Raw genomic sequence first — 144,179 nt, 5'->3', positions numbered from 1 at the left:
ATGTTCAGACTTTAGTTTGCAGGAAATAACAAGAAATGAACTTGTTATATTTAAGAATGACTAACAGGCCTCTTTAATATTTATAAGGTCTTTCCACACTGACTGCTCATTCACAGTATCTCCAATTTTAATTGCAAATCTAAATTAGTCATTGAAACCTTCCCGTTAACTCAACACGTACACGCGGCTCCAAATGAGCCGTGACTTGAGTCATAGACTGGCATGTTTGCTGCCAAGACGAGGAGGATGGTGGTCCAGATCTGACTGTGGGGACCATCTGCCTCTCTCTAATCCAGTAACCAAACAAGAACCTCACTCTGGTTCTTTTCCTTACCCACAGTGCATTGCTGCTGAGGACATGAAGGCACTGGCAACTTACTAAAGAGCAGATTAATGCGACTTCTCCCAGTGGATGAGGTGTTGGTTAGGTTGAGAGTTTGACTTTTTGAATTAGCCTCATAGCATTAGTTGGCTTATTAACCTTGTGCTGTTGTTTTAAGATGGAGATTAATGAGTTTGAAATTGCTAAATGTAAGGAGGACAAGTTTTGGGAGCACATCGGAGACATAGAGCCAGGCATCATGCACCTATAAAAAAAACAAAAAAAAAAACAAAACAACTACATTTAGTGTAACATTTATAAAAGCCTGTTTTTTTTCACTGAGTGCAAAACAAATAAAGAACCAAAATGTCACTGCAAGCTAGAAAATCACAATTGTGAGCTATAAAGTCACACTGGGTGATATAAAATTGCAATTTTGAGAAACAAAGTAACAGATATGGGATATAAAGTCACACTGTTAGGTATAAATTCACATTTGGAAGATATAAAATCACTTTTTTTTACTCCGGGGCAGAAACAGGCTTCCATAAAGATGTGATAGTCTAGTGGTGCAGTTTTGTCATGGGACCCATGTTTAAATCTCTAGTAAACCAAACATAATCGCAGATGAACTTGACATTCAGGGATCATAATTTACATTTTTTATTGCATGGAAATAGCAGCTTTGATATTTCATTTCCCCATGAAAAAACATTCATTGGGATTCGAGTAACCTAATGGTGGGTACAGCATTTTCAGTTTAATGCTAGCTTTTTATTTTTTTATTTTAGTGAAACAGTATTTTGAAACTAACAAACTAAACAAAAAATAACTAAAAAGAAAAATATTTTTTATTCAGAGGCTCAAACGGGGCAAACATATGTAATTTGTTATTTATATGGCCAAAAAGTGAAATGAAATTCTGAACGCTAATGTAAAACAATGAGATCTTTAAAACAGAAAGACACATGAAACACAATCATTTTTACGATTATATTAATAGGACGTTTACATCACTAAAAAGTATAAACTATCAGTCAGGGACAGAAGGCATGTTGCCTATTGAACCATCTGTGGAGTCTGCTTCAGATTTGATCATTTTCCACAGGCGGTTGATAGATTGTGTTTAATCTCAGGTAATGACTCTGCTCTGTTTTAGACTGACAGTAGTACTGTACGGTATGAACAAGCCTGTCAGTTGTTCATCTGAGAAACAGCTCACTGGAGCACACTATGCCTTGAAGCTGTTAAACAAGCTAACCACAGCAGCCAGCCAGCACAAGCACAGACCCCCCATCATTTCACAAGAGTTTAAAGAAGAAACGCTGAGAGACACAGGAAAACAGCACTAACGTGTCAGCCTTTATGGACTCAAACATGGATCGAAGAGGTGTTAAGGCATAGACAAAGCTGCATTCATGAAATGACATTTAGCTTTGACTTGACAACAGAGACTTTGTGTTGGTTACGATTGATCATAAAACACTCAGTAAGTGAGTGCGAAATGCCCCAGTGGGGTTGTTACTAAAAGCCTGGGAGCTATCAACACTTCAAAAGAAGGAAATATGAATTTTAAGGAACAAGAGGAGAAACCAGTGTTTCTTTTTTCTGAGCACGGAAATGTACAAAATTAAACATCAGCCATAACATATCCAGCAAACTGCATTGTTTTGAACAGTACATCATTTTTATGTTGTGCATGGTCCAAGGTAGCTTGCGACGCAGCCAATTATCCTCTGTGTTGGAGGTTCTGAACAGAAAGGTCACTAACAGAATTGTGTTGTGTGAATAGATTGGGTGGATGAAGGATGAGAAGCTTTCACTTACGATCCTTTCACAAGTCAAGTGTAAAAAAGAAGTCTTGTTCAATACTCCCATTTCTCCTGAATACTTAAATTCTCTTGCTGCTTGGTGAAAGCATTAAAAGCGGTAAGAAAAGCCTTAGAGAGGTGGTTTGGACTCGGGATGGTTTCAGAGTGGTGTGGGTCAAACAGCCAGAGCTTTGTATACAATTGCCAGAGAAAGGAACCCCAGCTCTTTTTAGAGTACCTTACCTTTTCCATTTTTCAGGATATCATAAAGTAAAATGGCAGAAAGGCTTTTGATGAGACAAATAATGGATACAGTGCAAAGCTTTTCAAATATGTATGTAAATATAACAGCAATCCTTGTGAAACAAGAACTATGCTTAAAGGTCCCCTGAAATGCTTTGAAACAGCAGCGTTATTCTATGTGTTGATGTAATTTTAACTGAAACAGGAAGACAGGGCGGGACATATCAAGCTGCCCCTTTTTTAAATAGCCAATAGCATTTGTTTATACCACAGCTTGGCCCAACCGTTCAGAGCCGTTGAGCTCTGTAAAGACGCATTTGACGGTACGATAGCCACAATCACATCCATATTGCTATAAAATATAGCATTCTGTGTTAGGGGTGTCCCCGACTACGGATTTTCATAGTCGAATCGGAATTTTCTAATCTTGCTGATATTCGACTGATAGTCGAATCATATGTTTGGCAGCTAAACTCTAAAACTTCACAGCGTTTTATTATAATGGTGTTCTCATTATGATGGTATAGATGTGACAGTCCAGTCATAGTTATTAATATTTTGCATTGTAGTTTGACCTGTTCACGCTGTGCCCTGAAGAGATTTCACCGTACTAACCTACTACAATGAAGCACTTGACTGAACCAAACACATCTTATATCAGGTAAATAATATATTCACGATATACATACACCGGCTGAAATGTTTTGAAATCATTTGTACCCTACCTCTTCGAAAAAAATCCAGTCTCTGCCTGTGTCGTTTGAGTCTTGGTAAAGTTTTAAATCCCTGCCGCCAAGATCCTCCTCTGTCGGTCACAGATTATGGAAAGTGATCTATAGGGGTGGTTGGATTTATTCAGGCACTTTAAAATATTAATTTGAAGCTTCTTATTTTCAGATTCTTATTCACGGCTTTATCATAATAGGCTGCATATTAACTTATTGGGAGAAAACCGCAAGTTCGATGTGAAATCAGACATTTGAGCTCCCCCATAAAGTCAGAATGGCATAATCATAACAGCCCGTGAATATTCGACTTTGAGATTGGTAGTCGAATCAGGCTCCTCGAATCGAAGCATCGAATCGACGACTATTCGGGGTCACCCCTATTCTGTGTAGAATTCAAATAGCTCCGATATATCTGTGGTCTGCGCTGATGCAGGCATGTAATCCGCTCCATGTTACCTTGCCTCTGGACCGGAGCAGAGTGTGTGCGGTGTGATGGTTAGTGTGACACAGTGTGAAACCAGACTTCTTTTTCCTCAATGGAAAGCATATTTTCATTGTCTGAATTCATCTTTGTCCCCGTGCCATTCAAGGTACAGAAAATACTAATTCTGTAAACCAGTGACCGATTACAGCTGTGGCTTCAGCGTCTATTTATAGTGTAGGGGGCGGGCGCTTTGGATTCTAGAGAGCATTTGATTAGACAGAAGATTTCATGAGAAGATGAGGTGCAATGAAATGTAATGAAAATCTGTGATCCATTTTAGAGGAAGTGAGAGACTGTAAGTTTTGAATGCTTATATCTCCTAAATGCAAATTTTGTCATTGTTTTGGAACACACTAGCTTATTCATAACATTAAGGCTAACATATTAATAATAATAATAATTAACTTACATTTTTATTTAATTGGGACTTTAATTGTATATTGCATGCGCACTTGGAGTGTAGGCTAGGCCTACTTTAGATATTAAAAATCCTTGCTTGCAGATAATACACTATTAATTACATATTAGGACACTAAAATTTATGTTTACACAACACTGTTTTCAGAGAATAACTCTTTGAAACAAAAATATTTTTGAAAACCACCTGCCTGGAAGTTTCTAGTATAAGCTTGTTCAGGTCTAAACTCTGCGGAACAGTGGCCCTCTGGGGACAGGACTGTTTTTGTGGATCCGTGTGACAATGTTGTCGTCTGTATACAAAACCTTTCAAAAAAGCAAAGGAAACCTTTTCTGTTTTTAGTTCAATTTCATAAATAGGTTTTATAATACACTTTTAAATGTGCTTTTTAAACATGCACTTTGTAGTAATGCCAAATTATGTTTTACTTTAAAAAACATTTTAAAATCATTATGTTGTAATAATCTTTTGTCATGCTTTATTTTGATGTTGTTGTACACTTACCATGGAATTTTAGTTTGTCTGTTCTTGATTTTCTTGTGTATGTTCCTACTAGCTTGTTTGTTGAAATTGTTACCTATTATGTTAACCTGCCCCATGTTTATTCGTTGTTAGCTCTTTTGTATTTAAAGGGATAGTTCAACTAAAAATACTCACCCTCAAGTGATTCCAAATCTATATGAATATATTTCTACTTACACACACAAAAATATTTTTAAGAATGTGGGTAACCAAACAGTTGCTGGTCCCAATATTCACTTAAATGAACTATGTTTTTTTTTTTTTTAATGTTAAGCAGAAGAAAGAAACTCATATAGATTTGGAACAAGAGGTTGAGTAAATGCTGACAGAATTCTCTCTCTTTTTAAAATAATTTACTTATTTTGGGTGAACCATTCTCTACAGTCAAAACCAAAGCAGAAAGTGAATGAAGCATTTCAAAAACCTCTCATTTTTATTTGTCTCTATACCATTCATCCATTTTTTTAACCAAGAAACAGCCATGCACTTCTGCTTTGCTCTCCGAGGCCTGGTAAGGTCCGAGTTATAGCCTGATCATTAATGTACATTTCTAGTTCAACACACTCTATTATGGATTGAGCTGCCATTGTTCCTGGTGTTAATGTGTTCTGCTCATGTATAATGGAATACATCCAAGTCTTGAGCCAGAACCAGCTGCCAGCTGCATTACATCAGAAGCAGATTGAAGCAGAGAGACTGCACCTCTGTGAATATAATGTGTTACCTGCACAGCCAAGGCTAAATGCATCACTCGCGAGGGTCCGCCTGGCAGCCACAATCATGACATCATAGCGCGCTGACTTTCATAAGAGGTCACAATAGGGACTGATGAGAATTATGCAACGACTAGAATTTTGGATTACTGAGTGTATTGGTGTTATTTATTTTAAAAAATGTTCTCCTCTTAATTTCGGCATTTAATTTTCTTATATTTACCATCAGCACAATATCAGCACAATTTCCGTTATCCTGTAGCTTCCTGTTAAAACCAAGTCCTTGAGCCAAACTAAATAAATCATAAATTCAGTGTGAGTTGTTCAACCACTTTATCAAAGGTCTAATAATATGGCTTCAGGGTAACTTTTACAGACGAGCAAGACCAATCCCAGACACGTCTGAAGAGAATCTATTAAGATTGTTATTTTTCTTCTGTATGAAAACTGCTTTAAGGCTTATTCAGTCACAGGTATAAGAGTAGGATTTGGCATGGTTATGATGTTTCCATATCTGTGCAAGAAAATCGCCTTTACCTGGGCTGTATGTGTTACATTTAGTCCAGTTCCTCTCCACGCTAGCAGATGGCTCCTGTATGGGTGGCAGTAGAGTGGGTGTACTTTCCTGTACTCATGATGAGCCTGCAGTATTGTTTGGCTAGCGATTGGCTTCTGAAGTCACATTTGTAAGATGTTACATGTTTGGCTAATTGCAGATGAACTTGACAGTCAGATCTATTCCGTTCCCTCACAACACTCTTTAAATGCATGTTCAACCCTTTGTTTGCAGCACTGGATGGATATTTCTGCAAGAACATGAACAACCAATGAAACCTATCATCTCTCGGGATGCTTGTGTTAAACTGAAGCATAAATATGCATGAATTGTTATAGACGATGCCTGGCAGATACTGATCATTGTGTAGGAATGAATACTATTTTCATGTTATGGCAAATATTCTGTAGTGTTTCCTGTAGTGTTTCCTGTTTAAAAATAAAACACTAAAAACTAAAAAAACTAAATTGAAATGAAATTTAATTATATACAGTACAGACCAAAAAGTTTGGACACACCTTCTCATTCAAAGAGTTTTCTTTATTTTCATGACTATGAAAATTGTAGATTCACACTGAAGACATCAAAACTATAAATTAACACATGTGGAATTATATATGGAATTATATACATAACAAAAAAGTGTGAAACAACTGAAAATATGTCATATTCTAGGTTTTCAAAAAAGCCACCTTTTGCTTTGATTACTGCTTTGCACACTCTTGGCATTCTCTTGATGAGCTTCACTTGAAATGGTCTTCCAACAGTCTTGAAGGAGTTCCCCGAGAGATGCTTAGCACTTGTTGGCCCTTTTGCCTTCCGTCTGCGGTCCAGCTCACCCCTAAACCATCTCGATTGGGTTCAGGTCCGGTGACTGTGGAGGCCAGGTCATCTGGCGCAGCACCCCATCACTCTCTTTCTTGGTCAAATAGCCCTTGATGCCTTCAGTGTGACTCTACAATTTTCATAGTCATGAAAATAAAGAAAACTCTTTGAATGAGAAAGTGTGTCCAAACTTTTGGTCTGTACTATATACAGGGGCGTCGGACTGGGGGTAAAACCAGTACGGGATGCATTAGGCCCGGGATCTTGTGCAGCGCCCCTGTATTTATATATATATATATATATATATATATATATATATATAATGGCTGTTAAATGATACAGTAAATAGCAGACATTAAAATGCTACTATTTTCTCTAAATTTTTAAGTCAGTCTTTTTTTAGCTGAATCTACTGAATTTAGGTATTACAGCATTAATGTACAGAAGGAAAAATGGAAATAAATTGAGGTTTGAAAAAAAATTACATTTATTTTATTAATGTAGGTCACACAAAAATACGTACTTATTAATATTAGGAACATGTCATGTAAAGAACATGGGTTTGGTTTAGCTGATTTACATTTCAAATAACTATTCATTACAGTGAAAAGACATTCAAATTAAGTGTTACCTTTTTTTCCAATATTAACTTTGTGTTTTAAATAATGGCAAGGGTAATGTAAATGTATAAAATGGGGTAAATAAACGTACAATTAAATATCTATATACAAATCGTAAAAAAAAAAATCTATAATACTGACTAATTGTTGCAATTAGGGTGTGTGCTAAACGAAAGACTAACGAGCTTGAGGAGGATGGCGATCAAAATGAGGAGTTTACTGGATGACAAAGAGAAAACAGACAATATACTACACTTCACAAATAAGTTACGTGGCATATACAAATAACAGCATTAACATTCAATCACGGACCAGGGAGAACTGAACAGACCGGGTATTTAAACACACAGAAGGTAATGAGGGAACTGGAGACAGGTGGGGAATAATCAATTAACAAAACTAGAACAGGAAGACCAAATAAGGAAACAGACAGTCCATGAACGTGACAGTTCGCCCCCTCCCGGAACGGTGCGTCCTCGCACCGCGAGAGGAATACCAGCGGAGGGAGGGTGGGGGTACTGTAGGCGGGCGAGGAGCAGGCAAGGAGCAGGTGAAGAGGGAGCATGCAGGTAGGGACCATGGCGGAGTGGATGGAGGGAGGAGCCCGGAGCAGGAGGAGCCAGATGGTCCTCCAGAGACCAGCCAGGACGGAGATCCATGGTGGAGTCGACGGCGGGAGGAGCCATGGTGGAGAATGGGCCGACGACACCAGGGGGCCGACAGGCGGAGACTGCACCGGTGGGTGAGGAGCCCAAGATGGAGCAGCACAGCCGCAGAGCCAGGGTGACGTCGAGGATCCGGAGGGCCTAGGTGGAGCAGAAGGCTCAGGCGACAAAGGCGGAGGCGGGGTCCTGGAAGACCGCTGTGGAGCCGGAGTGACTGAGGATGGAGGTGGAACCAGAGGGAAGGAGGAGCCTGACAGAGCCGGAGGGATGGAGTGACGAGGTGAAACCAGAGGAATGGAGTCCCGAGGCGGCGGATGGTCGACGACTGACCAAGGTGGAGCCGGAGGGATGAGGGAGCTCGGTGGAGCAGGTGGGATGTCAGGCCACGGTGGAGACAAGGGAGCTAAGAGCCAAGGCGGTGCCGCTTGGTCGGCGGACTAAGGGTGAGCTGCGGGACAGACTGGCACCAGCAGAGATGATGTCGAGGAACTGGCTGGTCTAGGAGGAGGTGGGAGAGGGAGGCTGGGAGGGAACACAGGAGGATCAGGGCTGGACGGAACCAGCGGAAGTGGAGCAGGGGAACTGGCAGGTCTAGGAGGAGGTGGGAGAGGGAGGCTGGGAGGGAACGCAGGAGACACAAGCCTGGGCGGAACCAGCGGAGACACAGGAAATTCAGAGCTGGGCGGAACCAGCAGAGAAACGGAAAATTCAGGGCTGGGCGGAACCAGCGGAGAAACAGAAAATTCAGAGCTGGGCGGAACCAGCGGAAATGGAGCAGAGGAACTGACTGGAGGAGGTAGGAGTGGGAGACTGAGAGGGTATACAGGGGGATCAGGGCTGGACGGAACCAGCGGAGAAACAGAAAATTCAGGGCATACCTCCATAGACCAGTCCATAAGATCCAATAGTTGCTCCATATAATTTCCAGAGACCGCATACAGCTCACCCTCAGTCGCAGAAGTGTGGGCAGGGTGTTCCTCCACGCCCTTGATCTCCACTAAGACTCCCACGATGCACGGTGTTGCCGGCTCACACACCTGGTCAGTCGCGCTCTCGAGGTCCTGCACCCTGTCGGTGATTGGCGCGGGCTCTGCAGCTGCGGTGGGCTCTGGCTCCGTGCGGCTTGATGGGGGCTGGCTTGTCTCTGGGTCGGGAGTGGGGCTGGAGATATCCTCTTCGGCGGTGCAAATGGTCCATGACGATCCATGTTTCTCCAGCACCCACTCCATGAAAGCGGCGAAATCCTCTCGGGGACCGTTCACTGGTAGGCGTGCCTTACACCGCTCGCTCAGGCAGGTGTAGAAGAAGTTAGAGAGCAAGCGGTCGGGGAATAGGGTAAGGCACGCCAGATCTAGAAAGTCCCTGGTATGGTCCTCCAGCGAACGGTCAAGTTGCTCCGGGCATACGAGACGGACTGCTGGAATTGCCATTCTGGGAGAGGGAAGAAAACAAACCAAAAAGAAAGAAAAACGCCGCTAACTAAACTGTTTACGGTCCGTGATTCTGTTACAATTAGGGTATGTGCTAAACGAAAGACTAACAAGCTTGAGGAGGATGGTGATCAAAATGAGGAGTTTACTGGATGACAAAGAGAAAACAGACAATATACTACACTTCACAAATAAGTTATGTGGTATATACAAATAACAGCATTAGCATTCAATCACGGACCAGGGAGAACTGAACAGACCAGGTATTTAAACACACAGAAGGTAATGAGGGAACTGGAGACAGGTGGGGAATAATCAATTAACAAAACTAGAACAGGAAGACCAAATAAGGAAACAAACAGTCCATGAACGTGACACTAATATGGTGCATCAATACTGTGATATTATAACATAACACTTATTAATAGCACTTAAACAGATGTCTTGTATTTATATACTGATTTCCTCCCCCATGCACTGTGTCTGCCTAATGTTTTCTGTCAACTCGCTGATAAAAAGGGGCAAAATGATCCCCTTCCCCCACATAAACCATAAATAAAACACTAATCTGTTCTATAAACTATAATCTATCCACCAATGGACAATTTATAGCATTATGCATGAAAAAAATTGCAGAAATAAATAGCAAACACATCCAATTTCAAGATGAATAGATTCCCGGTCACATTTGTGTTTTCGTTCCCCCACAGCTCCCAGTGCATCTCTAAATGTGGCCCTGCACATCTCCTTAATCACTCTCACACCTGACACTCCCCCCGTCGTCATAGCAACACGATCCAAGTGATCTTTCTGCATCCTCTTGAGCGTTGCTCTCTTTTCTCTGAGCCAAAGTGAGATCTAATCAAAACTGTGTGTGAACAACTATTTATGCTGTTTAGCAATTCACCATAGGCAAAGCATGAATGTTTTGTTTAAGAGAACTGAAGAAATAGAGATGTATCCTTCATTACCAGCATTTTTAAGAAATGTGCTATTTTTGGTCCAGTTTATGAACTGAAGATTTACTTTGTGCTTTGTTTTGTATCCGAAATCCCCTTTGCAGCCAACCTTAAGCACCAAATTGCAGCCAATAAAAATGCATATTCAAAAATAGGCATCGTTATTGGTCATTATTTGTTCGAGCTCTCACTTCCTTTCACACCAAACAGATTTGTTGGAGCAGACTGCAACAATTAGCATTTGAAAATGCTCTATGGCAATGGCTGTTGACTGAGCATGCATAATGAATAGCGTTTGACAGAAAAACATCTCTGAGAGCATAGCTGAGACGTCTGTAGTGCCACGGCCTGATGATATACATTGATTCTGCTGTACTAATTCACATCTGAATCACAGAATAACATTTCACTGCAAGCTGTCGGCCCTGTTAGCCCGGTTCTGTGAAAGTATATCGCATCGAGAAAAATAAAGCAATATATTGTGGTTGCAATGCTGCAGCCAGCTAATAAAGCTTTCATCTCTTTAGATTTATAGTTTCATTTGGGTGGTACAGAAATCATAAACCATCTGATGTTTGGGATGACAGAATTTTGAGGCAGCTAATAGGACTACAGAGACTGTAACTGTCACCTTCACTGATCTAGGCTCCAGTAATGACTTGAGTCACTACATTTGCCTTGTGAATCGGTTTTGAGATGTGATCCGGATGTCACTATTGTCACAGTGGTGTGGTTGGATATTGTAATGATGGGACATCTGTGTTTATTCTTTAGGACAGCTCATGTGATGATTGCATTATTTGACTTGAGTCTTGCAGTCATCAGTAACAAGCTCACAAGACAGAAAGAGGCACGAAACCTTCAGATCTCAATTCAGTGGCTGCTCTCTGGGGGTGATCAAACTCTCCTTTTCAAATGCCTTTCCACTGCCCTCATCCTCATGTTTTGCAGTTCAGAGGCTGTCTGACACAGTACTCAAAGATATTGATTTTCTCTTTTCTCTGGTAGTCATTCAGGGTCATTTCCTAAATGAGGATTACAACAGAAGCGTTTGAAGTCACGGGCGGTGAGCTCTCAGTCTTGTTCACTGAGCTTTTGAACTGCTCTGAATTTCTGAAGGTCCTGTTCCACATAAAAAAAATAATAATTCCCTTTAGAAGTATTTTGTCTTGTTTTACATCAAAGACATGTCTGGGCACACTTTAAACAACATGCATTTAACTGAACAAGCAAAATACCTTAGTAATAATATAAATAATGCAAGAAAATCTAACTGCATAAAATATTAGAGCTTTATATATATATATATTGTTCGTTTGCCATTGGCAAATTGTGTTTTCTTGTTCAATAACATAAACCTAATAAATACTAATGAGGTCTCCACTTAAAGCATTTTGAAATTGATATGTTCTCACAAGTTGTACCAGCTAAACGTTAAATTTACTCAGTTTCTCAAGTTAATTCATTTTGTTTCATTAAACACAAGTCTAATCAAATTTAATGAGGTTGCACTGTTGTGGGTTAAAAATAATAATAATAACAAATACATTGCCAGTGGGCTTTTAAAAAACCAAATTCAACAAAGTTTAAAGTGTTCTCTAAAAAATTACAATGTTGTACTTGTTTCCAAGTACTGTAGATTTAACCTGTTTTATATGTTTGGACTGGAAAGCATGGAAGCCCCAGAATCTCCTCCATTTATACAGTTTTGAGAACAAAAAGGCAGTGCGACATAAACTCAGAATTGTAATATAATTGCAAGAAAAAAAGGTCAGAATTTTTAGAAGGTCGCAATTACATAATGGGACTTACTAACTTAATGGGATTTGTATTATCTATCTATCTATCTATCTATCTATCTATCTATCTATCTATCTATCTATCTATCTATCTATCTATCTATCTATCTATCTATCTATCTATCTATCTATCTATCTATCTATCTATCTATCATCTGTCTATCTGTGTCTGTCTGTCTGTCTGTCTATCTATCTAATCTCTCTCTCTCTCTCTCTCTCTCTCTCTCTCGCTCTCACACACACACTCTCTCTGTTTTTTATTCTCTCTCCCTGGTGACTGATATTGATTTTCAGTGTTGCTACAAAGCCATAAGCGCCTGCAGCAATTAGCACCCTGAACTCTGAAGATAGTTTATATTCATTGTGCTGCAAAAAGAGCAATCGCTAAACTCTCCTAGCCACAACAAATCAAAATCAGTTAAGGTTCACACAGAGCGCTTCACAAAGAAATGGTTGTGCTAAAAGACAAAATTTGAAAATGGCTTTTCATTAGTGCCAAATTACAGTTTTTCTCGATTGGTTTGGCTCATTTCTTGAAACCGAGATGACATTCTCAAAACCATAAGGTCATTTGGCCAAACAGTCTTACAGTTCTGCTCAACATTATAGCTCACTAGCAACATCAAATATCTTTCCCCAAACTCTTCTTCCATGCTTCAAAAGCAGATTCCTTTCCCATATAAAAGGTCAGTACAGTCAAAATAGCACAGATCCTTCTCAATTGCCTTGGCACATGTGCATTCATTTAGTGCTTTTGTCAAAATAACCTGGATGGTTTAGCACAACACCATGGATCCCCTGCAAAAGCTCATATCTCTCCCAAAACAGTTTATCCATGTGTCAAAACTAAATATCCTTCTCATATAAATAGTCAATGCCCCCAAAATGCATTATACCTTTGGCATTGTTTAAGCACTGCAAGTCAAAATGCTTAGACGTTTTGTCACTGAGACACAGGTCTAGCAACAGAATACCACTATGAATAAAGCTAAAAGATTTTACAGTAAAATCAGCCTCCAATAAACCACTCATACTCAAGGAAACTGTAAACATTTTTATTCGTGCAAAGAAATGTTAACATTAGAGAACATACTGTGAAAAGAAAACATATACAGGATTCTGTAAATGTGAACAGTTATAAACACAAACAAAAAACAAAAAAAACTCTAGCCTACCATACTGTAAATAAAGTTTCAGAACTATAGTACAGTAATATTTTCAGTGGTCGCCATTGTCACCCTCTCTTTCCTGGCCACCATCCTCATCCTCCTGGCCATCGACGCGCTGCTCTCTGTTAGGCCATAAAATGTTTGATTGGTCATCTGAGATGTGGGAAACTGCTCCTTCGTTAGTTCTAATTTCACCTGATTGATTGTCAAGTACTGTCATAAATTTATCAAATGTTCCAAGAAATTCTTTCATGGTAATATATCTTTGACTAATTTTGACAGTTGAACAGACAATTGTGCATATGATGACTTACACAATGAAACCATGCTGATATGTTTTGGAGTGAGTAACCATTTCACTGAAAAATCAACTAATCAGTTTAGATCAGCAAGATCTATTTATTTGGAAAATGTGCTAAATGTGGGCTCATTGTGCTAACTGTAGCTACTTGTACATAATCATTTGAAAAAAAGCACAGTCACTTGAGACATGTACTAAAGCATTTGCAATTTGATAAAACCAATGAAAAATGACATTCTGTTGTGAACAATTGCAAGGTGGTTTGGAGATTTGTCCATGTTATTTTGAGAATGTCATCTCGGTTTCAAGAAATGAGCCAAACCAATCGAGAAAAACTGTAATAAACCACACTTTCATCAGATCAGTCTTTGACTGGCTGAATGTGCAAACTTGCAAAAAATGTCATTTTAAATTCTAAGCTGTCAGAATGAGATTGTAATTTGTTTTCTGATCTGTCAGAATCTAGGTTTGTCTGCTCTGAAATAGAACATATTGGACTTTAAAGGTTCACACTCTGAGCAGCAGTTATTTTAGTCCACCACAAGAGATCAGCTGCCGTTCTCTATGCCGAGCTTGTGCTTGCTATTGATTCCTTTAAATCAATACACGCTGCACAATCATATAAATAATAGTGTTTGAGGTACGGGAGTGATAGCTCATTTTTGGCCTCCATATGCATTTGCTAAAATGGCACAAACCATTGACCACCAGAGCTGAGATTTAGTCTAGTGTGAATGAAACAGCAGAGCAGAAATTTATTCATTTCATTGCAGAGCTCAGCTGGGGGAAAAAAAAAACAGTTTATTTAAGATTTTCTTGAACATCTATTATGTAGGGGTGAGTGTTTTCTTTTGTTTTTTTTATGTTGTTGCTTTTGCAATATGCATCTCAAGCTTTGATATAATATTCTCATATTTCTCTAGTACATATTAAAGTTGATAGCAGAGCACAACAGCCTCATTAACATGACACTAGAAAAGAAAAGAAAAGAACAGGACATAGTAGAAAACCATTTAAAATTATGCTGTGTTTAGGGACCCTGCAAATTTCATGGTTTGAAAATGAATTGCATGGCTACTTTTATTTAGCAAAGACACTTTAAATTGATTAAATGTAGTAGTAAAAATAAAATATCATAGTTTCCACATAAATATTATGCAGCACAACAATTTGAAACATTCAAACTTATTTTTATTGAGCACCAAATCAGCTATTAGAATGATTTCTGAAGGATCATGTGACACTGAAGACTGGAGAAAGGGCTGCTGAAAATTAAGTAAACTCCCCTAAAATATGGCTTATAAACTGTATAAATGGTTTGTGCAAATTCAAAGTATTCATAAAACACTAGGTGAAAAAAATCCCAAATTACTGTACCTACTGCTTCCACTGAGGTTCTGAAGTGCACACTGGATGGACATGAGAGAAGAGTTGTGAATATGATGCATCTGGATCTGTATGTCACATGACACAACCTGCATGGTCGATGTAGTATGTTCAGACTTCATTCACACTACACAGTCATACTATATAGAATTTATTCGTAACAGTCACAAAATTAATTCCTAAAAGATTAATTCCTGAAACGATATAGCTTAACATATATATTATATGTTATATTATATATATATATATATATATATATATATATATATATATATATATATATATATATATATATATATATTTTTTTTTTTTTTTTTTTTTTAAGTGTAAGTAACTCAAAATGATCAAGCAGAAAACTGGGGCATTGGTAAATACCCATAAGCTCTTGCACTTGAATAATTTAATATGTACATAGTCAAAGGATGGGAATGTATGCTCTTATTAAACATATATTAAAATGTTTTAGCTCTTTTTAAGGTTCATAGTTTTTTTCCTTGATGTGGTTTCATGTTAAATTTATTTAATGACTGACCTTGAAACTGTTCTAATAGTTTTTTTTTCTTCTATATTGATATTACAGCATGAACATCTCTTCTAAATTTGAGCCAATGTAACTGAAATTAGCAAGCAGAAACAATGAGGTTTTCATCTGTTTCATTAACCTTCCCTCATCTCCCAGATGTATATGACATTTTTTTAACACAAGCGAAGAGAAATTTATAGATATTCCTTAACACATTAGATGAACTTGACACATCTGTAAAAAGACAGCTATAAATATATTCACCTTTTATAGGAAACACATACAGGAAGGAATAATATGGTAAGATTTTTTAAATAACGGAATAATTCTTTTTTTCATGTTTTCATCTGATTTCATTTGTGCATCATAATATCTTAATAGGGGACACTGTCCATCTGCTGGTCAACATCATGAACTGCACTTGGGGATATTGTCCAGAATCCAGACTAAATTATTAGTCTAATAATAATGTTTTATACAGAGTGCTGAGGAAGAGAATATTAACTGTGTCTGGAACCGAAAATGTACACTTTACATTTTGCAGTGGGCCCTTAATGTGCAAGGAGAAAATATATTTGCTGAACAGAAAATATAACTTACTGCTGCTGGAAAGATGCTTAAAAAGACTTCAGATTGCTGTAACAGAATAATTTACTCACTATCATGTTGTTGCAATTCATTCATATTTTACGAGGTGGCTAATTCGCATGAATTTGTACAACCTCATTCGACCTCACACTTGGATCTAGACAAATCGTACAAAATCGTACTATGAGTGAGGTCGTACGAATTAGCCACCTCGTTAAATACGTACGAGTTGGTCGTGAGATAGCGTTGGTTGTTCCTGTTGAACACAAAATAGATATTTTGAAGAATACTCGTCAGTTCGTTTATGCTATTCATGCTTTTGTGTTCAACAGAAGAAAGAAACATATGCAGTTTTGTAACTTGGAACTTAAGGGTGATAGCATTTTAATTTTTGTGAACTGTCTCTTTAAATAAAATGACAGCTAGTGCAAAATCACACTGTGCAAGTGCAAGCACTGACTGGAAAATATATTTGTTTGTCAAACCTTTAGCCATGGTATTGAAATCCACATAAAAACCACTGATCAATAGGTTTTTTTTTTTTTTTTTTAACTGTACAAATGTATCCTACAGTACAATTAGGGCTTGGAGTAGATGAATATAACTTACTCTGCTCTCTAGTGGACATGTAATGCTATTACACAGTGTGCCTCTCTCAGCATGCCCTCAGCTGACTGTATTTATACCCTTTAGCTGCTTATTGGCACTTACTTCTGTGCACTTTACGGATTACTGTAAGCTTTTGACTCTTCAAGAGCACCAATGAAATGCTTTCTCAAATCTGATTATATCCACACAGCCCAACTCCATTAGCTGGTTCATTTTCTGATAGGTCATACTTATAGAAAGCACCTGCTGTTATGGTCTGCCAGGCTGATTTTATTCTCTTATAAGCCTCACTGAACAATGTCTGTTACCCTAATCGTAACACACCATGCTTTAATAATGCTCAAGATTTTCAAATGTATGCTCTATTGCTAATCTGTGGTGAAACAATCGTGTTACACTGTTCACTAATAATGTTATTCATTATGGTTACACTTTATTATATAGAGTCCCTGTTACAGTGTAATTATACATTTAAGTACTGAGTAATATCAATTAACTGCATGTAATATATGCTTAGGGTTTGGCTTATAGTGTTACTTGCATGTAATTATGCATAATTTATTGTTATAATAATAAGTGCATTTAACGTGTAACAATGACACCTTATAAAGTGTTACCTTTATTTTTTATTTACTTTATCTTTAACTAAAAATAATACTTTGTTTTATTTTGTCATACACACACACACACACATCTGACACAGCATTCATTCGTCTGCTCATATACTGTATGAAGGGTCAAAAATAATCAAACACTTCTTTCCTGTCCCAAACCTATCTTGAGTAACAAAAGGGCCATTTGGAATTCCTGTAGACATGTGGGTGCTGATAGTAATCAAGGCCTGTAGGCCAAGAAGTGTATACACTGGGGGTCTACTAATTGTCACACCCTTTGCCCAGTGGGTGTAGCTGTAATCTGCTGATTGTTCAGTTTGAATGTCTCAAATTTGGTTTCTAATCACATAGTCAAGGAAGGGATAAAAAAAGAAGATAACTACATCTATAACTGTAAAGAAACTGTAGCTGGCTCTTTCTCTTTCCTGCCTGTTTTCTTTGCTGGCGCTCTCTTCTCGGGGCTCTGCCCTCTCTCCCTCTTTTTTCTCCCTCTCTCCATCTCCCCCTCTCTCTTTCTCTCTCAGGTAATATTTTACATACATGCTGGGACACACATCATCATAGCATGTTAAGGGGCGTAACATCCGTTACACACTTGAGATATTCGGCTAATCACAAAGCACTAGATAGCTGACCAATCAGCATAAACATCGCTTTTCAGAATGATGAGCTGTGTAAAAAATAAATATGTGTTTCAGAAAGGCGGGACATAGAAGATAATTAATAATGTACATTAATGTGGAAAATAATGTGTTTTTTGAACTTTAAACCGCATAAACATATTGCATTACACCAAATACATAATGTTCTTTTTAGCAATGTCATATGACCCCTTTAAAACTACATCCGATTTGGGTGTCCGCCATGACATACACACACACACACACACACACACACACACACACACACACACACATATATATATATATATATATATATATATATATATATATATATATATATATGTATGTATGTATATATATGTATATATATGTATACACACATACTGAATATACATGTATATTACATTTAAATTACAGATTTTTTGATGCTGTTGGTGATGTGCGAAGAGTGGACGGAGTTCTTGGGAGACACGGACATCTAACGCAGAAACACACAAGAAAGCAAACATCAGACGAAGTACATGAAACAACGCTCTCACAAACACAAGACGCTAGACAGGCCAACATATAGGGATGAGTAATGAGTGACAGCTGTTGCTGATGACAATTAGCGGAGACGCCCACAAAACCAATCAGTGCTGACGCGTAACACACAGACTTCACCCACATAGTGAAAAACCCTGAGATCACGGTTTACCAACCGTGACACTTTCTCTCCTCTTCAACATCTTTTTTTTTCTTTTAAGGTTTGAGTTTCAGTAAAGTCACTTTAAACTATTTATTGTGAAAAGCAGTATACAAACCTTAAACCTGACTTGAACTGACTTATAAGACTTGTACGTAATTATGTAACTTAATAATGTAGCTAACATAATGTTATGTTAACGTATTTGTGTAACTTATAATAACAATAACAACAACAACAATAATAATAATTAATATTAGAATTAATATGCATTATAATTATTTTAAGAATGTCTCAGGTTTGACAACAGCATTAATATCTTATTCTGGTAAAATATACTGGGACTTCGAAATCTGTGATGGCAGCTTCTGTGGATAGAATATTTTATAAAGTGCACAAAATCCCAACATGTCAAAATGAACTGCTAAACTAGTGAGCTGATGTTCTGAGTGAGAACTGTGAGTTGTCTGCAGTTTATTTTGATCTGTATGAAAGTGAACAGGCAGGGCTGGACAGCAGGCTGAGTCACTGGAATTCAGCCGTAGACTCACCCTGTGGCAATCACTGCTTTAAGAGCCACAATCTACTTTACAGAAATGGACAAAAAGAAGATGCTTGTCTTTTGCATTTCATTCTTCAGAGATTTTTCTATACATCTTAGACGTCATCATTGTGGCAGTAACCAGCTTTTTTCCTGAGAAGTGCGTCATATCTTGTACAATGCATTATAATTCATCTTCAGGCAGAAAATGAAAAAAATACTGAGACCTTCATGCCAACTGGACAGTTTTCCAACAATATTGCCTGATTTGAGAACAAATAATGCATAAGCTCAGCTGAATTCCTGCCACAGCCTAATATGCCACCATCAAGCTTAAATGAAATTACAGTAATCTGATACTCTCCAGAATCCATATATTCTTCTCACGCAGGCACATTTCTAACAGGGATTACTGATTAATGTCACTATGAGGCCATCACACACCTGATGAACTGTGAGTACTGCAGTAAACAGAGACTCTTTCATCAGCGTCTAAAAGACGTGAGATATAGCAGAAGGCTTGTCTTTTGGATCCTCGGAGAGATGGAAATTTTATGCTTTTGTGTTCTCATGGTTTCACCAATATTGCTGGGCTGGTGCCTAAGCTGTCTTTGTCTTCACGCCTGCACAGCATGGAGGATTCAGAATCCTGCATCGCACACTTGTCACTCACTTCTTTGAGTCCTAAATAACAACAGATTCATGGAGCGCTATTATGAGCAATTATGTGTAACCCAAAGCTAAGCCAGGAGCTACTTGGGAAGCTGCTCATCATCTGCAGGGTTAATCTACGCACTTCTGGATCATGCCAAACAGAGTAGACCTTTTCAGTCTCCACTCACGCTTTCTTTATGCTTCATCTCAGTGCTGCAGGCAGGAAAGATAATTTTTCCTCAATAAACTCCTAATTTGCTGCTTATTCATAATAATGTTACAGTAGTTGTGTTTAGGGGTTAAGGATCTATTCTAGAATATAATTATATAGAATTAATACATTCGTGAAAAGTACTAATAAACATGGTAGTATGCATGCTAATAAGCAACTAGTTAATAGTCAATAGTGTTGCCTAATCTAAAGTGCTACTGAAAATATTATTTCATGCCAGCAGCACGATGATGAAGCATGAGTGTTAAGTGCCATTACAGGGTGGTGTCAGAAAGCGTACAATATATGGATTGGATGTTTTCTATACTATTCTATGTATATAGCCCGAGTGGGAACTCAAAAAGTTACTTTTAAAATTTGAAGTAAACCCTTCCTCATCTAAGTCATGCAATTTGAGTTATCATTCATGGAGCACAAACGGTACGGGACAAGTTTCCATGATCATTGTCACTAATTTGATCATTTGATTAATGATCCCAAAATTGACTTAAAAAACTGGTTAAGTTTTGAATTCCAGATTTTGAATGCATGTTGCTTAGAATGGAAATATTCTTTTATATCTTTTTTGTTCATGTTAATTTTTATATTATTTAAAAACTAAAACTAAACCATATTTTTAAAGCAAAAGCTGAAACTGTCACATTAGTAAGAAACTCTGAATAGTTCCCTAATCTTAAGAATTACTGTACATTTTTTTTAATCGAAATATGGATTTATATAGTAATTATTATGGCTTTAAATAATATAATATAGCAATCAACATGAGAAAAATGAACTCAATAAAAGATTTCATTCTACGCAACAGCAGAATCTATCTTTCAAGACCTATTTTCAGTCTGGAAATTAACAGAAGGATTTAGGATAATAAGAAAAAATTGATTATGCAAAGTGAATTATTGGGGAAAACAGGCCAATAAATAAAACTTGGGCCTTACAGAGACCAGGATATAGAGATTTTTCAGATGCATGGTTCTTTGACTTGGGCCAGTAAGTTTTGTTAACCTTTATATACTGACAATCAGCTTAAGAACACACTTATACTGCAAAATTACATGAAATATCCTGTTAAATCTATTTGTTTTTCAGAGTAAGGGAACTTACTGTAAACCAATTTGAATTACAGTCAATTACAGTTTTTTAATAGAAAAACATGAATACTACATGAATGTGGGTTGGAAAAAGAGTAAATGGATCAAATGTGCACACATACATCTCCTTTAACTGCAATGTGTTAATTCATATGAATATTGATGACATCCTTACCACTTCCCCAGTTAGACCTGCTACACATCACACATGCCAGACACCTCTTGATCTTGACAGTCAGGGTAACGAAGAGAAACTCTATAAAAAGAAAGATAGAGAAGCATGGCAAAAGAAGAGAGAGAGAGAGACATCTAGCATTAATGACTGCATATGAAATGCGTTTTGGGTCACCATCTAATCACTTCTGAAACTGATTGGACCCTTCAAAGCACAGCAAGCGCTTTTGATTTGTGTCTGTGTTTGTTTCAAAAACCCACCCACTCCTTCATTAAACATCACTTTCCGAGCGAGGATTTGGTTCTTAAATTTTCATTAAAGGCAATATGGCCTGAGGACTCAAACACACTAATACCACACATATACGAGCATCAAGACTGACTCTTCTATCACAGTGAGAAGCTGGGCGTGAAAGTGTTTATTTGGGGCTTTGGGATTATCATTTAGCAAATTACCTCTGATCCAGCAGAGGGTCTCATGCAGACTGTGCGCGTCTGCCAGGGACTGAAGACTCCCTCTCTAGGGCTTAGGAAGGATGGGACAAATGAGGGACAAATGACTGCACTTTATTTTGATAGAGTCTATTCTTACGGCTCATTATTGATACTTCTTTTTGATATGAGGCCCCTCCTCTTTTCCTTTGGAGTATCAGTGTGAGTGTGTTTGGTTTGAGAGTGGTGGCTCATGCTGAAAGAGGCAGAGAGCTCTTCTCCCAGGAGGATTCGTCTCACTACCAGCCCTTCATTGCTCTGCCCGTGTGACTTTTCCTGCAGCTGCACCCATGACTCTCCAGAACTGCCTGCTGCACAGATATGGACTGTATTACGTCTTGGCATTGCTGACACTTCTCATGTCACATGGTAGGTGTGTGTACTGTACGTTTGTATTGATTTGTGTCAGTCACATTGAAGAAAGCAAAATACAGATATATACTGATAATATTGTAACATATACACACACACACACACACACACACACAGACAGACAGACAGACAGACAGACAGACAGATAGACAGACAGACAGACAGACAGATAGATAGATAGATAGATAGATAGATAGATAGATAGATAGATAGATAGATAGATAGACAGATAGACAGACAGATTTTCAAAATCAATGTATTCCGTCATCATGATATTTTTCCTAGAAAACTAAGCAGAATGATTGATTTGCTTTTTCTGTTTGGCAGTGTAGACTTTGAACAGTGTTTGTATTGTCTCTATGTAATAACTTATGCTCAAATTGTATGTTTACAAAGTTTTTGTTATATAGGATGTGGATGCACTTTTTTTGACAACAATCCACTAATGAACTTAATGCAACATTCATCACTGTGTTACAAAAATCTAACAAACACAATTTTTGTATTTGACAATTTGAGGTATAATTCTCTGTGCCAAATGTATCTGAGCTATATGACAGTAATGAATTCAAATATCTTTTTTTTTTTGCGTGCAGTGTTGCCTCCTAAAGCTCACTAGCCTCATTTAGATCTAATCTTACATGCAAATACAACATTTCTGTCTGAACGGATTCCAGTGAGGGGGTTATATAAAGCAAACCACTGCCACCAGATGAACTTTGCCTTTTAAAAAGAACACGGAGATCACATAACCAGAAATTATAAATTACCATATATGAGAAAAAGCCAATAGCCTGTCAGAAACTGTACAAACATAATGCAGATTTCTACTGGAGTCTCAAAGCACGATGCCAGATACAGATCGCATGTCACTGCAAATCATTCAGAAGATTAGTGGGACATCAATAATGCATGCAAGTGAATGCTTTTCCTTGTTGATGTAAATGATTCATGCTTTTTTTTTAGGTGTTTCATTAATAACATGTTATGTACTGGCCTTCACGCACAACATTACACAAGAGGAGCAGTACATTAGCCTAACAACCACCTGTCATGGTGTAGCTAGAGGCTCTGTGCAGCTAAACCCATGTGTATCAGCAGCAGGGTTCTGCACACATGGCTGAGTGACTTAAAACCTCAGGGCTAAATTCAATCTCAGTCGCTATAACCTCATCCCTGCTTGATCTGGATCTGATAGTGAAAGAAGATACTGCTGCAAATTATAGTCCAAATTTCCGAATACAGTTGCTGCTTTTGCTCTTGTTATCCAATTTTCTCTATAACTCCACATGCAAACAAAGATCTGCTTTCTGCTTTATAGCTGACGGACTGCAATGTTATGCCTGTAACATTGTGCATAACCAGAGGTACGTGGACGTAGGCTGTTCCAGCCCCGAAGTCATCACCTGCTCCCACTCCCACAAGGGCTTCAAGCATCGCTTCTGCATCAGAACCGAAAGTGGTAAGAATGCCCTCGCCTACAACCACCCACCAGCAACCGCTAATATATCAACAATCAGAAATGGCTGCTTGGCTTCCTGTGGCTGAGATAGTCATTACATGATCAATAATCACTGTGGAGAATAATTCATAATGGTAGTTTTCATTAAATTTATTTTGGAGTAAAATCCTTTGAACTCCTTTGAACTCCAGGGGTGACACCTTTAAGAGATAGTTTACCCAAAAATGAAAATTGTCATCTTTTACTCACCATCATGTCATTCCAAACCTGTATGAGTTGCTTTCTTATGTTGAACAAAAAAGAAGATATTTTGAAGATTACTGGTAATCAAACAGTTGGTGGTTGCCATTGACTTCCATAGTATTTTTTCCCTACTATGGAAGTCAATGGCAACCACCTACTGTTTGATTACCAGAAATTTTCAAAATATCTTCATGTTCAACATAAGAAGGCAACTCATACAGGTTTGGAACGACATGAGGGTGAGTAAATGATGACAGAATTTTCATTTTTGGGTGAACTATCCCTTTAATCCTCTTCATGAGACTCCTAGCGTGTAATTGTCATCACACTTTGGCAGCGTAAGGAGCATTAGAGCCAGATGATCGCTCCTGAGCAAAGACCGACTGAAGATCAATGTTCCCTGCCCCCCACCTAATTAACCCTCAGGTTGTGTTCAAATCCCTATAACACTTGTGGTGTTCCTGGTCAAAAATGACCAGGGCACAAAAAAGCTTATAAATCTCTTGTTATGCTATATTATCACCTAATATTGGTATCAATGTTTTTGTCAGCTTGTTTTCTTTCAATTAGGACTGGTTTTGTATTTATTTTTTTAACTGATCGTAGGCCTCATTGATCTGAGCCTAGGGTTATGGTTAGTGTTCTTCTCACTGTCTGTAGCATGGGGCTGTACCTGTAACCCAGTCAGGTTTCACAAGTAGTCCAGCTCCTCCAGGATGGAGGTGCCATCACAAGGAAGTTTGTTGTGTCTCTCAGCACAGCTTCAAAGAGCATGCAGGAGATACCAGGAGACAAGCCGTTACATGAGGAGAACTGGACAGGGACATAGAGGGGCAACAGCACTGGTTTCTGCTACTTTGTACAGGGAGGATTAGGAGGAGCACTGCAAAGCCTTACAGAATGACCTCCAGCAGGGTATAGGTGTCAGAATCAGACTGAATTATGGTGGCATAAGGGCTTCATGTCCTGTAGTGGGACCTGTGGTCACAACTCAGCACCATGCAGCTCAATTAGCATTTGCCAGGGAACACCAAAGTTGGAAGGTCCGCCACTGGTGTCTTGTTCTCTTCACAGCTTCACACTTAGCACATGTGATAGATGTGAAAGAGTCTGGAGATGCTGTGGGGAGGGTTATGTTGCATGCAGCATCATCCAGAATGACTGGCAGTGTGTTAGTAATGGTCTGGGGAGGAATATACGTGGAGGATTGCACAGACCTCCACCTGTTAGCCAGTGGTTGCCTTACTGATGTTAGCTACAGGGATGAAATCCTCAGAGCTGCTGTCAGACCTTATGCTGGCGCAGTGGGCCCTTGGTTCCTCCTGGTGCCTGATAATGCCTGGCCTCAGTGGCTACAGTGTGCAGTTTTTAGATGACAATGGCATTGATGCCACTGACTGGCCCTCACGTTCCCCAGACTTGGATCCAATTGAGAACCTCTTGGATATGTATCCGATGCTGCTGTTCATGCTAGTTGGATCTGTCTGTAACTTTAGTTTTTTACCTTTTTTTTTGTGTGTGTGATTTTGAATCCAGCCCTCAGTGTGTTGAAGATTTTGGTTTCCATTGTCTGTTGTCACATATCGACTGTATATAAATAAAGATTTTTAAACTGAATATTGCATTAATTGAGTTCCAATGTGTGATTTAAGTGTTCCCTTTATTTTTTTTGAGCAGTGTATTTGCAGGCAAAAATACATATGTGAAAATGGACATGATCGACATGCTTCTGAACACTAAATATTTCTCAGATTTCCAATTTCCCCTATTCATTTTCAGCGGACAGAAATTTTTGACCAATAAAGCTAAGATCAATAAGGCCTATAGTCAGTCAGTATCAAAAAGAAATACAAACCCAGTCCTGATTTAATGAAAACTATTTGACAAAAAGATTTAATCCCATTTTTTCTTTTGTTAATGTAGCACAACAACAGATTTATATGCTTTTTTTTCGTTGTTAAAAGTTAGAGCATTCTAGTGTGATAAACAGTGCGAATATTTTCCTATTTTTTTCATATTGACAAAATTTTCACAAACTATGCTTTTTCACTCAAAAAACTGAGGCACGTTAGCTCAGATTAATGAGGCCTAAATCAGTTCCAAAAAATAAACACAACCCCAGTCCTAACTGAAAGAAAACAAGCTGATAAAAAGATTTGTAGGCGGCTCTTTTTGACCTGGAACACCTCAAGGGGAACAAGGTTGAATAAAATTAAAAAATGTTTAACGAAAATGTCAAATTTTAGCAGTGGAAGTAGGTATGCCCTGTGTGAGCAAAGTCAGTAAATCTTAGTCCAATGGAATAACATTAAGTAAAATTTTCAGGAGAAAGAAAACTCTCTCTGGGTCAAAATGACCCAAACACAACTTGAGGGTTAACCTACTTTAACCCGTACTTCCAACACCTTCATCTCCTAATCAGCCATAAAAACCAAATCCTACTGCACAAGCTTGTCTGAAGGTATCACCAATTCCTAGAAATCCTTCTTGGTATTTTACTTTATGTAACGGTCACGGTTACTGAGGGAGAGGACCCAGATGCAGAATGAACAAGGGACGTTTATTGACAATTTAGACAAAGCACGATAGGGGGGAGTGGTTTGAACAGTCCAGACAATAGGATGGGGCATACAACAATGGAGCAGGCAGATGGGGGGGGATGACCGCTGAGGTGGGCCCTGGGTGACAACCGAGTGCAGGACTGTAGAGGAGGCTGTGCAAGGGACCAGACCACAGCACCAGGAACCAAGGGCACTTGGCTATGGAGGTGAAGCCACACACGTCAGACCTCCAGGCGGGGAGACCCAGTGGCCAGGGAGAAAGCAGCAGGCAAGACAGGAACAGACAGAACTCACAAAACACTAGACAAGACTTAAGATAACAAGAGAACAATAATAATAATAATAATAATAGGCAAAAAGTCAGACAAGAATGCTATGACCTAGAAACAAGATAAAAGGGGAACTAGAGAAATAACCAAAGCTAACTAACTAAAGTTAACTAAAAAGGTAAAGAAACAAATACCAAATAAAGTTCTAGAGATAACTGGAAAAACTAACCAAGAAAATAAAACAAAGGGGAAAATAAATACTTTAAGGAACAAGTCAAACTCACGAGAAAATAAAAATGAGATCCAAACAAAAAGAAACACTTAAACTAGACTAGAATAAACAATGACAAGATAAACTTAAACTAATAAATACCAGACTTTAACAGACAAGGAAAAACTCTATAGTATAGATCAGCTAGCAAGCTAAGCAAACACTAACTCACATACAAAACGAACCAGCAACCACAAGAGGGAAATGATCACAATAAATAGGAAGGAAAGCACACAAACACAAGGTGAGAATAATCAATTAATGAGCACCAAACAAGGACTAAACAAGGGGGCGTGGTAATGTGAAACAAGGTGGCAGGACGAAAGGAGCACATGGCCAACATAAACAGAGACAAAGCCATGTGGTCATACACAGGGAAAACAGAGAAACACTAAACAAAGACAAAATAGACAGCTGCCAGGGCAGAACCCTGACAGTAACGCATTCATGGCAAATTTTGCACTCCAAAGGTGGCACAGAAACACTTCTGAAGTGACATTTACTGTAGGTGTCTTTAGACAGACTGTTTAATGCTGCTCAGAGGTGGCATTTACACAGCAATTACACTGTATACTTTTGTAGGGGTGTAACGGTTCTTGGTAAAAATTTGAACCATTCCATTCTCCCCCATGGTTTGACACACACTTAAATCTGACATCTGTAATATAGTTTGTTAAAAATAACAACACATAAAACAGACAGAGTTCGGCTAAAGTTTGTTCCTCTTCAGGAACTGGAGCTGCGTCGAAACACTACGGGGAACGCGTTTAGTGTGAGCGTTCCTCGTGGTGTCGGTCCCGCTTTCGCCAAGGCGGAGCGGCGCCTGCATTCGCTGGGTTCGCTGATAGATCTGCTGGAGGGTATGGAGACGGGCGCATCCCTATCTCCTACTTCACCCGCAGTGTTGTGCATGAACGCGTTCAATGAACTCGTTCATATTTTCGCCGAACGCTGAACTGAACGAATCACTTTGCATACAATGAACGTGAACTAGAGCGGCGCTCACTCTGGCAGGAATGAACAGCACGCGCAGTTCACGTTCACGCTCATTTGAAAATTCAGGTTTTACCAGGTCTTAATTTGAGCCGGAACATGTTCCGTCACCTCCGACATTGGATCCGGCACCTCCTGTGTCACTAAAATTAATTGCCTAAATGAAAAAAAAAATTACTGTTTGTGTAGTGTTCAATGTTTGTGACACATGACTTGCGCGCTTGTTGTACTAGTTGAGATTGCTGTTAGCCTCGATCGTTTCACGCAGGGGAAAAATGTCAAAAAGACAGGAAAGTTTGCTTAACTTTTTCAAATACGCTGGACAGTCAGATCCCAAACAAGCAAAAATCGTTTCCGCTGATCAAAAAGGAGACCACGGTGGACACAGTAGCCTAGTATCGATATCTCGTTATTTCGACATAATAAGGGGACATTCTAATCTGCATTAAGCCACATTAAGCATTCTTACAATGGTTTTCTATGGGAGGAAAATGCTTAACCGTTCATATTATGGGCTCATCTGATTTTTTTGTACATAGCATAGCCCATTTGTTAGGATTTTAGTATCATAATGATTAGGCTAAGAAATGCACACACAATTATCCGTGAACTTGATTTGAACAAATGCCTTTCAACTTGTGTGTGCAAAATTCAGAATTAAATTAATGTGCAGAAATTTGTACAAATAGAGAATATGCTATGTAGGCATACTATACTGTTGTAGCCATTAAAAAAAACGCGTTTCATATTTGTTAAAATATTATGTTATTTTTATTTCCATTTATGTTGATTTATGAAAAGTGAACAGCACGACCGAGTGAGATAGGATGCGCAATATGAGACATGGAGCGGGTCAGACATGATTTTGACCGTTGAAGTTGAAGTTGTTATAGAAAGCCTTTCTTTAAAGTGAATTTCGTTTTGTATAAATTTAACAAATGAACGTGAACTAGTTCGTTTTTAGTTCATTTAAAAAAAAAATTAACTATGAACATGAACTAGTTCATTATCATCTGTGTGAACTGAACTTTGAGCTAGTTCTTTTTAAGTATGAACTGGCACAACACTGCTCACCCGCCAAATCTGCCCAATCTCCGGGTTCGGAAGCCCGGATATTGCCCCCCCCCCCCGCAAAGCTCGCAATTGAACAAATATAAGCTGCATAAACAATAGTTGCACAGACAATAGTTGCACAAGTATCAGTTTCACAAGCATATTATGCCTAAACTTTATAACGAGCAGCATTAATGAGGAGCGCAGCTGACTGTGCTTCTTGCATATCAGGGGAAGGGTTGAAAACGGCTCTGCCTATCTCCATCCGTGTTCCCTAGATCTAGAGTTCGTTTTCGAGGTTCGCAAGCACGTGCACCGGTTCCTTCCCCCTCTGTGCACTCGCAGCTGCAAGCTACTTATCTCAGAGGAGATTAATACTGTTTGCGGTCTCCGGCGAGCAATGTCCTCAGTATTTTCTGCCGCATGGGTAGCGGAGCTGAGATGCTCGCCGCCCCTTCGGGGGCCTCTTACACCAGAGGTCAGTTTCGAGAGACTGATTCCCATAGTAGATTATTTAGCAGCGTGGAAACTACTGCCAAATGTATCTCAATGGGTCCTGTGCACAGTAGAAAAAGGATGCCGTATTCAGTTTGGCTCTCCACTGCCGAGATTCAATGGGGTTACTCTGACGTAAGTTGGCCCCGAGCAGGCTCTGGTTATGGAACAAAAAGTGAAAACCCTATTAGGGGAGGAGGCCATCGAGGTGGTCCCTCCTCAAGACAGGGAGTCTGGGTTCTACAGCCGGTATTTCATAGTTCCAAAGAAGGATGGGGGGTTGCGTCCGATCATAGATCTGCGGGTCTTAAATCGATCAGTTACGAAACTGAAGTTTAAAATGCACGATCACGCATGTTGTAGCTAAAATCAGATCCGAGGACTGGTTTATCACAATAGATCTCAAAGATGCATACTTCCTCATATCCATCCTTCCACAACACAGGAAGTTTCTGAGGTTCCCTTTCGGGGACGAAGCTTACCAATATCGAGTACTTCCCTTCGGCCTTGCACTCTCACCCCGCAAGTTCACGATATGTGTTGATGCGGCTCTGGTTCCTCCGCGCATGCAGGGCATCCGCATTCTCAATTATATCGATGATTGGTTGATTTTAGCTCAATCAGAGCACTGTGGCAGTTCAACATCGAGATGTCGTTCTCGAACATATGGTTCGAAGCTGGGTTTGAGACCGAATGCCAAGAAGAGTGTACTTTCTCCAGTCCAAAGAACAATCTAGGGGGGCGTAGTGTGGGATTTGACCACGATGCAGGCACGTTTGTCCCATGCTCGTATAGAGTCGATTCTCATGTCAGTCGAGAGAGTCAAAGAAGGCCAGTCACTCACTGTCAAACAATTTCAGAGATTGTTGGGTCTGATGGCAGCTGCGTCCAATGTGGTGCCTCTTGGCCTGCTGTACATGAGACCCCTACAGTGGTGGCTCAAGACCAAGGGATTTTCCCCCGAGGGGCAACCCACTTCGAACTGTCAAGGTCACGCGGTGATGCCTCCATGCCTTGAACATGTGGAAGAAACCTTGGTTCTTGAATCAGGGCCCGCTGCTGGGAGCCCCTTGTTTCCGTGTAATACTAGCGACGTATGCATCCCTTACTGGCTGGGGTGCGGTTATTAGTGGCCACCCTGCCCGTGGTCTGTGGAGTGGTCACCATCTGACATGGCATATCAATTGTCTAGAGATGCTAGCAGTTTATAGTGCACTAAAGCACTTCCTCCCAGACCTGAGAGGTCACCATGTGTTGGTGCGCACCGACAACACATCAGTGGTGCCTTATATCAACCACCAGGGAGGTCTGCCTTCACACCCCTTGTACAAGCTTGCGCACCAGATCCTTTAGTGGTCCCAGGGCAAACTCCTCTCCCCCAGAGCAGTTTACATTCCTGGGAAATTAAATATGGGAGCAGACATACTGTCGAGGCAGGGGCCGAGGCCCGGGGAATGGAAACTTCACCCAGAGGTGGTGAAGCATATATGGAGAATCTTTGGCAAAGCTCAAGTAGACCTCTTTGCGACTCAAGAAACATCGCAATGTCTCCTCTAGTTCTCTCTAGCTCATCCAGCTCCTCTGGGACTGGACGCTATGGTACAGACCTGGCCGAGGCTTCGTCTGTACGCCTTTCCCCCTATTGCTCTGCTCCCAGGAGTTCTGGCGAGAGTACGCCGGGACGGGGTCCATCTGTTGCTAGTAGCCCCGTTCTGGCTGGGTCGAGTATGGTTCGCAGATCTGGTCTTGCTCCTCGACGGCTCTCCATGGGAGATACCGATCAGGACAGACCTACTCTCACAGGCGCAGAGTATGATAATTCACCCTCGCTCTGTGTTGTGGAAGCTGTGGGTGTGGCCCCTGAGGGGGCACAACTATTAGCAGCTGGTCTCTCAACCGAGGTTGTTGAGACCATCCTCCAATCCAGAGCTCCCTCAGCGAGGAGACTGTATGCCCTGAGGTGGAAACTCTTCACCTACTGGTGCAGAGACTGTCAGCTTGACCGAGCTAACTGCCCAGTTGGTACAGTTCTGGAGTTTCTACAAGCCAGGTTCTCTGCAGGGTTGACCCACTCCACACTGAAGGTTTACGTGGTGGCCATTGCGGCCTACCATGTCCCTCTCGATGGTCAGTCTTTGGGAAGACAACCCCTAGTTACACGTTTCCTCCGCGGTGCACTGAGGTTGACACCTCCAGCATGGTCCCGTATTCCCCCGTGGGACTTGGTTGTGGTGTTAGAGGCTCTTTGTAAAGCTCCATTTGAGCAAATACAAGATATATCAGACAGACATCTGACCCTTAAAACTACCTTTCTGTCGGCTATTAGATAGATCTTCTATAGATTTTCAGGCCCTCTCAGTGGCCCCTGCTTATCTTGACTTTGCACCCGGCATGGCCAAAGCATTCATATACCCTCGAGCGAGATATGTTCCTAAAGTTCTCTCTGTCACACCACAACCTGTAGTGCTGCAGGCCATCTGCCCTCCTCCCTTTCGGGAGCCAGACCAAGAGAAGCTTAATTGTATGTGTCCAGTTTGAGCGCTGGATGCATACGTCCACAGAGCTGCCCCGTGGAGAAAATCAGACAAATTGCTAGTATGCTACGTGTGACGAGTGGGGCGGGGCCGAGGGACATGGGAGCGAGGCCGGGGGAGTGATTGGAGATGAACTGCACCTGTTCGTCCCACCGGTCTCGAGGCCCATGGAGGAGATGGAAGGATATAAAACTGGAGCGACGACAGTGAAGGACGAGAGAGGACCAGGCCTGGGCTTTTAGTTGTGTTGTGGTTTTTATTTTATGCGCACCAGTCGTCCGTGAGGGGCTGGTGCGCTGTTTTGTGTTTATTTTGTTATTAAAATGTTGTTTGATTGTCCGCCGGTTCCCGCCTCCTTCTTCCGGATGAATATGAAGGTTGATATCATTACAGTGGTGCCGAAGCCCGGGAGAAGGAGGGACGCGCTGCTGAGGATCCCTCGCCGCTGTGGTGAATCCGCGGTGCCATCGAGCTGGCGAGGAGTGTGCCGCCATGGACGCTCGAGGCGGTGGACTGGAGCGAGTTGCCGGGGACGGGCGAGCTCGCTGCCGACCGCCCACGATAGGGAGGGACGGCTGCCGTCCGTGAGGGAGCGGAGGAGTCGGCGCCGTTCGCCAGGGGGCCGGAGCCTGCTGCCTCCGTGAAGGTATCCGGAGGAGCAGGGAACGGGGGACTCCTGCCGGCTGCCCAAAACCGGAGGAGCCGTCGCCGTCCACCGGGCGGCGGAGGAGTGTCGTGCCGTCCGCCGAGGGCCGTCCAGTGCCACCGCCAGGCACCGCGGAGGAGATCACCCAGCTGGTGGAGGGCCGAGCAGCGGTGCGTCTGGGAACCGGAATTTTTTTTTTTTTTTTTTTTCCTCTCTCCCCTCTCTCGTCTCTGTCGCTCCTCCTTCCATCTCCTTTTCTCTCGCCTCGCCTGTCCTACCCCCGGGTTCCCGCAGGTCCCCGGGAGCGGCCCCCCCGGAGGGAGGGGGGGGGGGGAGTAGAGCGCAGTCTCGGGAGTACCCCCCGGCCTGCGAGGGGCGATGGGGGTATGTGACGAGTGGGGCGGGGCCGAGGGACATGGGAGCGAGGCCGGGGGAGTGATTGGAGATGAACTGCACCTGTTCGTCCCACCGGTCTCGAGGCCCATGGAGGAGATGGAAGGATATAAAACTGGAGCGACGACAGTGAAGGACGAGAGAGGACCAGGCCTGGGCTTTTAGTTGTGTTTTGGTTTTATTTTATGCGCACCAGTCGTCCGTGAGGGGCTGGTGCGCTGTTTTGGGTTTATTTTCCTTTATTAAAATGTTGTTTGATTGTCCGCCGGTTCCCGCCTCCTTCTTCCGGATGAATATGAAGGTTGATATCATTACACTACGGTCCCCCCAAAAGGGGTTTTCCTGCATCTAAGCAGACTATTAGTCATTGGATAGTTGAGACTATCAACGCCACCTATGAGCCCTCTGGTCTTCCCCCGCTGTCGGGAGCCAAGGCTCACTCTACTCGGGGTATGTCGGCCTCAAAGGCCTTTCTAGCAGGTGTGTCCATGTTGGACATCCGCAATGCTGCGGGGTGGTCCATGCCTTCCACATTTGCAAAATTCTATGGCCTAGATATGCCAGTCACTCCAGGCACTTCAGTTCTCTCGTCCTAAGCTGTGCTCTTCAGATACACACTAGGCAGGGATTTGGTAGTCTGGCAGCGTGGGCACATCGTTCCCCGTAGCATTTTGATGCAGCTCGAGTTTCTGAAGAGGAACGTCTCTAGGTAACGCATGTAACCATAGTTCCTCGAGGGAACGAGACGCTGCGTCTCGAGGCCATATCCCCGGCACCCCTGCCGGCGCTTGCTGGTACTCGAAGCTGATGCCGGCTGCGTGGCTCATGCCTTTATAGCTTCCTGGTCACTTACGTCACCCCACCCGTGACGTCACGCTCTTCTATAAGACAGATTACACATGATATTCAGAGTCGCTCACGCTAAACTCGTTCCCCGTAGCATTCGACGCAGCATTTCGTTCCCTCGAGGAACTATGGTTACATGCGTAACCTAGAGATGTTTCTGTTGATGGATATGCATTCAACAGCGATGAACAAAAAAAAAATAACATGGAAAAACCTTGTAGATTTTGTAGACGCATGCTCAAGTATTACCAATCATTTCACAGTATAGGCTAGTCTTTTTCCCCTAAAATAGAACATGCCGAACCATACTGAAACTGTGACTCTGAAATGGTGATACAAAAAAACATGAATAATTTTAATCGTTATACCCCTAATACTTTTTTGTGGTGGGTCTGAGCAGGTATAATTCTGTCTGGTTTTTTGAGCATGCACAAAGCAGCCTTAATTCCGCTGTGCAAAGACAGTGGATCCAAACCCTTGGAATTTCAAAATCTTTCTAAACCATGGTTCAAAAACATTATGATGTGATTTGAAATAAAGCTCAAAACCACTGATATGAAACAAATGATGAATATTTTGAAGCTTCATGAAGCAGTGTTGTAAACGCTCTCATTACTAACATCGAGACTGTCGTTATGCTTGAGGCTTCCAGCACAACTTTTCCTGGTATCACTGTATGAGCTAAATATTTTGTAACCTGAAATCCTGACTACATTTATAACCCAAACGGTGTTGACAAAACCCAGCCAGACTCTCAAACAGACAGTCCTTCCGATAGGTGACAGACAGACACAGTACAATTGATAAGGCTGATAAGAGCATTTAGACAGAGATCATCAGGGATTTCTCTTTCTCTCTCTGTTGGATCATCGGCCAGCTGTAATCCTCCAGAGTTATCCACTTTCACAAGTCGAGCCAGCTCTGCCTGCCTCCAGAGCTCAGCATGCATCACAGAGCTGTCACATGACTCAACCCTGAGCAAGTGTTTGTGCCGCTTGTTTTACTGTACTGTATGGCCAAATCTTCTCCTTTTAGTTGAAGGTGTATTGTGCGTTCAAAATAAGACTTTTACGGTTTTCGTGACATGTTATTGATGATAATTCAGATTCTGAACAAAATTGTGTGTTTACAGTAGTGCACTTCAGTAGAAATCTATGGATAGAGCACTGTAGACTACTTTCACTGATTACTCTACACAAAAATGTGTTACTCAGGCTATGAAGTCTTAATTATCTTTTTACCAGTGGGACGATGGCTGCACTGTAGGTGGACAAACTTATGGTTATGTGTTACTGACATAATTGCTGTGGGTAGATTTGTTTCCATGTAAACAGTCCCTTAGTGGAATTAGTAACTGCATCATAGTGAAACTTGGCAGGAGTTACTAGAAGATTAAAAGCTTAAGTAAAAAAGAAAAAAATATATTCCTGTAAACCACTGATTCTAGTTAACTGTCACACCCAGTTTTATGTATTCATGCATGATGTAAATGTCATCATGTTGTATGAAGTGTGATGTGAAGAAGTGACGTGGAGGCATGGAGGAAGTCATTTCTTGTGTGAGATGATTCAAAATGTGCTGATGTTCCTCTCAAAAAGTGAATAAGATAGGCTTATACTATAGGAAAGCCAGTTAAATGTTTGTGGGTCCGAGTGCATGTAGGAGTGTGAGGAATGAGAGTGTGGAGGTGGCAAAGAATGTGTTGAAGATGCAAAATATAGAAATGCAATTCTAAATGCAAAAAAACAAAAACAAAAAAAATCTATGAAATGTGGCAAGAAAGGTGGAAAAGAAATCGCCTATGTGCGCACCTTGGGTTTAAGACATTACAGGTGTTTATCTTTTAATGTATTTGTTTGTTTTATACCAATAATTATTATATTTTACCACACCAGAAAGACTCGTTCATACTCTACTGTCTGTGATTACCATTATTTGTATGTTTTGTTCTATAACATAAATTACACACGTGTCATGTGTTAAACATTAAAAATATACTGTATAAGTTAATAATAAATCTCTATATAAGATTGGCTGAAAAAAAAGTTTATCAAGCATGTACACTCACTTTTGGTATATGAAGTTCGTATAGCCCCAATCAATTATGTTTAGTTTTTTCTTTTTTAACAGTTAATAATTCATGTTTGACTGTTGGTAATTTGTTGTAGAAGAAAACTTAAGTCTCTTCATGCAAAGTTAACCACAGACATTAAATTCTACTCATAAATCCAAAACTGCCATTCTAAAAACCCACAGGAAATTCTTAACCCATGTACCCATGGCTCAGAAATGCTGGTTCTCCTCCAGGTTTTAGACCAACTAACTAAATAGTTCTGTTGTGACATGCATTAAAATCATGACTTCACGTGAAATCAGTTTGAAGTTGATTCTATGTAACCCAGCATGTGGTTTCTCTAAAACACTGTTTTGTTTGTGTTACTGCAGTTGCATTGGGAGTCATGCTGACTAGTGGCTGCGCGACAGCACGACACTGCCACACGCAGGAGCTGCCTGGAGTCAACATCCACTGCTGCGGCTCTGATCTGTGCAACAGCGCCACCAGCTGGCGGACGGACACACTGCTGCCTATTTGCTCACTGACGTTTTCTCTCTGGTTTCAAAGGTTGATACTTTGGACGAAATAACTTTGAAATTTGTACATCACGACAAAATCACGGCAGCTACGCTTCCGATGAATGACATACATGGTGGAACTTGAAAATATACCTATAAAAGATGTAAACACAGACCCTGGAGTATTAGGCCTAGGCCTAAGTGTGGATAAACCAATCCTTTACGTAGCCTAGTATTGTTCTCTTTGGATACTTAGGCAAGGCAAGTTTATTTATGTAGCATTTATATATAGTTTATTTCAGTGTAAGTATCAAAAGCACTTTTATATGGACAACAATATATTTTAAACTATTTGTTTTATTTTGAATCGTTTTGCTCAGCCAAAAATGAGAAATTATGCTCTTTACAATATGTGTGAAAATATGTGATCAGGAATTACATCCTATTTAAGGCCCAAATGTTCTAAAAAAAACTGGTAACGGAAATTATACTTACCTTTTTATTGTGGGTATTATTATTTAGACATTTTCTTGTGTTTTTGTAATTTCTTTAAACCAACTGATCTCAAGCTGATTTTTAGTGAAGTCTGTCACTCAAGTTCGAACGTCCTAGCAGAGTAATCAAGTTTAGATTAGCGCATTATTTTTGAACATACAGTAATGCACGTTTGATAAGTAAGAAAGTGTTGAAATACTTCTTGTATTTAGTTTTAATATAGGCCTAGGCTAAGGCCTCTAATGCGCCACATTGACAGTTTTGTTTTTGTTTAAAAATGCATACAATATTTAATTACTGAACGAGTACATTAAAATGTTGTTGTCTTACCTCTTGCTTGCTAAATCATATCCGTAAAGGTCTGGTTAGTGAGTGTGTGGGTGCTTAGTTTGTAACTGAAATCTTCGACCAGCGTTTACATTGGCAGTTCAAAACAACAAATCCTTCTTAACCACTGACGAACAACCAATTGTCAAACAAACTACAGAAACTTCAAACTCCACGAAGTCTGCAATCAAGAAGGGGGATGTATTTAGGATTTGAAGTTCTACCATCAGTTGTGTTTCGGCACAGCACATCCGATGGTAGAACTTCAAATTGTAAATAAAGTTTCATATCTGCTTCGGTGTTTCCATGCATCTATGTAAAATGCTATTCCTCAAGAATTTGCAATTTTATGTTTCAACCAGATATGGCAAAAAAAGGTTCCAAGTGGTGCTTTAGAGATTTAGCCTTTTTTTTTTTTTTTTTTTGGTGTTTTTGTCTTTATTGGGACAAGACAGTTTTTTAGACAGGAAGCAAAGTGGTAGAGTGAGGGGAAAGGTCCGCAAGCCGACTCGATCTCAGGACACCCAAAGCGTATTTTAAGAAAACATGCCTAAGATATTTCACTTAATACCAATTTGGTTTCAGTTAGATCAGTCAAAATTGAATAATTTTGGTATTCTTCAATTTCAGCTTTTTTTCATAATCATAAATAGGCTACAAGGTTTCTATTTCAGCTATTTGTTTTGACTAGAGTCAGTAATATTTCCATTTCACAGTTTTGTAGCTAATCCACACGACAGTACTTTATAATTGCTGATCCATGGGGATTCTTGGCTGAGAAGTGAAAATCTATCTCTAAATGATTTCTAAATAGAGCTCAAGGCTACAGGAGATGGCAGTGTTTCACAATCTCTTGACACAGGCATAAACGTTCAACCTGACAGACTCTCTGACACAGCAGAGATCTTGCAATGCTCAGTCCACTGTGATCGTTGTAATTAGAGCCATGAAACATGCCTGACTAGTGCAGTATTTTATTAGGATTCATTCTTTGCCAGAAATCATGTTTATAACATGTACAGCAATACTTCATGTGGCTCCTTTGAAGAGGCGACAGATTCAGAGAACATTTTAAGAGCAATGGCCTGTCTTATGGTGAAAGCTCTTATGAAAATAAACGGGAAGAGATCCGCGGAGGCTCGTGGCTTGTTTTGATTGATTTAATCCAGCCTTGGAGAAAACACAGGCAGTGAGACCCATCCCTCACAGAGTGGAGGAAGAAGTGTTTCATCTTTTAACGCTTCTCATGATTCATCCAGAAATTAGCAGAGAGAGATTGCGGAGACAGGTTTGAGGGCTGGCGTATAAAATAAGGCAGTCATATACACTCCAGACTCTCAAAACTGTGCTGTCTCTGAGCTAATGAGCGCTGAAGCACAAGCTGTACCCACCGTGCAGCACCCGAACTCTCTCCTGTCTTTAACGTCTGCTGTCGCATGCCTCTGACACTGAAAGGACTGCTTTCACAGGCATTTTGAAAAATGGTCTGTTGATTGCAGTGAATTTGGTGAGAATCTAGGATCCATTTGGTGCTTTTGAGTGGATTTGTTTCAGTTTGTTCAGTATTTGTCAATGTCAGACCACAGTTGAAGCCATGGCATGAAATTCATTCACTTGTCATAAGTCAATGTTTGTCTGTTTAAAAAACAAAATGCTTTTTAAATTTCACTGTGTGTGACTGAGGTACAAAACAAATGCTATGATGTTATGGTTTTCTAGCTGGTTGTCAGGTCATTGTTGTGTGATTGCTAAGGTGTTTTAGGGTGTGTTTTTTTTTACTGGCCTCAAGCTGTAGTTGCACTAGACCTGGAGCATACAAAATTACTTTGGCCACTGTAACAGACATGGTATGATGACTCTCTCTCTCTCTCTTTCTCTATATATATATATTGTCACGGGGTGAAGAATCACTCGACAAGGTTTCGTTAATATAATGCCCCGGAGGGTGGATTTATTTAAGGTGCAAAGTGCCTGGTGAAGTGAGGTGAGCCACTTCCTGATGGCTGGGTTTCAGAGGAGAAACGAGAGAAGGATTAGACCAGCGTTTCATTCGGCTCGAGACTGTCTTGTGAGTGCAGCGTGTGCTGCTTAAAAGTGCACAGGCTGGTGGGGAGCATCTGTGAAAGTGAAAGTGACGTGACATTCAGCCAAGTATGGTGACCCATACTCAGAATTTTTGCTCTGCATTTTAACCCATCCGAAATGCACACACACAGAGCAGTGAACACACACACACACACTGTGAGCACACACCCGGAGCAGTGGGCAGCCATTTATGCTGCGGCGCCCGGAAAGCAGTTGGGGGTTCGATGCCTTGCTCAAGGGCACCTCAGTCATGGTATTGAAGGTGGAGAGAGAACTGTACATGCACTCCCCCCACCCACAATTCCTGCCGGCCCGGGACTCGAACTCACAACCTTTCGATTGGGAGTCCGACTCTCTAACCATTAGGCCACGACTTCCCCACCGATCAGCCGGCGGTGAGGACGTGCAGGTGTTCTGCGTTGATTGCCAGGGCGACGCTGATTCCTCCGAGGACGCTCGTCACACCCCCCCCCCCCCCCCTAAGCGTCGTTCATGCAGAGAGTAGGGATGAAGTTAGGGGAGGGTGGGAAATGACCCCTGACAGACCTGCGTAAGCTGTCCAGATTCGGGAGAGGCCATCGGCGTTCGCGTTGGTGGCCCCGGCTCGATGGCGAACTTCAAAGTGGAAGTCCTGGAGTGCTAGGAACCAGCTCGTCGACCCGAGGCATGGGGTACCTGTCGAATTCAGAGACTTTGATCAGGCGGCGGAAGTCATTGCAAAAGCGGAGGGTGCCATCCGGCTTTGGGACCATCACAATGGGGCTGGACCAGGGACTCTGGGATGGCTCAATTACCCCCAACTTCAGCATTTGGTGGCCTTCCGCAGGGGGACTGCTTCTGGGTAGCGGGTGGCGTAGTCGACGATCACCAGGATGTGCTCGTGTCCGCGGGCAGACTTTGGCAACGGCCCCACTATATCCATTCCAATCTGCTCGAAAGGGCACCTCGATGATAGGCAGCGGGATGAGCAGGCTGGGGGGAGGGGTCCGAGGCGACGTGGCCTGGCAGGTCGGGCAGGCTTGGCAGAAGCCCTTCTGTGATGAGTGGGGCGGGGCCGAGAGCCGTGGGAACAGGAGCGAGGCCAGTGGAGTGATTGGAGATGAACGACACCTGTTTGACCCACCGGTCTCGAGTCCCACGGAGGAGATGGAAGGATATAAAACAGGAGTGACGACAGTGAAGGACGAGAGAGGACCAGGCCTGGGCTTTATTTTGTGTTTTGCTTTTTATTTGTGCGCGTCAGTCGTCTGTGAGGGGCTGATGCGCTGTTTTGTATTTACATTTACATTTTACATTTATTCATTTTAGCAGACGCTTTTATCCAAAGCGACTTACAATTGCTATGTATGTCAGAGGTCGCACGCCTCTGGAGCAACTAGGGGTTAAGTGTCTTGCTCAGGGACACACTGGCGGTTCACAGTGGATTCGAACCCGGGTCTCTCACGCCAAAGACGTGTGTCTTATCCACTGCGCCAACACCACCCCTATTTATTTATTTTGTCATTATTAAATTCCAGTTGATTGTCCGCCGGTTCCCGCCTCCTTCATGGACGCTCGAGGCGGTGGGCTGGAGTGAGTTGCCGGGGACGGGCGAGCTCGCTGCCAGCCGCCCGTGATGTGGAGGGGCGGCTGCCGTCCGTGTGGGAGCGGAGGAGTCGCCGCCGTTCGCCAGGGGGCCGGAGCCTGCTGCCTCCATGAAGGAATCCGGGGGAGCAGGGAACGGGGGACTCCTGCCGGCTGCCCAAAACCGGAGGAGCCGTCTCCATCCACCAGGCGGCGGAGGAGTGTCGTGCCGTCCGCCGAGGGCCGTCCAGTGCCACCGCCAGGCACCGCGGAGGAGATCACCCAGCTGGTGGAGGGCCGAGCAGCAGTGCGTCTGGGAACCGGAATTTTTTTATTTTTATTTTCTTCCCCTCTCTCGTCTCTGTCGCTCCTCCTTCCATCTCCTTTTCTCTCGCCTCGTCTGTCCTACCCCCAGGTTCCCGCAGGTCCCCATGAGCGGTCCCCCCCGGAGGGAGAGATGGGAGTAGAGCGCAGTCTCGTGGGTACCCCCCGGCCTGCGAGGGGCGATGGGGGTATGTGACGAGTGGGTCGGGCCCGAGAGCCATGGGAACAGGAGTGAGGCCGGTGGAGTGATTGGAGACGAACGACACCTTTTCGACCCACCGGTCTCGAGTCCCACGGAGGAGATGGAAGGATATAAAACAGGAGTGACGACAGTAAAGGACGAGAGAGGACCAGGCCTGGACTTTATTTTGTGTTTGCTTTTTAATTGTGCACAATAGTCGTCCACGAGGGGCTGTTGCACTGTTTTGTGTTTATTTTGTTATCAAAATCTCATTTGATTGTCCGCCGGTTCCCGCCTCCTTCTTCCCGATGATTAGGAAGGTTTTTTCATTACACCTTCACTTTGGCCTCCAGGCCTGGCCAGTGGAAGCAGTCGCGGATGCGTTGGATGGTATTGGCTGACCCCAGGTGACCTGCCATAGGATGGGAATGGGCCAATTCCAGGAAGGTTTCGGTCTTGGACCAGGGTACCACCAACAACTTCTTCTCCTCCCCCCTACGCTGGGCGACACAGTACAACAGGCCATTCTCGACGACAAAATGTGGGAGAGGGTGGGGCCATGGGAGGACGTCCTTCCCGTCGACGACTCGCACCTGAGTCCAACAGTGCTTGAGTCGGTCGTCCTCCCGCTGTTCCTTGGCGAAAGAGCCCCCTCCAGTGGCCTGTTGGAACACATCATAGAACAGATTAGTGGTTTGGGAGGGGGACTCACCTTCTCTCCCACTGTCGGAGACGAGCACGGCCGGCCGGCGGCGGCCTCCACAAGCTCCACGACGTTGCTCAGGTTCCTCCTCCCGACGGCCTGACAGTGGGCGCGAGGTAGCGCGCGGAGGAGGCGCTCGACCACCACTCGTTCCGCTACCTGTGTTGGGGTGGGGTCTCCCTCCAGCAACCAATGCAGAACCAGTGAGTTCATCCTCCGTCCTGCCCAGGCGAGTGGCGAGGTGTTCCACTATTTGCTGCTGGTGGATACTCACTTCCGCGAGGCGTTGCAAGACGTCTTCCATCGCGGGGATGCACGCACCGCCTTCCGTGGTGCTGGTGCGACAAACAGGGAAAGAAGGAGAAAAGAAAATTAGGAGTTGGGGCGGTGAACTTGTCGGTGATCCTTCATTAATCTGCCCGCATTCTCCACCACTGTCACGGGTTGAAGAATCACTCAACAAGGTTTCGTGAATATAATTCCCCGGAGGGTGGATTTATTTAAGGTGCAAAGTGCCTGGTGAAGTGAGGTGAGCCGCTTCCTGATGGCTGGTGCTTCCCGTGTATTCCTGTGCTCTTCGGTGCAAATCCAAAATGAAAGTGGGTGTCCAGACGTGCTCCAAGGTGAGTGGGCTGTCGGTCACTCGCTGCTTTCTGAGGAGAAACGAGAGAAGGATTAGACCAGCATTTCATTCGGCTCGAGACCGTCTTATGAGTGCAGCGTGTGCTGCTTAAAAGTGTGCAGGCTGATGGGAGCAGCTGTGACCGATCAGCCGGCGGTGAGGACGTGCAGGTGTTCTGCGTTGATTGCCAGGGCAACGCTGATTCCTCCAAAGATGCTCGTCACAATATATTTAAAACATAACATATAATATACATAATATAATATATAACATATATAACAAATAATGATAAATCAACATTTAAACCATTAGATCATCTAAAAAATCGTCTTGCTCTCTAATGTGATTCCAAACCCATAACACTTTCATTCAACTTGAATGAAGATATTTTTAACGAAACCAGAAACATTTCTGTTCCTTCAAAGAAAGTACCAAACTTTGATGCTTCAATATATTTCTAAAGATAATCCATATAAACTGAGTTCATATAAAATTCATACATGTTTGCTTTATATGATAAACCTTAAATTTAGGTTTTTGTTCACATATAAACACTGATCAATGTACATATGTAGAGCACATCAAATATGGTAAACGGAAACTAAAACAAAACGATCATGTCCCTTCAGAAGGCTTGGATTAATCTGCTCTATTCATATGGATTTGAATCATATGGAACTTTTAAAGTTTTGTCAGAATGGACTTTAAAAGGAGAGACAGAAGTCTCTCAAATTTCATTAAATTATCTTCAACTGTGTTTTGAAAATGAACAAAAGTCTAATGGGTTTGACATTAGGGTAAATAATAAACAAATGAACATTTTTGGGTGAACCATCCCTTTAATTCAGTTTGGTGTTCAGTGGGTAACATTAAGATTCTCTGTTTGACCCTTTTTCGTGTAAATTTACAGGTTAGAGTTCACCAAAATTGAGCTTTCAAATGCACCTAAATGCTAAACGTCTTTGCATCAAATAGTGCTTCCAGTCTCCTGCATTCATGCGAATATGACTCTATGGACTTAATGGTACTCTATAGAATGAAAAATCTAATATGACCACCTTTTTAGTCACAGTCCAGTCTATGCTCAGTGTATGAACAACAAGTTATTTATGCTGTAAAGAATTATCCTGTCAGTCTTAATGTTTACCTAATTTGTTATTGCATATGAATCTCGCTATCACACACAGCCGCAGTAGGAGCTGGCAGAAAACAGACACTACAGATTAATGGCAAATTAGGGCAGATTGAAATTTTGTCACAATCTAGAGGAGGCAAACACATGATGGCTTATATAAGATATTTTCAACAGTTTATTTTTACAATAATGCCTTTTTTTAAGCTGACAAGGCAAACCATTGTATAGAGCAGCCAAGACTATACAAATTTCATCCAACTGTAGGTGAACTATTGGCAGTTCTGAGAGATATCACAGATTTTAATGTGGAGCAGGACTACACTTATCTTGTCATTTGTTTTTATGGGGTAACGTGTCAACCCATAACACAATTCACCGAAAAACAATCTTATATACTGTAGATTCAGTGTGTATCCTCATTAAAACCGCAATGTGTGACTAACCTGGGCTTTTTTAAAGTTGCAATGAAACTGAAGTAGCTAAAGATTGTTTGTTGTTCTGCATTGTGATGTACATCCGAGTCAAACTAGGTTGCAGCAACACAATAAACCAACAAACATCAATCGTATATACACAAATATTTGTATATGATATATATGATATGATGTTTGTTGATTTGGTGTGCTGCTGCAACCAGTTTGACTCTGATGTAGGTCACAATGCATCACAACAGAGATATATATATACAGTACAGACCAAAAGTTTGGACACACTTTCTCATTCAAAGTGTTTTCTTTATTTTCATGACTATGAAAATTGTAGAGTCACACTGAAGGCATCAAGGGCTATTTGACCAAGAAAGAGAGTGATGGGGTGCTGCGCCAGATGACCTGGCCTCCACAGTCACCGGACCTGAACCCAATCGAGATGGTTTAGGGGTGAGCTGGACTGCAGACGGAAGGCAAAAGGGCCAACAAGTGCTAAGCATCTCTCGGAGAACTCCTTCAAGACTGTTGGTAGACCATTTCAGGTGACTACCTCTTGAAGCTCATCAAGAGAATGCCAAGAGTGTGCAAAGCAGTAATCAAAGCAAAAGGTGGCTATTTTGAAGAACCTAGAATATGACATATTTTCAGTTGTTTCACACTTTTTTGTTATGTATATAATTCCATATATAATTCCACATGTGTTAATTCATAGTTTTGATGCCTTCAGTGTGAATCTACAATTTTCATAGTCATTAAAATAAAGAAAACTCTTTGAATGAGAAGGTGTGTTCTTGAATCTGATTGGCTGATAAGAGTGTGATATTCTAGTGTGAACAGAACTCCAACCGTTTCACAGTTTGTATCACTCTAGCATAATATCTCAGTCATGGCAGATGCCCAAATCCGCTATAACTGTTCAAATAATACTGTTTTTGTATCACAAAATATAGTTGTAAGAGTTTTTTTTTTTAATTAATAAAATTTTTTTAGGAGATAATTTACTTTGGAATGCACTTTAATATAGACTTTAAATATGCAGTTTGTTAATAAATACTACCTGCAGCCTCCAGCCGAATCACAGCCATGCCGATATACAGCCATATCGCGCTAGTGTGATTTTGCTCATATATACATATATAACTGACATACCTGGCTGTCAGTTAATCAGTATGCATTTGAAAGAAACATCTGCTCCTCAATTTATTTTTTTATCTTATTTTATTTTATACTGTATTTCATACCCTCTCCATATGCCTTTTTCTATCTTTCCTTTAGATTTTCCTCTCTGTTGTTTTTTAATTTAAAATCAGCATGCATTTTTGACGAGACATGAATAACGTGTTAAGGCGCTAAAAAACTAAATGAACTGAATTTGGGCAAAAGCATGAAAAGATGGGAGAACAGTAATGTCTTACTCTCTTCCTTTTTTCTTCCTCTTTACTTTCCTCCCTTAAATGATTCTTGTAATCACACAGCTTTTTTGATGGTCCAGTTAAAGCACTTTAAAAACACTGCATTCTTTGGGAAAATGGTGCGCGCACATTCAGTAAACAAGACTGTCAGAATAAATGGCATGGTTTATACCTTATATCACAAAAGAAATAGGAGTTGTGGTGGTGATTGAATGCTGAGCTCTAGAAAGTATCGGTTAGCTCTAAACTGATGCAGAGGCATTTGGTTTTCTCTGAATGTGTTATATGATTAGGATCTATTTATCAATAAACAAACACAAGAAAGCTACACTTCCTCACCACTGCTGTTAACAATTAAGTTTGTCTTTTGAAACATATGCTGGGCACAACAATTGTTTCATTGTACATCATGACTTGGCTCAATCAAACATATTCAAAGCAGCGTTTTAACCATAATGGGTAATTTTCTCCATTCCCCTCCTACTCGTCTTCCACAAATCTGACAGTGCTTTAGTGTTCTCAACCACTAATTGCTACATGTGGTTTTATACAATGTGGAACAACAGTGCATTCAGCTTTACATGAGAGCAAAACATGGCCGTCAACTGATTGCCTCCAATTTCTCAGTTTGACCCAAACAGCAGGCTGTGTTTATACTGAGACTGTTTATCATTGTCATTACTACATGAGTGCTCTGTTGTATGGTTAAGAGGCCATGGAAAACAAGACTGTTTGATGTTACTGGATAGGAGAAGTGTGGGAATAGTTGAAGAAGTGTTTCTGTATGTCTGACACATTGTATGGGCATCGTCTCCAGGGCATGATGTCGGATAATACTACAGGACTGTAAGTACACCAGTGTAGAGTTTCTGCTGCATTACAGAGAATGTAAACGTGAAGGTTCATGACAAAGCCAGGCATCTGTGCTCTGAGGTAATTTCTGTGGGGTTCATAATAGGTTCACTCAGCATTATGTAATTCTGTAGGCCTCCTTACAGCTTAGAGCGCCACACCACATGCCTATTACAGCTCAAGCACTGACTGTGTGCTGGAAAGTACATACTGTACATGCATGCATAATAAATGGTATAGCCTTTTATTATTATTTCATGATGTCATTTATAGACTATTATAACCTCTGCCGTCTACTGTTTGAATGATACTTCATTTATCATTTTTTACTGCTATCACTAGTCTTTTTGAGATTTTATATACACTACCATTTGAAAGTTTGAGGTATATATATATATATATATATATATATATATAGGCTATAAACAGTAGTTCCTCTTCAGGAACTCGAGCTTTGGGGAACGCGTTTAGTGTGAGCGACTCTAAATATCCTGTGTAATCAGTCCAATGGAAGAGCGTGACGTCACAGGCGTGGTGACGTAAGCGACCAGGACGCTATAAAAGCATGTGCCGTGCAACTGGCGTCAGCTTCGCGTCTTTCAGCAAGCGCTCTGTGTGTGAATGTCACTTGTTTGTCTTGTGAGTCTTATTTACTGTTGTCTGTCCAGTTAGAGTTCCAAGTCATGCCGAAGAGCAAGGCGAAATCAAACCATAGTGAAGGTGATTCCAGACCACGTTATAGGTTGTGTGTTCCTCCCTGCCCGCGATATGTAACGGGTGAGGATACACACAGCTTATGCGTGGTTTGCCTGGGAGCGGAGCACGCTGAGTCGGCTCTCGAGGGGGCCGACTGCCCGCACTGTGAGTGTATGTCGGTGCAGCTGCTTCGTTCCCGGAGGGCCCTCTTCGAGGAGGGGGTCTTCGCCAGCGTTCCCCGCGGTGCTGGTCCCGCTTCTGCCGAGGCAGAACGGCAGCTGCACTCGTGGGGTTCGCAAGTGGATTTGGCGGAGGGAATGGAGACAGGCGAGTCCCTATCTCCTTCCACTTCCGCCAGATCCGTCGCCCAATCTCTGGAGTTGGAAGCACGCTCTGCGGTTCCTTCCACCCAGGGAGAGGGATCGACACTCTGCCTCTCTTCCTTCCGAGGAGGTCAATGTGGTGTCCGTCGACAAGGATTCGCCACCCCATTCGCCGCAATATGAGGAGCTCTTGAAGGTGGTTACTTGTGCGGTGGCCAAATTAAGCATTGAGTGGCCCGCCGAAAAAACAACCGAACTGCAACGAAGCAAGCTCGATGAAAGCTTCCTGCGCGCGAGTCAGCCACCTCCCAGCCGGGGCCTTCCATTCTTTCCCGACCTGCATGATGAGATCAACGATTGGGCGGTTCATGGCAGCTATGGTGGCCGCGGGGAGGCACTTATGGTTGACCCTGTCCGATATGAAAGAGCGGGACAGGGTCTGCCTCATGGACGCCCCGATCCAGCCGACTGGCCTGTTTGGCGACACAGTCAATTCTGTCGTCGACAGGTTTCAGGAGGCCCGCAATCAGGTGGCGGCATTCCATAAGTTCCTCCCACGTCGCTCTCTCGGGGCATCTGGGCGGGAGATGCCCCAGCCACACCCTAGCTCCTCGTATCACGAGGCCCAAAAACACAGTCCCTTCGATGCTCTCGGCCGAGGTCTTCTAAGCCTAAACAAGATTTTAGGGCAGTCATAGAAGCTAAGAAGTCTTCGGGCCAAGAAGCCCTGACGCCAGAAGCCCAGGGTTTCAGAGGGCAGCCTCTGCTGGGGTAGAGCGGTACACACCACAGTACACGGTGCCTGTCTCGCCTCAGCGCCCTCTGGGGGCCGATCTGCCAACCCTGCCAGTGTTCCAGGGCGCAGCGGTCCCCAGTGAGCATCGTTCTCAGTATCTTCTGCCCGTGCGCGTAGCGGGGCTGAGACGCTCGCCGCCCCTGCGGGGGCCTCTTACACCAGAAGTCAGTCTCGAGAGACTGATTCCCTTAGTAGATTATTTAGCAGCGTGGAAACTACTGCCAAATGTATCTCAATAGGTCCTGCACACAGTAGAAAAAGGCTACCGTATTCAGTTCGGCTCTGCACCGCCAATTTTCAACGGGGTCATTCCGACGATAGTCGGCCCCAGGCAGGGTCTGGTTATGGAACAGGAAGTGAAAACCCTATTAGAGAAGGAGGCCATCGAGGTGGTCCCTCCTAAAGACAGGGAGTCCGGATTTTACAGCCGGTATTTCATAGTTCCAAAGAAGGATGGGGGGTTGCGTATAGACTTGAGGGTCTTAAATCGTTCAGTTATGAGATTGAAGTTCAAAATGCTCACAATCAAGCCTGTTGTAGCTCAGATCAGGTCAGAGGACTGGTTTGTCACAATAGTTCTCAAAGATGCATACTTCCACATATCCATCCATCCACAACACAGGAAGTTTCTGAGGTTCACTTTCGGGGGCGAAGCTTACCAATATCGAGTACTTCCCTTTGGCCTTGCACTCTCACCCCGCACGTTCACAAAATGTGTAGACGCGGCTCTGGTTCCCCTGCGCATGCAGGGCATCCGCATTCTCAACTATATTGACGATTGGTTGATTTAAGCTCAGTCAGAGCAGGTTGCGGCTCGGCATCAAGATGGCGTTCTCGCACATATGGGGGAGCTGGGTTTTAGACTGAACGCCAAGAAGAGTGTTCTTTCTCCGGTTCAGAGAACCACCTATCTAGGCGTAGTATGGGATTCGACCACGATGCAGGCACAATTGTCCCCTGCTCGTATCGAGTCGATCCACATCTCAGTCGAGAGAGTCAGAGAAGGCCAGTCACTCACTGTCAAACAATTTCAGAGATTGTTGGGTCTGATGGCAGCTGCGTCCAACGTGATACCACTTGGCCTGCTGTACATGAGACCCCTACAGTGGTGGCTCAAGACCAAGGGATTTTCCCAGAGGGGCAATCCACTTCACACTATCAAGGTCACGCGGCGCTGCCTCTGTGCCTTAGACATGCGGAAGAAACCTTGGTTCTTGAATCAGGGCCCGGTGCTGGGAGCTCCTTGTCGCCATGTAATACTAGCGACGGACACATCCCTCACCGGTTGGGATGCAGTCATAAGTGGCCACCCTGCCCGTGGTCTGTGGAGCGGTCGCCATCTGACATGGCATATCAATTGTCTAGAAATGCTAGCAGTTTATCATGCACTGAAGCACTTCCTCCCAGACCTGAGGGGTCACCATGTGTTGGTGCGCACCGACAACACATCGGTGGTCTCTTACATCAACCACCAGGGAGGTCTGCGTTCGCGCTCCTTGTACAAGCTGGCGCACCAGATCCTTGTGTGGTCCCAGAGCAAACTCCTCTCATTAAGAGCAGTATATATTCCTGGGAAACTAAATATGGGAGCAGATATACTGTCGAGGCAGGGGCCGAGGCCCGGGGAATGGAGGCTTCACCCAGAGGTGGTGAAGCAGATATGGAGAGTTTTTGGCAGAGCTCAAGTAGACCTCTTTGTGACTCAAGAGACATCACAATGTCCCCTTTGGTTCTCTCTAGTTCATCCAGCTCCTCTGGGACTGGACGCTATGGTACAGACCTGGCCGAGGCTTCGTCTGTACGCCTTTCCCCCTATTGCTCTGCTCCCGGGAGTTCTGGCGAGAGTATGCCGGGACAGGGTCCGTCTGTTATTAGTAGACCCATTCTGGCCGGGCCGAGTATGGTTCGCAGACCTGGTCTCGCTCCTCTACGGCTCTCCATGGGAGATACCAATCAGGACAGACCTACTCTCACAGGTGCAGGGCATGATAATTCACCCTCGCCCGGAGTTGTGGAAGCTGTGGGTGTGGCCCCTGAGGGGGCACAACTATTAGCAGCTGGTCTCTCAACCGAGGTTGATGAGACCCTCCTCCAATCCAGAGCTCCCTCAACGTGGAAACTGTACACTCTGAGGTGGAAACTCTTCACCTCATGGTGCAGAGACCGCCAGCTAGACCCAGTAAACTGCCCAGTTGGTACAGTTCTGGAGTTCCTACAGGCCAGGCTCTCTGCAGGGTTGACCCACTCCACGCTGAAGGTTTACGTGGCGGCCATTGCGGCCTACCACGCCCTTCTCGATGGCCAGTCTTTGGGAAGAAACCCCTTAGTTACACGTTTCCTCCGCGGTGCACTGAGGCTGAAACCTCCAGTACGGTCCCGTATTCCCCCGTGGGACTTGGTTGTGGTGTTAGAGGCAATGTGAAAACCCCCGTTTGAACCCATTTAAGATATTTCAGACAGACATCTTACGCTTAAAACCGCCTTTCTGTTGGCTATCACCTCTCTGCGGAGAGTAGGAGATCTTCAGGCCCTCTCTGTGGCCCCCACTTATCTTGAGTTTGCACCTGGCATGACCAAAGCGTTCATATACCCTCGAGAGGGATATGTTCCTTAGGTTCCCTCTGTTACACCACGACCTGTAGTGCTGCAGGCCTTCTGTCCTCCTCCCTTTCGGGAGCCCGACCAAGCGAAGCTAAATTGTATTTGTCCAGTTCGAGCGCTTGACGCATACGTCCACAGAGCTGCCCTGTGGAGAAAGACTGACCAATTGCTTGTATGCTACGGTCCCCCCAAGAGGGTTTCTCCTGCTTCTAAGCAGACTATTAGTCGTTGGATAGTCGAGGCTATCAACACCACCTATGAGTCCTCTGGTCGTCCCCCGCTGTCGGGAGCCAAGGCTCACTCTACTCGGGGTATGGCGGCCTCCAAGGCCTTCCTATCAGGTGTATCCATGCTGGACATCTGCAATGCTGCGGGGTGGTCCACGCCTTCTACGTTTGTTAAATTCTATGGTCTAGACATGCCAGTCACTCCAGGCACTTCTGTCCTCTCGTCCTAAGCTGTGCTCTTCGGATACACACTAGGCAGGGGTTTGGTAGCCTGGCAGCGTTGGTACTCGTTCCCCAAAGCGTTTTTGACACAGCACGAGTTCCTGAAGAGGAACGTCTCTAGGTTACGTATGTAACCCTAGTTCCCCGAGGGAACGAGACGCTGCGTCTCAGAGCCATACCCCCGGCACCCCTGCCGGCGCTTGCTGGTACTCGAAGCTGATGCCAGCTGCGCGGCACATGCTTTTATAGCTTCCTGGTCGCTTACGTCACCCCGCCTGTGACGTCACGCTCTTCAATTGGACTGATTACACACGATATTCAGAGTCGCTCCCGCTAAACGCGTTCCCCAAAGCGTTTTTGATGCAGCGTCTCGTTCCCTCGAGGAACTAGGGTTACATACGTAACCTAGAGACGTTCATTCTGGCTCTCGAATCTGAGAGAAGTGTGATATTCAAGTGATATTGGAACCATTTTACCATTTGTATCACTCTGCTTGTGGTATTGTCATGGTGGACACCCAAATCTAAAATGTTAAACATAATACTGGTTTTGTGTCATGGAATGTAGTTTTAAGAGTTCAAATATGCGGTTTGTTAATACAGACAATGTCTGTTTGAAAATTTGCTTCATTGTTTTCGGAGATGTGTGCTCGAGGGCATCAGCTGCTGCTCAGCGCTCATGAACCCGCCAAGAGCAGCTTCAACTCGACCAGATCTTCTGGAATTTGCTACTGGCTGATGTCTCTATAGTGGTTAATCATGAGATATAATTCGTTATGGTCAATCTAATGGGCAGTCTTTGGTCTCATTAATCTATATCTTCCAGAACAAATAGGTTTGGCTGAGGGCAAAATCTCATCATGTTATATTTTGTGCTACTTCAAATCAGAATGCTGCCTTTGTATTTTTGACTGAATTGCCTATATAGCAATTTTTATGATGGGTGTTGTTGTTTATGAAATATTATTATTCAATAAATAATATTTTATATAAATAATAGTAGTATTTAGTACTGCGAAACGGTCACAATAAATATACTTTTATATGTTTTTTTGAAGTAGCCAATCATTTAAGTATTAATTTGAAGTATTTCATTTTGATTAATCTTAAGCCCAAAACACACTACGTGATTTTTACAATCCTATAAGATCACTGCATATCCCACTGTGTAACATGGATCTAATAAACTTGGCTACGACATGTGTGTATTGTAGACTGTACGATGATGACACTTACCAACTCGTACGCTACGACGCACATTACTATATAAGAATAAAACATTATCAGCATGCGCTAGTGGTTAACAAAAAGAGCATGATAAATCACACTTTAACAATTGTAGTTTTTATGTGTGCTGAAAAAAAGCAGCGTAAGGTTGAGGTTGAGTTTGAGGTAAGCAGTTTTATGTTTTAGCGCAATGTTGCGTTGATTTCATGTCACATTTTTATTGGTTGGTCAGGACCACTGATTAGGAGCCACGATCATAGAAATCACTACGACTGTTTTGTGATGCCAATCTTTTGTCTGGGACAGCCAAATACTGTGCAGTGTGTTTAGGGTTTAAGATTAATAAAAAATTAATGATAATCCCAATTATTTGGAATTGGATGATAAATATTTGTTCATATTGAAATTTTCTTTGCAAATTTGAGCACAGTTTGAGAAATTAAACTAAGAACTCAAGTTAGATACTTAAATGTAGTTATGTTGCAAATAATGTTCTGTTTCTTCTATACAGTAGACCAATCATTTTGCGTCATAAGACCTCAATATATCGACATGCATTTTATGAATTTTTGCATTTCTATATTAATGAAATCTTATTTGTGTTTGTTTTTCTTACTTTCTTTCCAAGTGACTAACTGATCACCTTTTTACGAAAGCTCATGTGTCTTTCTTTTTCTCTGTTTTGTATTAGTTTGAGCTGAGGTGGTTGACACAGGACATAATTAACAGAAGAACTCAATAGGATCATTGGTAATGTCTGGTCTCTGTAACGTTCAGAATGATACAGTATAAGGCCAATGGCATTTGAAAGAGCTGCACACAGAGTGTCTTGACAATGTGTCTTCAGCTCAGAGAAGACTTTTGGACTTCACCAAGGCTGCTTCAGAAGGACCTGATGGCTTTTTTTAGCAGAAGAATATATTCTTTTGTGTCATTTGCAGCCTACCAGGATTACAGTCACTAAAATGGTAAGTATCTGATATGATTGTTAATTACATGTGGCTGTAAAGATGAACAGAGATAAAGGGTTTGAAATTCTGCTTATATAACTAATATTTTAATCTTTGTTATCTCTGTATCTGTTCTACTCATTTTTAACACATCCAGTTGTCCAGTTCCTCTTTTTCAACTGTCCTCTAGGACTATCAAGACAGTTGAGATGTACCCTTTGGGTCAGTAACATGAGCTGTGAAGAAAGTCTTTGCGGCTATCTGTGCCAGAAATGGGAGAGGAGATGGGGAGGCTGTAGGTGCTGGCTAATGGCTTATTGTGTCATTGTAATGTAGTGGACTGTGTGGCAGGGTGGAATTAAGATCAAATGACAATGTCTGGTCAGCACTTCACCAGGGACACTTTCAAAACACAGTTTGCATTATTATTAATAAATGTGTAATTTCCACTCACCTCATTTTCATAAAATTGAAAATCAAGTTTACGGTAAGACATTATTTTGTTTAGCATTTTATAAAAGCTTTACCATTAATTATTTTGATAAAACTTGTTTGTATTATTTGAGCTGTCAAACTATTAATCATTTTTTGCAGTTTGTGTTTGTGATGTTATATGGTCATGGCAAAAGGCTAGTTAGGTTTTTTCACACTAAAATCATGTTTACTTTTTGTGGTGATATTAGTAAAACAATGTTTATTTAAACATTTACGATTTTTTTAGAGAACTTTAGGGAGAACTTATTAAAATGTATTTATATTTTATTATAATATAATATAATATAATATAATATAATATAATATAATATAATATAATATAATATAATATAATATAATATAATATAATATAATATAATATAATATAATATGCTTCTCCTTTGTCATATTGTAATGACATTTGATTATTTTCATCAGGTTTCATTTTTCCAAAGCATTTAAGTCCCACATGCCAGATAGACACAAAAGTCATGGTATCAGAGTGATGACGTCATGGTGTGTTATTCTGAGCTGCTTTGACGTTGGGATCTTGGTGAGCGGTGATGTGTATGGGGTGTAAAAGGGAAGCAGAAGTGTCATCCTAAGCAACCGCAGCGGCGCTGCAGTGACAGTCACACTCACATTATGGCATCTGTGTCTCCCACATAAGGATGATCACTCTGTTACAAAGCACAATTTGTACAGACACACTTCCTCACATACTAAGGATGTGTGAGTCGATGATAGTAAGAAGGGTTTCACACTGAGCATTTTTGCATTTCCCAAATTGTTCTGCTTGGTTAATACAAGGACTGGCCTAGGTTTATATTTTTGATCAGTCATATTTCAGAAAAAGTGCATATCAAAGCAAAATTGTGTGTGTGTAATTTGCCAGAGGTGTAAGGCTGAAAGACTGTGATTTTTCAAGTGGATGACTTTGAAATTGTGCATCTCCAGAGATATCTGGCAAAGTTATAATCACGGCATCTGTGCCTCTGATCATTCATCATAGGGAACATTATTTGGGCACACAGGAAGAGGAAGTGTGTGAGAGAAGACGCTCTCATTGTACAGTTTATTTTCATCCCTGACAAATAGGATTGCATTGTTTGGATGAACAGCAGAAGTTCTTCAAAAAATAAAACTATTCAGGTTCATTGCAACCCTTAACTGTATATCTCATGAATTACCAAATTGAAACTATATTAAATATTGTTTATACAGTATATTTACATGTACATAGGATGGCTATTAGCATAAAAAAGCCTTCAAATGCCAAGGCTGTAAATCAGTGTGCCATCACAAATTTACCAAAAACTCGCTCATATGCTTCTTCTTGCTGAATTAAGTGTGTGTATCATCCACAAGTCTTAAAATCACATATATTTTTTTCCTCTTGCTTTCCTTTTATTTTGGGGCTTGAGGAATCCGAACACTCTTTTTATATGTCACTCACACCAGAAGTGATACTGCAGTAGAAAAAAAAACAATGGCAGTATTCTGGAAAAACAACAGAGTCAAGGTAGAAGGTTATAGGTTTTCTATAAAATTTATATCTTCAATAAATGTCCTTTATTATAGAGAAAGCTGAGAAGAAATGTTCAACTTTTTTCATTTTTTTTTATAGCAAAGACTATACTATACAGATGTTTTGGACACTTTAGAATGCATGAATGTCATTGTATTTTACATATACATTTCAAGGAATAGTTAATCAAAAATGAGCATTTCCTGGAAATGTACTTCGATGAGGCTGTATCTTCATCCCAACAGATTTGGAGAAATTTTGTATTACATCACTTACTCAGCAATGGATCTTCTGCAGTGAATGGGAGCCGTCAAAATGAGATCATGACAGAATGACATCAAAATAAGTACAAGTAATCCGCATGACTCCAGTCCATCAATTAATGTCAGATGTTTTAACTCTCATTCTGATGGCACCTATTCACTGCAGAGGGTTGATGTAATGCTAAATTGATCCAAATTTGTTCTGACGAAGAAACCCTCATATACATCTGAGGGTGAGTAAAATTTCAGCAGATTTTCAGATTTTTCAATTTGCTGTTCACATGTTTTCAGGTTCAGTATGTATTGATCCAGATCATTAAAAACAGCAACAATTCATTGTCAGAGTGAAGAGATCCCTTCAGTATATAAAAAAAGAGAGAAATAGTCGAAACTGCACCCATCGCATATAGACTTTTCTTTTCATGTTTAAAATACAGATGTTCATCCAATTGTACTTAAGAGTAACACCATCTCTAAAGCAGCAGACTGCACCCGGAGTCCACTGTTAAGCTCCAAATGGCTCCAATTGAGTTTAATGAGCATGTTCATTGGAGGGGGCATGTGAGGGTGAGAGGTTACACCAGACTCTTGGCCTGATGATGGTAGAGCGCCTGTGAGGAACCAATCTCTAGTGAAGTTCGCCTGACTGTGGCCTCTCCACGGCATTACAAAATGGAAGAGTCTCAGTGTGAGGGGCTGTCTAGGGGAGACTGTGATGGCCGACATACTGTAAGCAGCTGTAAATCAACCGTGGACTTGGGAAAGCTTTTAAGAATGTGGTAAACAAGGACAATAAATGCATTGTTTCTTTTTAATTTAAATTATCTTCCATGAAGAAAAAACAAGTCAGTAAATACAGTAGCACCAAAACATTCAGACACTTAAGATGCTCATAAATTTGACTGTGCTAGATTATAAAATATCAAACCTATTTTTGCAAACAGTATTATTTTAGTGTCACTATTAATTTTTTTTATTAGTTTTCATTTTTCTATTTTTAGTTGAAGTTTTGTTCATTTGAAAAGAGCATGGTTTTAGTTTTAGTCTAAATATCTTTTAATATCACCATATTTTCACTTTGCTGCCATCTGGTAAGCGCTTCCGTAGCCTGATGGCAAAAACCGAGAGACTCAGGAGGAGTTTCTTCCCCCAGGCCATCAGGCTCCTAAACTCAAAACTAGCCTCTTAACATCTTCATGTCTCCACTTAATGTTCACTTTATCAGTAAGATATTCTTTATTCACTACCTCACATAGACACACTGACAGTGTCAACCTGTTTGCACATTTGCCTCTTGTACATTCCTGTGTATCTTAATATTTATGACTACAGTTTACTTTCATGTACAATATTTTGCGTTCTATATTTAATTCTACAATATACATCTTTTTTATATTTTATTCTTATATTTTTATTGTTTACTTATATTTCATTCCTTCATAGCTATATTTATGTATATTTTCATCTGTGTTGTATTCTTTAATAATTGCACTGTCCATGGAGCGGACCTGACTCACATTTCACTTCTGGTTATATATGCTCTATATAATTGTGTATGTGACGAATAAAAATCTTGAATCTTGAAAAAATATAATTACTCTCCTTCTAATGCATTTGGATCTCATGATTTTTAGTGGATGTATAAAGATAGTTGTCTTCAAGTTCAAGCAGATGTAGTTCATCACATTAATTATAAACATGATCCACAAATGTTTGACAATCAGACATATTTTCATTTCTTTAAAATAAATTACACTTGGTTTAGATTTAGATTTAGAGCTCAGTTTGTCATAATTTTTAAACTTTTCCAAATTTATTATCATTGTCGGCTCTTTACATTTGGTTAAGAGAGTTTAAGGTGAGTCTCACCCTCTGGTCGCATCTGTACCTTAAGTATTTAAGGACAGGTCGTTCACATTACAGACTTGGCACTCATATCATAGAGCCAGGTGGTTTTCTAAGCACCCTCTCCATATGGTGCCCTTTTGTTTGCCTCTGTCCCTCTGTCTCTCTTTCTCTCACTCTCTCTCCTTTGCCTTTTACATCTTGAGAAAGTTTTAACTGTTGACAGCTCTTTGAGCAACAGCAGGCTGTTGTTGTGAATGTATATAGAGCGAGCAAGTGAGCGGGAGACAGAGAGGGAGCGTGTGTGTGCTGGATGCTAATGAAAAACAGATGTTGGGTCAGTGTCGGAGCCTGTGGTTCTGTGTGTGTCTGTGTGTGTGTGGGGGTCCGCACTCATGCACACTTGTCTGTGTGCATATGTGTGTGTGTTTACATGTTTTCCCCCCTACTGTCTCCTAACCGCTGAGTGCTCTTGGTGTCCCAGCACCTGATAGGACGGCAGTTATTGATAAATAATATGCAGGCTGCATGGTGTAGCTAGCCCAGGGAGTTCATAGTGAGTTGACCATCTGGATACACTGGTGGAGATGCAAACAGGGAGAGAGTGTGCCAAGTATCTAGGGCTATGAAGAAGTCAGCCACACTTCACTTACAAATTTTTCGCAGCAGTAAATCTTCTGACTCATACTGAAGCTCATACAGTGGGACTGGGCCTCAGCGCTTTGAACAATGTAGTTCGGGACTATGTATTTTCATTTCAATTTGTGTGTGCTCTGCTGGCAAATACACACCACTTGTCAATTTTGGATGTGAGTTTTGAATAAAACATGAATCTTATAGCATTTGTTGAAGCAAGCAAAAGAGATCTGGTAATCTAACCGAGAGATGGATCTGGTCAAATATAACTTTAAGCCAAAAATATAAGGAAATTTTTTTTAAATGACATTTAGAAATAGTATAAAAAATGTAAACACAGTTTTTGTTTGTTTGTTTTTAAATTAGTACTGTTATTCAGCAAGGATGCATTAAATTTATAAAAATGTTACGTAAAATTCCTATTTGAAAAGAAGCTGTTCTTTTTCACATTCTATTAATCAAAGAATCCTGAAAAAAAGTTAATAGTTCAAAGTATCATAGTTCTCAGACAAATATTAAGCACAACTGTTTTCATTTATAATAAGAAATGTTTCTTGAGCACAAAATCAGCATAATTTATATACAGTATAGATATATATATATATATATATATATATATATATATATATATATATATAGTATCATTGAGATAATATAGTTTTTATTTTATATTTTGAATCAGTTGTTATTTTATAATAAATTTTTTATAATAAAGTTTGAGTTGTTAAAAATAATATTTTAATAACTTTGTTGTTTACACACACACACACACACACACACACACACACTTTTGTTTTAATTGTAGTCATTTTAGTTCATTTATTTAAACTAAAAGAATATTTTTATAAAAATGGGACATTTTAAGAAATATGAACACTTCTTCTTGCCTGCCCCCACCAAAAAAATCACACATAAAAGTTTGATGTGTGAAATGCTACGTTATGTTTTTATGTGCGGTTGGATAATTAACTGCATATGGGTTTGAAATAACATGAGGATAAATAAATAATTACAGAATGTTTCTTTTTCCATGAGCTATTCCTTTAATTTCAGCCTTTTCTGTAATGCTTTCATACTTTCAGCAGTCCAAACATTTTTATATTTAGTTCATGACACTTTTTTTTCCAGAACTCTCATGATGAATGCAACGAAGAGACATGAAATGACTGATTACTTGCTGCTGTGTCAGACTTCAGCGGATTGAATATACAGTTTCTACAGTATAAAAACCATTACGCCTATGGGATGTCCCCACTTTTCACAAAAACAAAGGTGTGTGTGTGTGTGTGTGTCCGGGGGCAAACAGGTTTAATGGGCTGTGTACGAGGGGGTTAGCCTGTCAGATACCCCACCGCCAATCAAATTACGGCGTTTCTTGTACTGTCGTCGTCCTGGCCATTAGAATCGATCCAAATAGCAGTGTAAAGATCCAAAGAGCAGTTCAAAGGAGCTTGCTAAATATTGGTGGGGACAAATTTGTAATCTCAAAATATTGATAGGGACTAGTACCTACTACCTAGCGCCCCCCCCCCCTAAACCTACGCCCATGGTTGGGGGTATTTCTCTTGAACTGGTGATGGTGGGAGGAAGTGTAGAGATTTATGACGAGGCTGATTGCCCCTCTCATTCCTCCACAGTGGCTGACCAGCAGAGAGAGTGAGACACAGTAAATCACTCCTGCCACTAAACCCCTGCACTTGGCGTTGATCCTTAAGGGATCAGTCAGTCAGACACATCTCAATTTGTCTCCCTGAGAAAGTCACACTGCACAATGATTTTGGTTTTCTATCACTAACCCCTGATAATACCACTGTTTGTTGGCCTGCACCATCACTGTTAGTAAATCTCTATAGGAAAGCATAGTTCCTGAGAGTACAGACTTATTCTGACAGAGTAATTACAAAACCTGAAAAAGCCAAGTGAAAAAGAGGCTAGGAAAACAATCTTTTATCTCTCTCCCTCGCTCTTTTTTTTCTTTATAAATAATATAAATGTAATTGTATTTATTCATTTATGTTTTTCCTTTATTTTAGTATTTCTATTTTATTTTTGTTTATTTTATTATTATTTATAAGCCTTTCTGTCTCCTCTCTTATTTTATCCCTTTTTTCACCCTGCATGAGTATTGAAGTTAACAGGAAAGACTGACCTCAGGGCTGTTTCTAGCTCTTGATCGATAGTGAGGAATGTGAGCCTAAGACTTCCAAACTGACCAAACTCTGTTCTACTGTCATACACACAAGAATAAGAAAACACTGAGCTTGCTTCACCCCCCCCCCCCCAGCCATGAAACTATAGATACAATTATGCCAGTTTAAATGAACAATTGTAGCAAGAACTGAAAAACATTTAATATAAGTGTAAATGAGTAGAACTGAATGAATTATATAATTATTTAAAGGGACAGCTCACCCAAAAGTGAAAATTCTGTCAACATTTACTCACCCTCAAGTTGTTCCAAACCTGTATGGGTTTCTCTCTTCTGTTGAACAAAAAAGAAGAATTGCTGTTGCAAACATTTGCACTCCCCATTGACTTGGAAGACCCTGGTCCCAGATTTAAAAACCTGCAAACTCCTGAAACCTGAAAAAATAAGCTGTCCATTTATGTATGGTTTGTTAGGATAGGACAATATTTGGCCGAGATACAAATGAGGGTGCAAAAAAAATAAAAATATTGATAAAATCGCCTTTAAAGTTGTCCAAATGCAAAATTCCAAATCCAAATTCTTAGCAAGGTATAAGACAAATCAAAGATAACGTTTTGATATATTTAGGGTAGGAAATTTACAAATTTTCCCAATGGAACATGATCGTTAAGTAATATCCTAATGATTTTTGTCATAAACGAAAAATCTATAATTTTGGCACATACAGTGCATTGTTGGCTCTTGCTACAAATATACCCATGCTACTTATGACTGGTTTTGTGCTCCAGGGTCACATATTTTTTCCACACTAATAAATATCAGTGGCTACCATAAACTATTTGGTTCTTTATTTTTATAATAGATTTTTGTGTTCAGCGGAAGAAAGAAACTCATACAAGTTTGGAACAACAAGGTGAGCAAATGCTGATAAAAAAAATGTTTTTGGGTAAACTATCCTTTTAATTTCAGTGATACATTAAAATAAAAAGGGATTGCATTCTGAAATTGAACTTATCCTTATATTGCAATTTACTAGAGAGACTGATATCATATTAAAACCACATTTAGATGTATTAAGCTGGATAAATTCTCTCCATAAGGGTGCTTGAACTGAGGAACAATTGCAATCATTCTTGAAAAGCCATTTTGGTCTCTTCAGAGTAAGATGCTGTTTGAAAAGTGAGTATGCTCTCCCAATCTCAGCAGCTGTTATTGTAACCTATGACTCTCTCCTCATCCATTTTTACAGCTATGAGTTGCCGTATAGCTAGAACTCAGAAGCTGAACTGTACCATTTGGTTTGAAAAGCTATTCGACCTCTAAACTTACAATTCAATTAGATCTGAGGCAGCATTTTCTTTGCTCAGACAAGCACTATTGGAGAGGTGTCAAGTTTGCATTGAAATAGTGCAGTATAATGTGGTCCTGCAGGATAGAAATGTCAAGCCATTTAAACAAACATCAAATCTGATCACACAGCTAATTACAGCGTCAAATAATCTAAAGAGCTCCAAACTATCCAAAACCAAATTTTTTTCCTTCTGTGTCAAGACTTGTGTAAAGGCTTGCTGTTATCGCTTTCTGTATGCAATCATTATGATACATTTTCCCAATTTTTATTATTAAATTTATAATAATTTTTTTCAAAATATTTTTCAATGATTGCAGTATTTCAGATTAAAACAGAGGCTGCGTCTTTATTCCTGGTGAGAGCAAAAAACTATTTCATGGTGTAACCACTATATTCCTGTATAGGACTTGGGAGGCTTGTGAATTCCCTAGTTGTTTTATACATAATTGTTTACTTTTATTAGGTTGTTGATTTAAATGTATATTAAGGAATTCTCAAAGATTACTTTTGTCAAGGTTTATATTTTTTGTTGTTTTAAATGTTGTTTTAAATGTTGATTTGAAGTGTAGGTTTTTGCATTATTTTTGCATTATTATCACTACATTCAAACCTGAAAGCATTTTGTTACACAAAACATTACAATTCTATAAAAATGTAACAAAAATAAACAGGAATGCTTTATCTGAGCTTAAAGGGATAGTTCACCCCAAAATGAAAATTGTATGTTTATCTACTTACCCCCAGGCCATCCAAGATGTAGTTGACTTTGATTCTTTCTCTGATTTTTAGCTCAAACCGTTGCAGTCTATCCCTCTTATAATATAAGTGGATGGGAATCATGGCTAAAACATAAAATAATACAAACAAACAAAAAAAACATACACAAACGAAACCAAATTAAACCCTGCAGCTTGTGATGATAAGTTGATGCGTAAAGACACAAAACGATCGGTTTGTGCAAGAGACTGAACAATATTTATATCATTTTTTACTTCTGATTCACACAATGTCCAAACTGTTGCAACTCGTCCTGTTGTACGCGTTCGCAGCAGCAGGCACGTGAGGCGTCTTCATCTTCTTCTTGCTTTATGGTGGATTGCAGACTTATAAGTGTATTACCGCCACCTATCTCTCAAGTGGACCATTGACACTCCTAATTGAGATTCTTGATAGAGCACGCGCTTGCTGCTGAGAATGCGCACAACAGGATGTGCTCAGGAGAGCTCTAACAGTTCGGACATTGCACAACAAAGTCAGATAAACATCGGATTTTCATTTTTGAGTGAACTATCTTTTTAATCCTTCTGGGTCTGATCTGATTTTAACTTTTTAACTTTAACTTCAATGTGATTATAGCCATACCAATTCATTTGATGTATAATTCTGTATGTGTGTGTCTGTGAGTGTAAGTGTGTGTGAGTGGATGTATTCATTTTACACTCTTGATGTTTTAGAGTGTAACCCCTTCTGTGCTGTTGACTTTTTTACTGCATTGTAGTTGAATTATTGATTTTATCTTGCATAGTTGCAGTGTTATCTAACTTATAATTGTTCTGTAAAAACATGAAAGAGAAAATAGTCCAGATTAGTTTTATTCAGTGCAAAACAGGATTGTTTTAATTTCTCTCCAAAGATAAACTAAATAGTAGTTGTCAAAAATGACATAATCTAGGACCTAATATTAGAAATAATATTAGAAAATAATCTAGGATCTATACACCTTGAAATGTAGAAGTAAGATATTCTTCTTTAAATTTGCAAGACTTTTAATTTATTAGCCATTAAAAAACTAAGAACAAAATACAGTAAAGGGTAAGAATATTTTCATGAAAAAACAGTTTGTTCATGAATACGATAATAAATAAAAAGGACTTGATAAGAAATAGCCTACCAGTTTGCAATGTCATGCATCAAAAAGGACTGTTTTTGAACAGATAAAATATCTGGAATTTAATGACACCGGAAACTTTGCACATGCAAATTACAACTCACTGCTGTTATATTAAAAATAAGGTGTACCATTGTAAACACAGTAAGTCTATACCTCACAGCCTCGTTTTTATTCAGTTGAATATGACGTCTAAAACTAGGGCTGCTCCGATCACGATCGGCCGATCATTATGCACATCTCGTTAGTAAAGCCGGTTCTCTAATCAGCGGTAAATTCCATCAGGTGCGTGATTTCACATAGAGCAGCTGTTATTACACGGAGCCATTGTTAACTGAGAAGATGCGCAAATCCACTTCATTTTCAGCGTTTATTTGCGCATCTTCTCAGTTAACAACGGCTCTGTGTAGTAACAGCTGCTCTATGTGAAATCATGCACCTGATGGAATTTACCGCTGATTAGAGAACCGGCTTTACTGGCGAGATGCGCATTAACGATCGGCCGATCGTGATCGGAGCAGCCCCATCTAAAACGAATAAGGACTATAGTGATACCAGCGGGCCTATAAATATTGCTAAATACATATTTTAATGGAATTATCTTATTGTCTGAACGGGGTGTTTGCAAGAGTACCATCAACACACACACAAATAAAAATTAAAAGTGGCTTGTCGCTGCAAAAGTGCTGGTGGTCAGAGTTCCCCTCGGTAGGGTCCCTATGGTGAGGCAGTGCTTGATCGCTGAAGGAATACTGGGAGTGAGTGAGCGAGCGCTCTCGCGGAGTTACAAACTGGATGGAGCTGATTGAAGTAGGCTAGATACTTTAGTTATAATAAGTGGATTTTGACAGCGGATCTCTGGCTTCAGTCTGACGACGTTTCCTACTGGATCTAATAGCGTGCCCACTGGAGAAAATAAATATTTGTCTGCAAGAAACATAGCTGGCATGCGCTAATATGGAAACCAAACCATTCTTGTCTCTAGGTGAGTTGGACTCTAGGGAAATATGGTTTCTATTATGTTAACTCTGATGTCACGCAGAGGTACAGGCATCTACCAGTTTCTGCTCAGAAGTGCTGAACGAATTGAAACTCTAAATGTTTACGTTAGTGCCTTAAACATGTTGTTCTCGAAATAATAGCATTTCTTAATTTTTCGTGGGCAGGTAATGGGAATGAAATAAAAGTAACAAGCAAGCGAGCTCGTAGAGTTAATAAAATGATGATGAGCGAGATTATCATGTAAGTTTATAGGCTATGATATTATCACTATACTAATAAGATAAGTGTTATTAGGTAAGTTAAGGTGTGTCTAATAATTCATGAAGTGTAGACTCGATGACTTCTGTCAAACAGTTAATGTTAACAGTTTGGCAAGCTGATTCAACAATTATTTCTGTAAACTAACAAGCATTTCTTTCTACGTCTCTAGTACCTTTTTATGTGTTTAATTATGTATTTGCTTGTAGTCACTATATTAACAATGACAACTAGTAACTATTTCATTGTTACTGGTAATAAGTAGGTTTTTAATTATTTAATTATTATTATTTTTTTGTAATTTAATTCAGTGGAAATCTACTCACTTTAGACTAGTGTGTATTCCAGTTGTTATAGGTTGACATCACTATTGTTACAAATTTTACTAGTAATTTATCTGGTGCAAGGAACCTACTTCAAACTTTTCAAATGATTATTAATTTATTTTCCCAATCCAGTTTTCTTAGTACTAATTTAATAGACACTTCTGCCCATTTATTAACTGTACTTTGTATTCTTTTTGTTACTGGTAATATTTGAATCTTACTATAAAGTAAACACAAAGAAGCAATTCTGACTAGTAAAAAAGTAAAAAGTAAAAAAGCAACTTAGTGAGATAATTGCAATTGTAGCAAATGGGACAAATGCCAGTGTCTTGTGAAGACGTTCTAAAATCTAATAAAGGAGTACTAGTAAAGCTGAAATAGATAGGTGCTATTTTAATAGTTACACATAATGCTGATTTATAATGGAATAAATATGGCTATTAGTTAGAAGTGGACAGATTATATCTTAACTACAGATCCCATTAGAATTCAATGGCAAAATGGCAACATAATAGTTACTTTGCACTACTGGAGTAGCAACTAGTAACAAAGGACTAGCAAAGGAAAAAGTACTGTTGACCCTAATCAAATTAGATGCCAATACTGTATTTTACAAGAATTAAAACTAGCCTATAAAGGATAAACCTGGAGTCTTTACAATGGCAAAATGTATGATCATTAAAACTCCTGGCATACACTTTTTTTTTTACATGTATTTACTCTATTAGTAGATATGCACCTATTGCAATTTTCTTGGCTGATTACGATTTCTGATTTTTTGTTAGTGTGATTTCCGATACAGATTTTTGTTGATTCAGATTTTTTTCTAAGAACTATGATTGACAGCATATACAAACAAAAATCTAATTTTCTTCAACGCAAAGTTTTATTTTCATAAAAGTAAATAGTCAGTAATAAAATAAGAAAAAAAATGCAAACAACATCACAAATAAATGCAATAGAATAAAGAGAGCTATGAAACTAAGTTTTTCAGGTGAGGTTTTTATTCAAGTAAGAAATATTACAGAAATTAAAGTAATCAAATGTAAATTTTTATCAAATTTAATTTGTGTAGTCTTCATTTGAAAAATCTAATACAAATGAATGCTCACAATTAAAGTTATAAAATGTATTCAGTCAAGAGCAGAAAATTGTTTTCTTTGTCTTTTGTTCTTTGATTAACATGACAGACAGCAGCAGGAATATTGGACAGCAGTCCCTTTAAGAGTTTATCCAAGGAACCAATATACTGTTACACAACATGCCTCCTCTTTCTTAACTATTTAACATTCCAAAACTGCATTTAGCCACTCATTTTGGTATTTGTGGCTCACAAGCTGTTTGAGACTGAGCGTGGCTTGTGCGCTCTACTGATATAGATCAGTGATGGTGCGTGCACTTTTGGTGTAAACGCGAAACCTGCAGGAATGACTAAAATAATGTGCAGTACAAGCACTATTTAACCGGTGTGAATGAGACGTGTGTGAGAGAGAAGGGGTCGTCAGAGAGAAGAGAGCGAGAATGTGTGGCTGACATTATTGCCTGTGCCACTGGTAACGAAATGGATCGGCTCAAAATCAGAAAGAAGTTAGACTGAACGGCTGGTAACCGATCCGGGCTGATCATGAGGAATCTCTAACTATTGTATCTCTAACTATTAGTAATAGAAAAGTAATATAAAAGTAGTCAATTTAAAGAAATAAATGTTAATATGGCTTGCCATAAAAGCTCAACAAATCAATGCCAGCACACTTCAGTAGTTATCTCAACCACTTCAAAGGCTGGTCCAGCAGGCTCTGAGTCCATATGAGAAATGAAAATTTAACTAGATCTCTCAGATTTATTAAGGTCTTTCTTTTCTTCGATTTGCTTGCTAATTATGTGCTGCATCATGATAGAGTGCATTAGTAGTCTGTTCTTACCTGAGTTTTTCCTACACCACATCAGCCTCTTTTAACTCTCAAATGAGATGACGTGTGCATGATGACTGTAGCCACTAAGATTTTTAAAGTAATAACTCATGACATATGTGATGGTACAGAGCTTGTTGTGTAAATTTGCACTGAAATTGTTTTGCAACAATATTCATTTACCAAGCCACCTATTTATACATTCCTTCTGCATGTTAGAGTCCCACTGTAAACAGCGAGTTTTGAGGCTTAATGTGTGCAACTTTAATGGCATTTTAAAAGTTTGCTCTCTATAGGTCTCTGGGGGCCACAACCTTTCCCTGGAGCGTCCCAAGTCCATGAGCGTTATTAAGAAATAGAGGGTCCCATTGTAAGAATCCCATCTGTGGTAGTGAGGGGGCTGTATACGGGATGCCGGACCACCCCAATAAAAGAGAACCAGTTTGGTTTATGGCAGGACAGTTTTGTGTTTCTGAAGAGGTGATTGGTCCTTTGTGAATGTCTGCAGCTGTCAGTTTTATAAGAGTGGCTTTAAAGAGAAAGTTAATTGCTTAAAGTGACAGCGTCTCTCAGACACCCTCCAGCCACTGTCTGTGTCCAAATCAAAAGCAGTGTGGGCTGTTTCTAGACAGAATTACACAGAAGGCCAAACTGCACTTGAGAAAGTTTGTCTGAAGTGTCAGGTGATACACACACTTTGGAGGGGGGGCGAGTGTTTAGATCTCTTGTTTCACTGTTGTACAAACTGTTGCAATTTAAGCATCAGCTCTTATAACCTTTTGAAAGTGATGAGTGATGGCAGAGGAGGTATATTTGATCTACTGCCCTGTTAATCATTTGCTCTATGCAGTGTATGCATGGCTCCTTGATAAAGGCAACTCTGCACCTTGTACTGTGGATCTTGTTTGGTTGCATACATTTAGAGTATGTTTACAGTGTAACAGTGGGCACCAAAGTCTGAGATCACATTGAAAATCTGGATTTATATTTTTTATTTTTAACCTAGAAATAAACTAAGAGTTAAATATTTTGAAACATTAAAAATGAAGAAACATTTTGAAGTTGAATAAATACTATGAAAGCTGTTTTTGTCACAGAATAAAAAAAGAAGGGTGATTGTGACTTTTTATCTCACAATTCAGCCTTTTTAGAGAAAAATATTTAGCATGAGATTGTATCTCACAGTTCTGTTTCCAACACAGAATAAAAAACTTTATATATCACAATTTTCTAGCAATCGTTTTCTTTGCAAGTTTATATCTCTCAATTATGAGTTTTTACCTTGCTGTCACTAAAACAGTGATGAATATTTTTCATTTATCAGTTCAGATTAATTTTTGTATGGACTGATTCATAAAATAAAATAACAGTGTTGTTACTAGAGGATTCAAGACTTTTGGACTCCACTGCATATGTGTGTGTGTGTGTGTGTGTGTCTACTGGTTTAGCTAATTAACCAAATGTACTTACTAGGGGTTGGGTTCACTGATAGAAAATATCAAACACCTGATAGAAAATCTATACAATCTATACAAAGTCTATACACTGTCCTCACTTAGAAGGGAAACTATCACGTGTGTGTGTGTGTGTGTGTGTGCTCTTGTTTTTGTCAGGACACAACTTTATATAATGACATGGGTATGACACAGGTATTACAAGGACATGGTGACTTATGAGGACATAACCCATGTCCCCATTTTTCAAGTTTTTTTGAGAAAGTAAAAATGCTAAAAGTTTCCTGTGAGGGTTAGGGTTAGGTGTAGGGTTGGTGTAGGGCCATAGAATATACAGTATAAAAACCATTACACCTATGGGATGTCCCCATTTTTCACAAAAACAAACGTGAGTGTGTGTGTGTGTGATTTGTAAAATATTTATGTAGGTGCATTATGTCATCAGCAGCAAACCTCAGACAAATTGAAAATAGCAGGCATTAACAAATTCTTTAAGAGAGTGTTTTAGGCCAGTAAAGTTCCTTTTTCTCTGGTGCGGTGTTAATGGAATTACACATGCCCTTATGCATGGCAATTCAGTTTAATTTAATGGATTTGGAGAATCTAAAGAATGTTCAATACTCTTCCATCCCCACTTTCCATCTTTATGGCAGTTAAAGTACCGTGTCATTTAGAGTGTGAAGGATGTGTGTGTGTGTGTGTGTGTAGACTGTAGACTCGTCTGAATTAAATGCTGCACATTGTCTAGGGGCAGGTCACCGCCAGTGTAATTATCTAATATGTTTAAGTCTGTGTCTATCTTTGTTTTTGCGTGCGGCAACAGACAAGTTAATGAGAGGTCCAGCTGTCTAATTACCAGGTGCAAACTTTTGAGGTCAACTTCTTTAGTGCACATGACACTGATATTTACAAGCTGATCTCTGTCTGTGGTTGAGCTGAGTATAGTGTATGCAAGGCCTGTTTCAGGCTGCACACACAAGCAGTATGTAAGCAAAGCAGCAGTAACATGCCAAGCTTTTATGCTGTCCCCCAAAAAGTGATATGTATTCAGTAGGTTTTTTGCTTTATTATTACACAATACCAATGATAATACCAATACTTTTATTCAGCAAGTAAACAATAAACTTAAAGGGTTTATATGATTTAAACATACCCTCCTAAAATGGCTCGTCCTAACACGCCCCCACGTCTACATCACGATGTGGGAAGATTTGCATAATGCCGCCCAAAGGTTCATGCAAAGAAAGAAGGCGTGACTTTATTCTCACTGTTGCTGCCGCTGCCATGTTATGGAAACGCTGTGTTTTTCTTTGTAAAAGCAAAACTACTTTGTTTGGCCTTCCAAAAGAGGACATAACTAGAAACCAATGGTTAAATTGTATTTACAACAGTTTTCCAGAACAGTTCAACCCAAATATTGAGATGTCTGCAGTGCATATTATGGAGGACTGTATCCTAATCCTAGGAGAGAAGAGTAAAATGTAGGCTGTACTGACTCACGGTCTGTAAGTACATTTACATATTTAAAGGATTTGCCACTGATGATTCAAACACAAGTTTTGAGCAGTGTAGAGTAGCGCTTGTTGTTTTTCATTTCTCAATGAATGTGTGTGAAGACGTTGTGTAGTGCAAATCTGTGAATGAATGTTCCGAAGTGAAGTAAACTTCAACAGATTTCCTCTGCTCAGGGAGTAGGGAGCAATGAACACTGTGTAGAGACCATGTCAATTAGAACGCAGTTCATGCACGGAGCTCACTTCTAATGAGCTGATTATCTGAATCAGGGGTGTTAACAAAGAGAGACGTGTGAAATATGCAGAGTTGGGGGGCACGAGGACTGGAATTAAGAACCGCTGGTATTGTCATTATTAGGGCTGTCACTTTTGTGAAAAAATCATTTTCGATTTTTAAGACATAAGTGTTCATTGAATCGATTGTAAAATCGATTTTCCATGTCTAAAAAAAGACGTTTCCTTTTTCAACGTCAAATAACGGACGAACATAAAGAGAGCGCTGGAAACACAGTCAGCAATATTTCTTATTTATTGGCATGAAGTTTCGTGCAGAATAACAAACAGCAACAGGAGTGCAACATTCTCAAAAAATAATATATGCAGAGGGGACGGCTGCCATAACAAAAGAAAAACATCACTGCAGGCTTCAACCCTGCTGCATTTATGATGTATGCAATTCAAAAATCTCCTAGATTATTTTAAATAATGATTCAATCCATTTCAAACAACTGTTCAAAAAAATGAAACTTTAAATGGACTTGAGAACAGACTTGTTTCTACTTCAAATGAACGCTGTTCTTTCAGCTTTCTATTAATCAAAAAAAAAAATTTTATATCACAGATTCCTTAGAAATAACTGTTGTCAACATGGATAATATGAAATGGTTCTTGAGCAACAAATAAAAATTTTGAGTGAATTCAGAAGGATCCTGTTACACCAAAATGCGTTCTTGTCTTAAGACAACTTTGATTCACTTTTATGATCCACTTCAAATGTTGACTACTGTATATTAAAGAAAGAGCTAATTAAGTTGAAATTATATTTTATAATATTACTGTTTTTATTTTAAGAGACTTTCAAAAGCATAAAAAAATGCCTCTGTATTTTTTTTTATCACTTATGTTATGTTAAGCTCACCCTTGTGCATATGGTTTAATGCTTTCATCTGGTTTATGTGTTTTGTTCCAGTCAGTACATTCTACAAAGTGCAAGTCAGAACATATCGTAACTTAAACCTCTACTGACTGTAAATACTGTCTATGAAAACCTACTATGTCTGCTTAAGGTATCCTTTCCTCCCTTTTCGCCTTTCACTGCTCTTTTCGTCTCCTCATCCTGTACACACTCCAATTCTTTTGAAGGATATGTTACAGGCCGAATGCAGAACAGTCAGTAATTCAGATAAGATCTGATGGAGATATGGATCTTGCATTTCTTCTCCCATGAGAGCAGCAAATTATACACACCAAAAAAATTCCATTAAACAGCAACAGGGCCCCCAAACTACTGTTCATGTGATACTCAAACAGGTGTTATTTGCTGCACTTACGCCCTACGGGACAGACGGGTCCAATTTGCACCCTGGAGGAGAAGGCAATTTGAAAGGAAGTTCAGTTCCTCTGAGTCACTGGCTTGTTTTAGAATCGCCTGTAGTGCGATTCTGTTTTTTTATCTTTGATAATTAGTTAAATCATTGCTATTTTAGAAAAGAGACTTTACGACTGTTAATATAAAAAAAGGCCTTTTAAGAGTGTTTTCTTTAATACACTTTTGCTTTAATCTAAAGGGACAGTTCACCCAAAAATAAAAATTCTGTCAATATTTACTCACCCTCATGTTGTTTTTAAACCTTTATGACTTTCTTTCTTCTGTGGAACAACTGATGACAGAATTTTCTAATTTGGGTGAACTGTCCCTGAAAATTACAGCAAAACTGCTTATCCACAGACTAAGGCTAAAAAATGAAATGCAGATTAGTAATGGCAACTCAGGTGTCACACAAATTATGGTTCCTGCTGGGCATGCTGGGAGTATTTTAATGCATAGATTGTTATGTCCATGCAAGCGTGAGCTTGCCCCCCTTCATGCTCCACATATGAGCTCTGTTGACAGGAGACACACTTGCGCTATGTGTCTTTAGCTCTGTTACCATCATAGTAATGAGCATCTGCCACCACATGTGTTTGCTAAATCACTTTTTCTGACATTAAAGAATGTTGAAGGCTGTTCAAACCACTTTGAAAGCTCAGTGCTGATGCAACACTTTTGGTTGCCTTCCCTTCATGTCTATGCAAATACCTCAAATATAGACCCATTTAAAGTTTTCATGTGAGGTTCCCTCTATAGTTGTCATTATAAACCTGATATATTTCATAACACATGCTCAGAATATATATTAAAGGGCCTGCAAGCCTGGTATACAAGCAAATACTGGTTTTGAATAATACTGACTTCTCTTCTTATGTAAATTGCATTAAAAATGGAGACTGGAGCTTTCAAGCTTCAAAACCGGCACACCATAAAAGTATCATAAAAGTTGTCTAGACGTCTTCATACTATTTTAAGTCTTTTAAAGCCATAGCAGTGTAATTTAAGTATATATACATTTTATTATAGTATTTATTAATATTTTAAATTTACTTTTTTTACAGTTTTCATTTAAATTATAGTTTGTCATTTTATTATATGCTTTTGCCATTTTTTTTCTGTTGAGTTCTTCTATTTAGCTTTTATTTTTATTTAACTTTTAGTACTTCAACTTAAACTTATTGAATGTTTTCGCATGTATAGTGAGATTTTGAATAGTTGTTGTTTCAGTTTTAGTTTAGTTACAATGAGCTAGTGTTGTCACGGTACCAAAATTTCAGTATTCGGTACCGATACCAGTGAAAATCCACGGTTCTCGGTACCAATTTCGGTACCAAAGCAAAACACAAAAATATACTAATTAAATTTTTTTTATTAAAATTAAAAAAAACTTTTTATCACTAAAAATAAAACCAATGCCATTCTTTATACTTATTTACAATTCTGTTTAAAGTTTTTCTACAAGTTATATTATTATGAAAAACAGTAAACAAGTTTCACCCAAATTTAATTTGTCTTTTAATTTATGAAATTTAAACATTTTATTTTTGGTAAATAAAGGGGATTTGCTATTAAAATTAAAACATGGAAGAAATATTTTGTGATTTATTTCTTTAAAAAATAAAGTTTTATTAATTTTTTCAACAGTAGTAGCAGTATCACTTACATTTTACTAAATAATAGTAATATTTAGTAGCACAATGCCTTTATGTAAAAATGAACTTTTAATGAATGCATATTTGTCATTTTAACTGAACTTAAGACTGGTGGTGATGCTTAAGATATTTTTGGTCATTGAGGGTTTCTATAAAATAAAAAAAAAGTAATAGATCATATGAATTATTATTAAGAGATAATACTGCTACTAATTCTACTACCATACTAACAATATACAATGCACTATGAATTGATGAGCTGCTGGGTTCATGAATATTAATCACGTTGTCTGCGCTCGGTCAAACTGATTTGCTGAAATCAAAACAGGGATGGTAGATGAACGCCAGCCAATGAAATTGCCATTTGCGCATTAGCTCCGCCCACTACTGGAAAAACCGGCATATCTTCTTCTTGTTCGAAAAATATGAATAATTCTAAATGAACTTCATTATTTTGACAGGAGAAGACAACAAAGAATAGTTTACATATAGCGTGTCGATTCAGCGTGGTAAGACTCTCGCTCTCTCTCTCTTTGCATGTGTGAGAAACAGCGCTATCAGTAAAGCAACGGTGAGTCGTGCGCCTTCACACAGAGTTTACAGAGCATCAAAAACAGGTGCGCTGTGCGTACATTGACATGAATCGAAAAGTTCAGATCGCTTGATGGAGAGAGAACTCTGAAGCTCAGATGCTGAAATTAATGCAAGCGTCACGCGCTTCAGTCTATGTAGTAAACAAACCCGCACGTCTCTGCCATTCGATCATTCACACAGAGACGCACAGAACATGCAGGATTCATATTTCAAACAACTTTTGCGGCTTAACATTTACCGATATTGGTCCATATGGAGATATGATTTGGTCTGCTTCGCGGAAATCATAGCGCTGTATGCGTCAAGAACCGGGTTTGAACGGGACCTCGGTACTACCGGTACTTAAAGAAACCTGGTACCGTCACATTTACATTTTTTTAGTACCGACTTGGTACCGAAGTACCGGGTCTTTTGACAACACTACACAAAAGAACACTACCGGGTCTTTTGACAACACTACACTACTATGAGCCATAGATAACTTTATGTGATAACCAGACATCACAAAAAATATGAACATCTTCTTTAGCTCTGTATGGTGTGAGAGAACAGTTAAGTCTGACTAATGATTTTTTGGCATTGTGTGAATCGCTCTGAATGATTATTTAGTAAAATATATGTACTGTTTTTACACCAAAGTTTTGATTTTTAAACAAACAGTGCTTTAAAATACTTCTTGTTATATTTACATGCCAAATGCTAAATTAAATGAATGTAATAACTTTTTATTGAAATTTGTCCTTCTAAAGCTGAAGTTTACATCAGTGCTCACTTATGAAGGACATACTTTCATTATAAATGAAAAATGTCTGACAAATCTGCAACTTTAATAAGATGAGGACAATATTTGCTTTTACATTCTCTTTTTTTATATTCTCAGAAGCAAGATTCTTTCCTAAGTTTTCATTAAACTTTGCATTGTCAGAGAACATAGAAGACTGTCATTACAACAGCACTGAACAGTGATTAGGCTACTATTTCTCTCCACTTCTGTACTGCACTGGTAATTACACCAAATGTTGACTGTGTAAATGTGCCAGCTTCATTTTGTACCTAATAACACAACTGAATTATGACTCATGTGGCTAGATTGGTCCAATAGCTGTTGCATAACCATTTAAAAAGAGGAAGACAATGTGTTTTCCCTTTATATGATTTTTATATTAAACAATTAAAAATCAGTGTTATTTTTTATGTATTTAATATTAGTTTTTAATGAGAAATGGAATGGCACTTGCAGTGTATTCTCAACAGTGGTGGCTGTAGGTGTCACTTCACTTTAAAATGATGTGTGGCTTTGACATATAACACCTTCTCATGTTAATGTAAAATGCGTGTTCGTTTGTGTGTACTATGCGTTTGCCCCAAGGTGACACTCTTTCTCTGGAAGAGAACTGAAGGTGCATAACTGACCAGATCTCATTCCAGCTCTAATACCTTGAGGCCTTGAGAACCCCCCAAATTCACCTTCAATCCAAACACTTTCTGGTTTGCCTAATTAATTAGCTTGCCCAAGTAAACTCATTAAAACAGATCCTGAAGGGCACTGCGATCTGTCCACCTTTTCTTCAGTAGGAGACATTTTTACATTATGCATTCAGTACAATCTGTTTTTAGAGTGTAATTAGGATGTGTGATTCCCAACATGGCTGTAGTCCCTACAGCATTGCGTCTTTCAAATGAAATCATGTCACCGCTTTTTGATTTCATTTGAAATGATTGTGTTCACAGAATGAGAGATGCTTTGTCCTCCTGATCCTTGCTTTAAAACACAACCTCTGTGCGGTTGGAGTGTGTTTTGTGTATGACATCATTGTAGATTGGATATAGGTTTTTGTTTCTTCCTTGGGCGTGAAAGATAAGACTGAATTGTGCTATACATTTCTTTCTGCTTTTTTATGCTTGTACGTTTCCTTCCAGACTTATTTAGATGTCTCCGGGGTGAAGTTGCATGTTAAAGAATGTTTAGGAACGAATGAACCTTTCACTCTTTGCCCTCTTCCAGTCAGATGATTTTCCGAGCCATCAGACCCGTCTGATTTCATTGTTTTGTAACGTGATACAGCATCAGGACCTAATGTCAATGGAATGATATGATATTCCATCATTCTTTTTGCTGTATTTTTCCTGTCAGAGCTTTTCCGAGTGATGCAACCGATGGCATGTTTTGCAGGACAGGACATGAAGCGTCCGCTGTCTTCTTTTTACACTTTTTTTCACTCGCCGGTTTATTTTCCCTCCGAGTTGTTTACATTGGTGAGTGTGTGATTTGGTACAGCAGGAAGTCATAAGAGAACAATGAGGAGGCGAGGAACAGGATGTGAGAGCGATGCGTCTGTGTGTATGTGTGTGCCTGGAAGGGGGGCTATTTACCTGCTGGAGACACAGCTCTAATCGGCCCCTGAGATGAGAACATGCATAAACGCATGCTAATTAATGCATACCAGTTATCTGCTTTCATGTCAAATAGCCATTTGAATAAATAGGGCTCTAGTGTGTGCATGTTTATGAAGGAGTGTATTACAAGAGATTAGAGGTAATTGTAACTGAGACTAAATTGAAGCTGAAAACGCTGTGATATTATCAAGAAGTAGTGAGAGATTTGTTATGGAATGTTGAAAAATAAATAAATGTAGGACCATGGACTTGGTTCTTTGCATCAGTTGTTTATTGGATATTAATATGTTGGCATTATTCAAAAATGGCTTGCAACCAAACATCTGAAAACGCTTAAACCACTTTGCTGCATATGTGTAAAATGTCATAGAGATGATACTGATAGACCAGACTTAAAAATATTCTTACACTATTCTTCTGGTATCCTCATTTTAGTCGAAAAATATCCCACCTCGGTTGGGAGGTGCATCTACTGTAGGTCGCACTCAAAATGTTCATTCCATGTAGGGTCAAAAACGCCACTGTCAACATTTTTTATCGCATGGCAGCAAATGCAAAGTGTAAGTGGCCTAAAAAATGTAAGTAGCCTATTCTGTAATCTTTGCATTCTGGGCGAAGTAGCATTAGTCTTTAGCAACACTGTGAAAATGATTAGCAACCATAGATATATGGGTACAATATGAGACACATGAGTAAACATGAATCATTGTTTTCACAGTTCACACTACAATGCAAAAACAGCATTTTTAAATGGATCCACTTGGTAAACCATCTTTAAAAGCTACTCAGTGTAGAAAAAAGTCCAACATGCAGAGCAATTTTTTCATATTTATCTGGATTGTTTGTTGACGTAGTTATGACATTTTGATGAATACATTTTTGTAAAAACTGAATTATATACACAGATAAATCATTCCTAGTAAGATCTATAACAAGCATTTAAAAAATATATAGTATGAAATTTCAAATCATGCCAAAAATTCTCCTGTGCTTCAAAAGAGCAATCTCTGAGAATTTAGAATAAGGTTTAGAGGGAGACTGAGTTGAGCAGCTACTCCACCACACTAACTGTCCTTTGATCTCCCTGTCAGATCTGCTCTGATGATCTATATAAAATATACCTCTATTTCTTGTAAATAATAATTATAACATTTTCTGAGGAACTCATCCAATTATTTCCAATCCTCTGGTTGCTTCCAGTATTCCACATTGCCCTAAATAATTCTTCCCCACTGCATAATTAATGTTAGGATTGTAAGCAAGCCAAATATTTCCTAAAATGTATTCTTGGTATAGCCAACATACTTTCCAAATGGACTCAGCTCACAGGCCTCTTATGTGTCTTACACCAGGGATATATGGACCTCATCGCTAGCGAAGCAGGCAGACTGAAAAATGGATGGCACATTCTGTAGTCAGCCAATCATATATCTAGAAAAGATTGTGTGCGTGTGTTTACACATGTGCATGCTGGTTATTTTAAGTGTGAGCGGTCAGATGTTCAAGACTGAGTTTGTTGTTTTGTATTGATGACGTCAATTATTAAAAGCCTCTCCACAGTATTTTTCCACATAATTTCATTGAACCATTGCTGTTGAGTGGCAGACTGGTGTATCTATGGAGAGATTAATGGACAGGACGCTCCAACAGACATAAACTCTCCACGCTCTTCCTTCCATAGGAAATAGAAAAAAAAGGGCTGATGAAAATATTGGAGTAGATTTCAATAAGCTGGAGGTTTTTTGCCATTGGTCTGATAGTTCTTCTCTCGTTTAATTTATTTCACTTTCTTTTCATATTATTCCATTTTCTCTCTCATAATTGGATTTGAGTGATCAAATTATCAGGAAATTTCTTACGACCAGGGACTCAAATTTGGAAATGTTTAAAAACCTTATTTTCAGACTTCCCATAGTCCTTTGCATTGAATAATTTAACAAGCTCATATTGAAATTATCATGCGCATCTCGTCAATAAAGCTGGTTGTGTGATTAGTAGTACATTTCCATCACGTGCTTTCAGGTGGAGTGACATTTAATACACAGAGCCATAGATCACTGATAAGCTATGCAATATCACATTCATAATTGCAGATGAATCATATCGATTATGAATGTGATATTGCTTAGCTTGTCAGTGAACTATGGCTCTGTGTATTTAAATGCCACTCCATCTGAAAGCACGTGATGGAGATTTTCTACTAATCTCTAGGGCTGTACTAGAATAATCGAATATTCGAATATTCGTTCGGTGGGGTGGCATTCGATTTTCAGTTTTGAGATTCGAATATTCTTTTTTTTTTTTTTCAACACGTGACTTCCGTCGCGGACTCATTCTCACTCATGCTTGAACCGCCCGTTGGCGAACGTAGTGATTTATTTCATCTCATACTGAATAGGTACAAAATGCCCAAGACCTCAGCTGTTTGGGAGCACTTTAAATTAAGTGAGGATGACAAGACAAAGGCAGTGTGTCAAATATGCGATTTGAAACTGGCCTACCACAACAGCACCACAAGTTTGAAAAATCACCTGAGTTCTGTAAGTAGCACGCGGCAAAAAAAAAACAAACAAAAAAAAAAACTGCTTTTATGCGCTTAATTTGCTATGATAAATAGGCTAATTGCAAATACGACACTATTTAAAAACATACAGCAGCACAGGCTAATAATAATTTGTTTATAGGTACATCCACAGGTATCGCAGCCATCAACATGCTCAACAAAACCCAAAACTTCACAGCAGATCCTGCAATTCCGAAAACCGTTAACAGAGAAAAGAAAGAGAGAGATAACAGATGCCATAGTGGAGTTTGTCGCTATGGATATGAGGCCCGTTAATGTAGTTGAAGGCGAAGGCTTCAGAAAATTAATGAAGATAATGGAGCCAGACTACACTGTCCCAAACCGTTCCAGTATTTCAAACACCCTGTCTCTTAAATACAGCGATCTGCGAGGCCAAATTTATGCTCTCGTTGAAAAAGCTACGGCCTTAAGTTTCACAACGGACATCTGGACTTCCGTGAGTATGGAGGCGTATATGGCTGTCACCTGTCACTTTATAACTCAGGAGTGGGAACTCTCTGCCTTCGTTTTGGAAACCAAAGCATTTGAGTCAAGCCATACAGGAGTCAACATTGCACAACAGCTTGGAGACGCGGCAGATGCATTCGCAATTCCAAATTACAAGCGAATAGCCGTTGTTCACGACAATGCCAGCAATATGAAGCTGTGCACCGAGACGCTGAATAAAGAACCGGAGAAATGGGGAACCGTTCAAGGGGTCTGCTGCTCAGGACACACGCTGCAACTATGCATAAATGAAGCTCTGAAACTGGACCGAATCCGTCGCACAGTTTCAGCTGCCAGGAATCTCGTAGGGCACTTCAAAAAAAGTGCCAAGGCTACAGCTGCTTTGAAAGAGAAACAAACGCAGCAGAACGTTGTACAACACAAACTCATTCAAGATGTTGCTACTCGTTGGAACTCTACGTATGAAATGCTTAACCGACTGGTGGAGCAGCGATGGCCAGTGACAGCTGTTTTGTCAGATCCCAGCATCACTAAGAAAGGAAATCGCACCCTTGACTTGACAGGAGACCAGTGGAAACTGGCACAAGAGACATCAGAATTACTTGGGCCCCTGCTCACACTCACAGAACTACTATCACAGGAGGCAAACTTGTCGTTGTCGGCAACAGTGCCAATGCTCTTTAACCTGAAGAAACGCCACCTGTCACCAGAAGAGGATGACAGCCCTGCCATCAGAGAAATGAAGAATACCCTTGTCAAGGAGATCGACAGCAGATGGGAACTGTTAAATTTGGAACCCACCAGCATCTATCTCCTTTCTTCAGCACTAGACGTGAGATTTAAGCACCTTAAATTCCTTGAGGATGAGAAGAAGGACCTGGTATACATTGAGGTTAGACTTATATTTTTATTACTACTATATAATAGTAAATAATTAAAATGTATTGTGATTATGCCACTAAGATTATTGTGTGCGCTACGCATAGATTAGACTAAGAAAATGCTATTTGTTTAGGTTGTCAGACTAGCTGAACATCTGCATCAGCAACAGATCGTTCGCAAGGGAGAAGAGCTGTCAGCAAGCCACGGAGAAGAGGAGACGGATGCGCCACCACCACCCGCCAAAAAAAAACAGCAGGAGATTTCAATGCTGATGCAGGCTGATGACGAAGAGGAAGAAGAACGCGGAGACAGCGCAAAGACAGAGATGGAGCAGTATTTGAGAGATGCTACTAAATTACAGTCGGGCCCACTGGCATGGTGGAAGCAAAACAGTGACCGCTACCCTAAACTGGCATTTGCAGCCAAACACCTTCTTTGCGTTCCGGCCACTTCAACTCCATCAGAGCGCATTTTCTCAAAAGCTGGCTACATCGTCAACAAGACCCGAAGTTCCCTTTTACCAGAAAATGTGGACAAACTCATCTTCCTCGCACACAACATGAAACGAGTATAGGTAGTTTCACAATAGTTTCCAACCACTGGGTTGCGATTTATATAAGTGTTTGAAAGAGCCTAAATATTTTTGTCATTGAAATGTGAGCTGTCTAGCTAGGCTAACATTACCTTGTTCTATTTAACCTATTACAGTTTATTCTATATAAGGGAGTGAATAAAATTTATTACAATTACTTTAAATTTAAATAGCCAACCCGTTACGGTGTCAGTAATTATTACATTTACGAATAATAAATGAATGTAGTTCAACGAACTGCAGGCTAATAATAATAAATTAAAAAAAACACCGCAACATGCTTTCAATAAAAGCATCGCGCATTTTAAAGATTTAAATTAACAAAAAGTCAGAATAAGACAAAATAAATCCCTTATATAGAATAAAACTAATTGTAATAGATATTACATTTTGTGTCATTTTAAAAACAATTCATTTATTCTTATTCAACTGTTTATAAGCATGCTACCGTGTTCTTTATTTATTACAGTTCGTTGAAATCACTGTGTGTTACTAATTTAATTTCTGTTTTGGGATTCATTTGTTTTAAAGAAATGTTCGTTATTAATACCTTATTAAAGTTCTTGCTCTCAACAGACTTTGTGTTTTGTATCACTTGTGCACTGTCCGTTTTCGGAGCATAAACCTGCCCGTGTAATGCGTACCGGAAACTGTTCTATTTAAAAGATTATTAAATGTTTATTAATATTTAAAGAATGTGTGCCACCTGATCATATTGCACCAAATGCAACACTGCACTCCACTGGGTCTGCCGCAACACATTTACGATGCCGAAGAGTGAAACGTGAAGTCGTGAAAGATGATACAAATGCAAACCGACACTATTATTATATATTTAGCCCCACCCACCGAAGCTTCGAATATTCGATATTGATTGCCACCTAAGCTTCGAAGCTCAAAAAATGGCATTCGAAACAGCCCTACTAATCTCAAGCTTTACTGAGACCTTTTTTTTTTTTTTACATAATATATGTATGTGTTCTGTGTATATTTATTATGTATATATAAATGCACACACGCATGTATATTTAAGAAAAATAAGTTATGTTTATATTTTAAATATATTTATATATAATATAAATTATATGATTATAAAGATATACTTGTAATTATGTAAATATTTTTTAAATATATACTGTATATGTATGTATTTATATATACATAATATATATTATGTATATTGCAATAATACATGTACACAGTACATAGTACACACACACACATATTATGTAAACAAAAAGTTTTATTTTGGATGTGATTAATCATGATTAATCATTTGACAGCACTTATATATATTCAGGGTTCGTTAACACATTAATTGATTAACACCAATAATTATTTTATTGCGCGTTAACGCCGTTTTTTTATTATTATGAAAGTCTGTTGTTCACTGGCTGTGAATACACATACATTGTCACGTTTGAATTATAATCGTTTTTTTCCTAGTTGTAGTGATGTTCACACTCGCGTGATGCCTTTTGAAAACCTTAGTCCGGTGACACACTGGCATATTGCACCTGTCAAACATAGTCTATTTTGCCGTCAATACTGTTGACGGCATCCTTTATCCTGATCCTGGTCTGTCGGCGGTCTCCCTCTATGTCACCTACAGCAGCAGCAGCGCGCCAGCACCGCTTCAGGCACGATTCTGGTGTGTAGGCCTAAAGACACAGAAAATGCGAGGCAGCCGTCACACAACTGACATGGAGCAGAAACGCCACGCTCACGCCATATATATATAGCCTATATAAGTAAAATATAAGTAAAAATGTGAAAGTGTCAAAATTAAAACCACCATTTACTGTTTCAAACTTTCACATAGCATCTTTAGGTTATAATAACATTAAAAATTCTAATCCAGGTTTTGATTCAGGGTCACTAATCTTATATACAGGCACTGGACTAAAAATATATTCATCAGTCATCACTTACCAAATGAATTCAACGGGTCATCTTGTTAATGCTATAAATTAATTACAGCAATAAAATAAAATTTCATCATGAACAAGAACATGAACAACATCACATTAGACCTTACATTCAACTTCCAAAAGTGCTTTCATCCTTGCCATGTTACATTCATTTAGTTGACTAGTGCTATATGCTGTATTACCAAAAACATAAATGGCATTAATAAAACGCTAACACTGACATGCTATGCAATTTCACATTCATAATCGAATGCGATTCATCGAATGAACGCTATATAGCATAGCTTTTCAGTGATCTACGGCTCCGTGTATTAAATGCATCTGAATAATTTCCATCTGAAAGCATGTGATGGAGATTTACCGGTACTTTTAATCACAGAACCGGCTTTACTGACAAGATGAGCATGACAGTCACATGCGATTTATTGTGCAGCCCTTGTTTGTTGATCAAAAAGTACAAAGTAGATGTCTAAAATGTCTAAACTGTCTATTACTGTCTAAAATGTGAGTGGAATGGTGCGTTGCGATTTTGTGCAAAATAAAAAAATGACTTTTCAATACCGACCAGATACAAAACTGATTTTGGTGGAAATTCATTTTTTTTAAATGCTGTTTATTGGGTTTAGGAACCAAACTCTTCATATATATATATAAAAACTGTATATATGTACAACCCAAATTCCGGAAAAGTTGGGACGTTTTTTAAATTTTAATAAAATGAAAACTAAAAGACTTTCAAATCACATGAGCCAATATTTTATTCACAATAGAACATAGATAACATAGCAAATGTTTAAACTGAGAAAGTTTACAATTTTATGCACAAAATGAGCTCATTTCAATTTTGATTTCTGCTACAGGTCTCAAAATAGTTGGGACGGGGCATGTTTACCATGGTGTAGCATCTCCTTTTCTTTTCAAAACAGTTTGAAGACGTCTGGGCATTGAGGCTATGAGTTGCTGGAGTTTTGCTGTTGGAATTTGGTCCCATTCTTGCCTTATATAGATTTCCAGCTGCTGAAGAGTTCGTGGTCGTCTTTGACGTATTTTTCGTTTAATGATGCGCCAAATGTTCTCTATAGGTGAAAGATCTGGACTGCAGGCAGGCCAGGTTAGCACCCAGACTCTTCTACGACGAAGCCATGCTGTTGTTATAGCTGCAGTATGTGGTTTTGCATTGTCCTGCTGAAATAAACAAGGCCTTCCCTGAAATAGACGTTGTTTGGAGGGAAGCATATGTTGCTCTAAAACCTTTATATACCTTTCAGCATTCACAGAGCCTTCCAAAACATGCAAGCTGCCCATACCGTATGCACTTATGCACCCCCATACCATCAGAGATGCTGGCTTTTGAACTGAATGCTGATAACATGCTGGAAGGTCTCCCTCCTCTTTAGCCCGGAGGACACGGCGTCCGTGATTTCCAACAAGAATGTCAAATTTGGACTCGTCTGACCATAAAACACTATTCCACTTTGAAATAGTCCATTTTAAATGAGCCTTGGCCCACAGGACACGACGGCGCTTCTGGACCATGTTCACATATGGCTTCCTTTTTGCATGATAGAGCTTTAGTTGGCATCTGCTGATGGCACGGCGGATTGTGTTTACCGACAGTGGTTTCTGAAAGTATTCCTGGGCCCATTTAGTAATGTCATTGACACAATCATGCCGATGAGTGATGCAGTGTCGTCTGAGAGCCCGAAGACCACGGGCATCCAATAAAGGTCTCCGGCCTTGTCCCTTACGCACAGAGATTTCTCCAGTTTCTCTGAATCTTTTGATGATGTTATGCACTGTAGATGATGAGATTTGCAAAGCCTTTGCAATTTGACGTTGAGGAACATTGTTTTTAAAGTTTTCCACAATTTTTTTACGCAGTCTTTCACAGATTGGAGAGCCTCTGCCCATCTTTACTTCTGAGAGACTCTGCTTCTCTAAGACAAAGCTTTTATAGCTAATCATGTTACAGACCTGATATCAATTAACTTAATTAATCACTAGATGTTCTCCCAGCTGAATCTTTTCAAAACTGCTTGCTTTTTTAGCCATTTGTTGCCCCCGTGCCAACTTTTTTGAGACCTGTAGCAGGCATTAAATTTTAAATGAGCTAATTAAGTGGATAAAAGTGTAAAATTTCTCAGTTTAAACATTTGCTACGTTATCTATGTTCTATTGTGAATAAAATATTGGCTCATGTGATTTGAAATTCCTTTAGTTTTCATTTTATTAAAATTTAAAAAACGTCCCAACTTTTCCGGAATTCGGGTTGTAGATAGATAGATAGATAGATAGATAGATAGATAGATAGATAGATAGATAGATAGATAAACAAAACACAATATCATGTTTCGTAGATGTTATTGTGTCATTGACCCATTTTCCTACAGCTCTGCTTTTCCTGTCTGTCTCGTAAAGATTGTGTTTATGTTTATGTGTGCAACTATAAGGAGGATGGTTGGAATTCTGCAGCTATTTTAAAAGCCTCTCTTAGTTTAGACTTCTTCTCTCTCCATCTATCGTAACATCTCTGTGTCTCTTCCTGGCAGCGTCTCATGAAAGGTTATGGATCAGACCTTTTGTTCCAGCAAACTATCTTGACTATTTCAACTGCAATGCCAAAGAAAGAAGTTATTCTCATTCCCATTTACTGACAGGTTATGACACAACACAACTTAAAAACAGCCTCAGGCAGTCATTACTACATCTTATCCCAGTGTTAATGTCTTTTAAAAAATATTCTGGTTGCCTTGTTGTGAATAATAGCACACATGTGGCAGATCTTCATTATTCTGACAGTCAAATTCAGTCATTGATCTCTAGCACAAGCATCTTAGTATCCAGAACTCATTGCAAATGCTGTTGTCAAATCACACATTCTAATCAATCACAAAGAAGATAAGGTGTTAAACTAAAACCCCTCAACCTCTATGGATCTCTAATGCAGCTTTCAAGGATACTAAGAGGCACTTGAAGGTTGTCTAATGTTCACATGGTTAAGGCAACAACTTCTGCATGTGTTGTGGTCCATCATTCAAGTCCCTTTCTAAGGAGCTAATCAAGAACCTTTGAAAGAGAGATTTTTATGACGTTCATGATGAATTGAATTGCAGGTTTGATCTTTGACCTTGAGCTTGATTGTCTTAGAGATGAGATGGAAACCTTGAAAAAAAGAATCTGCTCTTCGTGCCATGGCCTCTCATCAAGGTCTCGTAAATGAGGGCTTTGAAACGAGCAAATAACCCGGGTCACATAAAGAGACCCTGCAGATTTTGCCTTTAGTCTGTTTGTGTGTGTGTGTGTGTGTGTGTGTGTGACTAGGTGTCCTTTGTTGTTCAAGGTCATAGTAAGTCAAGAGTATTGGGTGGTCTGAAAGTTCATATTAAGAGATGATGAAAATGAGGCACTTGCAGTTTTACTAGCAAACAAATAAAACCTCTTGAGGTCAATTTATTTCCATATCAATCAGAGCTATGTAGTATTGGCCACACACATTCAGTCACAAACACAAACACATGGGTCTTTCTAATAAAAATTAATTCTAGTTATACATGACACTACACAATTGTTGAAATGTTGAAAAGTTTTATTTGCATAGGACACTTGTTAATTGCAGATGATTCAATTAAAGTATTGAAGCCCAGTTTCCCTCCATTGAAGTTCATTCATCTTGTGTTAGAGTACGTGTGGCTGTCATTCACTGCACCAGTGTGGATACTCTACTTCAGAATCACAGTTTCTAGCCTACGTCTTGGAATATATGACCCAAATAAGAATTTTCACCGGATATTGTCCTCTGAACGAGTAAATAACAAGCCTGCCACTTTTATTCTGACCAGCTGAGGAAAAAACATTACAATAAATTGTGCTATCAATGGTGATTAAATCTAACAACCAGCTAGCTCATATCACTTCAAACCGTGCATTATTGTTACACTTTGTTTTCAAATTGTTAATGTTATCAACATAAGTATTGCGTGACTAGTATGTAGTGTGTTAGCGTGCAGATGTCAATTTCTGTACAGTCTAATCTCAGATTGCCATACCATTTGAATTTTGTATTGAGATTTTTTTTTAACCCAAAAAGCAAATTATTCTTCATTTAAACTGGTTCTCTTTAAAATACAAATCTTGTGTAATCCCAGGCTATCTCTAATCAGATTTAAAACTGGAATATAATTTAATTTCAGTCACGTGTTTCAGTCTTTTCTGGATTATAATCCACCATCAAAATGATAAATTAAATGTTTCCAGCTGTGTTGAGGAAATGCTATAAACGATCCGCCACCTGCAGGATCCTCACACGCAAAAGCTTACTAGTCGTGATAACTTCTTTTTATTTACAGACGTGATGTAATGATGCAGCAACATGCTCAAATTTCCCGCTTATTCCAGTACTACTCTGGTTATGAACACCGGCTCGTTATGTACTTGATCAAATATTGATTTCGGATAAATGAACTTTTGGTGGAATGGCTTTAAATGGAAAGAGAGAAATCTTTCAGGTTTCATTGAAAATATCTTAATTTGTGTTTCAAGGATGAACATGGGAAATTAATTTGTGATTGTAATTTTTGCCAGAATTTAGATTTTTGGGTGAACCACCCTTAAGTAAAAAATAAAGGCTTGATTACTGCTTGATTATTTTTTTTTTTTGTTAAGTTGTAAATACAACAAAGATTATGGGATTATGTTTTATATATATAAAAGTACTATTTCAGTCTTTCTACTTCAAAATTTCACATTTAATTCAAGGTGGTACTGGCCATTTCTTTGTGATTATTTGTGAAATTTATTATCAATTTCTGAGTAAAAATTGTTTCAAAGACCGATTGTATTTTATTTTGTACTACCATGTAAATTAAAGCACTGCATATTAAAGATTGAACTGAGATCCATTCATAACAGTTTTGAGGAATATTGGTCTGAAATCCTCACCTGATTGCAGTGGAAGCCAGTGACTTTCACCCACTTCTTTTGTGTCACCCACACAGGGATCCTGAAAAACCCCTGCTCAGTAGCGCCGCCGTGTTTGCGGAGCCGGCCCGGCGACGCTGGCAGTTCGTCCAATGGCTGCTCAGGCTTCACGGGTACATACCCGCTACAACAGCGCAGGATATCCACAGGTATAAAACACACATTCACATGTACAAACACATCAGAGCACCTGTGCTTGCCACATAGACACATTCAATCAGTATTTTAATTCAGAGGAAAGCCATCTGGTTTCTGTTGAACTGATTTTGCCCTACAGTTCTGAATCATCCACGCGTAACATCAGTGCTTCAATGCTGTAGGGCAAAATCAGTCTTCATTCCAAGTGTAGGATGATTTGTCCTGTCATTCCCAAACAGAGCTCAAGATACAGTTTCTCTCATGAGAAATAGTTTCTGGTTCAAACGTGTTACAACAAAGCCCATGTAGAGAGCGTCTCCCCTGGCCCCTGCATTAATGGACACGTTTCACTGGTCTAATTCCTGCATGTGATGTTTCAACAAGATGTATTGTCATGCTGTAGGTCTCTTTGTTTTCAGTTGGTTTTCAGCTGTCGTACAGCAAGTTTGTTTTCCCCCAGGTTTGTTGATTCTTCAAAGTCAGTTGTCAGTTTCAGAGATAATATATGAGGTTAATTGGCAACACTTTACAATACAGTCACATTAGTTAATGTTAACGTTAACAATGAGTATTATATTTGTTACAGTATTTATTCACCTTTGTTAACATTAGTTAATAAAAATACAACTTTTCATTGCCAGTTCATGTCAGCTCAGGTCCATTAAAGGGTTAGTTCACCCAGAAATGAAATTCCTGTCTTTAATTACTTACCTTTGTGGTGTTCCAAACCCGTAGGACCTTCATTCATCTTCTGAATACACATTTTTGATGAAATCCGAGAGCTTTCTGACCCTCCATAAACAGCAGGGGTCCTACCATGGTCAAGGCACAGAAACTTATAGGACATTGTTAAAATAGTCTATGTAACATGAGTGGTTCAACCGTAATACAACCGAAGCTACGAGAATACTTTTTGTGCACAAAGAAAACAAAAATAGTGACTTTATTCAACAAATATTCTCCTCCGTGTCATCATTCGCGCAATTAATGAGAGTACCATGATGCAGGAGGAGAAGAATTATTGAATAAAGTTGTTATTTTTGTTTTCTTAGCACACATAAAGATTCTTTGCACACAAAAAGATTGTGGTAATATCATCACTGTCTACCTAGGGTCAGAAAGTTCCCGGATCTTAATTTGTGTTCCGAAGATGAGCGAAGGTCTTACAGGTTTGGAATGAAGGTAAGTAATTATTTACATAATTTTCATTTGAACTATCCCTTCAAATATTCTTAACAGATGCAAGTTTTGAGTTCGCTGATGTAGTAGTAAATGTTAAAGTCCTGCAATCACAGGACCTTAAAACCTATCTTTGATCATCAAAATAACATATTTAAATGATTTTTCCAGTGAAAATATTATTTTCATGCCTTAAAATTGCTTGAATATAACTCTACATCAGTGGTTCTCATCCCACAGCCCGTCCAAATTCAAATGCAGCCCACCATGCTGAACACAATAAAAAAATAAAAAAAAAGCTTTCAGTTTTACAATTCATTTTAGTTTTTACACTTAATTAAAAAATGTACTAAAAATATATCAGCTGTAAAGTTTTTGTTATATAAAATTATTTTTCTTTTCATATATTATTTTCAGACATGAGCAGACCTGTAATTAAAATGACGCATTTAACGAACACTTACAAGCATGCACTTTGGCAGAATTAAATTCAAATAGTCATCAGCAGGTGTTAGTTTGGTAAAATTGAGAATCAGAATGGACAAATTTGTTACTAAGGGAGAAAAAATAAATGTGGAAAATGCCAGCGAATGAACACATACAAACAATAAAAATAGTCGCAGTATTAGCAGTGAAGGGGAGTGCTGGACTTTCGGCATCAACTTTCAAGTTTGCCCTGCCACTCACTTGAAGATGTTCAGGCAAAATGAAAAACCCATACTACACAGCAATCATCATAAATTGCAGGAATGTGGCAAAACATCTCTGGAGAGAACATCTCTGGAGAGAAGTGCTTTCCATATTTGGATCAACATAAGCTACATTTGTGAATCCAATGTCGCGTGTCAAGTATGCGCGTCTTATTTAAATTTATGCATTTAGCAGATGCTTTTATCCAAAGCGACTTACAGTGCATTCAGGCTATCAATTTTTACCTATCATGTGTTCCCGGGGAATCGAACCCCCAACCTTGCGCTTGATAGCGCAGTGCTCTATAGACTGCATCTTATAATCGCAACTTCATTGTGCTGTTACTCCTTTTAAATTGGTCAGCTCCTGACAGCATCACGTGTTTTATTGATGGTGAGTAGATTTGCTTATTTATTTATTTTAATGAATGTAATTGATTAGGTATCATAATATTTAGGCTATAATATTATAAATCTGGTTGGTTTGTATTGGTGATGTAATATGTAAATGATATGCGTGCGGCCCGTGAGACTTGCACTTGGACCATAGTGCGACCCAGTGGAAAAATAGGTTGATAACCACTGCTCTACATCCTTACCTCATTTTTTATATGTTGAACCATGAATATGGAATATGGAAATTAGCCCCCGCCTCCATTCAATCACAGCAGCTTGGACTACATAGTTCATTTTCACTTGTTTTGTTTGAATATATGTTTGAATCAGAAACTGATTCCGAAGTAGAAGAGGAAAAGCAAATGATACAGGGTTGTCTGCAAGTCAATGTATTAGAATGCTATTACATTTTATGTATCACTCTGTACAACATCAGACACACAACATTAATTGATATCATTATGATTATGTTATTAAACAGCTAATTATGTGTTGCTAATGTTACACAAACCATGTTACACACCCCCTCGCCATCTCAGACAGCTACCTCCTAGAAATTAACATCCTTAGGTGGAAACAGTTTGCTTATGATATAAAAGCCCCAAGCCGTAAGTTGACGGGTTTGGTTTTGTATTTGTGACTGCATTGGTGTTGACTGATAAATATGCATGTTTTATTTTTAAGCATATCAAAAACTGTTAGTTCATTGGTAGTTCACTAATTATAACGAATAGAATTTTACTGTAAAGTGTTTTGGTTAATGACTGGTTAATATGTAGCATATTAAAGAAAGCTTCTTCAGCGCGATCACTCAACGGCATGTTTAGGCAGGATTGTGTATCTCAGGCGTTTAACATGAGGACTTATGTAAATATTGTGCTTCAGAATGCATGAAATGTGTGGGTTGCATCAAAATGACCATCCCAGAAGTTCTCAGCAGCTGTCAGTTCCACAGCTGGCATAAATCTAAACAGGTTCCTGTAACCTCTAGCGAGCAGCCGCATTTGAAGTGTGAGGGAATGCTATAATATGGCTCTTTCTCTCTGGTTTGTGCCCACCATAATTACAGCCTTTTGTTGCAAGTTCAGAGAGAGCGAGCAGAACAAAGAATGGGATGCTGGGAAAAGTAGGCGAAGCTCCAGAAGCAAACATAGCTCAGCTTCTCTCCAGAACCTTTGTGATGTGGTGATGGCCCTAATTCGGAGGCTTCATATTACTAGCTTTCTTTAGAAAATAACTTTACTGGAAGGTGCAGGGAGAGCTGGAAACGAAGGCCGATATGTATTTCAGCTCCATACGGTTCACTTAAAACACACTGACTGAGTCAGAAAGCGCTAGTGAAGAGGCTACACAAAGCCAGCCTTGTGCTGTGGTTGCGCCTTGAGGAAAACAGACTGAGTGTGAGAGGGAGAAAGACAAGAGAGTGGAGGGATGGAAAAGATTATCCATTGGAATGTCTGAGCTGACCTCAAATGGAGCGGACGGACCGGCAGCCAATAAGATCATGCTGCTTAGTGCTTCGGCTAATTTCTTCCTGATGATCGAGGCAGTTGTCTCCATAAAGCAGACGGAGGTGCTGCAGCGGGCTGAGCTAACATCACATGTGTAATGTGTTGGATGATTCAAGTGACAGATGCTTCTGAGGAAAAACGAAATATTTTGCTGGCATTTGAGACTTACTTTAGCAAAGTTGTAGTCGATGTTGAGCTGAGCGGTGCTCTTACTGACATGAAATTGAAAATAGTTCAACGCAGCGTTGATAATTGATAATTGGGTATTTCTTTAACCATGGGCACATTTGTGCTTGGGAACTTTTAGGAAATGAAGTCTCTTGAAACACTTTTCACACTCACACTAGTTTCTTTCTTTCTTTTACATTTGTCTACTCACAATAATAAACATAGATCATGAGACAATTCATTTTTGCCTTTTTCTTTTCTAAAAGTCATGGTCATTTCCACCATACTGTTATTTCCAACATTATATCATGTCTTAAATTATGTATTATGTTTAATTACATTCTGTGATGTGGTAGAAATGGCATTTTTATAACTTTATTTTTTAATTAAATTGCTGATTTCTTTGTCTTGCTAAGTGCAAATTCATAACTAACATTTTATGCATGCTAAATACACAAAATTAAATAATAATTTCACAATTGTTTAATAATTTGACAAAATGACAGCTTTTTGGAAATGATATGCTACATAAATATTCTTCTGAATCATATTAACCTTAAACATATCTCAAAATTTATTTGTTTTTTAATCTCTTTAACAAGTACACCGACTTTTGGTAAAAGTTAGATTTTTTAAATAAAATAACCAGTCTATATACATTTAGTATATAGACTGTATAGTTATTTCATTTTTATTAAGTTTTAGGTTATTTAGTTTTACTTATTTTTATTATTTTCAACAAATTAAAATAATGTTGCCTTTGTATTTCAAACAATGACGTTTTTTTTTTTTTTTTTACTGATGACCTTGCATGAGGCACAGTCACAATTTGCATTGAAATTATATTCTGTTGTATAAAATTATAAATTATATTATGTTTATTTCATTCTCATTGTAGATTGTCATAGTTTAAAATATGTAAGAATGTTTTCAATTTAACGTTTGAAGGTGATTGGGAAAAAAAGGATAAAACAAAATAACATTCATGCAAAAAAAAAAAGGATTATAATAGTACATAAAAATAAGTTTGTTTTAAAAAAAAAAAATCACGTCTAGTTAGAAGAAATACAGTACATGAATCTCCTCAAAAGCAGCAGTTTCCATTTAGTGCAAATCTTAATGAGTCAGAATTATGGAATTAGATTTGATATTGAATCTAATTCCATAATTCTGACTTGTGGATATGGTGCACAAATGGTATTGAGAGGCAGTCAAAAGCAAGAGATTGAGAAAATGTACATTATCGGCAATACAAATCACTCATCTGTATCAAAACAATATCCTTTTTCATTGTGAATTCTTGCACTTTTTGGTTTGAGAATCTGGAAATAGTTCCTCTTGATCTTTTAACAAGAGCAATGTGACAAAGGCTTTTTTCAGAAGACTCTTTAGTGACTGAGGTTTATATTGGCCTTTTCACAGGACACTGATGGTCTGTGAGAATGAAATGAAATGCACATGCCTCCCCCCAAAACAGCTTGTTGGGCTTAGATTGGCAGACAGACAGTATAAGCTCCAGTTCTCAGGGCATCAGGCCAGACATCCAGTCCCACCGGTGATTGTGCAATAGTGTGTGTGTGTGTGTGTGTGTCTGAATCCTAAAAGTGGGGCAGCTTGCAGTCTTACTGTAGGGATACACTGAGAGAGAATGACAGGATATCTACTGTCCCGATTTAAAGGAGAAAGAGAATAAAGAGATCTGTAGAGATGATGGTCTATTGTCGGGCATGGAGGGAGAAGCTTATAATCTACAGCACACTTCAAATCAGCAGACATACATCTTTTATTTGTTGCTGATGGAAGTCATTTGTTATACTCAAACCTTAGGTTGTATGTTTTTTTATTTATTATTATTATTAATTTGTTTTTCTGTTTATTGGTTAATTTGATATAATACAAACATTAAGAGATAATTAAATTTCAGTATTTTAGAGATAAAATGTCATTGGAAATATAGTGTAAAATGTACATTTCTATTTAAATAATTTTGCACACATTGTTATTTTAGTAACAGATATTTTTGATTTAATTAAGTTTTTATATTTTATGTTTTGATTTTAATTTTTTAAAAAGTTTTATTAATTTTGTTAAAAAAAATACGAAAATACGTTAATAAAACATTTTTCATAGTTTTTTAATATGTCTATATATTTTTTATTAGGTTTTAATTATTAGTTTCTTAAGTTTTACATTTAAATAAAAAAAATATATATATTTTTTGACAGACTTTTCTGAGAGTGTAGTTATTTTCGTATTTCAAGTCAACTAAATGAAATATATGTGTGTCATTATTTACTGAGGGATATACACATAACACATAATATATGTGTTTACTTTGTATATTTATTATGTATATAAATACATACACATGTATGTATATATTTTAGAAAAATATGTTATGATTATATATTAAATATATTTATATATATATTTGCACATAAATACATGTAAATATTTTCTAAATATATACTGTATGTGTGTCTTTAAATATACACAATAAATATACATAGTACACACACTTATATTATGTACACAAAAACTTTTATTTTGGATGTGATTAATCGGGATTAATCATTGCTCTGCATTAATTAATTAAATTTATTTACAATTTTAATAAAATTTTATTTATTTAAATACATTAACCATGATTGGACATTTATATATATATTTAGTATATATATATATATATATATATATATATATATTATATATATATTTAGTCTAATCTTATAAAAATCTTCAAACAGTCAAACAAGACCATATTTTAAATCAGTCATTCATGAATTAATCATTAAAGCACTGAGTTCAAAGCATGTCAGGTCTGTGGTCTATTCAGACACATTGCCACTGTATGTTCAATGTGTCATGTCGATTAATACAGTGCTCTGTCACTGGCCCCTAGACTCCTGTGAGCAGTTCTCTCCATACCAGCAGTTCATATCTGTCCATCTCTGTGCAAACACGTGTAGCCGAGTGTGTCCGATAGCACTGGCTCAATCTCACAGGTGGCTTATAGAGAGCGAGCTTTCTCCCTGCACTACATAGACCCTTATCTGATTGTCTCATTCACTCTAGTCTTGTAGTGGAAACTGATAACATTTGAGTTTCAGGGACCAGCTTCCCATGCCCTGAAATCACACAGACATTGGAGCAATGCTGTGCCTGTAACCTGTGCATTAGCGTGGTTCGCATGAAGCCTGTGTTTCTGCAAGTAATGTAAAGAAAATGTTTTGTTTAACATGCAAACACCATAAGGACAGCATATGCTTGGCCTGATATCTGACACAGTCAGCAAGAGCTTTAAACAGGTGCATCACCTTGGGTTCTGCTGCTTATATTAGCTCTACTAAAACAATCTGCTCCGACTTCAAAAATGTGCGGCAGCTTCTTGAATCATTATCCTTGGTGGTACCAGGACAGTAATTCTTTCATCCAGTCATGAACACAGTTTGTGCTATGGACATTTTTGATGAAATCCAAGAGCTTTCTGGCCCTCCATAGACAGCAAGGGTACTACCATGTTCAAGGCCCAGAAAGGAAGGAAGGACATTGTTGAAATAGTCCATGTGACATCGATGGTTCAACTGTAATTTTATAAAGCTACTTTTTGTGTGCAAAGAAAATAAACTCACATTTACTTGATAATTTGAAAGGAAAGTTCACCCAAAAATAAAAATGCTGTCATTATTTACTTACCATCATGTCATTGCAAATTTGTATGACTTATCTCCTCTTATTGGGAACCGAAAAGTTTTGGTGGTCATTGACTTCCACATTATGGAAGAAAAAAAAAAGATATTTATCAAAATATCTTTTTTCATGTTTGACAGAAGAAAGAAAGTTTGGATACAGTAAGTCAGTAAATAATGACTTAAAATTATTTTTGGGTGCGCTATCCCTTTAGGTCATTGAAAAGAATATATGTGAAGTTTTACTTAAACCAGTAGATATTTTAATATTTACTAGCATGTACTTTTAAAAAATAACAGTTCATGTACAAAAAAAAAGGGAAAAAAAGAAAGAATGACATGGGATAACTTTTTTTTTTCTTTTTGTAAAATGTATATGTTTGCAGGTTTTATAGGTATCCAAAAAATCCAAGTGAAGTCTGAAGTCATTTGTTACAGTGAAAGTGGTGACATTTGCCAGGTATGGTAACCCATACTCAGAATTGGTGCTCTGCATTTAACCCATCCAAGTGCACACACACAGCAGTAAGAAGTGAACACACACCCGGAGCAGTGGGCAGCTATAAATCCAGCGCCCGGGGAAAAACTGGAGGTTCAGTGCCTTGCTCAAGGGCACTTCAGTCATGGGTATTGAGGGTGGAAGAGAGCACTGTCCATTCACTCCCTCCCACCTACAACTCCTGCCAGCACGGGACTCGAACCGGCAACCTTTTGGTAACTAGTCCGGCTCTCTAACCATTAGGCCACAGCTGCCCCCAGGACGAGGTCCCACCCGTCTGTTTATGAGTCTAACTGAAGTCTAAAATTAATTTTTGGACTCCCAGACTCAAGTCACCATCTTTGCCAACAAAAGTTGTAAAATCTTGGGAATCACCGGGGGAATGTTGATTGCTATTATTAGTCATTCACATATGAAATTTCTCAGTGATACTAAATCAGATGAAAGCAGTAAGATTTATATCAAGCATCCAGTTGAACTTGTTCACAAAACATTTTAAGGCTGACCACTTTGTCATATATGTGATGTACTGCCTCTGTCTGTCAGTTCTAGATAAAAGCTTGTTTAAAATGAATTCTCTCTGGAACTGAGATTGAAACATTATGGTGGTCGTTTCAAATGAAAACCCAGAGGGGGGAAGAGGATCATGAATATTTCAGATATCTCAGTGGCTGCCTGTGGTTTATACCACCAGACAAAAAATACAAATGCTGATGCATAGCGTTCATCAGATCATTTTTCCTTTTCTTCTCTGAACAGGATTAGGTGTGTTGTAAATCGTGGGTCCTATTTATCTATTTTTAATTTCAGAGCAAGTCATCACATTTTTGCCATTCGTCATATGAAATAATTTACCCGAAGAATGAATTAAAAAGATTTTGTGTCTCAACCAGGATTAAACCTGTAGAGGAAATCCTGGATGTTCAGTTTCTAAATATTTATTCTGTCTTTGTTCAAGGTTTTCATTAAAAGTGACAGCTTAATCAAATAGATTAGTTACAATGCTGTCTGTTATTCACCAAACTGCTTATTTTGCATTATTCACTGCATGAGCAACTGCATATTTCCTTTAGTGCTGATTATCTGGTTATTTTGAGGCGGTCGGATGAATCTTTAGTCTAGACTTGTACAGTATATTACCAAATTGGCAGTGTAATTAATTCTCTGTGGGTTGGATAGTCTGGTACTTTGTCTGCAGCATATGTATTTGTGTGCGCGTGTGTGAGTTTATATGTGTGTGGGAGTGAGAAATGGTGTGTAAAGTCGACTGAATGTCCTTCCTGGACCTGATGGCCACACGCACTGTGTTTGAGTAGATTTGTGAAGATCTGTGACGGAAGATGAAACCGAGAGGAGAAATAAGGTGCTCAGGAAGCGTCAGACTAAACACATTAGGGAGGTTTTGATTTAAACTCTCTGTGCTGATTGAATGTAGGAAGCCACGAAACCACTCTCTTCCTCTATATTCAAATGACTCTGCAGCACTGCCAAGCACAGGGTGAATTGAGAACAGACTCATCTGGGTTGTTTGACTGATTCACCATGCTTTTAGCTCAAGTGTCTTGTTTTGTACCTGTTTAAAGAGATCAGTCCGTAATCATCTTTGGAGTTGCCGAGTGTTGACCTCATCAACAATACTGACTCAATAATTACTCATCATCGTGCTTTTTTATTAATAGGTCTCATATGTAGGAATGTGGATTTAAACAATCCCATAACCCTTAGTATTACACTGGCAGGTGATGGCTGATGATAAAACATATAAATAAATCCCAATGGGCTTGCATCTAAGAACGCCCCAAGATGTCATAGAGGCATGGGCTTTTGTTGTGGAGATTTGGCAACCACCTAGCAATGCTCCAGAACAAGCATCCAGAACTGCATAGCAGTGCATTAAAAAACACTCAATACGCCTTAGCAACAACCTGGAAATAACCAACTACAACCTTCATTGCAGTGGTGAGTACACAAAAAAACAAACAAAAAAAAACACACAACATAAAATTTTCTTACAGAAATATCAAGAAAAAAGTAATGCTAAAATAAAGTACTATTAAATAGGCAAAGTTTTTATATCTTACATAAATAATAGAATGGAAATTCAAAATGTTTTACATAACACTGATTTAAATTGTCAAATAAAATAAATAGAAAAATAATAAACGGCTCATATGAAATAAAAATAGCAGTGAAGTCAGTAAATACACAACTCACTGTGTTTTCAATCTGGATTTGTAGAATAAAATTCAAGCAAATTAGAAGGTTAAAAAATTCTCACTCTTTCTGTGCTTCAAATTCAGTAGCATTGTGAGTTGTGCTCTTGTGATTTGTGTGTCCATGTGGTTCATGTGTGTCAGCACTCTGCTCTGCCTTCACATCATCCCTCATCCTCTGACTAATCAGGCCTGTGCTTCGCTCCTCGCTGCCTCATTAGCGAACTGTAACGTTGTTTTGCTCAAATCCATTTTGCTTAGGCTGGCGGTATATCCTTATCCCCTAGTCTGTTTATCTCCCGCCCTTGATTTATATTTCAGTGAGTAGGTGTTTGTGGTGATTGAGTAAACATTTTGTGTGGCAGTATTTATACAGCGGTCGAGTCAAGATTGTTGTGTTTACGTGATAAGACCAGATCATTTTCTCAATTGACACAAAGAGACTACTGCTTGTCTATATTAAAATAAAACAGAGCCAAAACTCAGGGTTGAGATAGTAATGGCCAGTTTGTGTATTCCATGAGTTTAGCTTGAAACTTTACATATACTTGCGTTTTTCTGAAAATTGTTAGTGTGTTTTACAAGAAAACACGATGTCAGTCTTTCAAGTGTTCATGTTTAATTCAGTGTGTTACTTGCCATTTCTTTCATTATGTGTTACATTTAATAGCAGTTTTTGAGTATAAAAATCATTTCAGAGTAAATCCTAGACCAAACTTTCTAGGCCGGTTTTTATAAGTCATACTTATGCTGCAGTTCTCAGAGGAAGAATTTGAGCTGTAAATCTTGCTGTCAGCATGTGGTCATCGAAGGGAGAAAACCACAATTCTCTGTTCCTCAGAATAGCACAGATTCTCATTCAGAATTAGTTTTGTGGTGTGTAAGTGTGTGAGCATGTGTGTGGGGGGGACTCTACACTTTGAGCTGTCTAATGGTCTTCCTACACACCTTGTTTATGATCTGAAATCTTCTTCCAGTGCTCTTGGAATGTGTGTGTAGGTGTGTGTTGATGTTCATTGTCTATGTGAGTGTAGTCTGCATGCCTGTATGTACCTGTGCCCACAAGTTGTGTAACGCTGTAGGCTGTTGCATAGTGTGTTCATGTGTGTGGTGTGTCATCAGAGACACACATTGCCAGTAATCATTTGTTGCAGACTCTTACTCTGTCATGTAGATGGGGTGGGAAACCAGATCAAAACCCCTTTAAACTGTCCATTGAGGGCTCTCAGCCAGATCTTTGAAAGGAAACATGAGTTCTTGTACTATTCAGCATGTCCATTCACCACTTTTGAGTCTTCTCATGAACAAATGCTGCTGACAGTCTGCAGGGCTGGTTTGGGTTGGCGGAAAGAATTCCTGGCGGAAATCCAACCTGACAAATCTTAAACTTACTGTAGCTTCTCGGATCCTTCAGTGATTTGGCTTCACATTGTTATGTGCATCATTAAAGGGATAGTTCAGCCAAAATTCATCATTTACTCACCTTCATGTGTTCCTAAACAGTTTGACTTTATTTCTGAAGTGAAACATAAAAGAAGATGTTGATGTGATGTTGAAGATGAAGGGTTTTTTTTTTTCTTCAGTGGTGACTGTTTGGCTACCAACATTCTTTTAAAAAATAGCTTCTTTTGTGTAGAGAAGAAGGAAGTCTGGAATGACACGAGACACATAAATGATGACAGAAATATCATTTTTAAGTATAAATCTTTTTATAAATCTTTTCTGGGAGGATTTTTATATCATGATAAAAGAATCAGGCCTTTTGATAATCCAGTGAATTCAGTATTTTACAAATTATTGGTTCTTATTTTCTCCTTTTATTTATAACTTGGTGAATGCAAACCAAAAGATACGATTATTCAGAACAACTGAAGTATGTCATAAATGCAAAAACAGCTTCATTATTTTACATTTGAGTGGAAAGCAAGAAGCGAAACAGTCAAACTTATATTATAAAACAGATTGTACTGACTCTAAAATTCAATATACATGCACATATATATGTTCTGTTTTCAAACAGCAAGTTTTGTCTTATCTGGGACACACCCCACTCTGTTTTTTTTCTTCACATTTTTAAGTCTTTGCCATTTTCACTTGTTAATAACTAGAAGCTGATAACAGCACACATATATTTACCCTAGTATTTATAGAAAAATGTATTAATGTCTGTACCTGTAGGTGTACATAAGTGATTTACAACTTATAGCATCATTTAGCCCAGCACTATTCAGTCCTATATGGATATTCTACCACCTTAAACTCACTGTAAACTTGTTTTAAGGTAAGTACTGTAGTCTCCATTTCTTGTTAGGACACATCATATAAAAGAACCTGGCTGATTTCAATAGAATAACTTGATTATGTTCATGCCTTTTCAATAGACACGAATCAAAATCATATTACAGACATTCTTTTTCCCGAGAGTGACTAATAATGGCCTTCAGAAAGTTTCACAATAGACGGAGTGGGAAAATAAGCTGGTGTGATGATGATGTTTCAATATGATATTTGCTATGACACTTGAACACTGACCTTTTCCTGATATGTGCTTCTGCATGTATAGAAAGACTGATATTGTTTTCATTTCACTCAAGGTCTTGTAGCTGTGGGGGGGAAACAAGGATGAGTAATTAAGCCCTCTGTGTTTCCTCAGCGTGTGTTTACTGTCTCTGTAAAGAGAAGGCAAGTTGTGGCTGAAGTCCACTGTGTTATCAGAGCAAACAGTGTCAACAAAACAACTGACTGCACTGTATATAAGTGCATATGGAAGAGCAAACACACACACAAAAGCAGTTGTACAAAGAGCATAAAGAGTGTGTAAGAGTCCTCACACATAATTAACATGATTACACTAAATACATGATAATTAATGTTTTGGGGAAAAATAAGGTATTTTATGCTAACTATTGCTACATTTATTTGATCATAAATCCAGTAAAAACAGCAATATTGTGAAATATTATACAATTTTAAATAACCGTTTTCTTATGTCTTCAGTGTCACCTGGTCCTTTAAAATCATGATAATACTCTGTGGATAAGGAAACATTTATTATTATTATCAATGCTGAAAACAGTTGTGCTGCTTAATATTTTTGTGACCAATATTTTTTTGTGAAAACCTTGAGACCGAGATGTTTGGATGAATAAAAAGTTCAAAAGAACAATCGATTTGAAATAGATTTTATTTGTTTGTAATAAAATAAGTTTTTACTCCACTTGACATCCACTTGTCTTGTTGTTGCATTGAAAATAACTGTAATATAGTTGATTTATCATCTGTTTATTTTTATTATTTTATCATATAGTTTAATATAACGTGACTATGTTTGTAATTACATAATGTAACAGTTTTTCTTGCCACACATTTTGAAAGAAAAACAAAGAAAAAAACTTGCTGTTTAGTTTCAGTATGTGGTCTTTTTGGACAAGAGTGAAAAGTTTGAAGAGCAGAAGAAATATTTACATTGTACATTAAACTCTTTTATTGCTAAAGTTAAAGGAAATTGTGCCTTTTCGAGATAAGAACTTTTAAAATGAAAAGGTATTTGTACATCAAGTTCACATTCTTTAACATTTTTCCACATTATCCATCCATTCAGCTGCTCTGTAAAAAGACCGAACCAAACCCCTATGCCATTGTTTACCTCACAAAGCAAAATATTCCTGAAATTTCCTGTGTGGGTTAACACTTTTTTCCTCTCGCCGTCCTGCAGACTCCTCTGGTCAGCTCTCGTCATCTCCTCTGAGCTCCTCCTCGTGTCACCGAGGCATCAGTAACCATCCTCTCCACCCGCCCCTGCTCGGTCCTTCTGCCATGAACTCCAGCCAGGGTCAGCTGCACTCGCCCATCAGTACCCTCAGCTCGCCCATCAATGGCCTGCCCTCAACGTTCCCCGTCATCAACTCGTCCATGGGCCACCCCTCCACTAGCATGACCTTCAGACCCAGCCTGAGCCCACAGGTAAGACGTCACTGCACTTACTCTGGACTCATTTATGAGCTTTAGCACTGATTGCTGTGGGCAGCAGCATCGAGTCCTATTGCAGATTCTTTCAGAGGCCTGCAGCTGATCAATATTTTTTTTTCTTGGGTGTGCTCGGGCTGAACTTATACTGAATTTTCCTGCTGAATTGGGCAAACTTGACCTGAACTCTGCTGGAAATTAAAGATCTACAACCCGAATTCCGGAAAAGTTGGGACGTTTTTTTAATTTTAATAAAATGAAAACTAAAAGACTTTCAAATCACATGAGCCAATATTTTATTCACAATAGAACATAGATAACATAGCTGTCACGCTCAGAGGGAAGAAAGAGAGAGATGTAAATGAACTTAGAGAAGTATTTAATAATAAAGGAAAAACTCAAAACAGAAAGGTTTCATTCAGAACATAAATCACATCATAAGAAATAATGCAAAAGCAAACATAAAACAGGAACAAACTTAACTTGTAGACAGACAGAACGGCGGGAAGACTGGTAGATAATACTGTGGTAGAAGAGAGTAGTTTGAGTCCAGTGTCTAACGAGTAGATCTGACAGTGTTCTGATGAAAGTGCTGTGTATATATGGAGGTGCGTAGATGAGGAGCGGCAGGTGCAGGTGATCAGAAGGCGGGTGATTGGGAACGAGGGGGCGTGGTGATGTAACCTGACGGTCTGGAAGTGTTGCTGACAGTACCCCCTCCTCCACGGGCAGCTCCCGATGCCCGGGAACGACGGCGAGGGCAGTCGCGAGGTCTGGGAGCAGGACGATCCGGATGTTGTTGATGATAGTCCGAGAGTAGAGATGGATCGAGAATGTCATTGCGAGGAACCCAGGACCGTTCCTCGGGGCCGTAGCCCTCCCAGTCCACGAGGTACTCAAGCAAGCCCCCTCGCCGCCGAGAGTCCAGGATCTCCCGGACAGAGTAGACCGAAGGGTCCTCCTGGACCTCCGGAGGAGGAGGCACCTCGGCACCGCCAGGTTCTGTGGAGGGAGTAAGAGGAGGATTAGTGGCAGGTTTGAGTAGGGAAACATGAAATATAGGGTGAATACGGTAGTGTGCAGGGAGCTGGAGCTGGTAGATGACGGGGTTGATTTGCCTCTGGATGGGAAACGGTCCGATGAAACGGGGGCTGAGTTTCCTACAGGGCAGTAACTGTCGTGGAGTGTTGGTCATGGCACAGACCGAGCAGGCACGGACATGTTGGGCAACCTCACGGGCCATCCTGGGCCACCAGTACCGGGAACGAAGAAGTGAGAGGGTCCGCTTGCTGCCTGGATGTCCAGAGCCCGGAGAGGAGTGGATGGAGTCCAGAAGGGAGGAGCGCATGGAGGAAGGGACGTACTGTTTCCCTTCTGGACCTCCCGGCGGAACTGGCTCTCGGGATATGGCTTCCTGGAGTAGTTGGTCCAAGTTCCACACGATGGGGTTGAGGAAGAGCTCTGGAGGAAGGACAGGGTCGGAGATTGGCTGCGGGTCTGGCTGGTAGATACGGGATAATGCGTCCGCCTTCAGGTTCTTGTGGCCTGGACGGTAGGTGATGGTGAAACAGAACCTGGAGAAGAACAGGGCCCACCGAGCCTGGCGAGGATTCAGCCGCTTGGCCTCTCGGATGTATTCTAGGTTTCGGTGGTCGGTGATGACGCTGAAAGGGTGTGTAGCTCCCTCGAGCCAATGCCTCCATTCCTCCAGAGCTAGCTTAATGGCCAGGAGTTCCCGATTGCCGATGTCGTAGTTCTGTTCCGCTGGGGAAAACTTCCGGGAAAAGAAGGCACATGGATGGAGTTTGGGAGGCTCTCCGGAGTATTGTGAGAGTACGGCTCCAGCCCCGACGGTGGACGCATCTACTTCCACGATGAAGGGTTTGGTAGGATCTGGAAGGATGAGGGCCGGAGCCGTACAGAAGGCATTTTTGAGTGAGGTGAAGGCTTGGATGGCATCAGGAGTCCAGGTGAGGGTCTTGGGTTTGCCCTTAAGCAGGTTGGTGAGGCTGGCTGAATGAAGGCTGAACTGGTGGATGAAGCGGCGATAGAAGTTCGCGAATCCGAGGAAGCGCTGAAGCTCCTTAACTGAGGTGGGTTGGGGCCAGTCCCTGATGGCTGCGACCTTGTCCGTGTCCATGCTGATCCCAGCTGGGTTGATGACGTAGCCTAGGAACTGGATGGTGGTTTGGTGGAACTCGCACTTCTCAGCCTTGAGGTACAGGTGGTGGTGTCTCAGCTTCGAGAGGACCTGCGTAACGTGGTAGCGATGGTCGGCCAGGTTCCGAGAGTAGATGAGGATGTCGTCGATGTAGACGATGACGAAACGGTGGAGGAACTCTCGGAACACCTCGTTCATGAAGCCCTGGAAGACAGAAGGCGCGTTGACCAGGCCATAGGGCATGACCCGGTAATGGTAGTGGCCAGTAGGGGTGATGAAGGCGGTCTTCCATTCGTCCCCAGGGCGGATACGAACGAGGTTGTAGGCGCTACGCAGGTCCAGCTTGGAGAAGATGCGAGCTCCACGCAATTCATCTAGGGCAGCTGGGACCGACGGCAGGGGGTATGGAAATTTGACCGTCTGGGAATTCAGGACACGGTAGTCAATACAAGGTCGCAGACCTCCGTCCTTCTTCCCCACGAAGAAGAAACTGGAGGCGGCTGGTGAGGTAGATGGCACGATGAAACCTTGGTGGAGAGCCTCCTTAATGTACTCCTCCATGGCCTTCTGCTCCGGGATGGACAGAGGGTAGATCTTACCCTTGGGAAGTTTCGCTCCAGGCAGCAAGTCAATGGCGCAGTCCCATGGCCTATGAGGTGGTAATCTGGTAGCAGCCTGCTTGCTAAAGACGTCCTGGAACGCCCTGTAGTCCTCCGGTATGGAGATGCACTTGGTGGATTCAGGACTCTCGACGAGGGTTGACTGAAGAGAGAGTTTTGGGACGGGTAGGTGTCGAAGGCAGGATTCGTGGCATTTAGAACTCCACTCGAGGATGTCACATCTCTCCCAATCCATGGAAGGTGAGTGCTTAATCAGCCAGGGACGTCCCAGGACGATGTCCACTGTAGCACCCTCCAACACCAGAAATGAGATGTCCTCCACGTGGAAGTTGCCGATTTGAAGTTGGCAGTCAGGCGAACGTTGCTTCACTTGGCCGGATCCCAAGGGCTCTCCTCTGATGGTGTTGATCTGATATTGAGGATGTTGAGGTAAAGCTGGTAGGTTGAGGGTTCTCAGTGTGTTGAGGGAGATGAAGTTCCCCGAGGCACCCGAGTCGATGAGAGCTTGGACTGTGAAAGCAGAGTCTTTAATCCGCAGAATGACCGAAAGTTTTCTCATGTTAGTTACGTCTGGGGAGATATTTAGAATACTCACAGAAGGTAGTGATGGTTTGATAGGACAGGAAGTGATGGTGTGGTTCTTGCCTCCACAGTATAGACAGAGCCCCTGGGACACACGGCGGTATCTCTCAGCAGCGAATAGATGATAGGAGTCTGTCTGCATCGGTTCTGGTGTTGGAGGGGAATGTCCAGGAACGGGCGAGGCGGCTGGCAGAGAGATGGTGTCAGGAGAACTTGCAAACAGGCGCTGAGCGATCTGGGTGGTCTTTTGGATGAGCCCTTCGAGACCGATTGAATCGTCGAAAATCACCAGTTGCTGTCTGATGTTGCAATTCAACCCCTGACGGAAGATTGAGCAGAGCGCTGGTTCATTCCATCCACTAAGGGTCGCTAGGGTGCGGAACCGGAGAGTGTACTCACCAGCCGAAGAAGAGCCTTGACGCAGGCGTAACAGTTCATCCGAGACTGATAAGGATCCGGTAGTCCTTACAAAAACTTCCTTGAAGTGTTTAGTGAATGCAGATAAATTACCGATTATGGGATTTTCCGCTTGCCATAGTGCATCAGCCCAATCCAGCGCTCGGCCCGACAGCAAACTGGTGATGAATGCCGTCTTAGATCGCTCCGTGGGAAATCGTTGGGGCTGCATCTCAAAATGCAGAGTGCACTGCAGGAGGAAGCCGTTACATTTGTCCGCCTCGCCCGAATAGCAAGCAGGTAAGGCCATGGGACTTCCAGAGGCAAAGGGGGAAGTGCTCGGTGAAGGCTGGAAGATTGATAGGAGAGGATCGGAAGTGGGGCGAGTTGACATAGTGAAGGATCTGTATCTTGTCTAGGTCAGATCTTCTGTCACGCTCAGAGGGAAGAAAGAGAGAGATGTAAATGAACTTAGAGAAGTATTTAATAATAAAGGATAAACTCAAAACAGAAAGGTTTCATTCAGAACATAAATCACATCATAAGAAATAATGCAAAAGCAAACATAAAACAGGAACAAACTTAACTTGTAGACAGACAGAACGGCGGGAAGACTGGTAGATAATACTGTGGTAGAAGAGAGTAGTTTGAGTCCAGTGTCTAACGAGTAGATCTGACAGTGTTCTGATGAAAGTGCTGTGTATATATGGAGGTGCGTAGATGAGGAGCGGCAGGTGCAGGTGATCAGAAGGCGGGTGATTGGGAACGAGTGGGCGTGGTGATGGAACCTGACGGTCTGGAAGTGTTGCTGACAATAGCAAATGTTTAAACTGAGAAAGTTTACAATTTTATGCACAAAATGAGCTCATTTCAATTTTGATTTCTGCTACAGGTCTCAAAATAGTTGGGACGGGGCATGTTTACCATGGGGTAGCATCTCCTTTTCTTTTCAAAACAGTTTGAAGACGTCTGGGCATTGAGGCTATGAGTTGCTGGAGTTTTGCTGTTGGAATTTGGTCCCATTCTTGCCTTATATAGATTTCCAGCTGCTGAAGAGTTCGTGGTCATCTTTGAGGTATTTTTCGTTTAATGATGCGCCAAATGTTCTCTATAGGTGAAAGATCTGGACTGCAGGCAGGCCAGGTTAGCACCCGGACTCTTCTACGACGAAGCCATGCTGTTGTTATAGCTGCAGTATGTGGTTTTGCATTGTCCTGCTGAAATAAACAAGGCCTTCCCTGAAATAGACGTTGTTTGGAGGGAAGCACATTTTGCTCTAAAACCTTTATATACCTTTCAGCATTCACAGAGCCTTCCAAAACATGCAAGCTGCCCATACCGTATGCACTTATGCACCCCCATACCATCAGAGATGCTGGCTTTTGAACTGAATGCTGATAACATGCTGGAAGGTCTCCCTCCTCTTTAGCCCGGAGGACACGGCGTCCGTGATTTCCAACAAGAATGTCAAATTTGGACTCGTCTGACCATAAAACACTATTCCACTTTGAAATAGTCCATTTTAAATGAGCCTTGGCCCACAGGACACGACGGCGCTTCTGGACCATGTTCACATATGGCTTCCTTTTTGCATGATAGAGCTTTAGTTGGCATCTGCTGATGGCACGGCGGATTGTGTTTACCGACAGTGGTTTCTGAAAGTATTCCTGGGCCCATTTAGTAATGTCATTGACACAATCATGCCGATGAGTGATGCAGTGTCGTCTGAGAGCCCGAAGACCACGGGCATCCAATAAAGGTTTCCGGCCTTGTCCCTTACGCACAGAGATTTCTCCAGTTTCTCTGAATCTTTTGATGATGTTATGCACTGTAGATGATGAGATTTGCAAAGCCTTTGCAATTTGACGTTGAGGAACATTGTTTTAAAAGTTTTCCACAATTTTTTTACGCAGTCTTTCACAGATTGGAGAGCCTCTGCCCATCTTTACTTCTGAGAGACTCTGCTTCTCTAAGACAAAGCTTTTATAGCTAATCATGTTACAGACCTGATATCAATTAACTTAATTAATCACTAGATGTTCTCCCAGCTGAATCTTTTCAAAACTGCTTGCTTTTTTAGCCATTTGTTGCCCCCGTGCCAACTTTTTTGAGACCTGTAGCAGGCATTAAATTTTAAATGAGCTAATTAAGTGGATAAAAGTGTAAAATTTCTCAGTTTAAACATTTGCTACGTTATCTATGTTCTATTGTGAATAAAATATTGGCTCATGTGATTTGAAATTCCTTTAGTTTTAATTTTATTAAAATTTAAAAAACGTCCCAACTTTTCCGGAATTCGGGTTGTATTTTAAAGCATCTGATTGGTCAAATGAGTTTGCTTACACGAGTTTGTGATGCACAAAATCACACAGACGGACACAAACATTTATTCGAATCATTACCTTTATTATTTAATCAATCGGACAATTTAGCAGGGTTTTGAAAAATTGCTTTTAATTTTTTTTTTTTGCTACAATGAGGCATGATCATCTGCTTGTTCATTGTAGATGTAATTGATTTGGCAGTAGTGGCAAGGGCTGTCTGCATAACTCAGAGCTCAAAAAGCTCTGCTAAAATTTCTCAGCTGTGAAAAATGCCAGCAATTATAAAGTCTGGACATTCAAGGTCTTTAGAAATGCATAAATAGTTTCATTGCATTTTCCATATGGCGCACACATGCATACACACCGTTTACCTCATTAATTTTAGCAATCACAGTTTAGTGATGTTTTGAAAAATCACAGCAAATGAGCTTTTCTCGCACACTGCAGTCTTCTGCTTATTCACAGAAAATCGAATCAATTCAGCATCAGTGCTATTGGCTTTATGATTGGGTTTTATTTAATAACACATAGCTTAGCGTTTCATTGGTGGAAAATGCAGCTACTTGTAAAATTTGGTGGTGTTATTGGATTTCTGTTAAATCCCTCTCAATATGAGCTGGGTTTTATGAGACATCATGCAAGAAATATTACAGTTTCCAAGTGATGTAATTCCACTTTTTTATTATTATTGTCTACATTTGGTTTCCAGGATACTAGCTTGGTTTAATCTGTTATATTTAAGCATATGTGTAGGTGGTTCAGGTTTATTTCAAGGCTACATAGATAGGAAATAAACAGATAAACACTTAAAGTAGGAATTTTTGCTCAAGTATTTACGGAAGAGCTTTCTTTTGCAAGAGTAAAATGCAAAAATGATTAGAATGCAGGTGGAATTATTTCTGATCGTGTTCTTTGTAATTTGAATTACCTTTTTTTTGTAAAAAAATTATCCAAAATCAATATTTGAGCAAGTATGTAACCAGCCAGTGTTCAAACTATCGCCTTACTTTAGCACGATTCACAACGGTTAATTTATAATAATGTTTTCTAATTTGAGTCGTTCAGGTAGGTTTTCACAGGAAATTCAAACATGGCACTGCCTCATTACATCACGTCTTTAAACATAAAGACGTTGTCCCGGCTACTAGGTTATCGCATGTGAGGATACTGCAGGTGTGGGATCATTTAACTATAGCCTATTCCCACAGCAGCTGGAATAATTAAATGTCAAAAAATCATTTTGATGGGATTGTAATCAAGAGAGATTATATGAATCACGTGAATTAAATTAAATGATGTTCCAGTTTTAAATGTGCTTCTGATTACAGATAGCCTGGGTTTATACAAGATGTGTATTTCAAAGACAACCAGGGGTGTGTTTCCCAAAAGCATCATTAGCCAACTATTGTTGCAAGTTCCGTCGTTACCAACATAGTTCAACGATTCGGTGTTTCCCGAAACCATAGTTCAAACGAACATTCGCAAACAGCATCCCAAACTTACGTGGTTGGAACTACAGCCCTCGACCTGGGGTTAGAAGCATAGTTTCTTGTTAGAAAGGGATATGGGCTTAAATAAATATGCTTTCGTGCACAATAACCAAGCTAACATGCAGTGCAATCTATATATTCCATTCTATCTAAATATAAATGCATTTTATTCTATGTATGTTTGCGCTTCCTCTAAAAGCGCCGTTTCTGAAGAGTGCACATGTGCACAAATACCTAAGGGAACCCCGGGGTTATGCCGTAAGAGGGAACCCGCGGTGAATCAAACATCAAATAAAGCTAAATACCAGGGAACAAAAAACTGTAAAATAGTCATGAGTCTAATCGGTTAAATAGCAAAAGTTATTCCTCCACCACATGCGTGTGACGTCATAAACAATGGCTCTATGTTGTTGAACTAATGTGTTTCAAACGACTGAGATGCGACCCTGTTTGGGAAACAGTGATAACTAGCTAGTTTGTTTCAACAACAATGCATCGTCCTATGGTGGTAAATCAGCGAATTACGTCGTTGTATGGGAAACGCACCCCAGGTTGATGGGAGCATAATTTGAAATTCGAATCATGTAACAATTAGAGATTAGACTGTACAGAAAAATTTATCTACATGCTAACACACACTATAGTTACGGAATGCTGATGTTGTTGACATTAACATTAATAATTTTATTAATAATTAATCATTTAATTTTTAAATAAAGTATAACAATAATAATAATTTGCAGGGTTTTATGTGATATGAGCTAATCGATCGTTAGATTATTTAATCTACTTTGTACAACATTGGCAGCACAATTTATTGTAATATTTTTTCTTCAGTTGGTCAGAACAAAGCGTGGCAGACTTGTTACTCGTTCAGATGACAATATATGGAGAAAATTCTTATTTGTGTCATATATTCCAAGACTAAAGGCCCTTTCACACCGGATGCGTAACGAAAAAGCGAAACGAAAAAGCGAATAGTTCGTGTGCGAATAGTTCGCGTCAAAACCATTCACATCAGCCGCGACGCGAATTTGCGATGTCTGTGACGTTCAGAGAGCTTCAACATTCCAAAACTTTCGCGCCGACAGTTGAGAAAATGGACACTTCAACATCATCATCCAGTGAAGACGAGCTTTTCATTTTCTTTAAAAGACAGAAAAGAAGGTTTTGGGTGCACCCAGTCCTAAAGAACAGAGAGTCTGAAGGGGAGTATGCCAATCATGTACAGGAGCTAAAACTTTATCATTGCCGGTTCCGCACTTACTTTCGGATGTCTGTGGGACAATTCGAGGAGCTCCTTCAGATAGTGGCACCGCATCTGACGAGACTAACCACAAACTTCAGGGAACCAATTAATCCGGAGCAGCGTCTGGCAGTCTGCTTAAGGTGAGCTGTCCTCTTAAAAACATCAGCCCATAGAACACACACACAAGTAATCATAAGATCCGTCATTTTTGCTGTGACGTGACTTTTGTTTCCTTGTATGTGATTGGCTGAAGCCTTTTTGTCGCCTCAAAAGTAAAAAAAAATCGACATCGAAGCGAAAAAAATAAAAGTCGTTTTTTCGCCTCAGCACATTCGCGTTCGGTGTGAAAGCACTCATTACACAAACAGCTGATCAAAAAATAAAACCATCGCGCGAATTATCCGCGCGTCAAAATCGCGTCCAGTGTGAAAGGACCTTTAGGCTAGAATCGGTGATTACTAAGTACAGTGAATATCCACAGCGGTGCAGTGACTGACAGCTACACATTCACCTCAAAACAGATTCATCTGCACTGGATAACAACCCAAGCATGGAATATAATTCCACAAGGAACTGCAATTCCAGGTTTTCAAACATAAATGGCGACAAAGAGGCAAAACTTATGGACTGCAGCTTTAAATTTAAAATGACTTTTCAAGATTTGAACACCAAACCTGGTGGTTTTGTACTTTACAGAACTTTGCATACATTCTCATTTACTACAGGGGGAAAAATCTGATCAAAAATTAGAAAGTAAATCATTTAGATGTTACCTTTTGCCATTATGATGCTATCTTATATTGACGTTTAAAGGTCTGATTTGAGAAGAATTATAGAAAGATAGTTCTGAATGTTTGAGTGTTTCTGTGTTTTTATTTTAGCATAAATTGTTTATAAAATATTACCTTTTTATAGAATATTTCACATCATATTACATTTTTATTTGCTTGTCTTTGAGGTTAAAAACAAGAAAGTAAATTGCATACTCTTCATAATAGCCAGTTTTCATTTGAGGACAATATTTTGGCAGTGTATGATATGATAATATAATTGACCGAACAAATGTTTTGAACACTGAATTTTTTTCATTGCACTGGAGTTGTATAAACGCTTTATTTGAGTGTGTTTGAATTACAGATGTAATCATTAACGTATAACTTTAAATCTGTAGAGATAAGCGAGATGGATTCAAGACAGACTTTGGCACCGTGAAATCACTGAGTGCCTGCCAGAGTCATTGGAGAATCAGTAAAACCATTTAGTGTAATTCAAGTCATATCAAATAATAGCATTTTATAAATTCATTTGAAGACCATTGGGTTTTATCAGACAACAGATGGTATATGAGAACTGAAATCCCTACAATACAGTTTAAGATAAACCACATGCTATACTCATTATGAACATGTAATTGTGGAGGGTTTTGTCTTAACATTTTTTTCCTCATATCGCCTCCCTCCTACTACCAGTAGTGAAGTGTTCAGTCGTAACTGTTGTACACTGAAATGGAAACAAGTTCCTATTAACAACAAGTTTGGGTTGGCAGAAAACGGACTTCATTTTTTTCTTCCCCCACCTAAGTTTCATGCCAGACAGCTTTAATTTGACTACTAAATGGAGAAGGGGGAGTTTCACATTAATGGTGTTGCCTTAAATAATGGTGTATGGGCTTAAGGAGAGGCGTCTTGGAGGTGCCCTGGCCCCCATTCATCCTCATTAGCCCCGTCAGAGTGCTTGATCTCTGACCGCATGGTGTCAAACATGGCCTTAGTGTGCCACATGGGCTTTCTACTTTTTATTGGCATGCTAAATGGGTTCAGAAGAGGCCTGGCTGGGGCCTGGTCAGGGCCCAATCGCACAGGAAATGAGCTGGCTTGTTAAAAACTGCAGCTTAGCCATGTGGTGTGTGTCAGAATGAAACTCTTTTAACACCCAGCCAGTTGACTCTCCTCATACACACAGACAGATACACAAACGTCCAGTTAGCTTCTACTTTTGTCCATATACACTACTGTTCAAAAGTTTGGGATCAGTTGTTTTTTAAAAGAAGACTCTTATGTTCACCAATGGTGTTTATTTATTTTTATTTTATATTACGAGTAAGTATTATTATGATTTAAAGTTGTTGTTTTATTAAAGTAGGGCTGTGCAAAAAAATCGAATGCAATTTTCATGCGCATCTCGTCAGTAAAGCCGCTCCTGTAATTAGAAGTATATCTCAAGCACGTGCGTTCAGATCAGGGTTGCCAGATTTTCAGAACAAATCCTGCCCAGTGCTTCTCAAAACTAGTACAAAACTAGCCCAATCGCGTTTCCAGGAGGTTCCCCGATAAAAAAATTGCGTCCCGGGGTTAAAATACACGTTTTTTTGGCAGGGTTGCCTTGGTAAAATTCGCATTTTAGGGGCTAAACATCACATTATTGGTATTGGGGTCACTTCAACCCGCGGATATGAAAAACAACCGCAGACTTGGCAACACTGGTTCAGGTGGAGCGGCATTTACTACACAGAGCCATAGTCCACCGACAAGCTACACAAAATCGCTTTCAAAATCGACAAAGAATCGCCTGCGATTTTAACATCGATTTTGTGTGGATTTTGTGCGGCTCTGTGTAGTAAAGGCCAACCAGTGTTGCCAAGTCTGTGGTTATTTTTCATGTCCGCCGTTTGAAGCGACCTCAATACAAATAATGTGATGTATTTTAACCTCGGGACGCCATTTTTATCGGGGAACCTCCTGGAAAGGCGATTGGGCTAGTTCACAAAGGCTGCATTTTTTTTTATCTAAAACATAGTAAAACTGTAATATTTTGAAATATCATTGCAAGTGAAAATAACAATTATGTAAATCTTGTGATGTAAAATTTTCTGCATCATTACTTCTTCAGTTCTAATATGCTGATTTGTTGCTCTAGAAATGGTTTTCACGGTTTTGTATTTAAATATGTAATAAAAATCATAGTGATCCCAAACTTATGAAAAGTAGTGTACTACCTGGAAAAATAGAGAATTCGATTTTTGTTTTAAAGAAACTCTCATACTTTCAGGTTCAGGATTGTAACAAATATAGTTCACATTTTCACTCACATTTTCTTTGGGAAATTAAAACCCTTTTGTTTAAAATCCTATCTCAAATGTTAATATAGGCATACATTTGTAAAAATGCATTTCTGTTCTCCCATAATTGTTTAAGACAAATATTCATGCATCGTATAGAGAAAGGTTTGTAGCATGATTCAAAGTGCAGATGATATTTTAAGGATGTTTATGGCTCTAATGTGCAAAGCATCTCATGACTGTGATTGACTGAACAATTCTGAAATTCTGAAATACACTCAAAGCAGCAGGCGTGAGATGATCATATGGTACATGTGATCTGTCTTGTAACAGCTCCTGTGGGCTCTACAGTGTAAGACACGATAATTTTTTTTTCTGTTCATTATGTCTGTCTCCACTCTCTGGACATGCTACTTATTTTAATTTGGACATCATAGATGGTTCTCATGGTTATGAAAATGTTAGTTATTCACTTTTTCCACAGCACTATAAAATAGAGTACATTTTCCCAGCCTGAATTGGCATATGTTGTATGAAAAGTCATGCTACCTCCTAATTATTTTAATACAGAAGCATCATGCCCCAATCTTTTTTCACATAACACAAAAGAGAGCTGATCTTTTCCATCCAATCTTTTCTGTGAAATTCAGTTCACTGAAGAAGAAAAAATAAATAAATAGTCTGCATTTTAAAGTATATCATTTATAATATAAAATGTGTTTTGTTTTGTTTGGTTTTGCTTTGCTTTTTTTTTTTTTTTTGCTTGGTTCATGTTGTTTTTCTTCTTGTTTTGTTTTACTTGTTTTGTTTTGGGTTTAGTTTATTTATTTTTTGTAGGCTTTGTTAAATGTGTTTGTTTTGTTTTCTGCTTTGTTTATTGGTCATGCTTTTCCCCTTCCACCATGTGAGGAATTCCACTGGATTCACCTCAGTTTAATGTTATTTATGTTGCACCTCCAATTCCTACATTTACACATTTGACAGCTGCTGTCATCAAAATGTATTATCCAATCAGTATATTCATGCAGTCCCTGGCAATCCACCCCATAACCTTGGTGTTTCTAGAGCCATGCTTTAATTTTTCAGCTACTTTTGTACGATTTTGTTTGATTACGATTTTTCGTATTTTATCTGGCTGGTAACTTTTTCATGCATTTTTAGGGATGGTTCATGATTACTGATCCTGGAGTGCGTAAATGTGGGGATCTGAGACTCTATTTCAGGGCTTAAAGTTAAGACTGTTAATATGCTCTCTATTTCTGGTCTAAATCTAGATGCTACTGTCCCGTGGCACTGGCACACAGAGAAGCCAGGAACATATTGAATTACAGTTTACCCAAAATAGTGGGGGGTGTATGTGTGTGTACACTCATGTGCCCCACCAGGATTTGACAAGAGCCCCGTTAAGATAGATTATGCCACTGAACAGGACGTGTCAAAAGAGCCATGCCTGCATGCAAAACGAAGCAGACGGCAGCAGGTAGATCTGTGTATGTGTGTGTGTGTGTGTGTGTGTGTGTGTGTGTGTGCAGGTGCATGTGATGTGCAGGTGTGTGCATTTTGGTATGTATCTGGTTTCCTGCCACTCCTTTATTATCACAATTGCGTCGGTAGCTCTTTTGTTTTCGGTATGTACTGTATATACATGCCATAGTTTGCGAAGTACTTTGGGCTGAATTTGCATTTAGATTTATTGTATTGTTTTGTTGTAACATTTTAGATTAAAAAGTCAACGGTCAGGATCTCATTAAACAAATTTAGGTCACATTTATATGTTATCCCTAGCTAAAAGCTTCATGTTAATGCATCATATTATGTAATGCTAAAGATGAATTTCTGTATGCAGGACAGTGATGTCATTTAGTTTATGAGTTCATGAGTCAGATTTTCTTTGATTGTGTGAACAAAATGACACTGACACAATTTAAGGTTGCCAGGAGAGGGGTTTTGTTCAAATGAACAAAGTTTTTAATTCTCCATGAAGCAAATCTCTTACATTTTTTGACATTTCAACACTCATTTGTATTTGTAACACTTGACTCATACGTCATGAACTTTGTCTTTGTTTTCTTTTTGTTTTTTGTTTGTTTTTTTTGACAAAAACTGTAATTATTGTTATGTTTAGTTGGGGTGAATCATTTGCCCTTTTTTTTCGTGAATCATTTGAATGTTTTCCTCGCTTCAGGAAGCTGTACAGTTTTATTCATCTGCCTCTCAAGAATTACCAAAGAAAAACATAGCGAACATTATTTCATCATAATGTTTCCTGTAGGCGTGTCTGTCGTGTCTTTCAGAGGTCCGCTCATCTGTCATCACAGTTTTTGAGACTTCAGTTCTGGATAATTAAGCATGTGTAACTGATTCTGTTCCAACAGACATGTTAATGTGGAATTATACACTACCATTCAAGTTTGGGGTCAGAAAGTTTTTTCTTTCTATTTCAAATAAATGCTGGTCTTTTGCAGTTTCAATTAATCTAAATATTCAAAAAAAAAGAATAATAATAAATACCACAAAAATACTAAGGAGCCGTTTTCAACACTGATAATAATAAGAAATGGTTCTTGAGGAGCAAATCAGCATGTTAGGATGATTTCTGAAGGCTCATGTGACACTTAAAATTCATTGAAAATTCAGCTTTGCCATCACAGGAATAAATTACATTTTATCTTATTAAAATAAAAAACAGTCATTTTAAATAGTAAGAATATTTCACAGTATCATTATATTTTTGATCAAATAAATGCAGCCTTGGAGAGCATTTGAGTCTTTAAAATAACTATATAAAAAAACTGGCCCCAAACTTTTGAACAGTAGTGTATGCATAAAATCTGGAATTTTTCTTTTTATGTCATATATAAATTATAAGAGTTACACAGTCACAGTGTGTTTGTTTATAGACAGTAATGATCTAAGGGAATGTGATTTACTCCCATTTCTATCAGTCCATTAATTCAGTTATTAGCAACTTCTTAATGGTTCAATATCTGTTTTTGTTTCGTTTTTTAGCTCAGCTCACCCATGAATGCAATCAGTAGTTCAGAGGACATTAAACCCCCTCTGGGTCTGAACGGGGTGATGAAGGTCCCAGCGCAGCCTACAGGCACATCCCTCTCCCTCACTAAACACATCTGTGCCATTTGCGGAGACCGTTCATCAGGTGACACACACACACACACACATTGGAACACCCATACTTAGATGATTTTAAAATAATAATAATAATAGTGTCTGTTACTACAGAACAAAATAGCTAAATTATCACAATAACCTATGAGCAGCATGATTTTATAGTAATAAATAAATAAGTGTTTATATTTCCCATTTACTTACCAAATGGAAAAAGCACATAACATATAAATTTAATTGAAAATAGTATTTATCAGTTTATTATGTGAGAAGAAAGAGCCTGCAGATTAATATAAGAGGAACAACCGTATACGGTTTAACAGGGATTATACAATACTGTATAACCACAGAATGTTCAAACTGACCAATCAGAATCAAGTATTCCAGAGAGCTGTTTAACTTGTTAAACTTCAGTCATGGAATTGGGCTATATATTCTGTCTTTTAGAGTAGTGTGTGACAAAAACAGATGTGGTGCTGTTGAATTATTTATATATTAAATGCCAATTAAAGATAACCCTGCTGGGAAGAATACTGAAGCATGTGTCTGCTGGCAGGTAAACACTACGGGGTGTACAGCTGTGAGGGCTGTAAGGGCTTCTTCAAGAGAACGGTGAGAAAGGATTTGACGTACACTTGTCGAGACAACAAGGACTGTATAATTGACAAACGCCAACGCAACCGCTGCCAGTACTGCCGTTATCAGAAGTGCTTAGCCATGGGAATGAAGAGAGAAGGTGCGTTCTTTCTTTTAGTGACTGAGCACATTTAGATATCGGAATATCAGAATTTGATCCTACTCTGAATATGGATCGATCATTAACTCTTTAACATGATCAAACAGAGCAAATATTCCAGTGTTTTGACATTATCTGATTCTGAATATCTAATGTTCATTTTTCTCTGCTTATGTCCAAATTAAAAGTAATCATCAATGCTATTAGACACAGGCAGTTTTGAAAAGCAACACATTTTTTGGAAGCGACAGATTCTTTTTAAAGAAATCAACATGAATCAATTCACAGTACAGATGGTTGAAAGCACTAATGACCTACCATTTGCAGTTCATTGCACTCCTGTGTGCTGTTATCAAGAAAATGAAGGAGACTGATTAATGTGTTGATTAAATTACACATTTTAAGTCTAGAGTCGTCTAAAAGTAATTACATTAGATTGCAAGAGATTGTATTTCCACTATTGCCACCAGAGAATACTGGGAATAGAATGTACGTGTCATAATTTATTCAGAATACTACATGTATTTCAATATATCCAGTAGCTGGGAAGCATGTAAACTATTCATTGTTTATTACTTGAATATGATTTACGCTTATACATTTAGCAGATACTTTTATCCAAAGCAGCTTACAAATGAGGAATACAATAAGCGTTTTGATGTTCATAATACTGTCCCTCATGTTCTGATTCTTAAATTGCGGTCCCAGTCAATGATGCATGTGTGAAATGGCATTTAAAAATATACATTTTCAAAAACCTGACCCTGAAACTGAAAAAGATTTTCTTCTGAAGTAGTTAAAACCCCATAGACAGAAAAGCTTTATCCTTCTGTTTGACCACAAAGTGGGCATGCGCATTGCAGAAATATGACTAATATTCATTCCTGTAATATGGTTTCCATCCAGGCACCACTAAATAACACACTGTAGAAAAATACACAGATAGAAAACACAGTACACAACCGGCAGCAGTGTGTACACCAGTAAAACAAGTTTAGCATGTGGAAATTGATATTGCATATATTCAATGTTTATATCTAGCACAACGTGTTGTATTAATGGAGGACAGTTTATTATTTTGTGCTATCAGTTCAGTTTGGAATCTGTTCTCAAAAGAGTAGAAAAATGCCATGCAGAATAAGCCTGATATGAATATGTTAGGTCTATTTTTCAAGCTATTAAAATAGTCTAGAGAACAAGGCTAGACCCCCTATACCGAGGCCTCTGAGAAAGAGGTAACCTGACACACTTCTCCCCCACGAGTCACTCTCTGTCTTTCTGTTTCTGAGGACGATAAAGCTAAAATAATTTCCTTGTGCCTCTCTCCTCACCTCTCAGTGACTCCTGGAGTAAAGCTTTATCCTTCAGCTGACCTCCACGGCTCCCACTCAAGAATTCCCCTCATGATCTGCTAGTGGTTTCTGTCGAACAGAAAGAGAGTCATAAAACAAGGTTTTTTACAGACAGAAGGGAAAGCTGAAATGGTCTGCAGCCTGACGGCAAGCCAGACGGGGCTCATATCCACCAGGTCCAGACCACAGTAGACCCTCTGTGTGGTTTAGACCTGGCTCCCCCTCTGAACCAGGCCAAAACATGTACACAGTATATACTGTGTACAACTCACTAAAATTCACATACACACACAGACCAATGCATTGTCAACCTTCATAACCAATCATTTGAATGAGGGACGGTTTTATTGCCCGTGACTTTGTCCGTAGACTGAGTAGAAGCACAGGATCATGTTTGCGCTGGATCGCACCCAAATAAAATATACATATTTTAAAGAGCCGTATACATATTACTAATAACGTCACTACAAAATGTAGGCTGACCTCCTCAACTTTCAGCCCTCTGAAGTCGGTGAATAATGGTCTGGATGCACATGCAGCTCGATGAAAAACAGCCTGAGCTGTTTTGTGGAAACGTGTAGATTAAGAGCAAACCAAAAGCAGCTGCGTGTTATTGTGCGCAAGGTCACGGTTTTGTTTGTGTATGTAACTGTACGTATTGCACATGTGAGCCGTTCTAATTTTGTTCCTGCACGTGTGCAGCCGTTCAGGACGAGCGACAGCGGGCGAAGGAGCGGAGCGAGGCTGAGTTCGGCAGCTGTGCCAATGAGGACATGCCCGTGGAGAAGATTCTGGATGCCGAACTGGCAGTGGAACCAAAGACGGAGACCTACGTGGAGGCCAACCTGAGTGCGCCTGCCAATTCTGTAAGCCAATCCCTCCCTCTAAATCTCACTCGGTGACATTCAACTTATGGAGAACATTTGGCTCATCTGAAATGTGCTGTTTCAGAGTTAAACTTCACAATTGGTCCTAAGTGAGCGAGCCGGGCTTGATCATTTTCTGAATGTCAAGTCTGAAGAAAGGCTCCAGCCTGCGTGCAGATGTACAAAAAGACAGTTTTAAGAGTTTTGCAGCTGTCCAAGAAAGAGTCAGAGGCAGATTTGAGTATTTCTGTTTGTGAACAAGAAGGGCTATTTTTAAAATCCCAACTCCCAGTGGATGGATTCGGCTACATAGCAATGCACTTTGGCATTGAAGGCCTCTATACAGACCCCTGGAGAGGGGACATACTGCAGAAGAAGCACATTGTCACATCACTAGATAAGAGCGTCAGCCATTAAGCATGTCAGTTAGACACACGGAGGTTAGTGCTGTGTGTATATTTATGCCTTGTGCACATGTGTCCTCTGTTTTGCGCAGCTGTAAGCTCTAAATCAGGTAGAGGTCAGGGAGAAAGAGGCATATGCTTTGTCTTCCCTACAGTTGTTTTTTTAATGGCTGTTTGTGTGTTTGTCCTTGAGCCCTGGGGAAGGTCCTAGTACATGAATAGGGCTCTAATGAATTTGAGTTCCTCTTGGGCTGAATGGAGAACTTTTAAGACATGATGATCTGAACTGAAAGCTGTGTAGATTAAGAGACTTTCGAGAAAGATGTATATCTTCTTGTTATGATATTTCAGTCTGTGGGTGATATGAACTCATGGAGACACTTGATAAAGAAGTACGCTTAAAGGCATAGTTCACTCAAAAATGGAAATTTTGTCATCATTTACTCACCCTCATGTCTTTCCAAATGAGTATGACTTTTTTTTTCTGCTGAACAAATAAATATATTATAAAGAATGTTAGGTTAGTATGTTTTTAGTTCTATCATAACAACTCTCAGAAGATTTTATCGTGGTAATGAATATGACAATGTGAATGTATTTGATCTTAACAGAAATAGTGCTTTGCTGCTGCTGCAAAGTGCTGTGAGTATTTAAGACATACTGCTGCTGCACAAATAGCATATATATAATAACCCATAGCAGATCTATACAGGTGGAGCTGGGGAAGGTGAAGGGTAGAGAAACTAGCCAGCGATTTAAATGTAAAGCAGCAAGCCTATTGGCTGCATATACAACATAAACCAGTCAGCTTGTGCACAGTAGTTATGAACATCATCAGTTTGGGTTAACGACCATTCAGCCTGCGCCATCTAGAGTTTAATGTCAGAACTTGGCACATGTACTAAATTACAACATCTTTACATATGCGAAATTACAAATAAATGTCAATACATGACAGAAATGTTTCAATAGAAATGTCAGTTTAGTTTATCTTAGTACTCTTGAAAGTAGACTTTAACCAAATTTCAAAGACACTTAGTCGTTAGTGAGAAATTACATGTGATTGTAACTCCTACTCAAGTAAGTTAAAAAGCCCACAAAATTTCAGTGATTGCATTTAATATGAATTTGGTTTGAATTTTCATTTAATTGCAATAAACAAGCACGTAAGTGTCCAAAAACATTGCATTCATTTCCCACTTAAAGGTCAATTAAAGTACTTATAGTATTATTATATGTGTTGACATAATTTTAACTGAAACAGGAAGGCAGGGCGGGACATACTGAGCAGCCCCGCCCCCTTTTTAAAATAACCAATAGCGTTTTGTTTGTATCACAGCTTGGGCTAGTGCTGTTGAGCTCTGTAAAGCAGTGTTTGACAGCTTATGGTTTACCCCTTTAGACTCAATATGAAACTGTTATTAAAGTAAAACAGTGATTATGTTTCTGAGGATGAGTAGTTTCACTGCTCATCACTGCTGTTTCTAATATGGAGACTGTCTCACCGTTTCTCCTAATCTCTTCCATATCACTACAAAATATAGCATTCTGTATAGAATTCAAATGGTCCCAATATGTTTTTTTGTTTCTCGCGACTCATGCGTACACTGCAAAAAAATGCTTTTCTAGCTTAGATATTTTGTCTTGTTTCCAGCCAAAATATCTAAGAATTCTTAAATCGAGAAGTTTTTTCTAGACAAGTAAACATTATTGTCTTGTTTTCAGAAAAAAAATTAAAGTACGTTTTTGCTTGAAACAAGCTAAAGAATCTACCTGTGGGGTAAGTTAAATAATCTTGTTTTCTTTTTGAAATAAGATTATTGTGCTTACCCCACAGGTAACAAGACAAACAAGACAAAAAAAGCTAGAAAAGCATTCTTTGCTGTTTATATGTGTATTGTATAGTTTGCTACGTGCCATTCGTCATATTACAGAAAACTGTAAACAAGTGACTGCTCGCCGCTTTAGTGTGTAAATAGTGTAGGGGGCGGGACGTTTCAGATTCTAGAGAGTGTTTGTTTGGACAGAAGCTGGGTGATGTCATCAAAATCATTGAGACTGTAAGTTTTGGATGTTATATTTTCTAAATGTTAATTTTGTCAATGTTTTGGAGCACACTTGCTACATTATCATACAAAAATTCATACCAAAACATCCATTTTGATTTCATGGGGACTTTAAGTTGACTGTTGGGGACATTAATGACTTTTGTTGTTATTATTATATTATTTCTGTTATACTCGCTCTTTGTAAAAGAGTGATAAAGTCTACTTTTCCACAAGGGTATGTTACCACTAAAATGAAAGAGCTTTTCACTCTGGGTGGATGATGATGATGATGATGATGATGTGATTTTGGGATCCTACTGGGAGAGAATTTGCTCCATGACTACAGCAGAAGACGCACAGAGTGCTCCGACATGCCAGGCTGTGGGTTCATGAGCGCTTGCTCTGATTGATTCTGGGCTGGAGAGTTTGGGTTACTCAAGCAGAAGGAAAGGCTTTTAGAGAGCAAGAGTTAAACCGAAAATAAAAATGTTCCATTGGGGGCCAATGACAGGAATGATTTCCACAAGACTTCCCACAAGAGATCTGCTCATTTTCCACTCACATCACTGAGTTTGACAGCCGAGTTTCTCTTGGTGATATCTATGCTGAATGCAAATAACATAAAGAAACATGTCATTTTGTTCTTATTCAAGGCAGCATTGTTTGTTATTGCGCTCTCGTTAAAAGTTCTATATAATTTACAATAAGACATTAATGATCATATTTTTCGAAGACATTTCTAATGAAAATGAGATTAAATTAACGTGGATAGCATCATTTAGTTGAATTTATTTAGAAATGTTTTACTTTGTTTGTTCATATAGAGGCTTTCTACATATGTTGGTATCTTGGCATATCTTATCTTTTCTGAAATTAGGAGATCACTGGGGTCTTTTTCCAAGGAGAAAATCTGAGAATCAGGAGACAAAAGCAAAAGTTTGCTCTCCATACCTGTCTAGGAGAAACAACGTGAGAAAAGAGGATTGACAAAAGAGAACTCATTTGCATTTTTTTCTTTTGTTTGTGTCCATGAAGCTATATTGCCAAACAGTTCACCTCTCTTTCTCTCTCTCTCTCTCTCTCTCTCTCTCCAGCCTAACGACCCTGTAACAAACATCTGCCAAGCAGCTGACAAGCAACTCTTTACCTTAGTGGAGTGGGCCAAGCGGATACCTCACTTTTCTGATCTCCCGCTGGACGATCAGGTCATCCTCCTGAGAGCAGGTGCGTCACAAAAAAAAAAAAAAAACAGACCACTTTTGTTTGAGTCCTGCAGACACTGACCTGATGTGACCCGTGTGCTGTCTTCCAGCTATGGAGCTACAGCTCAGAACAGCATCAGCTAATGAAATGAGTATGTTTACGGTCATGTGACATTATAGTCTATTCCAGAAACATTTATATGGATTCAGAGATACATTTGATCCAGCCTCGGGCCACAGCATCGATTAAAGAAGGAATTCCATCTCATTATCTTGGAGTGAGAGTCCTTATTCTGTTAAGGATGATGGCTTCAGCATAGACGGAGGGAGAATAAGAGGCTGGATTGTTCTCGCTGTTCACATGTTGCATTTATTTCATTAGGCTGTAGGTTGCCTGAGGACAATCAAACTCTATTCAGTGCGTTTTATTCAGAGGCTCTGAAATGGGATCGCAGTGTATGAAACTGTGACGATGTATTAAACAACTTAAAATGTCCTCATTAAAACTCAATATTGTTTAAGAAAATGAGCTAGAAGCCAAAGCCACCACGTGCACACTAATAGATACAGATACACATGTTGCTCTCTTTCCTGTTACCTTTGTTTGTTTGTTTGGTTATCAATGTGCTTTTGTGCTTCTGTCCTCTGTTGCCAGGGTGGAATGAACTCCTGATCGCCTCTTTTTCACATCGTTCTATAGCTGTGAAGGATGGGATATTATTAGCCACAGGCCTTCACGTCCATAGAGACAGTGCACACACTGCCGGTGTGGGAGCCATCTTTGACAGGTTAGTAAATGTTAGTTTTCAGAGAAGAAGCATGAGTCTGTATGATTTTCTTTCTTCTGAGGAACACAAAAGGTGACTTTCTGAAGAACATCTTGGCTGTTCTTTTTACTGTAATGAAAGTAAATGGGGAGAGGGACTGTCAATGTTACAAATGGCAAATACAAAAAAATACCACCTTTATGCTCCAAAAAGTATACAAGTAAAAGTATAAAAACCTTAAGTAAAAATACCATTCATTTTCTTCCGTGGGGAACTGATTTTCAACCATAACTTGTAAACCGTTGAAGACAGACTGAATGTGAGCTACGAGGTTGTTAATCGATAGCATATGCTTTTCTTGAAGCCATTAGATGGTTTTATTTCAACATGTCTTTTGAATGATCATGTTGAACAGCTGAATTCCTGTTATAAAACTATACATTACTCATGATTCTGTAGAGGAACCTCCATAAATCAGAGAACTGAAACAAGCAAACTGCACCAAAAACTCTGTAGTGTCATAATAGGGTCATGTATATGTGTGTGACCCTGGAGCACAAAATCAGTCTTATGTCGCTGGGGTATATTTTTAGCAATAGCCAAAAAAACATTGTATGGGTCAAAATATTAGATTTTTCTTTTATGCCAAAAATCATTAGGTTATTAAGTAAAGATCATGTTCCATGAAGATATTTTGTACTTTTTCAACCGTAAATAAATGAAAACTTAATTTTTGATTAGTAATATGCATTGCTAAGAATTCATTTGGACAATTTCAGAGGTTATTTTCTAAGTATTTAGATTTTTTTGCAGATTTATTTTCAAATAAATGTATCTCGACCAAATATTGTCCATTCCTAATAAACCATACATCAATGGAAAGAGATTAAATGTAATGTAAATTTCCATCATTTTGCCATTAACTGTAATAATCCAGTGAGATTTTGTTTGCACAAGGATGTTCTTTATCAACTAATTTCTATTAACTAAATTAAATCAACATTTGGTGCGACCACACTATGCATTAAAAAATGCTTTTGTCCTAGGTGCACTTGCGCATTGTTTTCTTAGCTAGCTTTGCAGAAATGTTTCTTGGAGTCATTGCCACTCAATTCTTCTGGATTGAGTCTGTCTCAGTTTGTTCGGTTTCTTCATGTTATTCCAGACTGACTGGACGATGGTGAGATCAGATCTTTGTGTGGAGCACTGGCTGTTGTCAGACTCCTTGTGCAAACAAAAATCTCTCTGGATTATTATAATTAATTGCTTAAATAATGTTTGGAAATGTAAACCTATATTTACTACTGACACTACAGCAAAAGATAGAAATAAATAAAATAAATAACTGACTTTGGTGGATACACAGCTGGTGGATATACTTACTTTTGCACAGTACTGTGTATATATTTTTGTATTTATTTGCCTTTTTAATTTGTCATTTGCAATGCTTTCCCACATTAAAGAAATTAAGTACAGACTCTTGTACCTTTGTTCTTTTGTCAGCAGTTACTTTTTTTTCAGCATTTGTAATGTTGTTATTCGCCTTCTGGCTGGTTGGATTGGTTCTTTTAAAAATCCATATGGGAAAAATGAATAAGAAAATAAAGATGAAAAAGTGGCTGGCTGCATTCTGTATTCCAAATCATCTGCAGATGTGGGATAGTTTTGTGTGAGGGACAGACCAAAATTTAAGCCATAATGCACTGAAAATCTCAAGTCAAATATGGTGCCTTTAGACTGAATGTAACTTTGTGTCTTTTTCACACACAAACCTTTTATTTATTCACTTATTTATTTATTTTTAAGGGCTTTATAAGATTATAGTGTGTGAGTGTATTAATAAGTTTTATGATAATTTCATGCCACTTCTTTTTCTCATTTTGGAGCTTGATAGCTCCAGTCCCCATTCACTTTAATTATATAGAAAAGAGCAGCCAAAACATACTCCTAAACATCTGCTTTTGTGTTTCACAGAAAAGAGAAATCATACAGGTTTGGAACGATGTTGACATCGAATTTTCACTTTGGGTGAACTGTCCTAACTAAACTCAGTGTCATCATTCAGTTTATGGAGGGCATGGTCTTGTGATCTTCTAGGAGACCCTTCAGTGTCCTCACTGTACACCGTGTGGAAGATTTGTGATATAAGTCATGCACACATGAATTTTTGAAAATAACCTCCATAATGATATTAGACGCTGCATCATGAAAGTGTCCTCCACATCTTACTCTTGATTGATGTCATTTTTACATTAAGCCATATGGCAGTTTTATGTAGCGCTGTGATAATGTTTCACTGGCAGTGTGAGATATGCTGGTGTCCTCACTAATGAAATATATGCTGCCCGCTCCGTCGGCAGTAGTAGATGAATGTGTCTTAAAAGACATAATGACTTTGATTTTCAAGGCAATATGAAAACTAAATATAAAGGTGGAGCGATGACTCACTGGGCATGTTTAATATGTTACAGAATATTTCCTGACGTTTTAGGGGTATATTGGAGAAAATGAATTTGCAATTAATCAGCTTGCTCATGTTGCCTGTGCCCTTTTTTTACAGAGTGCTGACGGAGCTTGTGTCAAAGATGAGAGACATGCAAATGGACAAGACTGAACTTGGATGCCTGCGGGCCATTGTTCTGTTCAATCCAGGTACAGTAATGTATACTTAGACAAACACATGCGCACACAGCACTCTTATTCAAGTGCGTTTAAAATGCCACTTCAGTTTGATTGACCTACCTTGCTATTTGTTTTGGCAAATTCCTAAGAAATGTGTTGGAGTAAAGCCAGAAAGAGTAAATGAGATTCTTATGACTAAACCACAGTAAAGTGAGCTTATAGAAAGCAGTATGATTCGAGTATTGCATAAATCAAACAGTAAATTTGTGCAACATTGTGACCTCAGTGTTTAGCCCCGAACAATAAAAATGGTCATTTTGGTATGTAAAAATGTCGGCAATCCAGTCTAGGAAGTTAAAAATCACTGTTGTTTTTCCATTTCATCATACTGGAAACTATACTGGAAGTTTCGTTCAATTGCATTGTATGGAGAAGTGATGCTGTGGACTTTGCCAAATATAATATGCCCAACAGTATGTGAAGAACATTTGTAGTTAGCGATTTGCCTTGTTTTTGATTTCTGGAATGTCTTTATCTACAGCTTAAAGTCATTGATTCAGCCTTGAAGTTATAGCAAAACCCATCAGCCACAAGACAAGATATGTTTGCACATCACACAAATGTACACCACTGTTCAAAGGTTTAGGGTTGATTTATTTAATATTAATAGAAGTGCTCGAGAAACAGTTCGTAAAATTATTAATGTTGAAAACAGTAAACCATGATGAACTATTATATGTTTTTCAGGACCCCCAACTTCTGAATAGTAGTGTAGCATCTGATAAAGTGGCCCAGAATGAAACCTTAACATAACCTTTTTTTTTGTCGGTGCTTTGATGTCTATCATCCTTCAATCCATCCTTTTTTCTTTTTTTTAATCAACTCTTAGATTCAAAAGGACTGTCTAATCCATCAGAGGTGGAGGCATTAAGGGAAAGAGTGTATGCATCTCTAGAGGCCTACTGTAAACACAAATATCCTGATCAGCCTGGAAGGTACACACACACACACACACACACACACATACTTATTTTTCATCTCACATGTGCTTATGTATCCTTCATTATTTCACTTGCATGTAAAAATGAATGTTTGCACAAAACAAAATGAATGTTATAGAGATTTAACAGAGGTCTATCTGGTAAAACAGTAATTGTGAAATAATATTATAATTTAAGATAACTATTTTCGAACTGAATATTTTTTTAAATATATAATTTATTCTTGTGATTGCAAAGCTTAATTTTCAGCATCCATTACACCACCAGTCTAGTCCAGCGTCACATGATCCTTTAGAAATCATTCTGATATGCTGATTTGCTGCTCAAATGATATTTTGTGGAAACTTTGATACATTCTTCCAAGATTCTTTGATTAACATAAAGTTCAAAAGAACAATATTTATTTGGAACAGAACCCTTTTGTAACATTATACATGTCTGTACTGTCACTTTTGTTTGATATAATTAAGTATTAATTTCTGTAAAAACAGATACAGACCTCAAACTTTGTTATTATTAAAAAAAACTGCTGAAGTATTACACTGTGCTCATCCAAACACTGACATCCATTGTTTCTCGGACAGATTCGCCAAGCTGTTACTGCGTCTGCCTGCCCTGCGCTCCATCGGCCTGAAGTGTCTTGAACATCTCTTCTTTTTTAAGTTAATCGGAGACACACCCATCGACACTTTCCTAATGGAAATGCTGGAAGCGCCACACCAAATGACATAAGGGAATGATTTCTTCCTCCAGAGGGTGCAGCTCATGTACAGAACGCTACAGGAGGCCACAGGACACATCTCTGATCTCATAGCAGAAGACTCAACTCATTGGCGTTTCATCAGAAACATTGCGCAATACACAAAATACTGTGTAACTGTTCATTACTGAATAGCACGCAGGATGGATTGAGTGAGTTTTTTTCCTGGTTTGCATGCAGTTCTGGAGTTTATGATTTCTCATTTCTTCTGCCTTACAGAGGTCTACCTCTGCTTTTGTACACAGCCAAACCGCCTCATCCCTGAACTCACAATCATTTAGCTGTGAATTTTCATGAGAGGAAACAAAATACCTCGGATGCACTTCTTCATGCAGCTGTCTTTAGAAAACACATTACTGTATCTGCTATTGGAACAGTGCACAGGACCACAGTAACTCCCCCCTTCCCTCCCCCAGGCACTTAGAAATTCTTTAAGCAGTATTGCCATACATCAGGATTCTTAAAGTCCATCTTCATGAGGATGAAACTGCACACAGTTTGGTTTCAAGTCCTTTTCTTTTTACAAGATATATGGGCCTATGAATAACAGAATGGTCTAAAAAGAATGAAAAGCACTCCTGGCTGAACTCGCACTGGATGAAAAAATACAACGATTCGTTAGAATTGTGTACAAAAAATTATTGAAGATTTTTCATGGCTCAGTAGTTCAGCATAAATTTGTATTAAGTATTTCCAAAGATTTTCAATAATGTTATATATATATATATATATCATCTGAAAATTCCCAGCAAGTGGGTTTTTGTGATTTGAAAATAGGCAAGGAGTTAAAGGAATCCAGATGATGGTCTGGCCTCAGGGAATTGCGAGGTTTGGGAAGTGCCATGCCTGTCCCCTATTGGAAAAGTTGTGACATTGCAGCTGTACTTATTTGCTATTACATGAGGTTTAACAGTTGGTTCTCTTTCTAACATTCCATGTTATCAGAGAACCGGGATTACATCAGTAACCTAACGATTTTTACAGATTGCTTGGCAAACAATGCAAAATAACACTTTCTAACCCTCAGGTTGATTCAAATGCAATTTTTTTGGTTCTGTTGTGCAGTCTTATCTGTGTAATAAGGAAGAAACTGCGATAATGATAGATTTCATAACATTTGTATTGATGCATCAAACCTCAGTTGCAGATTGAGCCAATCTGAACCAGTGTTTTCATGATGACAGTGAATTTTAATAACTATTATTGGAATTGGGAAGGGTATTTGAGCTGCTCAGCAGTTGTCATTAGAAGACAGTGCAAAAGACCTACTGATTTAGACGACATGTTCTGCTGAATGATAACGCCAGGCCTCACAGAAACATGAGTATTCAGTCTAAGATACACATAAACAGCATATACTGTCTATGTGATTGATATACACAACCTGAAGTTCTAGAGGTCATGTTTTCAAGCTTCGACCAGGTTGAAATTTGAATCTGTATCATGGAAGATCAGTGGACTTTTGTTTGTTCTGTCATTGTACATCTTTGGCCTTTTATTACTCCAAAACCAGCATATTTAGAATGTGCATACAAGAACTAAAGACCCCTTTGCTGAGGTATAGAGAAAACACAGACATTGTAAGCGCTCTTGGATTCGCACTGTGTCAAACAGGGTTTGTTAAACCATCAGGAGCTGGGCACATTTGATCTAATATCAGCTACAATCCTGATGTGCCGCTATCAGACATCTGTGATATTTCCCTGTGAGACACCAATCCATCACAGGACATGTCAGCAAAACACGAAAGAGATGCATTTTAAGAGAATGATCTATTTTTGTACAAAGTGTAATTTTTTTTTCTCTCCACGTCATTATTTTGTCTGTTCTATATTGTACACATTGTTGGTGTAAATATTCATTTTTAAGTGGAGCCGTGCCCTCAGACCTGGACTGAGGGAAGGGTTTATGTGCAAAGGCTTCTCTGTTCCTCTGCCATTTGTTTTCATGGTACCCTCACCTGAGAGCTGAGCACAGCTCACTCCTTTTTTACAAGACAAACGGAGAGTGTATTGTGTATTGACCTACTACATTATGTCTGTTCAAAATAATATAAAACTTCAGATTGTAAAAAAGACTGTTATATCATCTTCAGCAAACAAAATAACTATTTGAGAGTTATGAATAAATGGTCTTATACAAGATATCAGATACATATATAAACATTAAATAAAATGAACATTTTCATAAAGCAGAATATTTCTGTAACAACATTTACATAGATTTTTATATTCCTCATATATATATATATATATATATATATATACACACACACACACACACAGTGGGGAAAATATTTATTTGATCCCATGCTGATTTTGTACTTCTGCCCAATTAAAAAGAAATTAAGGGTCTGTCATTTTTATGGTAGGTTTTATTTTAACGGATAGAGACAATATCAGCCAAAAACAATCCAGAAAAAAAGACATCATATAAAGGTTAGAAATTGCTTTGCATTTCAGTGTATAAAATAAGTATTTGATCCCCTTCCATCCAGCAAGAATTCTGGCTCCCACGGATTGGTTATGTGCCCATGTGGAAAACAGATTAGTCCTGCCACTTTTAAGAAGTTACTCCTAATGTCAGCTCGTTTTGTGTATAAGACATATGTCCACACAATCTGTATCTTCTATTCCAACCTCTCCCACCACCATGAGCAAGACCAAAGAGCTGTCAAAGGATGTCGGAGACAAGATTGTAGATCTGCACAAGGCTGGAATGGGCTACAAGATCATCAGCAACATGCTTGGTGAGAAGGAGACTGCTGGTGCAATTATTCAGAAATGGAAGAAATACAAAATGACCATCAATCGGCTTCAGTCTATAGCTCCATGCAAGATCTTGCTTCATGGGGTAAAGATGATCAGGAGAAAGGTTAGGGATCACAGGAGGAGCTTGTTAATGATCTAAAGACAGTTGGGACCACAGTCACCAAGTAAACCATAGGTAACACACTATGCTGCAATGGACTGAAATCCTGCAACACACCCATGGTCCCCGGCTCAAGAAGGCACATATACAGGCACGTTTAAAGTTTGCCAAAAAACATAATGATTCAGAGATGGCTTGGGAGAAAGTGCTACGGTCAGATGAGACCAAAATTGAGCTCTTTGGCATTAACTCGATTCGCCGTGTTTGGAGGAAGAGAAATGCTGACTATGACCGCAAGAACATCATCCCTACAGTCAAGCACGGGGGTGGAAACATTATGCTTCAGGGCTATTTTTCTGCTAAGGGCATAGGACATTTTCACTGCATTGAGGGGCAAATGGACGGGTCATGTACTATAAAGTCTTGGACGAGAACCACATTCCCTCAGCCAGAACATTGAAGATGGGTCATGGATGGGTCTTCCAGCATGACAATGACCTGAAACATACTGCCAAGGCAACAAAGGAGTGGCTCAAGAAGCAGCACATTAAGGTCATGGAGGGGCCTAGCCAGTCTCCAGACCTCAATCCTATAGAAAATCTGTGGAGGGAGCTGAAACTTTGAGTTGGCAATCAACAGCCAAGAAACCTTTGGATTTAAAGAGAATCTGTAAAGAGTGGATCAAAATCTCTCCTGAGATATGTGCAAACCTGGTGACCAACTACAAAACACATCTTACCTCTGTACTTGACAACAAGGGTTTCTGCACCAAGTACTAAGTCAAGTTTTGCTTTGGGATCAAATACTTTTCAAATAATTTCACTCACTAAAATGCAAATTCATTTCTAACCTTTAAATAATGTTTTTTGCTGGATTTGTTTGGTTGGTATTCTGTATATATATGTTAAAATAAACCTACCATAAAAATTAAAGACCCTCCATTTCTTTATAAGTGGGCAAACGTACAAAAATCAGCAGAGGACCAAATAAATATTTTCCCCATTGTATTTAAATACATTTTATGGAAATTTACCTACTACTCCAATGGATCAAAGCCATGAAGACTAATTTAATTTAAGCTTAAATAGTGGAAAACAATGTTTAGAAAGAATTTAAAGGTCCTAAGCACATTGGTTATTCGCATATCAACATCAATGATTCCAAAACACTTAAATGAAAAGCAATAACGGGAATCATTTGATGGCAAAAAAACATTAAAAAATGAAAAACAGATCAATAAAACAACTGAATCCATGGTTTGAAAGAAAACATTTGTTCTTCAGTAGCAAATTAAAACGAACTGAAAACATTACAGTAGATTATATTAAGGGGGAAAAGGCTTGAGTGAGATTGTCACTATTCTGAGCAGACAGGACCTGCCCATCTCTCCAATAATAACCCTGCACTAAGTGCTATCAAATCATTGTAAAAGACAGTTTAGACAGTTTAACCTCATTCTGAGGTTTCTACTCAAGCCTCTGAAGTGCAGTGCTTTAACTTAACAATCACTTTTCCACAGTTTGATGGTCTTGTCGTTCTCCAGGGCTGCAGAGGCAATGATGTTCTCTGTAGGGTGACAAGCTGTCGAGATCACTACATCTAAGGACAAAAATGCATCACACTTATGTTAACAAAATCAAAGAGGCTGCCGTGTGTTTGAGTCTGGGAGGTGTAACAAATGTCATATACCTGTGTGCCCTTGCAGTTTCTGAACAATTTCTTTGGTCTGCAAGTTCCAGATATACACCATGTTGTCTTCAGAGCCTGAGACGATCCACTGAATGAGAGCAAGATGGATTCAGGTTATTCAAAACTGGTCTGAATAACTATATACCTATGTATTAAAACAAATACTTCGACAAAGTCCTACTGAACATACCTTTCCTCCAGTTACAGAAAAATTGGCAAACACACAATACTTTTCATTCTTATGTCCAGTATATGTCTTGAGACACTAAAAAAAGGAAAGAAAATTAAAAGCTACAATAGTTCAGTTAAAGCATGAACATTACGTACACACATTAACTTGACTTAATATTTCAAGTTTATATACAGCTTATTATAAATGCTTTAACATAAGAAAAACACTTTATTTACATACAGTTTTTACAAAGGTGGACACCCCTAAAATGAGATTTTGTAAGATTTATTTCACTTCTGGATACGAATTCGTCCTCCAAAATATGGTTAAGTAGGTACACACATATTTAGTGACAACATCTAATGGATTTTCATTGCTAGTGATATTTTTTAATCACCTAACCGGACCCCTATCCCTATACATGACCCTGACAGAAACTGGTGCAAAACACTACATTTAAATATAATAAACACGATCTGACTGATTTATAAGCCGCTTTAACTAGTGAGGTTTGGTGTTCGTACTAGCATAACCAACATATCACAAATATGAGTTAACCTATATATAATTTATACTATTAATTGTAATGCATTAAAGAAAATATTTGTATTAATATTATTAGCAGTCAACATTTATGGTACTTCAATGACATACCTTTCCCTTGCTGTAGTCCCAGAGCTTTAACGTACTGTGAGAAAAAATAAATAAAAAAAGGCGACGAATCATTTCATTGTTGGCAGTTTTTTTTTCAAAATGAATATAGTCTCAGAAACTCCACTGAATGGAAAAGAAATAAACAGTCACTAGGGAGATGTGTTCACTTACTTGTCCAGTGTCGCAGCAAGAATGTACTTTCCATTTGGAGAAAACTTCACAAAGGAGACAGGAGGGTTATCATCATCTGGAAATAAAACAGATCAGTTCGCCATCGACACACTCTCCTCATTTAAAAAGGCTACATGTATCCAAATTATGCAGCACACACCATCCTGCCATCTGGTACCCCAACAAAACTCAAGATTTAAGGCTAAAAGTCCAACTATGATAAGAAAACTTGATATCATGCTCTCCAGCTTCTCTAGTACATACAATCAAGAGAAAACAGTCACATACCTATAAGAGTTTTCAGACATTGTCCAGATGCAGTGTCCCACAATCGGCTGAAATACAGTCCATAGTGTTAAGAAAAGGTAAATAATGTAATCATATGTCTTAAAGTATCATAAGTGTGAACGGAGGCTGACTTAAAGGTGCTGCAAGTAAATGTTTAGTAATAAAATACAAAAAATAATGTCTCTTCTAACTGACAGATTTCACTGAAATAAATATCCAATCACAGGATGCCCCATGCCACTCTATCTTTCATGTTTTGGTTTTGTCAACATTCAACTAGCAGAAAGTTAGTGCTTACAGCACTTTTAATAGATGGCACTACTCAACTTACCATAAACCATCATAGCTACTGGATACTATTAGAGATCCGTCTCTGTTGAAGTGAACCTGGAAACATTACATTAAACCGCCATCAACAAAATCTGCATGCAGACTAACAAAATATATTTTTAGTAATTGGTGTTTACCGCTGAGACGGGATCCGAGTGAGCGGGCAGGGTCTTCAGACACCTCCCGGTTTTGACATCCCAAATCCGTACGCTCTCATCAAACTGTCAACATGAACCACATAGCTTGATCCCTCAATGACTTATGAGTACAAACACTGTCTCATATTTATTTTTATTTATTTAAAAAATAAGAAATCTGTTTGTTTGCTTACAGATCCAGACACAACAAGGTTCGACTGTGGGTTGAAGTTACAACAGAAGACGTAGTTGCTATGGCCTTTCAGTGTCTTCAGACATTTTCCCTTCAAAAGCATGACAGAGAATTAGGCTACTGAAGTCAGAAACTGATATGGATGACACCTACAGCATCAGGGGTGCGTTCTCCGATAACGTTGTCTCTTAGCTCGCGACGAAGACTCAAAAGGTACACCTTAACTACAGATATACCTTTCCTATGTGTGTTCTCCGAACTATACCTTAGGATGTTGCTTAAGGTAAACCTTCTTAAGTTCGACCTTAGCAGGCGCTGTTCATGATGGAGGCGCTGAATAGGTTGATATCGATGCCTCGATGATCGATTGTGCGCTCTTTCCTTCACAGTGGTATAGGTAAAGTATTGAGAAAACAATGTTCTTTATAAAGAAGCGTTTTAAAAATAGTACAAACTGCATTTATCGGGGCTCATTGAAATATGTACATGCAGAAATAAATATGAGCATGTGTTTATAATTTAGCAAGTGTGCAATACCAAACCCTCACGGCCATAAGTGTGTTAATGTTCTCCACAACGTATGCTGATTATCCACCAGCCATGTAGTTGACGTACACTAACTGGCTCCGCGGACGGTGCCGTCTTTGATTTACAAGTACTCGCTGTCTCGCTGCCATAGCTATAAAGTTTATGTAAACTCATCTTTCTTTATATAGACTCCTAAGCCTTTTCTGTCAAATGGTTCGCCAGCTGATGTGCCTTAGGATAGTAATTAAAAAAGCTAACAATTAGTGTATGGAAACTTTATTAATGAAAACACTTCCATACACTGGGTGTAGTAGGCTATAACAACTTAAGTATTTTATGTGTAAAATTTTAAAGTAAAGTAAAAATGTAATTTTAATACTAAATCAGATTTTATAATAAATGTTCATATAAAATTTCTATGTGTAATTAAACTGCGATGTAAAAAGCTTTTTGTGTAGTGGTGGCCACTAGCGGTATGAACCGTCAGCAGCGATAAGGTATAGCTAAGAGCGCTCCAGACCAACCTTACAAACGTATGACTTACAGAAGGTATACTTAACTAAGAAGGTTTCGGAAACCACGTATTAACGATAAGGTACTTCTTAAGGTACAACTTAAGAACGACGTAGCGTTAAGGTAGTTTCGGAGAACGCACCCCAGATCAAATTATCTGACAAGTTTTACCGAACTCATATCCCAGATCTTCAGTGATTTGTCATCTGATGCAGACACCAAAAGATTTGAATCTGAAGACCAGGCCACATCTGATATTCCCTGCAAATACAACATGGGTTGTAACAAAAAGATTTCTAAGACTTTTTATACAATAGCATATCTTAATTACATCTAGAATACATTTACAGCTTGAGTCTTTAAAGGGTAAATTCACCCAAAAGTAAAATTCTGTCATCATTTCCTCCCCATGGTGTCTTGCCAAACCCATAAAACATTTATCTTCAAAACAAAAAATAATGCTACTTTTTACTAAATAAAATTATGTGCATGTAAAGTCCATTCCACTAAAATGTTTACACTTTAAAAAGACCTAAGGCCTAAATAATTGCTTTATATGATATTTATGTTTGAGTGTTATTTACATATAAAAATTGATCAATAAGCATAAATATAAATCATCAACTAGGGTCCATGGCAGCTCTTCCTTTACAATGTCTTTATTAACTTTTTTAAGCATGAAATTTGATTAAATAAATTTTCAATGAAGGAACAGAAATGTCTCAGGTTTCTTAAAAAAAAATCTTAAGTTTGTGTTTTGAAGATGAACCAATGTCTTATAGGTTTGAAGCAAATTAATGACAAAAAGTTATCATTTTCCTGTAAATTGACCATTTAAAGGAAGTACATTTTCAGCAAATGTTAATTTTTGGGTAAACTATTCCTTTAACTTAGATTAAAACTCACAAGTTTATGTCCTGCAAGACTCTTCTCAAATTTTCCATCAAAAGCGCCCCATATTTTGATGAGCTTGTCTGCCGCTGAAAACAAATTTTTAAATTTCAAAATCTTCAGACTTTGGTTTGCTTTCTGTAGATTAAAATTGAACATTATAAAACGCCCTACTTACATGAACTGGCCAACCATTCACCACTAGGGCTAAATTTGACTGATGATATAGCTTTTGTGTGACCTGCTAGGGTGAACTTCAAAGAGTAGTTTGGCTTCACAGAAGCAGACTTCAGAAAGACATAAACCACATTAACAGAGAACCAACTTAACTTGCATTTAAAAAAAGCAAAGTAACCAAAAGCCAGGCTTTCTACCTTGGAGTATGAGGATCCTGAATGTGTCTTAGGTGTTTCTGTCTCTGGCTTCTTCTCTGATGCCATCGCTGCACCTTACGTGGGTCAAATACAGGGCCTCTTAAAAAGAGGAGATCATTAAATTGTTAAACAGATTGAAAAATTTTACAGAATTTAGACAAATGCCATTTATTTCAACTGTCCATCGTCAAAACACTTAACAGCATTGGAGTGTTTCAAAATGCACATGGCCTAAAATAAGTCTTTTAGACATGTTAGCCAAGCCCGTTACTTCCTCTTACTAAGTCAAATGCTAGACACATAGAAATCAGTTACATCAGTAAACATGTTTGTAGTTGCCGCCCTGTCACGCACACACGCCTGTCACACACTTAGCAAGGCTAACAACAGACCCAATATTTGCATTCAGATCAGGTATTCCACATCACATAAGCGATGAAACACGAACAAACGAGTAGAAACTTACTGGAGGCTTCTGCAGCAAACTTTTGGTTTCAAACGGTTCGCTCCAAACGACTGTGTTTACAAACTGCTAGAAAAGGTGCTTAGGGGCACTTGCTGAGCCAAATAGAAATGACAAGCGACACGCGCGTCACCGCGCTTGCGCAGTGTGTATGACAACTTTAGATTCTTATGATGGTGGCTGTTTTTTCTTTATTTTATTCGACGAGTATACATTTCTCACAGCTTTGGTTTCTCTGAATAAAACTATGAACAATATCATCCATTTAAATATTTTGCAAGTCATTCTATTCAAAATCTCTCCACTAATAGAAAAGAAGGTGTTCATATCGCTCCGTTATTTATTTGTGCAATGTTTTATTTACAAGGCATTTTGAAATATTATGTTATATATATATATATATCTCAAATTATTTTAACCGGTGTTGCAAGATAAAACTAGTGCAACACTAGTGCCTTTTTGGACTGAATTTATTAGATATTATATTAACGTCTATCATCTCGGTTACGTATGTAACCTTGGTTCCCTGAATAGGGAACGAGATGCTGCGGTGACGTCACCACTATGGGAACACCTTCGGTGTGACGAATGTCTGAAGCCCTATACCATCCCGCCAATCCTATTGGCCAAATAGCGCGTGGCACCGCCCATGCATGGTACGCATATATATACCTGGTGCCGCGCGCCATTTCACTCAGATTTCATGACTGAATAAGAATGCTATCAAGGTACGGCACGGCCAGAACCGCAGCATCTCGTTCCCTATTCAGGGAACCAAGGTTACATACGTAACCGAGATGTTCCCTTTCATAGATCACTTCAATGCTGCGGTGACGTCACCACTATGGGAACGCTATACCATAACGCCTGACGTACCTGATAGCTGGGATCCAAGGAAGCATCTGCTCAAACGGAGAGAACCCGGGAGCCAGGAGCCATCCTCACATCCAGACTGTAAGACCTGATAAAAGTGCTCGGTGAGGACCAGCCTGCCGCAGCACAGATATCATCCATAGAAGATCCACTGAGAAAGGCTTGAGAAGAAGCCACTGCTCTCGTGGAATGACCTTTTACTCCTAAGGGCGAAGCGAGCCCGCGCACCTCATAGGCTAAATATATTGCCTCCACCAGCCAATGGGACATGCGTTGTTTGTAACCGCATGGCCTTTATTCCTTTGTCCAAACAGACAACAGCTGGTCAGACTCAACCATGGGGCAGTACGATCCAAATAAGTCTTAAGCTCTCACAGGGCAAGACTTAGATCTCCAGACTTCGCCACAGCAGGGGAAAAAGCCTCCAGGACCACCTGCTGAAAGCGAAAGGGATAGATGCGACCTAGGGACATAATTAGGCCTTGGTCGCAACAAAACTTCCACAGAGTCCGTGTTATAAAAGTCAGGATTTATCCGGAACAAATTCCAAGGGCTCAAACAGATGCCCTGATAAACCATGTAACACAATGGAAAATCCATGAAGGAACTCGCACGGGGCGGAAAGGCCTCAGCCATCGCGCACCCTGTATGAACGAGAAACCAGTGGATGACGGCCCACTGAGGCACCATTTATATATTCGTGGTAAGCTGAATGGCTGCCACGTAACCTTAGGGTAGCTGGTGTCACTCCATCCGAAAAACATTCCTGAAGGAACTCCAGTACTGACGCCACTGGGCAGTAAAACTGGATCCATATTATGAGTTTCACACCAGGTCGTAAACAGTCTCCACTTGAAAGCATATAAGCGTCTCGTAGAAGCTGCTCTAGAATTCAGTATAGTCTCGGTAGTTTCAGCAGAAAGACCGGGACATATGAACTCACTCCGCTCAGAGGCCACGCCCACAGATTCCATAGATTTGGCCTCGGGTGCCAAATCAGTCCCTGTGCTTGTGATAATAAATCCTGTCTGAGGGGAATCTCCCATGGAGAGCCCGCTAACAGATTGATCAGATCCACAAACCACGACTGTGTGTGTGCCACCGCGGAGCCACCAGCAGCAGCTGTTCTACCCTGTCCACCCGTATTCTGCATAATACCTGCGAAATCAGACGGATTGGGGGAAAACGCATACAAACTGGTCCTGGGCCAGTTGTGGGCTAATGCATCCAAGCCCAGGGGTGCTGGAGGGCATAGGGAGAACCAAAGCGGGTAATGCGTAGTCGTGCTTGACGCAAATAAATCCACTTCGCTTCCCCGAAAATCTGCCATAGGAGACTCACCGTTTGGGGGTGCAATCCCCACTCCGATTGCTCCAGAGTCTGCCTGGATAGCAAATTCGCTCCGAAGTCCAACGTCCGGGGACATGAACAGCTCGGATCGATAGAATTTAGTTCTGAAACCAAAAGAACATGTTTCGCCAGCCTGCACAGGGGGCGAGAGCATAATCCTCTCTGATGATTCAGGTATGACACAACCGCTGTGTTGTCTGATCTGAGCAGCACATGACGGCCGATCAGCAGATTCGAGAAATACTGGAGAGCCAGAAAAAACCGCCAGTAATTCCAACCTGTTTATGTGCCAACTCCCTTGACAAACAGCTCCCCAGTCGGTCAAAGACGCATCCGTCGTGACAGTCTCTCGGGAAGCGCAAATCCCCAGCCGAACTCCGGTCAGGAGAATTCGGTTGACATACATAGTTTTAGCGACATCACACATCGCCGTGTCACCGGAATCGTCCGATGCGGAGACAACGGGGTGAAACATTCCATGCGTAAGCCCAGGCTGTTAAATGATTCAGCACAAGATCCCCATGAGAGTGTGCTTGAGTCTGCGATTGTGCTAACACCAGCCAATCGCCTAAAATAGTTCAAACACGAACGCCCTGGGGCCGCAACGGGGCCAGAGATCCATCCATGCACTTTGAGAAGTACTGATACGCTTTGCCCTCTAAAGCGAATCTGAGGAACTTCCTGAGTCTCCTGATGATCATCAAAATCTTGAATTTCCTCGGCCTGAGTGCAAGATTCAGATGGTGTAAATCCAGAATGGGTCGTAATCCGCCGTGTTTTTTTTTTTTGTTTTTTTTTTACCACAAAATAACTACTGTAAAAACCCTGCCTCCATCTGAGAGGGGTGTACTTCCTCTATAGCCCCTTTGCTCAGCAGAGTTGACATCTCCTGTCGCAGCACCGCTATTTCCATCGGTTTCGCCACCGTGGAAAGAATTCTACGGAAAGGAGGCGGGCCTTATTGAAACTGAATGGTGTATCCGTGACAAATCGTGCGTAACACCCATAGATAATTGTCGGGCAAGCGTTCACACACGGCCCGAGACCATACTAGCGGTCTCAAAATTCCCGCTTCCTGCAACGCTGTCATACATGTTAAAATGTCCGGGCACGAAAAGCTCGTGGCGTTCGTGCACAGGGGAAGTGTATGCATAAGAGCCGTTGCGTCTCGTTGTGTATAATCCTGAAACGTGTCCACGGCAGGAATTAGCCCAACAGATTGAACATCGGGCTCTGCCGCTAACGAAAAGCGGCGGCTGTGCGAGCCGTCATAAATGGGTCGTCTGTGCAGGACCCTTGAATCGCCCCTCGAATTCTGAAAGCTGGATTGTGCAGAGTGTCTGAGGGAACGTTTGGCATTACAGCTCAATCCAATGCTGCTCGAAGCACTGTTTGCTGCGAGGCAGACAATGTAGAGTGTGGGGACTGCAGTGAGAGGATTAGATGTGCATTAGCAATCCAACAGCACTCTCTGCTGGAGGGCACAGTCCCTGGCAAACTATAGGAAAACGCATGCGTCACACTCGCTGCGTTTCGTTGTGTATAATCCTGAAGCATATCCACGGCAGGATTTAATCCAACAAGATAAACATCGGGCCACACCGCTAGCAAGAATGCGGCGGCTGTGTGAACCGTCATACGCTGGCCATCTTTGCCAGCCTCTGCGCCATCCCTCAACTCTGAAGGCTGGATTGTGCAGAGTGTCTGAGGGGGCGCTCAAATGATAGCTCAGTTCAATGACGCTCGAGGTGCCCTTGCTGCGAGACAGTCAAATGTTAGAGTGTGGAAACTGCAGTGAGAGGATTAGATGTGCATTAGCAGTCCAACAGGCTCTCTGGAGGCAGGCACAGTCCTTGGCAAACATGAAGGAAAAACGCATGCGTCACACTCGCTGCGTTTCGTTGTGTATAATCCTGAAGCATATCCACGGCAGGATTTAATCCAACAAGATAAACATCGGGCCACGCTGCTAGCGAGAACGCGGCGGCTGTGTGAACCGTCATACGCTGGCCATCTTTGCCAGCCTCCGCGCCGTCCCTTAAACTCTGAAGGCTGGATTGTGCAGAGTGTCTGAGGGGGCGCGCGAATGAGAGCTCAGTTCAATGACGCTCGAGGTGCCTTTGCTGCGAGACAGTCAATGTTAGAGAACATGAAGGAAAACGCATGCATCAAACTCGCTGCGTTTCGTTGTGTATAATCCTGAAGCGTATCCACGGCAGAATTTAATCCAACAAGATAAACATCAGGCCACGCCGCTAGCGAGAACGCGGCGGCTGTGTGAACCGTCATACGCTGGCCATTTTTGCCAGCCTCCGCGCCGTCCCTCAAACTCTGAAGGCTGGATTGTGCAGAGTGTCTGAGGGGGCGCGCGAATGAGAGCTCAGTTCAATGACGCTCGAGGTGCCTTTGCTGCGAGACAGTCAAAGTTAGAGTGTGGGGACTGCAGTGAGAGGGTAGATGTGCATTAGCAGTCCAACAGCACTCTCAGTGAAGGGCATAGTCCCTGGCATATTAACATGAAGAAAAGCGTGTGTGTCAAACTCGCTGCGTTTCGTTGTATATAATCCTGAAGCGTATCCACGGCAGGATTTAATCCAACAAGATAAACATCGGGCCAAGCCGCTAGCGAAAACGCGGCGGCTGTGTGAGCCGTAATCCACCATGCGAGTAGCCTCATAAATAGCTCACTGAGGAAGGAGAGGCGCGTTTCTCCTGTCCGCTCGGAGGGAGAGAACCGCGTATGCCGGCCAGAGCCTACTCAGAGTTCGAGGCCGCAGCTCGGACAACATAGTTTGAAGAGCAAAACTGCTGATTAACGTGCTCGAGTGGGGGAGAGCGAGCACATGGAACTCCAGTGCATCACTGTATTCATAGTCAAGCCGCACATATCGCCCCTAACCAACACCTCGTGCGGGGCCTCGGCGACCGCAGAAGCGAAACGGTGGGGGTTAGATGTGAGGCGACTTAAGAAATGCACTCCAGAGCGCGGATACTTTTCTTATATATATATATATATATATATATATATATATATATATATTTTACTGTAGCCGTAGGCTATCAAGGAGAGAACCTGTAGAGAGGCTGCAACGAACCTCTCATAAGTGCCACCTCGTGATAACCCATAATACGGCTCCTACCTTTCGTTGACTCATCGCGTCCGCGGTTGAGGAGTATACTGCTCGTGACGATCGCTGTTGAACGCGAGATAATAGGGCACAGAAGATTCGCTTCGTTACTGAAGGAATGAAATCTGAGTGAAATGGCGCGCGGCACCAGGTGTATATATATGCGTACGCATGCATGGGCGGTGCCACGCGCTATTTGGCCAATAGGATTGGCGGGATGGTATAGGGCTTCAGACATTCGTCACACCGAAGGTGTTCCCATAGTGGTGACGTCACCGCAGCATTGAAGTGACCTATGAAAGGGAACTATCTATTGCCTCATTACAATGGAATTGCATAAGTATTGGAATAATTGTACACAGCATGGGTTTGTGACAGACAGACAGACAGACAGACAGACAGACAGATAGACAGAGAGATAGATAGATAGATAGATAGAT

The 144,179-nt window shown here is 39.5% G+C and overlaps 4 protein-coding genes across 6 annotated transcripts; 3 read left to right on the top strand and 1 right to left on the bottom strand.

Annotated features, from left to right (window-relative positions):
- Window positions 1–21,769: 21,769 nt before the first annotated feature.
- LOC132140327 (uncharacterized) lies at window positions 21,770–39,174 on the top strand. Its single transcript, XM_059549114.1, has 3 exons — window positions 21,770–22,143; window positions 23,468–23,608; window positions 36,358–39,174. The coding sequence occupies exons 1-3, from the start codon at window positions 22,065–22,067 to the stop codon at window positions 36,555–36,557; spliced, it is 420 nt and encodes a 139-aa protein (XP_059405097.1). The 5' UTR covers window positions 21,770–22,064; the 3' UTR covers window positions 36,558–39,174.
- Window positions 39,175–64,525: 25,351 nt separating this feature from the next.
- On the top strand, window positions 64,526–131,298 carry rxrab (retinoid x receptor, alpha b). 3 transcript variants are annotated; one of them, XR_009433849.1, is made up of 11 exons: window positions 64,526–64,773; window positions 87,917–88,048; window positions 102,097–102,344; window positions 117,237–117,387; window positions 117,913–118,092; window positions 120,147–120,310; window positions 123,857–123,986; window positions 124,620–124,752; window positions 127,292–127,383; window positions 127,895–128,348; window positions 128,939–128,982. XR_009433849.1 is itself a non-coding variant. In XM_059550028.1 (11 exons), the coding sequence occupies exons 1-11, from the start codon at window positions 64,746–64,748 to the stop codon at window positions 129,084–129,086; spliced, it is 1,512 nt and encodes a 503-aa protein (XP_059406011.1). In that variant the 5' UTR covers window positions 64,527–64,745; the 3' UTR covers window positions 129,087–131,298. The 3 variants fall into 3 exon arrangements, 2 of the variants coding, with proteins under 2 accessions (XP_059406011.1, XP_059406012.1); XM_059550028.1 differs by having other exon boundaries at window positions 64,527–64,773; window positions 128,243–128,348; window positions 128,939–131,298; XM_059550029.1 differs by lacking the exons at window positions 64,526–64,773; window positions 87,917–88,048; window positions 102,097–102,344 and adding an exon at window positions 115,659–115,707 and having other exon boundaries at window positions 128,243–128,348; window positions 128,939–131,297.
- On the top strand, window positions 79,834–81,239 carry LOC132140326 (zinc finger BED domain-containing protein 4-like). The gene is made up of 2 exons (XM_059549113.1): window positions 79,834–80,409; window positions 80,533–81,239. Exons 1-2 carry the CDS (start codon window positions 79,984–79,986, stop codon window positions 80,971–80,973), a joined length of 867 nt encoding a protein of 288 aa, XP_059405096.1. The 5' UTR covers window positions 79,834–79,983; the 3' UTR covers window positions 80,974–81,239.
- Window positions 131,299–131,444: 146 nt separating the features above from the next.
- Window positions 131,445–138,649, bottom strand: LOC132140939 (WD repeat-containing protein 5-like). The gene is made up of 14 exons (XM_059550030.1): window positions 138,392–138,649; window positions 137,926–138,024; window positions 137,730–137,838; window positions 137,567–137,640; window positions 136,832–136,921; window positions 135,621–135,710; window positions 135,427–135,510; window positions 135,291–135,346; window positions 134,960–135,006; window positions 134,672–134,747; window positions 134,501–134,534; window positions 133,865–133,939; window positions 133,675–133,762; window positions 131,445–133,584 (listed from the first exon to the last, which is right to left on the bottom strand). Exons 2-14 carry the CDS (start codon window positions 137,989–137,991, stop codon window positions 133,484–133,486), a joined length of 990 nt encoding a protein of 329 aa, XP_059406013.1. The 5' UTR covers window positions 137,992–138,024; window positions 138,392–138,649; the 3' UTR covers window positions 131,445–133,483.
- Window positions 138,650–144,179: the final 5,530 nt, after the last annotated feature.

Source organism: Carassius carassius, chromosome 5 (genome assembly GCF_963082965.1).
Source record: "Carassius carassius chromosome 5, fCarCar2.1, whole genome shotgun sequence".
Classification (NCBI taxonomy): domain Eukaryota; kingdom Metazoa; phylum Chordata; class Actinopteri; order Cypriniformes; family Cyprinidae; genus Carassius; species Carassius carassius.
Note: the sequence above shows the minus strand (reverse complement) of the source record. Positions and strands in the feature narration are given on the sequence as shown.

Excerpts from the sequence above, each read along its gene's own strand:
- LOC132140327 (XM_059549114.1), top strand. The coding sequence starts at position 22,065 with ATGACTCTCCAGAACTGCCTGCTGCACAGATATGGACTGTATTACGTC. Across the intron at positions 22,144-23,467 it reads GACACTTCTCATGTCACATG|CTGACGGACTGCAATGTTAT; the intron begins GTAGGTGTGTGT and ends TCTGCTTTATAG. Across the intron at positions 23,609-36,357 it reads CTGCATCAGAACCGAAAGTG|TTGCATTGGGAGTCATGCTG; the intron begins GTAAGAATGCCC and ends GTGTTACTGCAG.
- rxrab (XM_059550028.1), top strand. The coding sequence starts at position 64,746 with ATGGAAACCAAACCATTCTTGTCTCTAG. Across the intron at positions 120,311-123,856 it reads TGAGTGCGCCTGCCAATTCT|CCTAACGACCCTGTAACAAA; the intron begins GTAAGCCAATCC and ends CTCTCTCTCCAG. Across the intron at positions 127,384-128,242 it reads CATTGTTCTGTTCAATCCAG|ATTCAAAAGGACTGTCTAAT; the intron begins GTACAGTAATGT and ends ATCAACTCTTAG.
- LOC132140326 (XM_059549113.1), top strand. The coding sequence starts at position 79,984 with ATGCTTAACCGACTGGTGGAGCAGCGATGGCCAGTGACAGCTGTTTTG. Across the intron at positions 80,410-80,532 it reads AGGACCTGGTATACATTGAG|GTTGTCAGACTAGCTGAACA; the intron begins GTTAGACTTATA and ends CTATTTGTTTAG.
- LOC132140939 (XM_059550030.1), bottom strand. The coding sequence starts at position 137,991 with ATGGCATCAGAGAAGAAGCCAGAGACAGAAACACCTAAGACACATTCA. Across the intron at positions 134,535-134,671 it reads CTTGCTGCGACACTGGACAA|TACGTTAAAGCTCTGGGACT; the intron begins GTAAGTGAACAC and ends TTTTTCTCACAG. Across the intron at positions 133,763-133,864 it reads TTTCTGTAACTGGAGGAAAG|TGGATCGTCTCAGGCTCTGA; the intron begins GTATGTTCAGTA and ends GCTCTCATTCAG.